Below are 109595 nucleotides of genomic sequence, written 5' to 3' on the forward strand. Positions count from 1 at the left end.
CTTACGGGATGAGAAAATCACCCCAGCACGTTGCCCATTTGGAGTGTGATTGACCATGCCAGGCCCAGTAGCAAGAGACAAGCCCAGACCTTTTGCCAGGTGCCTGGCCAGTTTGCTGAGCTGTTTCCCCTGCTTCCTTTTCATTGGAAAGCTGTTTCCAGGGGCTCAGGGAACTATTTAGGGCTGGAGTGGTGCTCTCTGGGCTCAGTTTGGAAGGGCTGTCAGATACCACGGTGATGGACACCATAGGAGAGCCCGTACTCAGGGGGTGGGCTCCAGCAACTAACACACTGTGTTTTGATGGGGCCCAGCTTGTGCCAATGAGGGTGGCCCTACAGACATTCTAGTGACTGCTGCTGCCAGGGCAATCCACGGGCGATGACCCAGCTGAGTTGCTCTGAAGGGCAGGGGGAGTTGCTCAGGGACAGGCTCTGTGCTTAGCCATGGCTGGGGGAGCAAGACAGCGGACAATGCCTGCTCGCCAAGGGGCTGCAGTGCATTGTTATGCTGCTAATCCTGAGGCCATTCACAGCCAACTCGGGGCTGCATTGAAAGCATGGGAGCTTCAGCCTTTGTACCCAGCAAGACTGACCCAGCTCTGTGACAGAGGCAGGCCCGTTTGCTACCTCGGCCCCTGTTGGGTGACTGGAGCCAGGAAATAGATAGTCACCCACATGTTACGTGTACCATCCACCGCCCCACGCAGCACACTAGGAAATGACAACCATACATAGGGGGAAATCCTGAACTGATGTCTATTGGAGTTTGGTCGTTGACTTGCTGGGGGCCTAGCTTACATTGTTTTCCACCCACAGATCTGCCAGCCTAGCACACAGAGGGGCCAGCACTGTTATCCCCAGTGGGAAACAGGACCCTCAGGGAGGTCAAGCGATACTAGGGGCAGCTGACCAAGGCCTCATATAGTACACACTGAGGCTGAATTTCAAGCCTTCCTAGCCAAAGGGGGAGCTGCGATACCTGGAGCTTTGTTTGCCTGGTCCCCGTCATCCTAGCTGGCAAGCCAAAGAGCTGGAGTGTGAGGGCTGCACCCAGACCTGGAGAGGAGGGACTGCGTAACTCTAATGGAGAAACCCAGTCAAAATGCTGTGTGCTGTGTCCAATGCACCCATCTTCTTTCCAGCACATTCACACCTGTTACCAGAGGCTGCATCCTTGAGACACGGGAACAACATGTGACCGCCTCTGGTCAAGCCTCTGCTGAATCTAATGGTTGTAAGGAGCAGCTGATGAGCAGGCTTCCGGAGGCACGATGAGAGGAGGACCAGCTCACTGCCCAAGAAATGGCTTGGCTCAAAGGATCAGCCCCTTGGAGTGAGAGACTAAGCTCTTTAATGAGACCAGTATGGTCAGCACCTGGCTGGATGCCAACAATGCCAATGAAGAAGGAGAAGGAGAAGGTGGCGACCTGGTAGTGGACTGAGCATAGTTTTGGGAACCAGGGATTCCTGGTTTACTTTCTCCAGCTCTACTCTGGACTCCCAGGGTGATCCTGAGCAGGCACTGCCCATCTCTGGGCCTCAGTTTCCCCATCCATAAAACAAAGCTAATGATCCTGATCTCCCCCCTGGACTGCTATGAAGACTCATTTGTGTTTGCACACACAGCCCCTTCTGGTTATAAAGGGCTAAGTGCCATTGTTATTACTCTAGACGAACAGCCTGGCCCTAACGACAGCTGCAGCCCATGCAGGAGGGATGGATTTGGAAAGCATGCCTGTGGGTTTAAGGCAGAAGCCTTTACAATACTGTAATAAATTCATGGCCCCTGGGATGCTTCACAGTTGTTGCTATGGGGCACACTCTGGTCACTCACAGCACTACACAGCAGCAGCAGGGCTAGGACTCAGCTCCTCCATCCCCAAAAGCGCAGGCACCTACCCCTTGAGCTAAAGGACAATAGCCAGCATAGGGGTCATGACACACAGTGGAGCTGTGCTGACCCCATCCGTAGAGGGCAGTGGTAACACATACTCACTAACCAGTTTACTACCGTGCAACAGAGTGCAAGGGCATTAGATCCAGCATTTAGCTATGACCCTGTCCATCGTTGGTACTAATACAGCTCTTCTGACTATAGTATCTGAGCACAATCTGTGGTGTGTTTATCCTCATCCCACTGCTGGGAGGTGGGGCAGGGCTCTTGTATCCATTGTGCAGCTGGGGAACTAAGGGACAGAGAGATGCCCAGGCCTCATCTACCTTGGGAAATTGAGCAGCAGCTATTATGGAATTCAAGTCACTTGTATTCTGGAATTGTAGCCAAGTGGTCATAATGGGGTTCACTGGGTTCCCAGAGTATTGTGGGCTGGAGCCGTGCTCCCCTCCCCACTCCCTTATTGCCTGTTTTGTAATGCAGCTGAATTAAGCAGTGAGTTCCCTGCCTGCAGTCCTGGGAGGAGAGAGTTTGTTTTTGTTGCATTGAGCCGTCCCTTTACAATCGTCATTATTCCAGAAGAGCTTATTCTGGTCAATTTCCCCTTGCAGATAAGGCCCAAGGCCACCTGGGAAGTCTAGGATTCAACTCCCTGGTCTACCAGTCTCCCAAATCTTAGGCTAGTGCACTAACCACTGCTCCGTCCTTCCTCTTGGGGAGGCCTCCCACCTGATTGCTGCTGAAGTTTCCAAATACCAGTCACCTCCTCTGCCCAGAAATACACAATCATTTCCCCGCAGCTCAGAAATGTCCTGCTCCGACAGAGATCAAGTGATAAGCAAACCAACAGTAACAACAGTGCTTTAAAGCCAACTTCTCCAGGTCACACAGGTTGTGTGTCACTGCCAGAATGAATGACTTGTTAGCTGACTCAGGCCCCTTCCTAGTAAACATCCTGTATGGGTCCCAGGATGAAACCAGCAGGAGGAAACCACTTCACCCATCCCTTTGGCTCCAGAAGAAGTGATTTCACAACTCCAGGTGCTGAGAATTAAGGATGAAATTAACAACATAGAGAATAAGGTCTTCGGAATTGACAGAGATTGGCTCCTTGCTAATAACTTGCAACAGAGCGTACACTGAAATCCAAGGAAGATGCCACTATTATCTAAGAGACTGCGCCGAAGTCTTGCTGCACATGTCCCGCTCCTGTAATTGGATCAGCACAGATGGGCCCCTGCGGAGTAGAAATGAAAGCAGTGGGTCTCTGCAAAGGTGCAGGGATCTGCCCATATGGATCCAACTGCAGGATCAGGGCCCTAGTGACTCCAGTTCTGCTTCAAATTCATCCCGTTAAGCAACTTGGTTTTTTGGAGGGTCCTGTAAACCAGGATTCACTGTTCCCATATAGGAATCCCTTCACCCAGCACTGAAATGCAGCCCCTTCTCAGGTGAGATGTGGCAGTTGTCAGACAAGGTGAGATACACTATTTTAAATGGGAACTTCAAATAATGTAGTAATAAAAATAACTATTTCTAGAGATCCGCCCAGACCCATGCAAATGGGACAATCATGGCATCATGCATTGCAATTACACCCTGTCAAACATTACAAATCACTTGGTGCTGTTGCAGCCAAGCTCTTTGGAAAGGATAGTTCAGCAGGGCACAGATTTGGGACCCCTTGAATAAAGAGGATTCCCTGAATCCGTCTGAGGGACTAATATGGACCCCGTTACGGTAATAACCTCACAATCTTTAGTGTATTTTGCTCACAAACTCCTTTTAAGATATCCTGCCCTATTATTCCCATTGTACAGATGTGGGAACAGAGGCACAGAGATTCAGGCCCGGCTACACAAGGAGATTGACCAGAAGAGCCACTGCAGAGTGAGCTATTCTGCCGTAGCTTTGCCATTCAATTTCCCCAGGTAGATAAGACTTGCCCAAGGTCACACAGGAAGCCTGTGACAGAGCAGGGAGTTAAAAGCAGGTCTCTCAAGGCCAGTGTGCTAAGCACAGGACTAGAGGCTAGGCCTCACAGCCGGCCTATGGGACAGATCAATGTCTTCTTAGAGATGGGGGAACTGTGGCATACAGAGGCAAAGGGGTTTGGTCAAGGTCATGCCCCCAACAGAGGCAGGGATATAGTCTGAGCTTGCTGACCCCCATCCTGTGCGTTACCCACCAGAACGCCCTCTCTCAAGTGAAACAAACTGTGACCAAGCTGCCTCGCCACATTCAGCTTCCATTCACTGGGAGAGGCGGGATCTGTGCCCATCGCTCCCGCAGTGATTGACCGGAAGCCACTCAGGGGAGCCCCCAAACTCCCCATCCTCCCCTGGGGAGAATCCAAATTAACCTGAGTTTAGATAGTAACTTCCATGCTGCCTGTGACAAAAGCACTTTCCGCCTTTGAGAGACTGTAAGTAAATAATTAACCAGAAATGATACATGGCACATAGGAATTGCCAGGCTGGATCAGACAGTGGCCAGGACCAGCTACTTCAGAGAAAGGTGCGAGAACCCTGCAGTACTAATCTCATCTAGCTCTTACATAGCACTTTGCATCCATAGAGCTCCAGGTGCTTTACAGATGAGATCAGTATCATCATCCCCATTTTACAGATGGGGAAACTGAGGCACAGGGCAGTGACGTGACTAACCCAAGGTCACCCAGCAGGCCCCCCTCAGAGTTGAGAAAAGACACACACATCCCCAACACACACACACACCTGGGTTTTATCTTAATCCCAGATAGTTAGAGATTGGTTTTATAGCCCTTCCCACATTGTTTTGGTGGCATTAACTATTCAGCCCCTGGATCTTCTGGTTATCCTTATGACTCTCCGATCCCTCTTTGAATCTTGCTAAGAGAGAGTGAAATTAACCATGCTTGTCTGGAATGTCACCTGTGTTCTTGTAGCACCTGGAGTCCCATCCAAGACTGGGCTCCAACCTGCTTGGCAAGCTACAAATAGAATAGAAATTGGGCCCTTCCCTGAGGAGTTTACATGGTCCCTATACTGCAGACAGTAGGAGCCTGGAACATTATGGCAGCAGCAGGGAGAACATTCAAATCCTTTTGCTGCACTGAAGCTAAAGGAGAATCTATGTTGGCTACCAGCAGTATAAGGTATATGACACATTGTTGAGCAGTTCTGATTCCATCCAGTAGAGGGCAGTGGTAGCACCAAGAGACTACCCGGCTCACTGCAATATTTACAGAATGGCTGAACACAGGGTACGTACGGTAAATGGGTTATGAGCAGGGGAAAGCAATTGAGAGTTCTAGACAGACATGTTAACGCAGGCCAAGAGCCAAATGTGCTCCGGCCTACTGACCCCAAGCTAGCAACCCACAGCGTGGGTGGAGAGAACAGATGTGCGCTCTGGGGCAGCCGCTGCCGGAGTGTGAGACACAAACATGGTGACCTTGACTCTGTTTTGATATTTGACGTGCATCTCACTCTCCCCAAACAGCCGGCTTTGCCAGAGAAATTGCTCACACGGCCTCAGGTAACCTGCCCTGGCCACATGCATCTGTATTATACTACGTGTAGCCATTACCAACACAACCTAGAAGTGGCAAAGGAGGGACTGGAGAGGAGCTCCCTGCAACTACAGAGCTGGGGTTGGCTCGCTAGCCCTGGAGGCTGGAGCTCTGCACCCACAGAACAGGTATGGAGGCAGTGCAGGCTCCTTCCACTCCACACTGCCAACGTGCCTCAACCTTGACTGGATCAGCCCCTTCTAGGGGGTCCTCGGAGCATCTCCATAACCTTGCCAGTCTTTGGCTTTTCTGCTGGCAATGCCAACATGACAAGGCTGCTGCATGGAATTGGAATGGCTCAGTTGTGTCATAGGCAGAGAGAGAGTCTCTTTTAACGGAAGTGGCAGGGATCCTATGGGGAACTGACAGCTCATTTTAGCTAGGCTACCAAGCAGCCATTGGCTGGAAACAAGGCTTGGCTAGGCTCAGCCTGGTCCAGTAAAGGAGCAAAACTCCATGTCCCCTTACCGATCCCTGCAGCTATCAAGCCCCACCTTCAATTTCCATGTTATTTCTGCCCATGAGCTTGCAATGCCCTAGAGCAGTGGTCTCCAAACTTTTTTGATCGCACACCCCATCAGTAAAAAGTTTTTGAGCACGCACCCCCTGCCGCGCCGGTCCTACCATTTTTGCCAAAGCAAAAAGAAAAAAAAAAAAAAAAAAGTGCCGCTCGGCTGAAGAAAAAAAAGCACTCCTCCTGCCATGCACCCCCAAGGATCCTCTTGCGCACCCCCACTTTGGAGACCACTGCCCTAGAGTCTGTGGGAGATGCCTAGTGGAGACAGGGCAGTGAGCCTCTGACATGTTAAATGGATCGAGGTAACACTTTTGTTAAGTGTCTTTGCTATGCTGGGCTTAACACACATTAGCTAGCACCTTGCAAATCCTAGTCTAGCCCAGGACAGGGCAGGGAAAGGTGGGTTCTACTGCCCCAAGGGAATTTACAGGTGTTTTCATGGTTAATGCACACTAAAGTGGTTGTGATGGTTTCAACAACACTTCCACAACAGCTGGAGCTAGGCCTGCGTGGCCCTTGTTCAGCAAGGAGGTAACTGGGAAACCTAGTGCTCTGGCAAGCGGTTGCCTTAACATAGTTCATGCAACTTGTTCTATGATAAGAAAGGAAGGTTTATGAGCTGTGACAGCACCCCACATGGAGGATCGGCTCTGTCCGGTGACTAGAAATCATCCCAAGCTTTCCACTCCAGCAGGAGTTCTGTTCTGACAGGTCACTATAGTCAGTTCTGCCAGGCACAGTACCTTGACACCTTTGGTTATGTTACTGCACCACACTTGCCATGGGCCTGCTGCACCTTGAAGGGGCTTGGAAACCCAAGCCAGTGCAGGATGCAGCTGCCTGCTTACTGGCAAAGCTCTTAAGACCAGAAGAGACCACGCTGATCATTCTGGTCTGAGCTCCTGCCTGGCACAGTCTATAGGATTTCAAAGCTTCCCAAGAGCACGGCCGTCAGATTCCCAGCCGTTTCTGCTGTATTTCTTGTTTCTCTCGCATTTCCTCTGCTGGCTGAGTTTGGCCGTGACACATGTCACTAACCGTTCTCTGCCAGCACTAGATTAAAGGGTGTGTTCACTTCCGGGGCACGTTACCCAGAGAGAACCAGTCCAATATGAGAGAATTGTGGACAGCGGCAAAGCACAGGCGCTTCCTGCGACACTGACAAATGCAGGCTAAGGGCTGAGCTGAGACTCACAGACTTGTTTCACTTGTGGCAGCTCAGATTCATGCTCAGGCTCACAGCCCCAGAAAGGCTAGTTCAGCGAGTTGTCTCCCCTCCGAACTGCCTGTCCTACCAGGACAGTGGTATGGGGGACACCGGGGCCTCTTTGGGTGCAGGGGTGACGGGGCTTCCTGTGTTTACACAAGAGCAGCAGTGATACTGGGAGGAAGAATATACTAAGGCGAGCTACTGCCACTAGTTGACACAGTTCTACAACTGTACTTGCATAGTGCCCTTATATGATTGACTCACTCTCTTACCTGGGGAGCGAGAGACACTCAAAACACAGGGATCCTGCATTAAGCAGCCCAGCTCCTAACGCTGCATGGTGCACACGGGTAGTATATCCATAGCTGGGAAATGCCTACCTTTGGATCAGTGCTAGGGCAGTTGGGCTGGGTCACAGACCCGCTACAGGTACAGGCCATAGCAGACTCACCGACCCCTTATGGGGCACTCCCTTCCCTGGACTGATTTCCCACTGTCCTTGCTCACCCGGTGGGTAAACGGGCTGGATTTTTGCCTGGCTGGGCAGCATCCCATCCTGTCCACTATGTCCTCCTTCCAGCATCACTACACCCCTGTCTGAGCTGAACTTCGGCCCCCGACTCTTATCCCTGCCCCCAGCCAGACACTGGGGAAAGCAGAGCGCTGCGCTGTCCTGGAGACTGAGAGCTGGGTGCCATCCCAACGGCCTCAGTTCTTCCCCTCCACCCCACCACAGCCTGGCACACAAGAGGAGGGGGTGACCAGGCCAAGCCTTGTGCACTCCATGAGAGTGCCAGGGCAGGTGAGCAGCCTGAGTCTGGGGCCTCTTAAATTAAATGTCTGCTCCTGCCGGGGCTGCCGGCAGGCGAACACCACTTCCTGGCAGACAGAACCATAGGCAGCCGGTGGGGCTCCCAGGATCGGCCCAGCTCCCTGCTGCGCTCAGTTCCTGGGAACAGCCAACCAAGCCAGCGCAGGCTCTAGCACGTGCACAGGCCGTGAAAGACAGCCAAGGCCTCCCAACTCATCTCCCCGTCCACAGTGACACCTTAATGACTGCTTCTTGGAGCAGCTAGTCCTGGACCTCACAAGAGAAAAGGCAATTTTTTATTTAGTCCTAATATTAAATAATAATATATGGAGATATACCTATCTCATAGAACTGGAAGGGACCCTGAAAGGTCATCGAGTCCAGCCCCCTGCCTTCACTAGCAGGACCAAGTACTGATTTTTGCCCGATCCCTAGGTGGCCTCCTCAAGGATTAAGTGGAGCACAGGATCAGGTTCAAGAGGTAAATAGAGCTGGACCCCTTGGTAATAGTGACCAGAATCCCACGCACTGCTACAGACTAGGGGCCAAATGGCTAGGCAGCAGTTCTGCAGAAAAGGACCTAGGGGTTACAGTGGACAAGAAGCTGGATATGAGTCAACAGTGTGCCCTTGTTGCCAAGAAGGTGAACAGCATTTTGGGCTGTATAAGTTGGGGCATTGCCAGCAAATTGAGGGACGTGATCGTTCCCCTCTATTCGACATTGGTGAGGCCTCATCTGGAGTAGTGTGTCCAGTTTTGGGCCCCACACTACAAGAAGGATGTGGAAAAATTGGAGAAAGTCCAGTGGAGGGCAACAAAAATGATTAGGGGTCTGGAGCACATGACTTATGAGGAGAGGCTGAGGGAACTGGGATTGTTTAGTCTGCAGAAGAGAAGAATGAGGGGGGATTTGATAGCTGCTTTCAACTACCTGAAAGGGTGTGCCAAAGAGGATGGATCTAGACTGTTCTCAGTGGTAGCAGATGACAGAACAAGGAGAAATAGGCTCAAGTTGCAGTGGGGGAAGTCTAGGTTGGATATTAGGAAAAACTTTTTCACTAGGAGAGTGGTGAAGCACTGGACCGGGTTACCTAGGGAGGTGGTGGAATCTCCTTCCTTGGAGGTTTTTAAGGTCAGGCTTGACAAAGCCCTGGCTGGGATGATTTAGTGGGAATTGGTCCTGTTTTGAGCAGGGGGTTGGACTAGATGACCACCTGAGGTCCCTTCCAACCCTGATATTCTATGATTCTATGATAATATAACTAAATTTAATATTCCTGTGGCAGGGAAAACACCACAGCGGCCCAACACTCTAGCATTTAATTTCAGAAAGGGGGAACTACACAAAAATGAGGAGGTTAGTTAAACAAACATTAAAAGGTACAGTACCAAAAGTAAAATCCCTGTAAACTGCATGGAAACTTTTTAAAGACACCATAATAGAAGCTCAACTTAAATGTATACCCCAAATTAAAAAACATAGTAAGAGAACCAAAAAAGAGCCACCGTGGATAAACAACAAAGTAAAAGAAGCAGTGAGAGGCAAAAAGGCATCCTTTAAAAACTGGAAGTTAAATCCTAGTGAGGAAAATAGAAAGGAGCATAAACTCTGGCAAATGAAGTGTAAAAATATAATTAGGAAGGAAGGCCAAAAAAGAATTTGAAAAACAGCTAGCCAAAGACTCAAAAAGTAATAGCAAAAATTTTAAGTACATCAGAAGCAGGAAGCCTGCTAAACAACCAGCACTCAAGGATGATAAGGCCATTGCAGAGAAACTAAATGAATTCTTTGCATTGGTCTTCACCGTTGAGGATGTGAAGGAGATTCCCAAACCTGAGCCATTCTTTTCAGGTGACAAATCTGAGGAACTGTCCCAGATTGAGGTGTCATTAAAGGAGGTTTTGGAACAAATTGATAAACTAAATAATAAGAAGTCACCAGGACCAGATGGTATTCACCCAAGAGTTCTAAAGGAACTCAAATTTGAAATTGCAGGTCTATAACTGTAGTCTGTAACCTATCATTTAAATCAGCTTCTGTACCAAATGACTGGAGGATAGCTAATGTGATGCCAATTTTTAAAAAGGGCTCCAGTGGTGACCCAGGCAATTACAGGCCGGTAAGCCTGACTTCAGTACCTGGCAAACTGGTTGAAACTATAGTAAAGAAAAAATTGTCAGACATATAGATATACATAATTTGTTGCGGGGAAGAGTCAGCATGGTTTTTGTAAATGGAAGTCATGCCTCACCAATCTACTAGAATTCTTTGAGGGGGGTCAACAAACATGTGAACAAGGAAGATCCAGTGGATATAGTGTATTTAGATTTTCAGAAACCCTTTGACAAGGTCCCTCACCAAAGGTTATTAAGCAAAGTAAGCAGTCATGGGATAAGAGGGAAGGTTCTCTCATGGATTGGTAACTGGTTAAAAGAAAAGAAACAAAGGGTAGGAATAAATGGTTAGTTTTCAGAATGGAGAGAGGTAAATAGTGGTGTCCCCCAGGGGTCAGTACTGGGCCCAGTCCTATTTAACATATGCTTAAATAATCTGGAAAAAGGGGTAAACAGTGAGGTGGCAAAATTTGCAGATGATACAAAACTACTCAAGATAGTTAAGTCCCAGGCAGACTGCGAAGAGCTACAACAGGATCTCTCAAAACTGAGTGACTGGGCAACAAAATGGCAGATTAAAGTCAATGTTGATAAATGCAAAGTAATGCACATTGGAAAACAATCCCAATTATACATATAAAATGATGGGGTCTAAATTAGCTGTTACCACTCAAGAAAGATCTTGGAGTCATTGTGGATAGTTCTCTGAAAACATCCACTCAATGTGCAGCGGCAGTCAAAAAAGCAAACAGAATGTTGGGAATCATTAGGGAAGAGATAAATAATAAGACAGAAAATATCCTATTGCCTCTACATAAATCCATGGTTCACCCACATCTTGAATACTGCATGCAGATGTGGTCGTCCCATCTCAAAAAAGATATATTGGAATTGGAAAAGGTTCAGAAAAGGACAACAAAAATTATTAGGGGTATGGAATGGCTGCTGTATGAGGAGAGATTAATAAGACTGGGACTTTTCAGCTTGGAAAAGAGACGACAAAGAGGGGATATGATAGAGGTCTATAAAATCATGACTGGTGTAGAGAAAGTATATACTCCTTCTCATAACACAAGAACTAGGGGCAACCAAATGAAATTAATAGGCAGCAGGTTTAAAACAAACAAAAGGAAGTATTTTTTCAAACAACGCAGTCAACCTGTGTAACTCCTTGCCAGAGGATGTTGTGAAGGCCAAGACTATAACAGGGTTTAAAAAAGAACTAGATACATTTATGGAGGATAGGTCCATAATATTAGCCAGGATGGGCAAGGATGGTGTCCCTAGCCTCTGTTTGCCAGAAGCTGGGAATGGGCAACAGGGGATGGATCACTTGATGATTACCTGTTCTGTTCATTCCCTCTGGGGCATCTGGCATTGGTCACTGTTGGAAGACAGGATACTGGGCTTGATGGACCTTTGATCTGACCCAATATGGCTGGTCTTATGCTATTATGTTCTTATGAGGGCCAATGGGCTGAGAGGAGCTGATGCTCTGCACTCCCACAGGCCGACATTCATGTCCCCTAGCAGCGGGCTATGTACTGCTCTGCCTCTCAGGCCCCATGCACAGACTGCAGGCTCAGCTTCTCCTGGCGTGCCTAGGAATGCAGCGAGAGAGACTCAACCCAAGACGACACTGGCTGCCATGGAAGCAGTGTCTGAGCCACAGACACTGCTTCCATGTCTGAGCCACAGACACTGCTACCCAGCCACAGACACTCCGCTGTCAATCTGAGCAGCCAGAGCCTATGTTCCCAGATTATCAGCCCTGCGGAGCTGCTCCATGGTCCAGAATTTATAGAGCTGCTAAAGCTGTATTTATCAGCCACCAGCACAGCAGTGATACAGGATTTCACCACCGTGGTCGGCCAGCTTCAAGGTGAGCTGCTCCTCATCAGAATGCCGCAGGACCCCGGGAGAAGGATGTTTAGGAACAAACAGCAACAGCTGAGGGCAAATGCACCATTTTAGTGATAGTCATCATAGGCCCATGAATGGAGATACAAGATGTCCCATTTCAATCAGCAGAGCACAGTGTAGGACTATAGAACTTGCTAGTCCAGTATCCAGACACCCATAGTGACCTGTACATTATTCCAGAGGAAAGTGCAGGAAAGCCTGCAGTGGGCCGGTTATCCCAGAATCTCTATATAGCCTTGCAAGTGGATTCCTCCTGACCCTCCAGTTAAGAAGTCAACTCGTGCCCTGAAGCATGAAGGTTTATATAGGACAGGCCAGAAGCCATGGTACCCAAAGCTGTGTTAACACAGGAAATAACAGTTTGGACAGAGCCAGACAGCTGCTGGTCTCCAATATCTGATTGAATGTGGCCTAACTCCACTGGCCAGCCAATCTGGGTTTAATCTGGAATAATTCTTAGCACCTACACTAGGATTCCAGAGCATTTGACAGAAGGCTGGTAAATCTCGTTGCTTCTGTTCCCAGATGGGGAAGCAGAGACAAGACACGATGTGCTCCAGGTCACAGCAAGTCAGCGGCAGAGCTGGGAACTAGAACCCAGGAGTCCTGACGCTCAGTCTCCTGCTCTGGCCACAGGACAATGCTGCTTCCTGGGTTTAAGCAGAGAGGCCTTAGTCCATTTAAACTTGGTTTGTGTAACACAGTTCCCATCCCAGAACAGACAGGACAAGGCCCGGATAACCCTTCCAGTCCGGTGGGCCAGAGACTTAGTTCGCCAGGTTGAGGGCAGCTCGGAAAAGGGGCTGCATGGTGTCATCGGTCCCCATCCAATCAGGTCTCTGTACTTTCCCCCTCCAGGAGTTGCTGCCTCTTCCTCCAGAGAGCAAGGGGGACAAGCTTACAGCAGTTTGATTCAGCCCACCTCCAGCAGCAGGGCCAATGGAACAAAAGCAGGATGGGGGATGTGGCCGACCGGTCTTTCCTATAGTTCTGGATGCAAAGGCCAGTGAGCTATTCATTTCCAGTTCCTCCTGCCACACCCAGTCTCCATCACCCACTCCTGAGCTTTCCTCTTGGCCCAGGCTCACTGAGCAGGAGAGCCAGGATCATCCGGTCCCCAACCCTGATGGCTCTGATGTGGTAAAGACATTGATCAGTCAAATATGCTGGGTCACCTAGTGCCCTCCGCAGGCAGCTAGGGGTGCCACACAACAGCAAGTTACATGTTGGAGGGACTCTTTTGCCCACCGCTGAAATGCAGACGCTTCTGGGGTAGAACATGGCAGCTGCTCAACAGTCATGCAGCAGTTAAGACCAGGCTAGTGGGAGGAGAGCATTAGCAGGGGAGGTTGATCCTGAATGCTTACAGAGAGGGAGCTCCATGGGGTGAACACGAGTATCACAGAGGGGAAAATGCTCAAGTTTGGGGGATAGGAAATACCTAGGGGACTTGGGGAAATACCCGTGTCTGTTTTGGGTGGCATGTGCATGGCAGTGACACCTCACGGGACCTCTATAGGGGAAGACTTACAAGGGGCAAGCCTTTCTCTAGGGGCAGTGACCCAATAAGCCAGAGGAGAGGGCAGACAGACTGGCTCCCAGCCTGTCACATCGAACATGTCCCAGAGCTGAGCCTGGCAACCTTCTCCCCGTATGCCCTGTGCCTTAGGATCTATCCCCTTCCCTTAGACCTGCAATAGCGACCCAAGGGGACTTGGGGCTGTGCCACACGCTGGGGTCTCCCTCATCTGTCTGATCAGGAAGCCGGGAGATGCAGGGAAATGCCAGCTGCACGGGGCTGAGCTGGTTTTGATTCAATAAATCAGCAGCAGCTTCTTGCTGTGAGCTACACCTGCCCCAGTCCTGCCAAGCTCCTGGCTTCCCCTCTCTCCTCTCCTGTCCCACAGCATCTCAGCTACACACTATCCTTGATGCACTGCTGTGCCCAGGGGTGCAACATGGACACTGCAGCAACTGACCTGTCCCCAACTGCCCAGGGTCTCCCTCTGCAGGCAGCCCATGACACCCCCAGATCACTGACAGAGCAGCTGCAGTCAGAGAGAGAGAGAGAGAGACCTCACTATGTGTTAATAGAGGCCTGAAGGGGAACCCCAGCAGGAACCAGCAGAAAAGCTGTTGCTGGGAAGTTAAGCACAGTACATGGGAATGCTGCCAGCAGCCATATAATCCAGCTCATTTAACCCTGGAAAGCGTCACAGGTCCTGCTAGGCAGGGCTGGGTAGCTGAGATCTCTGCCCGTAGTCCATAGACTTGCTCGCTTTACTGATACCTTAGCCCTGCCCCACACTTCGGGTCTGTTGCATCCACCCACTGCATCTTCTTTACCTAATTTCTATCTCAGCACCATCTGACCCTGGTTGTCGTCCCACTGTGCTGGGCCCTGCACCGAACACACAGCAGGAGACAGTTTTGTCCCCGAGGGCTCACAATCACAGGCTGCCTCCAGCCTAGGCTGGGAGTTCATCAGGGACTCTTCTCTGCATGTCTGCACCACTTATAGCCTGTGAACGCCATGGCCCGGTGCAGCTGCTGGACTAACAACAGTCCAGTGTGTGAGGGAGACGTGCCTTGGCACCTCCATCCACACGTCCATAGTAAGGGCAACCAACAAATCCCCCAGTCAGAGAACGGGTCCGACAGCCCAGGTCTGCAAGCCACTTGTCTCTGGGCCCCATCTTCCCCAGCTGGAGAAGGGGGACCTGCAATTAGCATCTGCAGAGCGCTTTGCAAACAGAAGCACTAAGTGCAAAGGGTTAATCCTCACTGAGGCCACTGCTCTTACAAAGAGCCACCAAGCACAGGGTGATCAGATGTCCCGATTTTATAGGGACAGTCCCGATTTTGGGGGTCTTTTTCTTGTATAGACTCCTATTACCTCCCACCCCCATCCCAATTTTTCACACTTGCTGTCTGGTCACCCTAACCAAGCACGAGAGGGAGCAGGTGGCGGGACAGTGGATCCCAGCTCAAGCTGCAGCACACAATCCCAGCTAGAGAGCAGCATAGCCACCTGGGGTATTTCTGAATGCGGGAAAAAGGCATCGCCACCTGAGTTCAGCTCCCCCATCATCTGCTTGCTAGTAACAGCAAGGAAAGGAAGCTGGGAGTTTGCTGCAGAGACTGTTTCAGGCAGGTCCAGGCACGGGAGCGCAGCACTGGTTCTCAACAGCCCAACTGGCTAAATAGTGTAGCCCCAGTGCCCTGGCCAGGAGAGTCTCCCAAGGCAGCCCTGTTTCACACGCACTCCTGAGATGTCTCACACGCAGGTCACAAAGATCAAAAGCAAACGGAGGATAAAGGGCTGACAAGAACCTTTGTTTCCACATGCATCAGGCAAGCCCAGGAGAGGCCCCCAGACCCAGGAGCTATTTCCTCTCGTTTGATCTGAGAGCTCCAGTGACTTCTGCCATGACCTTTTGGCCCAGGAGACAGGAGCAGAGATGCCTGACCTCAGAGACAGAGCAACAAACTAACCCCCAGCCACTGGGAAGAGTAGCAGAGACTAACACTCCAGGCCAGGGGAACACTTCCTCTGGGCTTGCAGCAGAAGCAGCACCTCCGACCAAGCCTGCAGCTCAGAGGCTGATGTCTGGATTCAGCAAAGCAGATGCTTATGACATCAATGGGACTTTAAGGCCTTGATTCAGCTGTACAGTCAAGCACATACTAAACAGCAGAATGTGTGGCTCTACAGAGCCTAGCACATTGATTTCTGTAGCATGCCGTGCCCGCCTCTGGCACTGCATCACTAGATCACTCACTCTTGCTGTTGGCAATGTTAAACCACTTACTTGCAGTGGCTGACAAACCACCCCCCATTGGGAAGCAGCCGGGCTTCAGTGCCAGTCGCTTCCAGCCAGAGGTCAACACCCAAATACTCCCTTGCAAATGCTTAATACAGCAAAATGGGTTTAAAAGCCACACTGGTGAGAGCAGGGCTCTTACCCCTTCACTATAGGTTACACCTGGTATTGGCCACAGGCATGAGAGCCACAAATCAAAGCACTTAACCAAGGCAAGGACCAACAGAGAAGAGGCTTGGAGTTAGGTCTGTAAGCTGTCCTTGAAAACCAAGGTCCTGCCTGTCCTTCATGGGCAATAAAATCCCCCAGCACTGCATGCAAGACCAGGAATTTGCTGATGTCCTTGGCCAAATCCCCTCCCAATTGTTATACAGGGTCTTGTGCACTTGCTACTTCCCCACTCCAGAGATGGCTGCATTTCTTTAGTGCTGCATATAGAGAGGTTACAGAGCCCTGTGGGACAACTGATGTATCCCACAGCTCTTGAATCAGCCACGCCAGTATCATTATCCCCATTTGAAAGATGGGCAGACTAAAGCAGGGGAAAGCGAGACAGAGAGGGGCTGTGTGACTTTGGCAAGTCCCTTCAGTCGGTGGCAGAACCGGAAAATGAGCCCAGGTCTCATTCCCAGCCTCTTTAAAGAAGGGTAATTGCTTAACTAACGTATCTCAGCTTTGTATTGGAGTCACTAGCAAGATAATTTGATTCCCATGTCAGGTTTATTGAAGCTTCCATGCTCCAGTGCTTTGGAATGCAGGTAGAAGCTAGCACCTAGCTACTTCAGTGCTGAGCATGATAGGAAACCCTCAGCTACAGGGACAGGATTCCTAAGGGACCCGCCAAGCAAAAAATTGTGGGTTCTTTTTGCATTTTTATAGTAGAGAGGAGGCCTGAAAAGTTTAACACTTAAACTCACGCTCCTACAATACATGGGAGAGAGAGAGAAACATTCACCATCCATTTTCCTCCACAGAGGGAGGAGGAAACACCCACTTCAGCTCTCTAGTTCTCCGAGGAGACCTCCAGAAACTCCCCTCCCCCCCAAAACACCAAACCAAAACCAAGTATCAAGTCTGGGCTTTTTTGACATTTCTTTAAAATAATCCTTAAAACAGGGCCACCCACCCAACCCAATAGAAGTTCAAAAATAATTTTCAGGCGTTTGTACATCATAAAGCGAAAACGCTGTTTTTGTTTTTTTAAAATGCACTTTTCCAAGTCACCAGTACAGAGCCTTCTCTTCACCACTGCACTATGAATTCTAAGACTCCCAGGAGTGTCAAAGCCTCTGGCTCTCTGTAACATGTCTGTGCACCTCTGGCATGTGTAACCAAAAACTGTTCTTGCTGTACCAGCTTAGAAATCACAGCTGACTTTGTGCTCTTATGACCTCATTTTCATAAAACGATTGGCTTAATCAGCAGGATTTTGTTTTTGTTTTTTGGTGGGGGTAGGAGGGCGCCACGGGTGCTCCACACCTTTAAAGCGCTGCTTATTAGTCATCTGACTTTCACAGGTCATGGGAAGCTATTCTGCAGTTCTACCCTAGAGCTGGCTGCATCTCAGTGGTGATGAAAGCAGTAGTGTCAACCCACAGCATTCAAAACCCATGAGGAGCCAGGCTCCCCCAGATGATGAGTTAAAAAAGAAAACAAAAACAACTTTTTTTTTTAGCCAAAGTAATATATTTTGGATTTTTTTTTTAAATCTTCTGGTTCTGAGCCTTTCAGCTGTACTCAAGTGTCATCGGCAAGCTTCTCTCCGCAACCAGAAGGGTAAGTTTGTTTAAATGAAAAACGTTTCTTACCTAGTGACATGACTCCAGGAGCTGGGGCTTTCAGAAAACCACCAGCTCTCACAAGAGTTGGGAAACTAGTAAAGTGATTCCAGTGCAACATGCTCCTCCTGCCTACTTTTCCGAGGGGGGTGAGGCTCAAGGAGCTGTTTGTGAGAGTCATTCGAGCTCGGGCAGAAAGAGGCTAGCGGGGCACAGTGTTAATCAATTCGTCCTGAGTGGTTTTCTTGCCTTGTTCTTTCCGAACAAGGACATCTGCATGAAAACAGAACCTGCTGCTGGAGAGTCACCGACTCCTGCTGATCCTTCCCCATCTGAAATCACACAAGTCCTTTGTTTAGGCTCCTGGAGTGAGACAGCACAGGGCACTTCGAGAACCCGCCTGAAAAACAAGAGGCATGTTTGCTCACTGTTCCCTGACCAGGCTTTTACCCCATTATGGGGTTTTTCCATGCTCCAGCCGCTATCTGATTTCCCTCCCCCAGCAAGCACTAAGCTGTTAAAACAAGCCTGGCCAGCCGGGTTCAGAGTGGAGGTATAATCCTACAGAAGTGGGGTGGGGGGGGGGGAGGGGGAAGGAGGAAGAAGAGGCAGGTCAAAAGGAGGGCCAGTATCCCCTGCTTCCTTAGGGGGTGAATAAGAAGAGAATTAGGCCAAGAGAAGCTGTCCCTCTTCCCAAAAGTGACTGCTTCTCTGGGATCTAGGAGCCTCATCCCCAGTGAGGACCATACAGGCCATTCTTCTAGCTGGGGGCCTCGGCATGCTCTGTGACCCCATCTCTGTGATTGCCCCTGTTCACTCTGGAGTGTAGTGACTGCAGTATTTGCAGTCACACAAAAACAGAAAGTGAGGCAAACTATGAAGTCACAAGACAGCACCTCCTCTTCGTCTATAGCTTGCTTTCGAAATTCACTTTGAATCCATCTTTATACCAATTTCATTAGCAGCTTACTCCAATTTGGATAGTATATGCCAAACTCTGCTCTCCATTATAGGTATCAGAGAGTTCCCCCAGATGTAACAAAGCAGAAGTAGGTCCCTACCTGGGATTGAAGCTCTGGTGGCCAGCAACTGACGTAGCTGCACAGGGTGAGTTTTACAACACTTGTAACCAACATAAGTCAGAGCTTATGTGGGCTTGACGTGGGGTTTACACACCTGCGTTGCGAACTGTTGTGATTTTCTCACAAGTCTCAGGAGAATCAATGTTTTTCTTTAAGCACCAGCCCCTGAAGTCATGTGATTATGGGAGAATCTCTGCTTCCATTAAAAACAACAAGTTTTGGAGACTAGACATGTTTGAAAAATGACCCCTAAAAGGGTCAAAACACCAAAAGACAAAGACTAGAACCAAATGTGAATTGAAATCTCATAATCTGTAAGCCAAATCTCATGATTTTTGAATGGCTGGGAAGGGCAATCCTGGGAACACTGGTATAAGGGCCCCCCTTCGGCAAGTTCCCAATCACCATGAACCCTGCCACATCCCACCCCCATCCTTGAGCAACCCCAGAAAAACCCGCTTAAAGACCTAAAACCGCAGCCCTACTTGAAACTGACATAATTGTCCAGATCCCGCCTGGTAGTTTAAAACAACAAAAGACTTTAATTTATATAAAACAAAACATGTATATCAGTTGAACAACATTGACTGTACAAAGGAATAAAAGAAAGAGTCCAAAATAACATTGGAATGGTCCGAGTGTCAGACAGCAGCTAAAGACTAGTGTTGATATCAGATGCGAGAACCACTTTCTTTTCAAATGAAGAAAACAAGATGAGTTCAGTTTTGATCAGCAGACATTCCAGATCAATGAATCTTTCCTCTGGACAGGATTTGCTGAGATTGTACAGGGGAAAATGTACAGTGGGAGACGAGATGGGAGAGGGTTTATTTGTAGGGGATAAACCATCCACCGGTAGTTGGAAGAGTTTCTAGACATGCAGAACGGAATCTTCCATCTCCTCCCCACGCCAGCTGCGTGTATCAGATATTAGATATGGAAGAGGCAACACAGGTGAGTTACAGGCTGCTGAGGGGCTGCCACAACTAACTGTCTAACGGAAACCAAATTCAAAGAGGGTTTTACACTGATGGATAGGGGTGTGTTCTGCCTCCCATCACCTGTTAGCCATATATCCCTAGGCTGCCTGGCTGCTTCTGCTCCCTGTTGAGTGACATGGAGCAGTGGGTGTAGTACTGCTGGCAGGTTCTAGAAATCCCCTGGCTTCCCCGTGACGGCACTGAACTTGACTACAGCTTTAGTTCTTAGTCTGAATCACGGCCACAAAAGACACCCCCAGCCCTTGGTTTATTTTCTCCTTCTCCCTCATTTGAGCTTCGTTGGTGGCCCGGTTTATTGCCCTGCAGCTGGGCTATCTGTGAAATCTGTCCTCTGGGGTTTGAGAGAGTGCAGAAACTCCTTCGTCTCCAGACCCTGTCAGGGAAGGAAGGGAAAAGCACAGCAGGGAGTGCTGCTGTGGGAAGGGGCTGTGCCATTTCTCTGCCACCCGTCTTTTAGTTGCTGCTTGAACAGAGTGGGTGGTCAGCCGTGCAGGAAACGCAACAGCTTCATCCTGCCCATGTAACAAGCTGCTTTAGGGTGACAGACTAAGCCTGGTCTTGGGGAACTGCTGCTAATGGGAGACAGGCGGTAACAGTAGAGCACCAGCATCTTAGAGCAGACGTGCCAGTTTTAGTTTCCCAATAAAGAGGGAGGTATAATGGAGGCAGAACAGAGCAACCAAAAGCAGTTCATACAGTTAGACCATCCTGAAAGCCACTGAAAAACTACACATCCTGATGGCCTACAAGAACCTGTCACCAGGTCTTGGTCTCGCTCACCTATGACTGAACTCGCATCGAACTGTAATCAGCCTCTCTAGCTTAACAAGGACTGGGCACTACTTCTGCTGAAAGCCCTAGTGGAAAGTTAAAAGTCCTGCTACTATGGGACTAAGTAAGGGAAGCTGTTGCTATTGTCCTAGATGGGATTTCTCTAACATCACATGCCGATCCCAAGCACATTGCCAACGAGAGAGATTGCTTGCTCTAGAAGCTGTGAAAACCTATGTGACAATAAAAACAAGCCAATGCATTTCCCTTCACGTTTTCCTGCCACTGAACAGCAATCATGGCTGTCTGAGGGCACAGCAAGATAGCTTTGCTTGGTCATCCAATGCAGGCAAACTCCAGACTAGCAAGGTGGCATTTTAATACCACTTAGAATGGCTAGTAGTGCTCCAGTCCTGATCAGTTCTAATATGCCACACTCCAGTGTGAAATGTGTTCTCCCTTCTCCTGCCCCCATCTAGAAGAGGAGCCATGGGCAGTGCTAGAAGATTAGATGTTCCCTGGAAAGGTGAAGTGGGTATTTACAGGTGCAGAAAGGACCCTGGATTCAGGGCCTGCTCAAAGTCTCCATGCCTATTAGGGGGTTGACCTTATGGCCCAGAAGAGTGGGAGGGATAAATAGCAGTACTGGGGAGGATGGGGGAAGGAACAGTGACCCCAGAAGGGTAGCTTGTGATCAAGCTGTGTGTTTCTCTTCACTGCAGGCCCAGCAGAAGTGTTTTACTTGTATGCCTGCAGCTCCTCAAGGCCAGCACTGATCAACAACCCTCACATGAGAAGATGCTGCCTGTCATGGGAAAATAAACCTGGTACCAGCTGACCTTTGGGTCTCTAATATTTGGTCTGACAGAACCTTTGTCTTCAGGCTCCTGCAGGCCATGGCAGCCTCACAGCTGCAACTCTATTTGGGTTTTGGTTTAAGTGAGTACAATCAGCCTCTGCACCCCCCCCCCCGCCATTACATTTAAATCCTAGCCCCCTCCTAGGCCCTCACCCTTGTTACCAGGAATGTTCAGAAAAGGAAGGATCCAGAACGTAGCATACAAATCGCTCTCTCCTTTCGCATAGATAGTATTTAAAACAAACCAACGCAGAGCAATCCTGTTTGTACAATCCCCCAAAGTGTTTGTAGATATTCACCTTAAAATCCCCCTCTCCCTTCCTCCCCCTTAGCTGGTGCACTGCAAACAGAGGTCCCATGCTTCTATTTACATGGCTGCATAAAATTTTCCCTGACTGCTTCTTTAAAAGTTAAAAAAAAAAAAAAAAGTTAAAAAAAAAAAGAAGTGTGATCTCGCTATATAATTTTTATATAAATAAGTGAAAGGCAAGCAGGACTGCTTCCTTCAGATTCCCAATTGGCCAACTCTTGCCTCTTTTTTGTCAATGGCAGGTTAAAGTCCAGGTAGAATTTGCCATCATCTTATGCCCCGTTTATTCTTAGAAGTCCACTGTTCACTATCGCACCAGCAATGCATCTGGGAGTTCAAGAGTTACAGTTGCAGCACAGATTCTCCCTTGACCACCCCCTAAGCCTCTTGATCTTCCGCTAAATCCCCTCCTCTGCCAAGACTGGACGAGCTTGTCCCTCCCCCATGCCAGCAGCTGCTGAGTTTTCCACCCAGACTAAGGAAAATCCCAAAGCATTCCTGAAGGTTCACTTGGCACAGTCCCCTTTACCAGCGATGTGGGATCCAGTCGATATGATGGTCTGAACGTTAAGCTGAACTCGTTTTCCAAAGCTATGCATGTCATCAAAAAAGTGACCCAGGAACGTTCAAAAGGATCCTATTGAAAAGGGCTACGTGTGTAAACATCTGTACATCAGTGGGTGGGTCTGTTTGGAGCTCACAGCGTTACAGTCTTGCTAAGAGATCTTGCAGTTGTTGCGTGAGCAGTTCTGTGGGGGACTCTGCGGCGGGCGGATTGATTTGGATCTCTTCAAGCTGTTACCTTTGCTGCTGCTCCCGCCCCCACTGCTAGCCAAGGAGTATGACCGGCCGTGCATCATCACCGCGTTCATTCCATTGGCCATGGAGAAGGATTTCAAGTGGCTCTTGATGGTGACAGGCAGTGGCAGCTTGTCAATGAGGTGGACCGGTGTGCAGGAGACTATTGCACGGCAGCAGAGGTCCTGTAAGCTGAACACTGTCGGGAGAGAAAGAATCAAGCACGGTCAGAGGGCAAGTGACACCCAGGTGGTGCCTCCAGGGAGAGAGCTTTCCCTGCTGCACATCTCGCCTGCACTGTACATCACCCATTTCTTAGGGAGCGAGAAACTAGTGGTGGCAATATGGTGCCTTAGAGACTGCAGATCTGATGGTGAAAACAAGGAACTAGGAGACAGGACTCCCAAGTTCTCTGAGCTCTGCTTCCAAACCTCAGTTTAACCATCAGCAGAATAATCAATCCTTCCCGCCCCCCCACCCATACAGTGCTGCGAGGCCTCATTTAGTCAGTATTTGCAAACTGTTTGGCAGTTGAGTTGCACAGCCCCCTTCTTCCCACTCCAAGATACAAAGAGCAGACGTGGTCTGGAGGAAGGCAACAGCCTTGCTGGGGCGAGGCAGAGCACATTCCTGTTTGGGACCTGTTCAATCTGTACAAGCCCAGGGGCAGGCTCTTCTGAACTCTGACCCCACCATCCAGCAGAACTGCCAGCCCCATACAGCTAGAGCAAGACTCAGCCTCTCCGAGAAAGCCCTTATTTCCATGAATTCAGTGTAAAAAGCATGTGACACTGCTTTGTGAATGCCCCAGCTCGTGCGGGATTTCCTTACAGCTGGCCACACGGGGGCACACTCCTATCTTCAGTCTGCCCAAGGACTGAGCCTGCAAAGCCATGAAGCAGTGCTATGCATGGGGAACAAGAAGCTTGTGAAGATTGTAGACCCTATCCATGGAAGGCGTTCAGGATAGATTTGCAGCGCACAGAAGACTTCAGCTTTAAATTCTCACCGTTGTTTTGCAGGGCAACAGAGTGACTAGACTGGCTCGATCTTTAAATCAAGCCAGCTGTGTATGCTGGCTCTCAATGCAGGGAAAGCTTTCACCGCAGAGCAAGGTATCTCCCTGCAGAAACTGCAGCAGCATTGCCTTCTGCCTCCAGTAAGATTTGTGTTTGAATCCCCGCTAGTATCTCACTGGCACTCCATATGCATCAAACAGCAGTGTGCCAGCAGGCCCAGCTACAGGGACCTTGACCATTGCCTTGGCAGAGAAGGACTCTCTCATCCCTTCTGGCTGACGCACCAGCACTTCAGTGATGGCTAGTCAGTGCCCAGGACAGAGGGGAGAGTGTCTAAGATAATGGGACCTGGCTCACACTTGGATACCTAGGTTCATTCACCACCCCCCACATCTGCAGGAGAAAATGTGCCACCGTAAAAGGGGAAGAGACTATTTCTTCCTCCCCAGGGCACTGCGTACCAACAATCCCTGCTACCTCCACTGCAGCTACCCCCCCCCCCCCCCATCTGGAAGAGGGTGGAACGAGCCTCACCTGGAGTAGAGCCAGCAGCCAAGTGCCACTTCTCCCCCAGCCTATCAAAGGACTGAGCTCACGCACACACAACCCTGCACCACAGGCCAACTAAGATGCCTCTTCTTTTAAGCTCACCACACTGACTATATATATGGAGCAAAGGGGCCTGTAGCACTGGAAATTCAGGAGTGGATTACTCAAACCTTCTCTGGCTTGAACTGATACTAGTGGGCTGCCACGTCAGACAAAGTGAGTTCAGCTAGTGAATCACCACAGGTCGGAGTGGTCACACAGGTGTGCTAGAATACAGCAGCAGCATGGCCCAGTGGTTAGAGCAGGGGACTGAGTCCAGTCTCCTAGGTTCTATTCCCAGCTCTGATAGCAACTGATTCTGTGACTGGAGGCACACTACTTACCTTCTGTGCCTCAGTTTCTCTGTGTGAAGCAGGGATACTTTTTACCGAGCTCGCAGAGGTGGGTGGGGACTGAGGCACTTTGTGTTTGTGAAGTCCCCAGATGGTTATTAAATACTGCCTCTTCTGAGCAGGAAGGCAAACTCCCACCCCTTCAATGTGGGCAGTTTCTTCTGCCCACAGAGCACCTCATCAGCACAGCAAGAGCAGGTCTCCACTCACCTCTGTTAGGTCTCCAGATCTTTTCCATGCCATGCCTCATTAGCACGATGCGAGACAGCTCCGTAAAGGACTCGGTCACATTGAAGTTGCACAGTGGGCTGACCTCGAAGAATGTCATGCAGTTCTTCTCAGCGTAGGAACGGGCCTGCTCCGTGGGCACCTGTCGCTTGAAGGCTAGGTGAAGCCTGTTTCCAACCAAAATCCGGGGGACACCTGGAGCATGCTTTAAAAGAACATGGTTCATCTTTAGAAAAGAGCATCAAACTCACTGACACACCAGTGAACACAGACTATACCTAGTGGGCTGCTTAGCTTACAGTATCAAAGGGCACATGAGGAAGCAAAACTGCCTCTGCTGGGACTGGCCACTGTGATATAAACGCTGGTGTCTAAGCAGGGACTCCTCATACAGATTATTCCATTTCAGACCTTTCCTCTCATGATTTTACAGGGCATTGCCCAGAATTCCTTGGTTAACAGGCCCACAACTCAGCTGTATGGATATCCTGCTCCCCATTGCCTGCACAGTTTTAGCCTGGTAGAAGCGGATAGCAAGATAGAGGCTTTTCTTTCTTCTCTGACTAGGGAATTGCAAGTAATTCCTTTCCACAGGGTAGTCCTCCTTTCCCCCCAAAAGGTCTCCTGGACACAGCAGGGATTTCAACTCCTCTGCATCAGACCTTGGTTTTGTGGCTCATTACAACCGTTTGTAACACAACCTACTGCCTGCTAACCCTCAATTGCTCATTTCATTTTAAGTGGCCTCCTACAGTGTATGTGAACCCCTTATGCTGAACAGTCTGCCCCAATCTGTAGTTAGCCCAGGCCTGGTCTATGCTAGGAAATTAGGTCACTATAACCTACAGTCCTCAGAGGTGCGAAAAATCCACAGCATTAGGTTGACGGGAGAATTCTCATGTTGACCTAGCTACCGCTTTTTGGAATTCAACTCTGGATTACCTATGCCAACACCAGAATCCCTCCCATTAGTGTAGGTACCATCTTTACTGAAGCACTTCAGCTGTGCGGCTGCAGCGTTTTCAGCGTAGACAAGCCCACAGATACTCTGGTTGCCTTTCCTGGACCTGAAGAAGAGCTTTGTGAAGCTCGAAAGCTTGTCCCTTCCACCAACAGAAGTTGGTCCAATAAAAGATCCTATTACCTCACCTACCTTGTCTCTTTTGATTATATTTGTAATCTCTGCTTTCCAGCAAGTGCCATCTGTGGGGCTTAGTAAAATCAGAGGTGTCAGCATCAACAGGCTATTCAGCATCCAAGGAGACCTGCCACTTTCACAGCACGGTGATATTTCTGTGCTGGCACCAGAAGCTGCAGCGTTTATATTACTGTAGTCACACCAGGCCCTGTTGTGATAGATGCTGTATGAACACATCCTAAACAAGCTGCAGTGTCACACTTACCTCGTCTATTTCCTTTATCCAGCGGTCTATCCCATCGAAGGACCAGCGGTTAGTGATGTCATACACCAAGAGAATTCCCTGCATGGAAACGAATGTGAGCCTGGTGAATTTCATGCTATGCAAACTGAAAGTGAGATGCAGCTGGAAAGACCCGCTCCCCTGAATTTTTCAACTGAAAGAAACTGACACTCAGCACGAGACGCTAAAGACTGTTTACCTTGGTCCTCTGAGTTTAAAGTATGGGGATACTGTAAACTGCCCTGGGGAAGACAGCCAATTCTATTTTGACTTCCGACAGCAGTCTTTATTATGACTGAGGACATATGAGCAAGGATGAACACAGTGGACTGACACACCAGCCCAGGAGGCATGTTTACAAGACTAGCAGTTTGGGGAATAGGGGGAAGGAGTTGCCCAGTAGCATGTTTAAATGGAATATCTGAAACAGAAACAGAGTCATTTTTACACAGAACAACTTCACTTGAAGATATGTTGGCAACAAAGCTGATAAAGTTAAACCAGTACAGCACATCTAGCACACTGCCTGCACTTATTTTGCCAAGAATGGGTTTCACTCTTTGTCCAGCCTTTCTTTCAGTGGAGAAAACTTTACATTTGAGTGAATTCACCAATCAGGAAAGTGAAGGACTAGACTAAATAAGACATGGTACTGTGGAAGCTCCCAAACAACTGCCACTTGTGCATTGTGTGCAGGACAGATCACTATTCTGGCTGCATCCACATGGGACAAATCAGGCATCGGGATATTCCCTAGGTTACTCTTTTGGCTTTTATGAATGGGCTCCCTGTCTTGATCTTTTGGTTGCTGATGGCACCTAACTACAATGACGATGAGGGCACTATAAATGCCTGTGACAGACAGGCATGGCTTTGCAAGACTTTGCTGTACTAGAGAACATTAAATAAGTCATATACAAGTTCAGAGAATGCTTTTTATACAGTGCTAGTGTCTTAGCTTTGAGCCTGGGGCTGGTGCGTATACTACCTTCTCTAGAGAAGTTTTACAGCTCAGTTTCATTTTTGATAGTTCACCATAAAGCTTCATCAGTCCTGCAGTCAGAGCAGAGCAACCTTCATTTAATGGACCTTTGGTTTTCCAAAAGGAAGACAATTTTTAAGCTCATGCCTTGTCCCTGAGGCTGCGACAAAAGAAAGCAAATAAGGTGGTAGATATAAATGTAACTGCGCGTGATGGGAGAGAAGGTGACTTTGTTGACAATCCCTTTGGATATTTACACTGAGTAACCTCTAGCTATTTTTGAAGATTCAAAGGACCAGGCCACACATCTGGGCCGAAGGAGTTCACTTTGCAAGACATCCTGTTTATGTTTAGGTTGCGATAAGGCCATCTTAGTGGTGGGAGACAGCAATTGTGAAAAGAAGCCAGCCGTGGAAGATATATCATCAAAAGGTAAAAGCATTAGAGTCAAAACAGAGAATATAAAGCTTACGAAGAAGACTAAAGATGGCCCAGAGGGAAGAATCTCAGGTTAACTGCAGGCAGTGTTGCATTTAAAAGCATCCCAGTCACCAACAGCTGATGAGAACACACATCCTAAAGAAATCTGTCCCTTCTTTCAAAAATAAAAGCGTGAACTATTTCATCCGAGGAAAGGGCAGAATTACTGTTCTCATGTTCTGCAACAGCCTGCTGCTTGCAATGGATTGGCTAGGTAGGTAGCTACACAATGCTGCTTTTAGCTCCAGGTAGTCCATTGAAGTTACAACGATCACCATCAAAAAGCTACCAGTTGCTAACAGTTACCGCCTAGTAGCTAAAATATCACATTTCCTGCCCTTTACTTTGATCTGGAAGCAATAATGGTTGCTGTGTGGTATCTGTTGGGCAAATCTTGCCTTTTTAATGGCAGCTACTATATAATGAGGCCATAGCGATACGGTGGAACATATTAGAGAAAACCCGGATTAGTGTTTCTTACTGAATCTGTCCAGTTCCAGGCTTTCCTGTACTCCCAGCACCAAGCGATGTGTCTGACCCTACAAGCACACATTTTACCACCTCTGGTTTCAAAGCATTTACCAGAAAGTGAGTAGACATGTAAATGATGCAGAAATTCTTCTTAAAGGGCAGCTAATGCCTGATGCTAGTGCTTTCAAACGCTTCTACTTTATTTGTTCTCTCTCTCTCTTCCCTTTCTCACCAAGGGTATTTGAATGAAAACAGGAAGTTCAAGGTAATCTGCTCCTACAGCTCCACTGCTACTGTTATTGTAACTGGGTTGCATAGGAAGAGTCACAATGGAAGATAGTGATTGGAACTAGAGTAGGAACAGATGAACCAACATTGTTATGACACAGAGGCTCAGCTGGAAATAACTACATCATAAGGAAAAAAAAACCCAGCACTGATACAAATGGTCAGAGGCCAATGTAAGTGCAAAACAAACAGGTCCAGGCTACAAAATTCAGGTCTTGCAGCAGGCATAGTGTAGCCAGGCTTCTAAGCAAATGCAGCTGATGTCCCCAAAGGACAGTCAGGTCTGGGGTTGGAGTTAAGGGTGTGCCCCAAATCAAAACTTGCCCTTTAGTGAGAAGAGTCTTGCCGCACCCTCCACCCTGGATCTGTAAGCAGTACAGTGAAGTTTTGAAGACTGCACTGACATATTCCAACAGACCAGGGGAGTTACTGGTGCTACTGCACAAAATTAGTGCTTCATTCAGTTAGAAGCACAGGATTTACTGTACTAGATCAGACCGCTACTCCACCTAGTCTTCCAGTATCCTTGTTCTATGTCCAATACTTTAAACAAAATCCCATAATGCACCAAGTCAATTGTACAAAGCTGTATAGGGAGGGGGTGGGATTTTCCTTCCTGTTCTCCCAGGGCAGGAGCAGAGCATGTGGTTTGGATTACACTGGAGCAGTGGTTCCCAAACTTTAAATAACCCGTGAACCCCTTTTCACTAAAATGTCAAGTCTCACGAACCCCCTCCTAAAAACTAATATTTCCAGGGATTTTATCCTTTACCTGAGTATAAATTATAAAAGCAGTGATCTTGGAAACATAAATTTTGTTTTTATGAGATGTTTATTACACACTAATATTAATTATTATCATTACAATATTTTTATTATATTATGAAAATGGCAACACTTTCAAGATCTCACTTTCGTAGCTTGTATCACTTTGAATAAGCCTGTTATAAGACAAGACTTATGTTTCATCAAGGAGTATCAGATGTGAAACAGCAGGAAGGTATTTAAGAAGCCAACTCAAAGAGTTCTTCCTACACAAGCATTCAGGTCTTGAGCAGTCCAGGCAAACAATGCACGTTACAACAAAGCTTAAACTTGTTCTTCATAATAATTTTAAAAACAATACTAGCTGCCTATTTAATTTTAAAAACAGCAAAAAATATTCACCTCCCTTTCCATTTCTTATAAGGAGTCTTGAAGTTTAAATCTTCTCAGTAAAAAGAACAGGAATACTTGTGGCACCATGAAAGCTTATGCTCAAATAAATTTGTTAGTCTCTAAGGTGCCACAAGTACTCCTGTTCTTTTTGCAGTTACAGACTAACATCTGCTACTCTGAAATCTCCTCGGTGTGATAGAGATGCTTGCTTTGATCTGCTTAGCTCTTGGAAGTCCAGGGGCTCCGGGCTGCTGGCCCCGTGCTGCCCGGGGTCCCTAGGGACAGCTCTGTCCACCATTAGGGAATTTTTCCCCCGAGAACCCCCTGTAACATTTCACGAACCCCCAGGGGTTCACGTACCCCTGTTTGGGAACCACTGCACTGGAGTAATGCCTGCTGGGGCATTCTAGCTATGTCAGTATTTGTACCATGTACCACTGTTATTGTCTAGTTTAGTCAAAATTTGACAGCCATTTTATAAAGCAGTTGCAATATTTACCTCCCTTCTGTAGTTGTGGATAGCACAAGGAAAACATATGCTGAGTGCAGCAGAACATGTGTTTTCACAAAGGGCTTCCCTTTAAAAAGGTTTCCTTGCTTATGAAGAGAGTTTCGGGGGTGGGGTGGAGGAAGGGCTAAGGCCTGGCCAGTTTTTACTATATTCTTCAATGCCTCTCAAAGCAACTCTAAATTCCCCTTTCTATACAGTTCAATAGCCCTGATCCATAGCATCTTCTGTTGTCTACAAAGCCTGCCCACTCCTCTTCATTAGTTTCCACTAATGGGGAATTTCTGTTGCCTGCAGAAATATCCAAGGCCCAGTGTGCCAAAGCATAAGGCCATGAGAAAGTTGTTAAAAATCACCACCATCTGCATTATTTACAATCACCTGAGTGGGCAGTGAGATCGAGAAAGTGTATGTATGGAGGAGGGGGCAGAAAAGAAAAATTTTCTTCAACAATTTTGCAAAGTTCCTATCAAGTAAGGATAAAAAAAAAAAAATCACTCCAGTTCTGTGGCCTTCTATGGAGTCAACCACTAAAACAGAGAAGATAAAAATTAAGGTGCTCCCAAAGTAAACATACAGGGTTTGGGGTTTTCCATGATTTCTTCATAAATAAAGGCAGCCAAAAGAGAAAACAACTTTTCCTTTATGAAGCAGAAAGTGGGATTTCTTTTTAAAAAAAGATTAAACTGCAAACCAATTAGATAGAAGACATTATGCAGCTGTCTTGTTTACTTGTGGACAAAATTCCCTTAGCCAGTAGAAACGTCATGAGGTCTAATTTGTCAAGAGAATCTTTCTGCCAGACATATGCTGTAGGATAGCATATTTAAGCACTCTAAGGAGATCTTGGACGGCAGCTCCAAAGAGGAATATTGTGCATCAATGCAATACATCACCAGGAAGATTGTGCCAAACTATCAGTAGCTGAGTGAAAGATCAAGGCTATATACTTGCTTTGACTTCAAGAAAGAAGTAAGTATTCCTCCACTGTCAACACAGGTACTTTATATTATAATTCCATGCACACGTGGACTGGAGTTTAGATTGCCAAGTGTGAAACACACCAAGAAATCAAGAAATACCAAAGTTAAGGCTGTCTGTGACCCTTCACTCTGCCACCATTCCCCAGTATGTGCATAAGGATAGAATAAGCACACTCTTTTTTTCTGCACAGGATGCATGTTACTGTCTGCACGAGGCACCTTTTTTTTTTTTTTTTTAAATCCTATCTTTTGTTCTGCCCGACGCCTGACACCCTACAGACCATGCAATGAGTTCGGCAGGTGTGCTTTTGAAACTAGCTTAGTTTATTACACAACCCTGTTTCACTCACTGTTCATTTGGAACAAAAAATAGTGAGAATCATATTATTATGCACACACATGCAAATGGGACCTGGGATAGAGCTGCACAGGCAATCCTAACTTAGACATTGCTTCACTGAATGCCTCCCTTTTCCAACTTATAACCGCACTAAATAATGTTCTGTATGGAATTTCTTAGGTTACTTTAAATAACAGAAGAATGCCATAGTGTGCAACTATTTGCTAATCAGAAGTAGTAGTCTAGTCTGTCACTCTAGGTACTTGTATGGTTCTCATCATCGTACACTTCACCAAAAAAAGGGTCTGTAACCTAATAGTGCTCCTCAGAGGTAAAAGATTGTTATTAACCCCATTTTGCAGATGAGCAAATTGAGGCACAGGGAGATTAAGTGACTTGTCCAAGGTCACATAGGAAGTGGTGGGAACTGAACCCTGATCTCCTCACTGCCAAGGCAGTACATTAGCCAATGGGTCATCCTTCTTACCTATCCTGCACAATCCATTCACTCACCTTCATTTCAGATGGAAGGAGGCTGATGCATTCCTAAGCCTGCCTCGTTCCACATTTTCTGATGCATTTTGAAAATGAAGTTCTGCTCGGCTTTTTGGCATGCGTACGTATCACCAATACAACACAAAGAATGAATGTGTGCTTGTCTCTCTCCCTCTCTATTAAGTGGAAGTGTCCATGTCATGTATATGTGCACACACATGCAATGAAAAAGGAATGGTCATTTGTTATTGTATAATAAAGCAGTGTGCTTACACATTTATTTTTAAAACATTTTAACTGTGCTGAAGTTAAAGCTGATTTTCACTCGACCACCAAAAGGTATTTCTGCATAACCAAGAGGAGGCAGCAGGAAAGTGCAGTAATGGCAGGGGAATCAGAGTCCCAGGGAGAGCTGCTGCTACTGCATTAGCTAGAGATGACTAGATTGGGCCTACTGAAGAGTGAGGATCTATGAAGTCTTGACAGGGTGTTTGTTCTGGCTACCAGTGCAATGCATGTTATTTCTGCTATGGTGTTTTGAGTATTTAATGAGTGAGCAAATTGTGGCTTGGAAAACAAGCTTTTGAGATTATTCGAGAGAGAAAAATACAAGAGAACAAAGAGAAAAACAAGGCACTAGGAAATTATGTGATTGCAAAAGGCCTCAGCTTAACCCAGGTGCATTCTATTTAATAGTAAATTGTCTAGAGTTTGATATTCATTAGCAACCCTCTCCCTAGAAGGCTGCTGGGAAGGAAGGCTGGGAACAGCACCTATCCTTCTCTCTGGTTCAGGGGAAGTCGCATTAAACTTGGGTAGAAAAAATCCTCCGAACTGGAGGACTGAAGGCATTTACTGCAACCAGAGCAGTTACATTTTGTCCTTTGCCCCCTCCTCTCACCTTGGCTTGAGTTGAGTGATTGACACAACCCATAGATCTGCTGGGATCTAACCAGCTGTAAGGCAGAGCACAGCCAGCATCTGAGAAACAGCAAAAGGTGCCAAAAATTCCAGTATCCCACCAAATACTGTTAAACCATCAACTGGGTAAACAGGCCACTGATCAGAAATGTTGTTACTAGGCAGAGCTCAGCAATATTTTTATTGTGTTATGGCTGCAGCTTGGAGACTCCGATCCAGGCTGCCCATGGAATAATCTTAGAATGCATATTAAAAATGAACTGCAGACAGCTGTCTGGAACAATTTCTGTAGCACATTCTTTGAACCTCTGTGTATTACAGCCAATGTGAAGGATGGTTGGTCGAGTCTCCACAGTGTCTGTGGAAACAAGTTTAGTTATTGGCATCCACAAGGGTGCTGAAAAGAATGGCTCCTCCCCAGACTAGAAACTATCCAATATTTGAAAGAGCCACATGATTGCTGCAATGTTATTTACTCCCTACGACTCTTATAACAAGCTTAGGAACACTAGTTGTGAGCGTCAGACTAGAAATGATTTACAATAGAAAAGGGCAAAAGACTAGAAGACAAAATGGCATATAGATTTCTGCACCATCTTAAACACAGTTAAATATGCTATGTGTACTGTATGCGACACTGCAACAGTTAATTAAACAACATTAACAACTACTTTGTATTAAGTCATCCCCCTGAATGTCGGACATTATTTTTAATACAAACGCATGCAAATAAAACAACTTCAAAACCAAGATTTGCATTTCTAAAGGACTGGTGATTTCCTAACAGGATGCAATTTCTGCTCATTAGTGTAAGCGGAATCTGATCTTCACAGGCATCAGAGGGTCCCAAGTGAGAGCGTCACACAAGATGTGCCATGAACAAGAAGCCAGTTTAGAGTGCCAACTCCCTGGTTACAGAAGGGAGGGGAAGACTGGCGCTCTACTGATTGTTATTAGATCTCAGCTGATCAGAATTCTGAAAATTCAGCTAATGAAGCTGGTTTGTTCATGCTTCGTGCCCAGTTATGTGCCTCAAAAGTTACTGCTATCAAAATGCTTCCCAGGTCACTCTGATCTGGCAGACTAGGTTGTATTTGCACTACTGTCAGAGATGTGAAAGTGTACAATGATAGCAGGCCCTTGCTCAAGTTGTTTGCTTTAAGCCCCGAGAAATGCTATGACACGCACTAGGTTGCAAACAAATTTAAAAATCAAACAGTAATCAGCTGGCCCCTATGCAATCTCCTACAATTACAACTGCAATGTGGACACTGCCCCATATCCTACAATTATTCAAATATGGTGAAACCATGGCGGTGCTTGCTAACTGCACCATGGCAGGCTTAACATGGATCAGTTCAGAGGCAGTCAGATGCCTTAAGGTATGCTACTGCTGGCTATTTCTCTTCTGGGCAAAGTCTATTTTCTTTAGTATGTGGTCTACTCTAGCAGATGGAGTAGAGGACAAGGTATCCTGATCCCTAGATTCTGTTCTTGACTTTGTGATATTTTGCTGGTCACCTTGATCCAGTCACAGTTCCCCTGCCTCAATTTACCCATCTATAAGATGGAAATAAATGTCCACCTTGTTGGCGGTAAAAACAAGGTTGTTGGAGGCTTGACTGATGTTTATGTAGAAAAATGCTTTGAGATCCTTGAATAAGAGGTGCTACTGAAGAACAAACCAGAAATTCCAGAACTGATACCTTGGTTACGAACAAAAAGTCAGATTAACCAGGCAGAGTGAGAGTGCCTAATTCACACACTTAACCCTTTAATATCAGGAGCATTTTAGCCTAGGTACAAATGCCAACTAGCAAGAGCCCTAATAGTGACAATTACAGGTCTACTGAGGGTTTTTGCTAGCTGCTCACACTTCTGGCTAGAATACAACCTTGGAGGATTTTGAACATCTATGTACAGTCCAAACTCACTAGCCCCAAGATGTTAAATCAGTATGGTGGGTTTAAGTAGCTGAGGGACTGTCTATACTTACAGCTAAATTGGCACTGCTGCGATCGATGCAGCGGTGTTGATTTAGCAGGTCTGGTGAAGACCCACTAAGTCGGTGGAAGAGCATCTCCTGTTGACACAGCATCGCTGTATGTTGATCTAAATAACAGCGACTTCAGTTATGTAACTTACATAGCATAACTTAGGTTGACTTACAACTTAGTGTAGATCAGCCTTTAGTTACATGAGTGGCAGATGAAGTTGTAAAAAGGCATGAGAAAAAAGGAGAAATAGAAACTGGAACAGCTAGCTGTCAAGCGTGAAGACCCTCATCACCCTCCCATTTCATTCAGAAAGAGCATGCAAGGACAGGGTGGGGAAAAAGCAAGCAAGCCCCAGAAGGCAGCGATCAGTTTGCTTTTCCAGACATCCTAGCCTGTCTGTTAGGAGCACTCTTCTGACATGAAAGCAACTGAGTTAGCCATCAACACCACTTCTTCCCTATTTATTTTCTCTGCCTGAATTCCTGAAGCCTGAGCTGCACTGACAGCATCTGCCGAGAAGCTGCTCACACAGGTTTCAGTGACGCTTCCCCATTCTTCCCTGCCTCAAGAATTTAAATTCATGTAGTGAGAGCAGAGGCTAGGAACATTGAGGTACTACAGAATAGCTTCCATGAAGACCTTTCTGCAGTAGATGCAGAAATTCAAGCTGGAGAGAGGTCAGAAAGATTAGAGCGCTGTACCCTCAGTGGACAATTATTCCAAGTGATGAGCTATTTGGCACAGTTACGACAGGAATGGCAGCCCCTACTACACAGATGCACAGCCCCAGGCTGTGATTTACAGGTGTTGGATCTTCCCCATCCCAAATATGGGGAGGGGCAATAGGGGGCTGTTCAAGTTAGGACACCAACTTAATCACACATTCCACACAACAGTTTGCAACTATTATTTGTACCATCCAAGGTCACTATTAACAGAAAAGATTAGAGACAAAAGTATTTCCAGTTAGGTTATTGTGTGTGTGTATTTGACAGGGTTTTGGGTAAAGTTTACAAGAGTACCTAAATCTCCCTGAGTTTCACAGTGCTCAAATCACTTTGAAAATGGGACTTAGATGCTCTTGAAAATGTTGCCATTTGTGACTACTCTGCTTTTCTGTTTCCTTGTAGTCAGTTTCCCCTGTCTGTATGCACCTTTCATCCAACAGCGGAGAGGAAAAATGACATTCTACCACCACAAAAAACTGGCAGGGGGCTCACGGGCAGGTATAGGGCTACTTAAAAAGAGGCTGTTAAAGTACTGGGGGGGAGCCCATAGTGAGGCTTTCACAGATGAGAAAATGGAGGCACAGATAGGCTGGAGTGCCTTGTAGATGTCTCATTCAGGAGAAGAATTAGGACTAGAATGCAAATGTCCCAAGAGTCACCTGTTCTAGCCACTAGGCAACACTGCCTGCAACAGCCTATTGTTAATTCTGATGACAACCCAGTTAGGGAGAAACGCACGATTCTTAACTAATGAACACTAAGAGACAAAGGCAGCATTTCAGACCACAGCCTAAAGCAGGGGTCGGCAACCTTTCAGAAGTGGTGTGCCGAGTCTTCACTTATTCACTCTAATTTAAAGTTTCACGTGCCGGTAATACATTTTAATGTTTTTTAGAAGGTCTCTCTCTCTAAGTCTATATTATATAACTAAACTATTGTTGTATGTAAAGTAAACAAGGTTTTCAAAATGTTTAAGAAGCTTAATTTAAAATTAAATTAAAATGCTGATCTTACGCTGCCGGCCCACTCAGCCCGCTGCCGGCCTGGGGTTCCGTTCACCTAGTTCGGCAGCGGGCTGAGCGGGGCCTGCGGGACCCCGGCTGGCAAGGGGCCGGCAGCCGGGACGCCAGACCGGGGGTGCAGGAGGGAATGTGTGCGTGTTTGCGGGGGTGTGTGTGTGTGCAGGAGCTCCCGTTTGGTGCTCAGGGTGGGGGTGGAGATGTGGGGTGGTGGTGCAAGAGTCAGGGTGTGGGGGGACTGGGTATGTGTGGGGGGGTGCAGGAGTCAGAACAGGGGCTGGAGGTGTGTGAGGGTGTGCAGGGGTCAGGGCAGAGGGCTGTGTGGGGGGAGTTCAGGGGTCAGGGTAGAGGGCTGGGAATGTGTGTGTGTGGGGGTGCAGCGGTCAGGGCAGGGATCCCAGACTGGGGGTGCAGGTGGGAACGGGTGTGTGTGTATGCAGGAGCTCCCGTTTGGTGCTCAGGGTGGGGGTGGGGATATGGGGTGGTGGTGCAAGAGTCAGGGCATGGGTGTAGCGGGGCTGGGTATCTGTGGGGGGTGCAGGAGTCAGAACGGGGGCTGGAGGTGTATGAGGGGGTGCAGGGGTCAGGGCAGAAGGCTGTGTGTGGGGGGGGTTCAGGGGTCAGGACAGGGAGTTGGGGTGCTTGGCTCGTGGGGATGCTCACGGCAGGGGGCTGGAGGGGATATGCCCCGTCCCCACCTCTTCTCTGCCTCCTCCCTGGAGCAGCAAGCATGCTGCGGCTTGGCTCTGCTCCCACTCCCCCTCGCAAGGGCGATCAGCTAATCGGCGGCAGGGAGAGGGAGGGGCAGGAAAGCACCACGTTGGGGGAAGAAGTGGGGGAGGGGGGAGCTTGGCTGCCAGCATGACCAAGCTTCTGCCTCTCGCCCCCGCAGGAGAAAGTGGTGGGCAGGGGGGCTGAGTGGGGCCAGGACCCCGGCAGGCAGAAGTGTGCCATCAAAAATCGGCTCGCGTGCTGTCTTTGGCACGCGTGCCGCAGGTTGCCAACCCCTGGCCTAAAGAATTTAGCCTAATGTTCCACTGGCCTACATCACTGTTACAGCATTTTAAAGCCCTTTTGGCTAGGCTCTTAAACCTGCAACTTGGTACTGCTTTCCTTCAAGCCTAGACAAACCTTTTAACCTTTTTAAAGCAGTAGGTAGCCAAGTGAGTTAAATCACCTATTCCTTGTCAAAGGAGATGGCATGGCTTTGTCACTTGCCCTACTGTACTCCAATCATTTGTCCATGGCGCCAAGCCCCACTTAGTCAGGTGGGCTTGTTTGCTTAGGCTGAAAAGGGACTATTCTTCATTGTCCAATATCTGAAATTGGCTAATCTTGGACAATGAGGTTTGAATCCTGATACTTCTAATTACTGACTTTTTCCAGAAGAACAATGCACGTGCCCAACTGAGGTGGCCCATAAAAGTGTGTAATGTTGTTTACCAAGTCTAGTGACTCAGAAACGCTGATAGTGCGCAATCTGGAGATACAGCAATGTGTTCAAAACACATGATGCCTTCTTGTTAATGCAGACTAATCTCCTCTCACAATCCAGAGCTCAGGCTGAATGAGAAGATGTATGGTATGGGAAAGGGAAACGTCAAGGCAGATTCTCTTCCCATTCTGAGATTGCTTCCCAGTCCATGGTAATTAGGACCAAATTTCTTAAGGAAACTTCCACAGAGGTTTTGCTCTCCCCACTCCATTCATTCTCCACACCACAGTCCAAACCTCCCTGAAGAGGAGATGCTTCTCAGATCAAATGCTTGGCATTTATAGCTAGGAGCCTGAGACTCGGCTCTTGGTGAATGGTAGCTTTCAATCAGAGGAAAGGGCAGAGGTGCCAGTCTAGTGCAAAGTCTGTAGGATCCTTTTCAAGAGCCAGAAGGTGGAGCTAAGAAATTAATACACCAAAGCCCATCCTTGCAGCAAATTCAGCCTTCTGATGCAACCAGTCCCATCCCTTTGCTTGGCTTCTTAAAGAGCAGTTTAAACTAGAACAGTCCTTTTCCTGAAACATGAGGCCAGCTCCATGAGAAACAGTGGGCATAATTTATTTAAAGGGACATCATTCTGCAATGTTTTAGTCTCGATACAAAGGCACCCTGAGATCTGCACAAATATTTCAGTGAAAGTTCAGGCTACATAGTGCATTCTACACTACCAAGGACAGTAGGCACTGTGAAAGTGAAATGAATTATATTAAAGAAATAGAATGAATTAAAGAATGCTGTATGTACCTTTAAGTAGAAATGAGAAAAGCTGCAAGCCAGGGGGGCAGGAAAGCAGACATTAACTGCTTAACTTGCCACTTAAGGGCAATTGGTGAAGCATTAGTCTTAGATCGATAAGAGTTAACAAGGAAGCAGGATATGCATATTATGCTCCATGCATATTTTACAATTTTGCTCTCTCTGTCCCTTTGTTTAGTTCGCACCCTTTTATCTGTATAAATAAGACTGTTTGAATCTTGCATGGAGGCTCACATTATCTGAATGTATTAGCAGAGCGCTGTGCTAATAAAACAGAGTGGTCTGACAAACTATGAGTCCTGAGTCTAACTTTGACAGCACCAAACTGAAGGCAGCTATTAAAATTGGCAGCTATTAAAATTTAGAATTAGTGATCGCCTTATTCCTCTATATAATATGATTTCAAGAACGTCACGCTATGTGTCACTCTGAATCCTAGAGCGGCTATTGAATCAGTGTGAAGTGATAGAAACAGCTACAAACATGGTTAAAAGCTATTTTTGTTTAGAATATGACCAGGTGCAATCATTACAGGGATTTGTGGTCTGTAACTGCCTAATTTCTAAGTTCTCAGCCTTTTTTTTTTTTTTTTTACACATGACTTTACAAATTACAGCATAGGCTTTCAGCTACTAGTATTGAGTGAAGGTTCTATTACAAGCCACATAGTGGAAGGATCCCTGGGCTTTCTGTCCTTAGCCTCCAAAAAGTGCCCAAATTTCACACACAAATGCTTGTCTCATGAGAACAATGCTACGAGGTTGCAGTGGAAATTGCATTAACATGCTGCAGAGAGGTTTTCATTTAGTATCCTTTTGCTTTTTAATAGGTCAGCTCACTCACTATTTACACTCAACCTTTAGGATCACTTAACAAGCAAAAGGGGTGCACCTGTGGAAAGGGAAGTTACAAGCTGTGCAGAATCCAGAGATTTTGAGGAAGACCAAAGTTGTACCTTGCTACATAAGCCCCCTGCTGGCTGGCAACTCTATCTACATCCCTGCACACAGTCCTTTGTTTACACTAAAATGACCCCCTCCACCCAGATCAGCTGTAAGGGCTGGGCTAAAAATCACATTCCTCACAGACTGCTCCCTGGTGGCAAGGTATGCAGGGAAGGTAAGTGAGGCATACTTTCCATATAGATAAACACTTTCAAGCTTTTATTGGTCACTGTGGAGTGCTGGTGCAGGCATTGTTGGATGTGTGCAAACACCAGCAGTTCTAGACTCTGCCATTCAAAGGAAACACCCAACACTCTTGTATAGGGGAGGGAGGGAAGCTACTGCCTAAGAAAATGCTCCATTTGGGACTGAAAGTTTTGATCAAATTTCATTTGATCATCAAAATACCACATGGCATCAGAAGTTGGATGGGACAAAGACCTGTCCTGACTACATATGTTTTACCAGGAGTGAAGTTCTTCTAGATCTCTCTGGAATGCAACTTTGGGGCAGAACTTGCTGAGAGGCAGGAAGGGGAGTTAATCTTAAAGTTCCTGTATTGTATTAGGTGTGCATGTACTTGAACTCTGTGCCCCGCCCCCCCCCCATTTCCCCCCCCCCACAAATCACAGCATTAAGTGCTGCTGCTCCTCATTGAGAGAACCATAGAGTTAGCAGCAGCCAAAGAGGCACCCACAGAACCATCCACAACACTAGAAGTTTGTATGTACAAGAACTAAATGTGACACTTGGAGGAGACCGCACATGGTATGCAGTCTAGTGCTCGCATGTCTAGATCTCAAGTATATTTGTAGGAAGTCCTACGGAAAGAAGGCACGATGGCCTTCCCAGCTAGAAAAGTAGCTTACAGCTGTGGGTAGTGAAATCCAAAAACAGTGAGAGATTAAGTTGAAGAGGCAGAAATTCAGAGGAGGAGGCCTTAGATAATTGCTAGATGTACTGGTCCAGTCAGTGAGCCTTTAGAGAGCAACTGGTTCTTGAAAAGAAGTCAGAGGGATATTTTCCAGAGCCCCTCTAGGCCAGAGAAATGAGCAGCCTAAGTTAAAACTCTACTCCTGAGGGAAATCTTTTTTGCTGTTGTCTGTATTGTTGACATACTTGTTGACAGGTATTTTGAAATAAATTACCAAAATAATTGAAACTGGAATGATAATATTGTGTTATTTTGACAAATAAAATATGCAGAATTTTAAAATATTGTGCGTAAAATTCCCCCAGCATTAACATTCTAAGCCTTCATCTCCCGTGTTTTAAGGACTGAGATGTCAGATCTGAACCAGCCCTTCTCGTTTAAGGCCTGGGTCAAGTACATAAACTGAAGAGGCTCATTTTCTGGAACTGGCACAGACTAGGGAAAGCTGATCTCATGAGTTTGCTGTCATTTGAGGCTTCCCAAGTCAGCTTTCAGCCAAAATCCTGAACTCCAATCTAAACCTAATCCAGATCCTGTGCAAAGACTGCCCCACATGATCCATACTAGTAACCATGCCGCTTCAGCACACCTACAGTGTGCTACCTAGTATAGTGGAGCACTGTTCGTATTCCACTCCAATAGCATAAGTCAGCCCCTTGGAGAAAGTCATCCTGCTCCTGCCCGGAGGGGTTAAAAGCAGCCCTGGGGCGGGCTGTGGCTGGGGAAAGGCTGATTGGGGAAGCAGCCTCAGATGTGGCCACACCCCAATAGGGCCCAGCTGGCCCTTACAAGAGGGCAGTGGGCCAGGAGCAGACAGTCTCTCTCTAGCTTGCTGAGAGAGGATGGCCTGGCTGCCTGGGAGCTGAGAAAGAGTACCTAAAGTGGAGCAGGGCTGGGGGATGGCTAGAGGAGCTGGGAGAGCTCCAGCCTGGAAACCCCCCAGGCTGCAGGCCTTGTTAAAGGCCGGAAAGGGTACTGGGGTTGCAGAGGGGTAGCCCAAGGGTAGGCAGAGGCAGCAGGTCCAAACTCCCCTGGCCGGTGATGAGTGGCATTTACACTGCAGTCTACCCCAGTGAACAGGGGCTAGATCGAGACTGGCAGTAGCTATAGTCTGAGGCGAGGTGGGTACAGAGGGTGGGGGTTCCCCGGGGAGGGGAGACCTAGATCTGTGGGGCTACTGCCAGGGGGCAGCACCCTGGCCTGAAAGGGGCACTGGGGTCCAGGAGGGACTCGGGCCCAGTGGCAAGCGGGACACCGGCCTGCAGAGGGCATTCCGGAGGCTGGAAATCTTAATTCCCTGGACGACCAGCAGGAGGCGCCGCACTGGTGAGTCCTGCCCTGTGACACCCCCATTTGTGCATATGCTGATCAGAAGGGCAGAGCCAGGACATTGGAAGGGAAACATGAGATGCTGGATGGTGCTGTTGGGCATTAACTTGCTTCCCATTAGTCTGGAGAACTTTGATGGTGAGCAGGCCCAGTCCAGCGTAGCACTGCTGGTAGTGCTTACCTGAGCACCTCTGGAGTAAGATCTGAAAATGGTGCAGAACCTCCCCTGGCCAGATGTGTCCCTGAAACAGAAAATCCAACAAATTGAGAAGAGTTAGACAGACAAGTCTGGAGAACCCCCTACTGACACTGCTGACAGGAGACTGAAGTACGAACCAATCCATCAGTGAGTCACACCTGATCTCTCTGTACGTGCATAGTACCTGGCTGCTCAGCAAGATACTTTTACATGATTTTGGAAAGTTTTTCCTCCCCAGTAGGTGACCACCTTTAGGATATACCAGGAAGTCCCCTGCTGCAGTCATCATCCTTCCTGTGGAGCAGTTCTCTATTTGCACCTTCTCAGCACTACTCCATGATTAGGGTTGGTGATTTGTCACAGCATTTTTTTTATCAAAAATTACAAAGCAGTCATGGTAAATTTAGTAAAAATCATGGATTTGGGGATTTTTAATAGACAATGCTGTGATTGATAAGGAGGGGTCGCAGCAAGGGGGCTGAAGAGCAAGCCCATCCTGCACTCACCCTGCAGGCGGCTCCCCATTCGGAGCATGGTGACGTGGCACACAGGGTCACAGCACCACTCAGGTTTGGCCTGGCTGCCCCCTCGTCATGATGATGGGCCAAACATGAGCGGTGCTGTGATCCTGCACACCAGGTCACCATACACAGAGTGAAGAGCCAGGCCCAGCCCTGTGGGACAGGAGCAATCGCTGCAGGGTGAGTCACAGAGACAAAGACAAGTCATGGACAAAACAGGAAAATCAGCGTATCCACAACAAACCTGCAGCCCTCTCCATGACGAACCAAGAGACAAAGCGAGTCACTATTCAAAAGAGCAAGGCATCTTCTCTTTAATTTGGCTCAGCTCCGAGTGAGACTGGGCTAGGAATCCCTTCTCTGGCAATGGTGCAGACTTAACCTACCTTTTTTTTTTTTTTAAGTTTAAATAAAAATAAGGGCCAATGAGAGAGTCCTTCTTGAGCTCATCAGTTCAGAAGCCCTTACTAAAGGGAAGGAGTATCAATGACCCTTTCTGGCTGTAGGAGAGATCTTTACACCCAATCCTCCTTGGCCACTATGTGTGCAGATACTTCACAGCACACCATCTTTGGGAACAGCACGTAGCAGTACAGCATGTTCTGCAGCACACAGGCACGACAGGGTGCATTACAGACACTAAACACCTCAACTCTATTTGTCATTCTTTTAAGTTAATGTCAAGTTTTAAATAAACACAGAATTTCAATGAGCATTTGTGGACATCTGGGAGATTATGCTGGAGCACAGCACAGTGATCTAAGCAGCGTCTACTGAAGTGCAATCCGAGGTCAGGCTAACCAGACAGCGCACTGTTGTCCATTCGATACTGATCTAGGAGGTGCACGTCAACAAGCAATGCGAATTCTGATCACCCTGGATCAAGTTTCCCAGAGACTCAATTTCAGACTCTCATCAGCTGCATGATAGAGTCAGATGTGCTTTAAGTTTCAACACCGCACTGCACTCAGATTAAGCTTTGAAATGTCACATTATGGAACCTGGGCATCACTGTGAGCTCAATGTAGACCTCTGCTTAATGGGCAGCTATGGTCAAAACAAAAACAAAATATTCGATTGCATAAGGAGTAGGATGGTGATTAATTCGGAGACTATTATAATGCCATTATATAAATCAAAAGGTGTGGCCTCATCTGGATAGTGCGTACAGTACTGCTCATTGCATCTACAAAAAGATATTTCAGGATTAGAGGGGTTCACAGATGGACAACCAAAAAGACAAAAGGTCTAGGAAAATTCTCCTCTGAAGAATTACTGAAGTGACTAGGACTGCTACCTTTTAAAGAAGAGGAGTAAGAGGGGACACGGTAGATAGGGATTGCTATCTATATAAGCAGCAAAGGAAGATTGGGAACTTCTGTTCTCCCTGTCGCATAACAACAACGGGACAGTCAATCAAACGAAAAGGGGAATTCAAAGCCAGTAGAAGGAAACATCTTTTCACACATGTAATTGAACTACAGAACTCAGTGCAACAGGACGTGGAGTCCAAGAACTTAACAGGATTCAAATATCCAGTGTTTTCATAATGGTACACGGTTTGTGGAAGGGGTATTAAAACCTCATACTTCAGGGCTTAAGTCAATCTCTATTAGATCAGGGTGAGACCTATATGGGGGGCAGATTCCCCTCACCTTCCTGCCTCAGGTCTTACACGTTCCTCTGAAGCACCTGGTGCAGACCCCGATGCAAGATACTAGACAAGATGGACCACAAGTCTGATCCAGTCTTGCAATTCCTACCTTCCCACCGAGGACACTTCATGCAAATATCACACTCCATTCTCATTGTTCTCTGCTACAGAGTCATGTTATTGCAGTAAGCCTTGATCCCAAGAAATTGAATGCAGTCTATGCCCTTTTAGTTTTGGGGTCTGTTCCCTGTTCATCATAGGGCTCCCCCTCTGTCCAACTCTTAAACTAAAGGATGGAAGCCAGGACCCAACAAAATCCAGGGCCAGCTCTCTGGAAACAGATGTGGAGCCCCACAACCAGGTTTCTTTCCTTCTTTCCCTCATGTAGTTCTTTCCCTGTGTGATTTGGGAAACCAGGCATTGCATCTGAAAGGATTTTTTTTTTTTTTTTAAGTGCAGGAAGGTTGTGTGGGAATTGAGTGACATGCTGGAGGAGGAGCAAATAGGACCACACTGGGAATAGAGGATGGTGGTCTTGTTGCTGGGACTGGGTGTGCAGATGGTGTAGGCTGACTATAGTTTTACAGTGTGGGAATCCAGCTAACAAAAAATTTTGGTTATGTATCCCAAATTTTCATGGGCCACACACTGAAAAGAGGATCTGTATTAATGCTGCAATGTGAGTTACTATGATGAAGAGGGGCATTAATTGCACCAAAGCAGCTTACGTAAACTGTGCCTGGAGATTAGGTATGTCATCTTTATATTGCACTGAAATCTCATGAACTAAGGGTGCAAAGCTTTCAACAGGACCACAGCAAAGCACTACATTATATCGGCAACATTTCAGCTCTCTCTTTGGGTGTGCTACTTACTAAACAGGAAACGGTCTGGTCATCACCAGGTTATTCTAATGAAATGAACGAACGAGGAGTCTGGCGGCCCTTGAAGAATTCCATGTGGATTTCAACAATTTCCACCCCACCATCAACCTCAGCTTGGACCAGTCCACACAAGAGATCCACTTCCTGGACACTACAGTGCAAATAAGTGATAGTTGCATAAACACCACCCTATACCGGAAACCTACTGACTGCTATACTTACCTACATGCCTCCAGCTTCCATCCAGGACACATCACATGATCCATTGTCTACAGCCAAGCCCTAAGATACAACTGAATTTGCTCCAATCCCTCAGACAGAGACAAACACCTACAAGATCTTTATCAAGCATTCTTACAACTACAATACTCACCCGGGGAAGTGAGGAAACAGATTGACAGCGCGAGACGGGTACCCAGAAGTCACCTACTGGCCATCACTCACAGCCCTCAGCTAAAACCTCTCCAGCACATCAAGGATCTACAATCTATCTTGGAAAACAGTCCCTCACTCTCACAGACCTTGGGAGGCAGGCCAGTCCTCGCTTACAGACAGCCCCCCAACCTGAAGCAAATACTCACCAGCAACTACACACACACACACACACACACACACACACCACAGAAACACTAACCCAGGAACCAATCCCTGTAACAAACCCTGTTGCCTACTCTGTCCCCATATCTACTCTAGCGACACCATCAGAAGACCCAACCACATGAGCCACACCATCATGTGCAGCTCATTCACCTGCACATTTACTAAATGTGATATATGCCATCATGTGCCAGCAATGCCCCTCTGCCATGTACATTGGCCAAACCAGACAGTCTCTACATAAAAGAATAAATGGACTCAAATCAGACATCAGGAATGGTAACGTACAAAAGCCAGTAGGAGAACACTTCAATCTCCCTGGACATTCAATAACAGATTTAAAAGTAGCCATCCTTCAACAAAAAAACCCTTCAAAAACAGACTTCAAAAAGAAACTGCAGAGCTACAATTCATTTGCAAATTTAACACCATTAATTTGGGCTTGACTAGGAATTGGGAGTGGCTGGCTCACTACAAAAGCCATTTTCCCTCTCTTGGTATTGACACCTCCTCCTCAGTTATTGGGAGTGGACCCTGACTGAATTGGCCTGGTCAACACTGGTTCTCCAGTTGTAAGGTAACTCCCTTCTCTTCATGTGTCAGTATATTTATGCCTGCATCTGTAATTTTCACTCCATGCATCTGAAGAAGTGGGGTTTTTTACCCACAAAAGCTTATGTCCAAATAAATCTGTTAGTCTTTAAGGTGCCACCAGACTCCTCGTTGTTTTTGTGGATATAGACTAACATGGCTACCCCTCTGATTCTAATGAAAAGCATTACAAGTGAATTGAAGCATGCTTTCAAAAGCTATCTATATTCTCTCTCCAGTCACACAGAGACTTCACCATGTTCGGAGACACTGGGCTTGCTGCCAAGATAGCTTAGAAACGTAAACTCACCAGAGTTCCAACTTGACCCTTCTGCCATCCAGCAAGATAGTGGTGGTCTTGTAGTCAATTCCTGCAAAGAAACCAACAAAAGCTGAACAAACACTGAGCGGGTCTTTAGAGACACAAACATGCAATCTACTTTCCCCAGCTGCTGACAGTTCTGCAAACCTTTGAACCATAGAAGATGCTGCTTCATCCCAATACACTATCAAGTACAGATGGAGTGCTTGGAAGTAGAAGAGTGATCACTCAAGTAGCTCCACTGGAAAGCACTTTCTTTGATGCAAGAATTACCCTTCCCCCAACCATGTTTAACCCTTTTCATCGTATCCAGGTGTGACGGGTTGAATCACAGAATCCCCCTTGGAAGCTGCCACCTGATGGGCCAAGACCTACTGCCCCTACTTTCCTGCAGTCAGCTTAGGACTTCAGTGCCCTGCCTGGTTTGAGCCAGACTCGCTAGTTTGCTGCAAACCCACACACAAGGTCTGAATTTCTTGCCCCAAAGCTGCAGACTTAACTGAAAGCAGCTTACAGAAGTGTTCTTGTCTTTAACACTCAGATGCCCAACTCTCAATGGGGTCTAAACCCAAATAAATCCATTTTACCCTGTATAAAGCTTATACAAGGTAAACTCATAAATTGTTCGCCCTCTATAACACTAAAAGAACAGGAGTACTTGTGGCACCTTAGAGACTAACAAATTTATTAGAGCATAAGCTTTCGTGGACTACAGCCCACTTCTTCGGATGCATATAGAGTGAAACATATATATACACACATATATCTCCTCAATATATGTTTCACTCTATATGCATCCGAAGAAGTGGGCTGTAGTCCACGAAAGCTTATGCTCTAATAAATTTGTTAGTCTCTAAGGTGCCACAAGTACTCCTGTTCTTTTTGTGGATACAGACTAACACGGCTGCTACTCTGAAACCTGTCTCTATAACACTGATAGAGATGCACAGCTGTTTGCCTCCCCAGGTATTAATACATACTCTGGGTTAATTAATAAGTAAAAAGTGATTTTATTAAATACAGAAAGTAGGATTTAAGTGGTTCCAAGTAGTAACAGACAGAACAAAGTGAATTACCAAGTAAAATAAAATAAAATAAAATAAAACACAACACGCAAATCTACATCTAATACAGTAATATAACTGAATACAGGTTAAAAACTCACCCTTAGAGATGTTTCATTAAGTTTCTTTTCTCAGACTGGACACCTTCCTAGTCTGGGCACAATCCGTTACCCTGGTACAGTTCTTGGTACAGCTCAGATGGTAGCTAGGGGATTTCTCATGATGGCTGCCCCTTTGTTCTGTTCCACCCACTTATATATATATATATATCTTTTGCATAAGGTGGGAATCCTTTGTCCCTCTGGGTTCCCACCCCTCCTCACTGGAAAAGCACCAGGTTAAAGATGGATTCCAGTTCAGGTGACATGATCACGTCACTGTAAGACCCCCAAGCCTTCATTCCTCCCAGCCTGACTCACAGGAAGGCTTGCCTGCAAACAGAGCCATCCAGTCAATTGTCCTGGTTGATGGGAGCCATCAAGATTCCAAACCACCATTAATTGCCCACACTTTGCATAATTACAATAGGACCTCAGTTATATTTCATATTTCTAGTTTCAGATACAAGAGAGATACATTTATACAAACAGGATGAACACACTCAGTAGATTATAAGCTTTGTAATGATACTTACAAGAGACCTTTTGCATGAAGCATATTCCAGTTACATTATATTCACTCATTAGCATATTTTTATAAAATCATATAGACTGCAACATCACACCAGGTCTTCCAGTCTTCAAGAAAAAACTGAAGATCCTGGTTACATGGAATTTATTGACTTGTAGCACTACCCTGAATGGCAGTGCTGAGTATTAAGTTCAAGCTTTTACACTGATTAACTGGAGAGTTGGCAACTTTACATCAAAGGCGCTTTTAATTTATTTAGCCTGAGAACCAAGAATCTTCCTTTCAGTGAAAGAACATCACCTCCTGCAACTTCCACTAAGTGGAACTATGATCTAAAATTGATGCTGAGAGGTTCACCATGGAGACTGATTCCATGTTCAAAAAGATGAGACTGGAGCATGCAACAGAACTGAATATTCTTAGAGAACCTACTATATATAGCAAATGTACTTATAAGAAAAATGAGTTCTTATCTCACTAAAAAATAAGTCAGACTTCGTGACAAAGGCACTATCTCAAATTTCACTGTATTAGAAGAACAGTTACCTCCTCCCTTATCACCTACATATATATATATACACACACAGCATTACATCAAAATCAGTTTGAGAACCGTGCTCCAAACCACAAGGGGCAAGTCCAAAAACTCCCCCTGCTAAATCTGCTGAGAAGTCAGAAATGTATTGCAGCACCTCACAGCTTCTTTGTTTCTGCAGAGAGGATAGTTGTAGGAGAGTCCTATCATGTCTTGTAAATGTCAGAGGTAAATGTCAGGGACTGGTGGTGGCTGATGCAACTAGGAATTGTGTTTCTTTTTCATTTGCTTAACTGATGAAGTCTTAAAATGATATCCATTTAAAAAGGAATCTCTTCTGTTCAAAGACACCTTACAATGGGGAGCTCAATTCAAAGTTATGCTTTCCCAGATTTCTGTGGAAGAGTGTTTTTCCAGGCTATTCATGCATTGCCCAGGTGGCAATACCATTTCACCTTGCCTGCTCCTTGTTTAAGTTTTAAGAACTCACCAGTAGGAGGTGTTCACAATACCTAGACTACAACACAAACATTGTTTAAACTCTTCAAAGTTTAGTCACTTGGAAGTGAAAGTTGTTAGTCTAAGATGAACCATGTGACTCGTATGCTATTTGGGTCAAGTAGGGCAATGAGCACTCTTCCTCTAGAGACGCTTGGAAAAGGATCAGTCTGAAGTAGGACAGTTTATAAATTTTGCTAAAAATCTGAACCAGAATTCTATTGAGCTGTAGGCTTAACAGCATAGAAATACCAAAAAAGTTCCTGACGTAGGCCATGTTAACAGTTAAGTCCCATTTATTTGAAGGTGTTTGAAAACTTCTGGATAAACAAGGATTTTTGTTAAAAATCAGGGAGCCAGTCTGCTTGCCGTCTGCCTCAGTTTCAGAGAAGCTGGATCTCCTTCCAAAGAGGTTGGATGGAAAAGGCTACAACATTCCTAGTGAGCACACCCCCTTTTAAAACTAGCTAACATGCTGTTCATCACACCACAGGTATGTGGGGAACAGAGTGCACCCCACAAAGCCAGGTAGCTTCAGGTGTGCTTTTCAGTGCTCTGGATTTAGGGAGCCAGGAGTGTAGTGAAGTTTACATTCCCAGTGGCAGTGCTGTAAAGAGAGCTTAGGCTACAGTCCAACACTGTTTAACCAAGCAGAGTGCCATCTTCACAGACACAACCTACCATGTTAAGGCTTAACCTTTTCTTCCCCTCCAGCTAGATTTCTCAAGTCTGGAATTAAAAAACAGCCAGCTGTCAAGTTACCAAGTACATTTCCTCTCTCCTGCAACAAAAGTCCTTGCCCAATAACCTATTAATAGCTACAAGATTGGTTAATAAAGCAAATATCCCACCCAGCCATCCGATTTCTACTGATGAAAAGTTAAAGTTGAGCTCTGATTGGGGGGCTATAAAAAGCCATAAAGATAGTTATCTTGAATTCCAGCTATTTCCAGTACTTAATCACACAGTACGTACAGTTTATATTTTAGCTTCACCTTAAGACAAGCCACCGATCTGGATTTACTTCCATAGATAAAGATCTCTAGAGTCCCAATCCACAAGCTACTTGAGGTCAGTCAGTCCAGTCCCTGCATTAATGCTGGTGATTGCTCCCTCCCATAAAGGAAAGACACTGTAAGAAAACATCCAACCAAATATCCCTTAATGGAACACTGACCACCCCAGACACAGCATTGCTCTGAGGGGGTTCTGTTGGGGGACAGAACTAATTAAGAATGCTGCCTTGTTTCAGCTGCAATGCCCCTGGAGGCTCTGCTTCATACAGAGGTGCCCTGCTGTTTTTCATGCGCCACAGCTCTCTGCATGAGGAAAGCACTCAGATGGAAAGCTCTCTGTGCCAGCGTTCAATTGAATTAATGGAACACTTGTAAAAGTGCTAAACCAAGCTGACTACGGGGAATAGCAGCATATTCTTATGGGCGCAAAGGCCATGTGCTTCCAAAATACCTTTGCCAGGGTGAAACTAATCACTTGGCTATTGTTTCTTTTAAAAGCTAGCAGTGCTTGATTGGCTCAGGGAGGGTGGAATAATGCAGGCTTGAATACAAACCGCAAAAATACAAGCCTATTAAAGGAAGAAAAAAGGTATATGTAGTCTCCACTTTCATTAGCCGCCTACTCTGTACATGAACAAAAATTCCTAGTACATTCTGAACAGGCAGCAATTACCCTGTTGTGAATTTATGCTGGTTAGTCATAGCAGCAGTGCTTTCTGCAGTACTATGTAAAAACAGTCTGTGTACTTTAAAGAATCAAAACAGACTAAGAAGGTCTTTGGGCATGGGCACATCTACAATAAAAGCATTAAGCAGTGGGCAAACATCTCTATCAGGAGGTTACCTAGCAGCCTCTTGCACTCCTACTTCAGACATGGGTGTGTTAGAAGCTTAGATAGAGGCAGAGGGTTAAAGCAGTAGCCCTTCACCTCAAAGCCTTTGTTCAAATGACTGAGTTTGGGGGTTTCACTTTAGCCCGCATTCCCTCCCCCGCAAGTCTCTTCAGACACTGCTCAGACACAGCTGGCAGTCCGGGCCTCACTCAAGCAGAGAATTGAAAGAATGGGCCATGATAGAGGTACATTGGCAAAGCCGTGTAGCAGAAGCTCAGAGCACCTGCTCCCACTAAGCCTGACTCTAGGCAAATGGCAGTCTCACTCATTAAAACAAGTAAAATAGAAAAAACAAATGTGTAACAGGGATCTAGCTGGTGAACAATGTGACAGCACTCTCCTAAGACTGTACTAAAATAGAATCAGACCAGACATTAGACTGTTTCCTCTCTTTTTTAGGCGATGGGAGTCCCATTCCTGCCAACAGAGGAAGGGTCCCTAGAGTATTTCTAGTGCTTTGCTCAGTCTAATTTTAAATGTCTTATGCAATGGTGCACAGCAAGGAAAGCATCAAGTCTGCCTCCAACTCTGCACTTAAAGTTTCAGGCAGCTGCCCAATAATTTCTGTTTACAACAGTTTAGTTAACTCCTAAAGGCAGCCCATATATTTTTCTATGGTGCTTATTCCTTGGTATTTAAGTGCTGGAAAGGGAAATGGCATTTAAGGTTGTATACCAGCCACACCCATTGACCACTATCACAGCACCCCGCAAGTTTGAGAAGTCAGGAATTTGTATTAGACCAAGTTAAAATCAAGACACTTCTATATCTGCTAGACTTTTCTATTAGTATTTAGACATCAAATATATTTTAACTGGTAACTTGAGACTTGGTAAACTGAACCACCACTACAGCTTGCATAGATTCAAGTTCTCTTGCTGACCTTACCACTAATCATGACTGGCAGTCACGAAATTTCCTCATCCTGTATCAACACCATGCTAAACGTACCTGATCATTGTTAATGGGGGTGGGGAAATATATGTTATATGCAATGGCAACATTTCAGAGGTGTCATTTGAAAAAACACGTACATATGCACAGAGCTGTACAGGTCTGGCCTATAGCACTCAATAAGGTTCTTTCAAGAGCGTTAGCCTGTGAGATTGTGCATTTTATGTCCTTGAAGGCTGAGGGGAGATATGATTGCTCTCTATAATATATCAGAGGGATAAATACCAGGGAGGGAGAGGAATTATTTAAGCTAAGTACCAATGTGGACACAAGAACAAATGGATATAAACTGGCCATCAGGAAGTTTAGATTTTAAATTAAACAAAGGTTTCTAACCATCAGTAGAGTGAAGTTCTGGAATAGCCTTCCAAGGGGAGCAGTGGAGGCAAAAGCTATATCTGGTTTCAAGACTAAGCTTGATAAGTATATGGAAGGGATGGTATGATGGGACAACCTAATTTTGTCAATTAATTGATCTTTGACTATTAGTGGCAAATATGTCCAATGGCCTGTGATGGGATGTTAAATGGTGTGGGATCTGAGTTACTACAGAGATTTTTTTCCTGGGTGTCTGGCTGGTGAGTCTTGCCCACATATTCAGGGTTTAGCTGATCGTCATATTTGGGGTCGGGAAGGAATTTTCCTCCAGGGCAGATTGGCAGAGCCCTGGGAGGTTTTCACCTTCCTCTGCAGCGTGGGGCACGGGTCACTTGCTGGAGGATTTTCTGTACCTTGAAGTCTTTAAACCATGATTTGAGGACTTCAATAGCTCAGACATAGGTTAGGGGTTTGTTACAGGAGTGGATCTGTGGCCTGCGTTGTACAGGAAGTCGGACTAGATGATCATAATGGTCCCTTCTGACCTTAAAGTCTATGATTCCATGAATACATTTACCGGTACATACTACCGCATTCCCTTCTGAAGCCGATACACACATCACACTCACCCATAATCAATAGTTACCATTTTAATTTTAAAAGATTATACATGTTTTAATTAGAGCAGAGACATTCCCTTAGGCAGTATGTGTCTAACTACAGCTATCAGGAGTTTGCTCCCCATTGAAAGCACCAGGCTAGAACAGACAAGTGAGCCAGGTGGAGTCATGCTTGATTCGCTGCACATTTGCTACAACAGATCCGCAGTTCAAGTGTGCAGGGTTATGCTTTTCTTTTTTGTCCCATTGATTTTGCAACTGAGAGATGAGTCAGGGCATAGTATTTTCATGTTCATCGGCCACTAGATGCCACTGTCGCACAGAAACTTTTGGCAATGCGACAACCTACTGCTCAGCCATGACAATACTTCTCTCGGGTCTTTTTGCAGTTTAATTTGTCAGCTTCTAAAGAAAGTTTGAAATTGATTTCTGAGAGAGTTAAAAAATTGTGGTTACAGAGTTTCCCCCCCCCCTTTGAATGTACAGTCTACCAGTAGCAAAGTACAGCTCATTTTGAAATAGAGGTCTCATAGGTTAGCCAGAATTAGTTTCAATTCCATGCCGAACAAGGGGTGGGAGGGATAGCTCAGTGGTTTGAGCATTGGCCTGCTATACCCAGGGTTGTGAGTTCAATCCTTGAGGGGGCCACTTGGGGATCTGGGGCAAAATCAGTACTTGGTCCTGCTAGTGAAGGCAGAGCTGGACTTGATGACCTTTCAAGGTCCCTTCCAGCTCTAGGAGATGGGATATCTTCATTAATTATTATTATTATATCTACTAAGGAGGCCCATACTTGCTACTATTGTGGCATATGCAATATCTATGAAAGAGTTAGTCCCATAGGCTAGGTAACCTTGTCCTACCCTCAGGATGCACAATACTAAGAAAAATATATTCTGATGTAGGGCTTATTTGTCTTTTTGTTGGTTGAGCACGAGATCACTTAATATCTTGATGAAAATATTTTGGACATGTTGCAATGGATGAAGTCTGGAAAACCCGTGTGAGCTGCTGTCTCTAGGCCAGAGTGCATTCTAGCTCTTCTGCAATCTTTCTAACTCAACTATAGCCTGTTAGATACTAGCCCAACTTGAGATTTTGTAAGTAACTAAAGCTATTTGGCATAAGATGCTGTAACTGAAGGTGAAATAGATCACCATATCAGGCTGCCTGCCTGCCTTGGCTCCGTGTAGGTCCCAGAAGCAGCTGGCATGTCCCTGGGGCCCCTAGGCGCAGGGGTGATCAGGGAAGCTTTGCGTGCTGCCCCCGCCCCGAGCGCCGGCTCCACAGCTCCCACTGGCCGGGAACTGCAGGCAATAGGAGCTGCAGGGGTGGCGCCTGTGGGCATGGGCAACTCATACCACACACTGCACAGAGCCGCCTGGCTGCGCCTAGGAGCTGGACATGTTGGCTGCTTCTGGGAGCTGCGTGGAGCCAGAGCAGGCGTGGACCCTGCCTTAGCCCTGCTGCACTGCTGACCGGGAGCCGCCTAAGGTAAGCGCTGCCCGACTGGAGCCTGCATCCTGAACCCCCACCCGCACCAATACCCTGCCCCAGCCCTGAGCCCCCTCCTGTACCCCAACCTCCGGCCCCAGCCCTGAGCTTGCTCCTGCAGTCTGAACCCCCTGGCTCCAGGCCAGAGCCCCTTCCTGCATCCTGAACCTCTCATTTCTGGCCCCACCCCAGAGCCTACTCCCCCAGCCAGAGCCCTCACCCCTGCCCCAGCCCAGTGAAAGTGAGTGAGGGTGGGGAGAGCAAGTGACAGAGGGAGTGGGGATGGAGCCTTGGGGAAGGGGCAGGGTGGGGCAAAGGTATTTAGTTTTGTGCAATTAGAAAGTTGGCAACCCTAATTCCTCCCCCTTGAGTAGTAAATTTTGAATCCCTGGTGCACTTTCAGGTGGACCAGGAATTACTAGCATTATGGAAGCTTCCAGATCCTGCTCCTAAAGGATTCCAAACCCATGTGATTTGTTTTGATTCTCTGCAATAAGAGCATCCATTAGCTATAAGGAAAGTTAAAGCCAGCATTTTTCATGGGAAAATGCAGCCACCTTCAGGAGAGCGGGATCAGTCATAAATTGCAGCAGGGCTGGCTTTAGGCCGACTCCCCTGATTCGGGATCTGCGCCTAAGAGGGCCCCGCGCCCAGTGGTGAGCTGGAGCCGGTTCCCAAGCTCCGGCAGCTGACCACCCCGCCCCCGGCCCAAACTCACCTCATCTCACCTCCCTCTCCTCCCCTGAATGCTCCGCCCCCTTCTCCTCCCCCCTCCCCTGCTTCCCGCGAATCAGATGTTCGCGCGGGAAGCCTGGAAACAAGCAGTGGCAGGTAAGCTGGGGTGGGGGCGCGAGGAGAGCTCCAGGGAGGCGCAGCGCAGCCCAATCCAGCTCCGGCCTGGCCCCAACCAAGTGGCTCCGGCCCCGTGGCGCGGCTCTGGCCTGGGCCCCAGTCCTGGCAAGTGGCATAGTAAGAGGCCGGGGGTGGGCTGGATAAGGCAGGGGCAGGGAGTCCAGGGACAGGGAGCGGCTTGGGGGGAGAGTTGGATCGGGCAGAGGTTCTGGGGGGGGCGGTCAGGGGATGGGGAGGAGGGGGTTGGGTAGGCGTGGGAGTTCTGGAGGTCTGTTGGGATGGTGGTGGTGGTGGTGGATGGGGTCAGGGCAGTAAGGGGACAGGGAGCAGGGCGAGTTGGGTAGGGTCCTGGGGGGCAGTTAGGATGCTTAAAACTTAGGATGCTTTAAAAGGTGTACTACAAACGATTTTGTTGTTGAATTGGCATTGCCAAGCCTTTACTGCTTCTTATTACAGGGACCTGGCAATGGTCCTCTTCCCTTTTTTTTTTTTTTTTTAAAGTCATATTAAACTTTTAGGACTGAAAAGGTTTTTGTCCAAGTCTACGGCCAGAGCAGTAGAAAAGAGTGCATGCCCTTTTTCTCCTTTGTACATCATCCTGGAAGCCCTATTCACAATAGAATCAGAACAACACTATATCACTGTTTAAACATGACTGTGACTAGCAGCATGATAGTGCTTTTTTTGGATCAATGTGAACAGATTGTTCTTCCCTCCCTCAAGGGCTGTGCTAAGCCAGTCCCTGAAGGCTAATAGCCCTAGGTAATACTTCCCACTTATATCTACACAGCATGTTTACAGAGGAGGGCAAATATAATTTTACAGACAGGGAAACATGCATAGAGGTGAAGTGACTTAGACAAGCTCATAGAGTAAGCAACCAGTCCCTCATTGACGACCCCACAATTTTCCTGCCTGATTTTGACCTGCCCCCTCGCCAATGGTTCCTGTTGAACAGGTTTTGGACCAGGCAAGATCTCTGTGCAGCTAACCAGTATCGCTGGGGCTTTCGTGACAGCCCTTTGTGCAGCTGCGGCGCAATACAGACGACGATGCACATTGTCGATGAATGCCTGCTGACTAGGTTCAGCCGTGGCCTAGAAGAACTGCATCATGTCACTGAAGATGCCATCGCTTGGCTAGACAACTATGCACATGCCAAATTAAGAGTAAATGAACGGTGGTCTCCATGCTTGATCTACAGGACCACACTGCCTATAATCAGTCTACAAAACATTGTAACAAACAATTACAGCACAGTGTTTGAATGCTGCCATAGCCTGAAGTTTCTTTGAGCAAAATGGAAAAGGCTTTATAGCTTATCTATCCATAAGCCTGGGCCTGGAGAGGCTCTTAGCTATCATGATGTTCTGGACCAAAGAAAATAATCCCCAAAACCCCACCCCAAAAACACAATGACAAATCCTCCTTGTACTGGCTTATTTATAGCTTTAACATATGCTTGCTTTCGTCCCAGAAATTCTTAGTCATTTGTTGCTAGAGATGTATGTATGTATGTATGTATGTATATTTGTTGCATGAATTGTACGTTGATCTGAAATGCTTCATTACATATGTTCATATATACGCTTTTTTACCGCTCAGGGGCTGGTGAATCTTGTCTTCATAGTAGTTTATTTAATAAAATTTTTGCTCTAGCAAAAAAAAAAAAAAAAAAAAGCCAAAACCAAAAGAAACATCTCTGCTAAAATTCATTAAAAAATAAAAAGCCTAAGTCCTACATATCACTTTTCACAAGTAGATTTCAAAGTGTTATACAAAGACACCATCTGCAAAATAAGAATAGTTGAGCTTCATAAATAAGCTATTATTCGTTTTAGCTCAGTTAGATATCAAGAAGGGGAAAATTCAATTTGCCCATTTGATTTTATCTTATATAGGGTCAACATTTTAAAGCTTCATTGTTCTACCCTCCATAGAAGAGCAAAGGACGACTCCTTTCAGAGCATCAGTAAGCAGATGGGAAATAAGGTAAGCTAAGTAGAATTCTGTAACCTAGTCTTGCTCGTATGGCTCTCTAAACAGCAATCTGCTAGTTCTAAACAGCAGACATAATTAGAGCAGAAGGTGCACGACTCCAGGACTCTAGAGACAGCTACTGGAATGGATTTGGACTCTCAGCTGGCAAAGACTAATGAACAACATGTGGCTAGCCCACTGAGCCTCTGGAGAAGGAATCAGATGCACTGGGATGTATTATCCTTGCCTCACAATCCATCTAGTAGTCTCAGTCACAAGAGGAAACAAGAGATGCTGTGGCAGTGCTCTGCTGCAAAGGAGGAAGAGACACTGGGTAAGAAGAATATAGATGATTGAACTTTGCTCATGCAGTGTTGCTGTAGCCATGTCCTTCCCAGGATATTAGAGACAAGGTGGGTGAGGTAATATCTTTTATTGGACCAACTTCTGTTGGTGAGAGAGAGACAAGCTTTTGAGACAAGCTCTCACCAACAGAAGTTGGTCCAATAAAAGATATTACCTCACCCACCTTGTGTCTCTGAACTTTGCTTAGACAGGATAGTTATGTTATTAATATTTACAATGCCAATGAGCTACCATTCTGCAGTTAAGAGTATGGGGAAATTCCCAGGAAGGTATGAAAATAAGAGTGACAGTGGGTCCTTGGTACAGACCATTAGCACTGGAAGAAGAAAGGATTTCTGGACCAAACTCTCCATTAAACATAGTTATGTTTTATTTCCTCTGTTTTGTTTTAAACCTACTCAGATACCCAACCATGTTAACATAAAATCAAACATGCAAAGAGCTAAAATCACAAAGAAAACGTTGGGATTCCATACTTTCTGGATCACAAAGGATAAGCGATCCTGGATCTATTTTTTTCTTACAAGGAAGAACTGATTCAGAGTCACATGGAAAATTGCTACCAGTGACCACAAGCTACCTGAATTCATCACTACAAGGAATATATTCACAGAATACATCTGTCTAAGGGTAAACTCTGAGGCATGCACCATACAATGAAACAAATGGGAAAGTCTCTGAACATCTAGTTAATGGAATTGTGATCAGTAAGGACAGGTTTATAATCAGTAAGCCTTGACAGTTCTCCCATTATTACCCCCTGACCTGAACAACAGAATTAGAGGTTAAAAGGAACATTATATAGATTTGATAGTGTTACAAAAATTTCTTTAGAGTCAAAACTTGCAGTACAACTGTAAAAAAAGTAGCGATATATCAAGTTGGGGGAAATGCCAAGTGGGGCACAAACAGGGATTCAAGTTAGATCTCTACTGAAGGTTTCATGAACATCTGAAATGTTACTAAAATTCACATCCTTAAGATGGGAGATACTGTCAGTCTCAGGGAGGACACATACAAGAGAGCAGCTAGGGAAATCAGAAATATGAACAGAAAGTAGATAGTCACATTTTTGGAAGAGAGACTTTCCATATAGCGTGGTTTGCAATTTCAAAGATTCTATGGGAGAGAAAAGCCTAATTTCTAGCCCTAGAGCCCAAAAAATAATAGCGAGCATGTTAGGTGTGTGACAGCAAGAAACCAATGCAATTTGGGGCTCCATTGGAACGTCACGAAGCAGGAAGTTAAGACAGAGTTTCCTAAACTGTGGCCTGTGGACAACTGGTGATCCATGGGAAACTGGCTGGTCACATGGTACAAAAACTCCTGGTTTCTAGAACAGATAGAGTATACATGGGAGATTATAAAAAGGACACTTAGTGCACTAAAGCAGCTACACATACTTTCCTGATGTAACTTTTCCCTGTAGGTAGTTTCTGTAGTTGTCACAAACGTTATATGATTTGACAGCGAACAGGGAAAGTGGCAGCCCATCTGATTGCAAATGGGAGCGGAAGCAGCCATAGATTCATAGATTATAGGACTGGAAGGGACCTCGAGAGGTCATCGAGTCCAGTCCCCTGCCCGCATGGCAGGACCAAATACTGTCTAGACCATCGCTGATAGACATTTATCTAACCTACTCTTAAATATCTCCAGAGACGGAGATTCCACAACCTCCCTAGGCAATTTGTTCCAGTGTTTAACCACCCTGACAGTTAGGAACTTTTTCCTAATGTCCAACCTAGACCTCCCTTGCTGCAATTTAAACCCATTGTTTCTGGTTCTATCCTTAGAGGCTAAGGTGAACAAGTTCTCTCCCTCCTCCTTATGACACCCTTTTAGATACCTGAAAACTGCTATCATGTCCCCTCTCAGTCTTCTCTTTTCCAAACTAAACAAACCCAGTTCTTTCAGCCTTCCTTCATAGGTCATGTTCTCAAGACCTTTAATCATTCTTGTTGCTCTTCTTTGGACCCTTTCCAATTTCTCCACATCTTTTTTAAAATGCGGCGCCCAGAACTGGACACAATACTCCAGCTGGGGCCTAACCAGAGCAGAGTAGAGCGGAAGAATGACTTCTCGTGTCTTGCTCACAACACACCTTTTAATACATCCCAGAATCATGTTTGCTTTTTTTGCAACAGCATCACACTGTTGACTCATATTTAGCTTGTGGTCCACTATAAACCCTAGATCCCTTTCTGCCGTATTCCTTCCTAGACAGTCATTTCCCATTCTGTATGTGTGAAATTGATTTTTCCTTCCTAAGTGGAGCACTTTGCATTTGTCTTTGTTAAACTTCATCCTGTTTAACTCAGACCATTTCTCCAATTTGTCCAGATCATTTTGAATTATGACCCTGTCCTCCAAAGTAGTTGCAATCCCTCCCAGTTTGGTATCATCCGCAAACTTAATAAGCGTACTTTCTATGCCAATATCTAAGTCGTTGATGAAGATATTGAACAGAGCCGGTCCCAAAACAGACCCCTGCGGTACCCCACTCGTTACGCCTTTCCAGCAGGATTGGGAACCATTAATAACAACTCTCTGAGTACGGTTATCCAGCCAGTTATGCACCCACCTTATAGTAGCCCCATCTAAATTGTATTTGCCTAGTTTATCGATAAGAATATCATGCGAGACCGTATCAAATGCCTTACTAAAGTCTAGGTATACCACATCCACTGCTTCACCCTTATCCACAAGGCTCGTTATCCTATCAAAGAAAGCTATCAGATTGGTTTGACATGATTTGTTCTTCACAAATCCATGCTGGCTGTTCCCTATCACCTTACCACCTTCCAAGTGTTTGCAGATTATTTCCTTAATTACTTGCTCCATTATCTTCCCTGGCACAGAAGTTAAACTCACTGGTCTGTAGTTTCCTGGGTTGTTTTTATTTCCCTTTTTATAGATGGGCACTATATTTGCCCTTTTCCAGTCTTCTGGAATCTCTCCTGTCTCCCATGACTTTCCAAAGATAATAGCTAGAGGCTCAGATACCTCCTCTATTAGCTCCTTGAGTATTCTAGGATGCATTTCATCAGGCCCGGGTGACTTGCAGGCATCTAACTTTTCTAAGTGATTTTTAACTTGTTCTTTTTTTATTTTATCCGCTAAACCTACCCCCTTCCCATTAGCATTCACTATGTTAGGCATTCCTTCAGACTTCTCGGTGAAGACCGAAACAAAGAAGTCATTAAGCATCTCTGCCATTTCCAAGTTTCCTGTTACTGTTTCTCCCTCTTCACTAAGCAGTGGGCCTACCCTGTCTTTGGTCTTCCTCTTGCTTCTAATGTATTGATAAAAAGTCTTCTTGTTTCCTTTTATTCCTGTAGCTAGTTTGAGCTCATTTTGTGCCTTTGCCTTTCTAATCTTGCCCCTGCATTCCTGTGTTGTTTGCCTATATTCATCCTTTGTAATCTGTCCTAGTTTCCACTTTTTATATGACTCCTTTTTATTTTTTAGATCGTGCAAGATCTCGTGGTTAAGCCAAGGTGGTCTTTTGCCACATTTTCTATCTTTCCTAACCAGCGGAATAGCTTGCTTTTGGGCCCTTAATAGTGTCCCTTTGAAAAACTGCCAACTCTCCTCAGTTGTTTTTCCCCTCAGTCTTGATTCCCATGGGACCTTACCTATCAGCTCTCGGAGCTTCCCAAAATCTGCCTTCCTGAAATCCATTGTCTCTATTTTGCTGTTCTCCCTTCTACCCTTCCTTAGAATTGCAAACTCTATGATTTCATGATCACTTTCACCCAGGCTGCCTTCTACTTTCACATTCTCAACGAGTTCCTCCCTATTTGTTAAAATCAAGTCTAGAACAGCTTCCCCCCAGTAGCTTTTTCAACCTTCTGAAATAAAAAGTTGTCTCCAATGCAGTCCAAGAATTTGTTGGATAGTCTGTGCCCCGCTGTGTTATTTTCCCAACATATATCCGGATAGTTGAAGTCCCCCATCACCACCAAATCTTGGGCTTTGGATGATTTTGTTAGTTGCTTGAAAAAAGCCTCATCCACCTCTTCCACCTGGTTAGGTGGCCTGTAGTAGACTCCTAGCATGACATCTCCCTTGTTTTTTGCCCCTTTTAGCCTAACCCAGAGACTCTCAACACTTCCGTCTCCTATGTCCATCTCTACCTCAGTCCAAGTGTGTACGTTTTTAATATATAAGGCAACACCTCCTCCCTTTTTCCCCTGTCTATCCTTCCTGAGCAAGCTGTACCCATCCACACCAACATTCCAATCATGTGTATTATCCCACCAAGTTTCAGTGATGCCAACAATGTCATAGTTGTATTTATTTATTAGCACTTCCAGTTCTTCCTGCTTATTCCCCATACTTCTCGCATTTGTATATAGGCATCTAAGATACTGGTTTGATCTTTCCTCCCAGTTTTGTCCTGACTCTTTCTCTCTGCCAATATAGCCCACACTCCCTCTCGTTTCCGACCCATCTCCCCGGTCTCCATGTTCCCCACTTACCTGTGGGCTTTGCTCACCTGTCCCCGTCGAACCTAGTTTAAAGCCCTCCTCACTAGATTAGCCAGTCTGTGTCCGAATAGGGTCTTTCCCCTCCTCGAAAGGTGAACGCCATCTCTGCCTAGCAGTCCTTCCTCGAATAGCATCCCGTGGTCTAGGAAGCCAAAGCCCTCCTGGCGACACCATCTTCGCAGCCAGGCATTCACCTCCATGATGCATCTGTCTCTGCCCGGGCCCCTACCTTTGACAGGAAGAATTGAAGAGAATACCACCTGCGCTCCAAACTCCTTCACCCGTACTCCCAGAGCCCTGTAGTCACTCTTGATCCGCTCAGTGTCACACCGCGCAGTATCATTTGTGCCCACATGGATGAGTAGCATGGGGTAGTAGTCAGAGGGCTGGATAATCCTCGACAATGCCTCCGTAACGTCTCGGATATGGGCCCCCGGCAGGCACCATACCTCCCGAGATGAAATGTCAGGGCGACAGATGGGTGCCTCCGTCCCCCTCAGCAGAGAGTCTCCGACCACCACTACCCTACGTTTCCTATTCGCAGTGGTGGCAGCAGACTTTCCAGCCTTAGGGGTACGAGGCTTCTCCTCCTTTACTGTAGGGAGTGATTCATTCTTTCCTGTATCAAGAAGAGCATAACGGTTACCTATAACCACGGCAGGAGGGTTCGGAGCAAGGGTGGAGCACTGCCTGCTGCCAGAAGTAACCAGCTGCCAGTGTCCACCCTGAGCCATCTCCTCCTCCACCAGTGGTGTATCAGCAGTCCTGTGTACTGGGACAGCTACCTCAGCTGTCTCCACATGGACACTGTCGAGGAATTGCTCGTGGATTCGGATGCTCCTCAACCTAGCCACCTCCTCCTGTAGCTCTCCCACCTGCTGCCTGAGAGATTCCACCAGCAGGCACCTCTCACATTGGATGGTCCCCGCAGCCTGGATATCAGTAAGTGGAAATTGCAAGTTACAGTCTTTGCAAAACCACACCAGGATCTGGGTAGAGGCATCCATGCTCAGGCGCTCTGTCTGGCTACAGGCACAGGTGGAGGAGACAGTAGCAGTGCTGGCACATAAGACCAGACGACAATATATGGTCCATGAAAGGGTTTGACAAATCCTGCTTCTACCACATATGGCTCTGGAGCAGGAGCATCTGGAATACTGCATTCAGTTCTACATACCACGTTAGCAGAAAGGTTGACAAATTTAAGGGAATTCAGAAAAGAACAAAAGTCAGGAGACTGGGTTGATGAATGAGACTAGATTAAAAGAGCTAATGATACACACTTCGGGTCCTGGTCAATTTGGGAGTTGAAGGAGTGAGGAAGAAGAGATTGACATAGGACTACAACTATTTGAATCAAGTAAACATTGAGAAGAGAGGAAATTGAGATGATCCAGTGGGAATTAACTAGGAATAATTGGATGAAATTAAGAAACAGGAATTTAGGTTAGGAAGTTTTTACAGCTATCCAACAGTGAAATTGATTAGACTGTACATAAGGTCAGGAGTGAAAGACCAGTCTATTGAGACATTTAAACAATGGACTGAACAGTATATTAGTAAGTGTACAGGAGGGAACAATTTTATATTTTCAGAGAGTTACAGACTAGATCTTTTCCTTCAGATTTCTGATAATATTGTCACTAATTGGGAATAAATCACTTGAGCAAGGAAACAGTGTGTACAGCTCAAGCAATTGATGGAACAAAAGGCATATATGCTCACATTTGAGAGGTGTACTATGCCTTGGCAGAATCCTTCGGGAAATGTACGTTTACTGTATGCACTACATTCAAGCAGCTGAAAATTCTCTCCCCTCCTTTCCCACAAGAGTACTTATTAAAAACAAACTTCATCTGAACTAGCTCCTCCTGCATATCTAAAAGGCTACAGCACTGTAGCAGTCACTTGTTCTCAGTTTTAAATTTCTGCTTTAATGTAGGCTATATTTAACTATTTTCTGTCCAATGCAAATTATAGAGCAACCAGGGATAACTCTCCACAAATTCAACACTGCCTTTTATTCAGATTACAAGAACTAGAGGTTACAGAGTATTAGCCTTAGAATTACTGTGCGGTGTGTGGAGGCTACCTGGCTTTGTACTGAGGTGCTGGTGTCAAGCAGAGCATAATCAAGATGAGGACCAGAAAAGGAGGCGGTGTGATTCTCTCTCGATGAGCTGTGCAAGAGGCTACCTCTGAGAAAGCAACTGCTTTTTCAATATAGAGCATGTTGAGTGTTTCTTGCAGGTGCAGCACCATTGTGAAGGTCTGTTAACAGAATGTGTCAAATGCAGGAGATGCCTTCTGTTCAGAGATTGCAATGTTAGGAATGTTCAGTCAAGGGAGCTGGCAGTCTGATAGGTAAATATTCCCAAGTGCTTTACAATCTACTGCTGTTCAGATGTTAAACACAGAGTTTCACTAGTGTGGGTAAGAGCAGCAAGATTATTTGAAGGTCAGGCTTGTAGCAAAGGTGATGTTCTGGATGGGCTTCATAAAGCCAATAACTTTGCCTTATTAACAAACTGATGGTATCTTCCCTCCAAGCCAGTCTTCTTCATAGGTCTTGCAACATAGGTCGTGACAAGTTCCAGAAGCAAAATTTAAATGCTTGATCCTCAATAGGAGCACTTAATATGAATTAGTCCTGAGCAGCCAGTAAAGTAATCTGGTCGTAGACCTCTCCAATTCAGTAGCTGATGGCAGAAGGACAGAGTGGATATAATAGGTGACATTTACACACCTGGGTTCAGAACGCTTTTTCTAAGATGGAAGGGTAATTTAAAAAGGCATTTTTGCAGCCTACAGAATTTGAGTGAGTTTTACATGTAATGCTGTAAAATGGCTCTGCTTAGGGACATAGAAAATGCTATAGTAGATCAGACCAATGGGCTGTCTAGTCCAATACCCTACAAGTGGCCAATATCAGACACGTCAGAGAGAAGAGCAAGAAACCTGATAAGGAATATTCGCACACAGTGAAAGGGGTTATCTGTCCACTTAATGACTAGCTTATGCTCTGAAGCATGAGTGTTTATATCCCTTATTTTTTATTCTCATGCAACTGCAGAGGTTCTTATTATCCACAAAGTGTCTATGTGGAACTGTGCTAAAATCTTGGACTATCTTGTGGTTATAAATTCCACAGGCTAATTATGCTTTGCACACAGCGACAGACTCCTTATGCCACACGTTGACCCATGTTCTGGATGGCAGAGCAAAATGCAGAGACTGTCCATCCAAAACTTTAATTTGGGTGAGTGACCCACAGCAATAGCCTTTTGATTCCAGATTAGGCCAATGATCCCTCCTGCAGCTGGCTGGATAACAGGAGTTTCCTGACAGTCAAGAGTTGCAATTGTCTTCTTCCTCTGCCCCAGACAAACTCAGTCACTTTTCCTAGACTGCACATTGGCTTAGACTGCCCCACCCCCTCTGACCATTCGTGGAAGAGGATCATGACCCCTAGAACACCAACAACTTAACTGGTTATACTCTGAGTGGAGAATGATGGGTCACTGCATGTTAAAAGTCAGAAACTAAGAGACAGGAATAGTAATTTCAAATCTGTGTTGTTACAAAGCACCGTCCCACAGACCTTGTAACAAAAGCAACATTTCCACTTCTAGATTTCAGTATTCAACAAAACTTCTCTGAAGAGATTATTAAAGTAGCTGGTAGCAGTAATTCCAATACCCAGGAACTGAGACGCTCATTGCGGAGCTGGCCTGCAAAAAGCCATGGACACTGGCTGATCCACAAGCAGCAGTCCTGGCCCCAGCTTCTCTATCATATCCAGCGTTAAAGATGCTCCAATAAGAATGTATGAAGTAGGTTGGGGAAGAAGGGGTGCAAAATTATACATGCAACACAAATGAGAGCAATGAATCAGTATTTCCCATGTCATCTATATGGAATGATCATGTTCCCCACAAATCCTTTAATTTGAAACACTACAGCAGGCAGAAGCCACCTGGGACCCATTTTCCTGCATAATGACTGTATTCCACAAGGAAGTGGAAGCTATAACAGAGGGCTGCTTTGAAAAGATGGTTGTTCCCCATGGAGTCAGACAGGCATGCAGTGAACAACAGGAAGCAATGTCTGCTTTATGGGGACCTTCTGCATTGGCAGCAGGAAAGATTCACTACCTTCTCCGCCAAAAGGTCCATGGAGGCTTCAAAGTTCCTTGTAATTATTATTTCCCTGGCACTGTTTTAGCAGTCATCTTCCTTTGCACCACTACAGACAGACACACCGTGGTACCACAGCCCTCAGGGACTATAAAATAAAGCATGAAGTCAGATTCTAAAAAATGGCCACTCATCTGCCCTTCCTCTGCATTTACATTCTCATTCCGAGGAACAGTTTCAATGTGTATTACCTGGCACACAATATGGCCTATTTTATATAGGTTTATACATTTTCATCTGAGCTTTGTTTGCTTGTTTACAGATCTGTAGCCAGAAAGGTCCATGGTAAGATTCACTCACGTAAAACAGATGCATTAGAGCTTACAAAACAGAAGGTGAACCCCAAAAGATCAGGAGGATAGAGTTAACGCTCAAAATTCTGACTGACCTTCCACTCCTAACGGCTCCCTTCCGGTCTTCACAAGAAGGTGAGTGAAGGACGGAGTTATCAGTCTTGGTTGTGAGACTGAGCTTTGAATGGTTTCTTGCTTGTTTGCATAAGTTAACACAAACATTAACAGTTTTTCATTCCATTTCTCTAACAAAACCATCAAATGAGTCCATATGGCCCTCTTCACTCTTGCACACTGACAATGTAGCTTACCTGCTATCAGTTTAAAGGGTATTTTATACTATGGTATGCAATGAGTGCTAGTTATACATTCAGAACTTTCTATCAGCTATGAAAACAGCTGATGGGAATGGTATAGAAATACCCCACATGCACACAGGATGCAGGTATTTAGGATCCCTGATAATGTAGTAACAATGGTATTTAGAAAATATTGCCATGGCATAAATGCACAGCAAAAGAAAATGCAGTTAACCTTGAGGAGCTACTTTCCATCTATAGATCACAAACTGTAAGTGGCCCTAAGTCTTCCAGAAAAATCCATTACAAATAAATAAACATTGTCTTGAGCTAAAAAAAGTGAAGCTTTATGTTAAAACAATGGATAAACACAGAAGACACCTGAACCTAGATTTACCAGTGGTAAGGAATTTCTCAGCTCAGAATTATAAGCCATGGAAAGATGGGGTTTCCAACGGATGTAGAGCGTGACAGAAGCTTTTCATATTCATCCAATTTGTGTATTCTTTAAATATCTTATTTAGTAGATATAAAAATGCTCATCTTCACTGCCAAATAATAGGGATATAACTTGTTTAAAAGATGCAAGGTGAGAGAGGTAAACAACCACAACCAGTCAACTCAGGCCTGTGCTTTCTATGGTCAATAGATTTCATTTTTAAAAGATATAGTAAAGTTCCCAGGTAGGATAATATCAGAATAATGCCCGATAGTACATGAAGTGCTAGGACTGAAGTACCAGTCAGATCAGAAGGAGTGGAAACTATTTACTGATAATGTCACTACACTGGAAACAGTTAATAAAGCCTCTTTAATTTGATAGCAGCAAGGGAAGGTCTCAGTCTACACCAAGCACTCTGAAAGAACCATAGTGACTATGACAATTATGCTCTCTTACAGTGCAGCATGCTGGTTTCTGTCTCTTGCCTGGTCTATCCAGTAGCCATTTGGTCTAAAGCCTGTGGCACTTCCTGCTCACCAGAACATCAAATGCAAGATCTATTCTTGCTGCAGGTCATGATGGGCTGCAGCTGCAAGGAGCTTTGAGTCTTAATTCTTCACTCTTAAATTCTTTGTTACTACATGTGGCCATTAGGAGTTATGACTCTTCCTCTTTTAAGTCCAGGAATTTATCCCTAGAAGTGGTCAAGCAGCAGCATACCCATGTTTGGGAAGGATCTGCAGAAGCTTCATATTAGTTGCCTCCAACTAAAGTGTAAATGGTTTGGACTACATTGCAGAAAGTGGGCTTGGGTCTGGGAAACTGGGGTACCCAGAACGAACTGACAAGAGGCTTAGCATCGGGGCATCAGAAGATCCTGAAAATGAGGGAAAACAACTTACCTGCTGACTTGCAGTTACTACAGTTATGAAAGACTTTAAACAAAACTTGCTCTGAACTCTCTCCCTGTGTATATCCAACAATTTTTTTCATCTTTCACTTAAAATGTAAACCAGGGGTCAGCAACCTTTCAGAAGTGGTGTGCCGAGTCTTCATTTATTCACTCTAATTTAAGGTTTCGCGTGCCAGTAATACATTTTAACGTTTTTAGGTGGTCTCTTTCTATAAGTCTATAATATATAACTAAACTATTGTTGTATGTAAAGTAAGCAAGGTTTTTAAAATGTTTAAGAAGCTTCATTTAAAATTAAAATGCAGAGCCCCCCGGACCAGTGGCCAGGACCCAAGCAGTGTGACGGCCACTGAAAATCAGCTTGCGTGCTGCCTTTGGCATGCATGCCATAGGTTGCCTACCCCGATGTAAACTTTGGCACATGGACGGTCTGTGTTTGGTGAGTGTACAGCACCTAGCACAATGGGGTTGTGCTTAATGACAGGGGTTCCGAGGTACTGTACAATACAAATAAGTATTGCAAATTGGATTTTGTACATGGACAGCAGCAGAATTCATGTTCTGACACACCTGCAAAGAGTCCAGATTTGTAGAATACTTCATTCTTCAGCTTCTCTCTCTGCAATCCAGCAGAGAGAACTTAAGCAGCTAGTTTCCATTCACAGTAGAACTTTGTTCAAGGCCTCATTTAAGGATAGCAACTGCATCTGAAAATTGTGTTCTGAGCCAGAAGCAAATCTGTTCCTAAAGTTCCAAACAATTCCAATGAACACTCAGGAAGCCAGAGAAACAGTCAAGGCTCAGTCTAGAATTGGGAATGTTAAGTGGATTTGGTCTTCAAAAGAAAATCAAGACTGATTTTATGCATAGAAGCAACACAGACAAAAGTTTTCATGATTTACAGTTCAGTTAGCCATAAAATTATACAGCTGCACTTGGTAACAAAGACTGAGGGAAATCAGAGGGCATCATAACAATCTGCATTGTTAGATTACAATACAGATGCTGTGACGGGTTGGATCACAGAAACCTCCTTGGGAGCTGCCACCCGATGTGCAAAGACTACCCCTGTTTCTGCTTTCCCTGCCAGCTCAGGACTCCACCACCCTGTCTTGCTGAGCCAGACACTCCTGTCTGGCTCCAGACACAGATCCAGGGTCTGAATCACTTGTCCCAAAGCTGCAAGTTTACCCGAAAACAGCTCATAGTAGTGTGCTTGTCTTTAGCACTCAGATGCTCAACTCCCAATGGGGTCTAAACCCAGATAAATCCGTTTTGCCCTGCATAAAGCTTATGCAGGGCAAACTCATAAATTGTTCGCCCTCTATAACACTGATAGAGAGATATGCACAGTTGTTTGCTCCCCCAGGTATTAATACATACTCTGAGTGAATTACTAAATAGAAAGTGATTTTATTAAATACAGACAGTAGGATTTAAGTGGTTCAAAATAGTAACAGACAGAACAAAGTAAGTCACCAAGCAAAATAAAATAAAATGCGCAAATCTATGTCTAATCAAACTAAATACAGATAATCTCACCCTCAGAGATGCTTCAGTAAGTTTTTTCTCAGACTGGACACCTTCTAGGTCTGGGCACAATTCTTTCCCCTGGTACAGCTCTTGTTGCAGCTCAGGTGGTAGCTAGGGGATTCTCCATGATGGCTCCTCCCTCTCTCTGTTCTCTTCCCCCCTTTATATATCTTTTGCATAAGGCGGGAACTCTTTGTCCCTCTGGGTTTCCACCCCCTCCACCCCCCCTCACTGGAAAAGCACCAGGTTAAAGATGGATTCCAGTTCAGGTGACATGATCACATGTCACTGCAAGACTTCATTACTCACTTGCCAGCACACACATATACAGGAAGACTCACAGGTAAATACAGCCATCTGCAGACAATGGGAGTCATCAAGATTCCAAACCATCATTAATGGTCCACACTTTACACAATTACAATAGGCCCTCAGAGTTACATTTTATATTTCTAGTTTTAGATACAAGAGTGGTACATTTATACAAATCAGATGATCATACTCAGTAGATTATAAGCTTTGTAATGATACCTTACAAGAGACCTTTTGCATGAAGCATATCCCAGTTACGTTACATTCACTTATTACCGTATTTTCTCTAAAACTATCTCAGTTACATTATATTGACTTATTATCAAGTTTTTATAAAACCATATAGACTGCACAACGTCACAGATGCAATTATAGATCTGCTCTGAGACAAATATTCAGTACGGTAGAGATCATTTCAGGGGAACACAAATATTGTGTTTTGGGGAAAAGCTATGTTCCAAAGCCTGGAATTTTAGAGATAAAATTTCTGTTTCTTAAAAAACAAAAAACAAAAACAAATAAACACCCTTAACCCTGGATAGCATGTAGTACTTTGGAAGTATGGAGCACAGGCACCATGCAGAATTCATAGATGTACGCTTCAAAACCTGTGTATGGCATCAATGCCTAGTTTGGGCAACACAGCTGATGAAAGTTTCCTAGAGTGCAAACATAGCAGCTTGCAGATTTTAGAATGCTGGGGTGTTCTAGATGCACATGGACATAGCTTCTAATAACTTAAAACACGTATGAAGAATTTTCACAGGCACTACTCTTCACCAAAGCCAGCTGTTTAAAACAAATTCAGTATTTCTAAGCCATACCATTTGAATCATCACATTCCAGCAACACACCAGGAAAGCATTCAAGTAGTGAAAACAGCCCAATTTTTGGACCATATTATCTCCAAATTCCTTGACCCAATTTGCCCCAAACTATCCAAGGGAAAAATAAATAAAAAGAACTGCGGCACTGAATCACACCTGGGGAATTCCAGGTAAATTGGTTAGGTCTGGAAAAGTTAAAAAAGTGTCAAAAACATCAGGTTTACAATGGTCCAATCATAATTATGGAGAGATCAGTGTTCATAATGAATAGAGGAGGAGGTTGGGACCCCTACTCTTGGCTGCAGTTCTCCTTATAGCACCCTCAAGCGCTGAAGTTTCGCACATCAGTTTGCATTTCCAATTGCTGACAGCTACAACACTGCATACAACACTTCCCAAGGTATCTGACCCTCCCAACTTGCTCTAAAATTAAAGGTACGCTCCTTTATAAATTCTGCAGTGTTCCAGCAATATTGCTTCAGATCTGAATAGGAGAGACTTCGTTTCCAAGCAAGCTACTCTCAAGCAGAGACTACACAGTTAATTAAAACCCCAATGAGCCCTCCTTTTGATCTATAGTCAGTGCACAGCTCTGGCCTGTGAAGAGTTCAGTCCAGTTTTCTTTGGTTAAAAAAAAAAAAAAAAAAAAAAAAAAAAAAAAAAAAAAAAAAAAAGGATGGAAAGTATAAGGTCTCTTTAGGGATGCAGTAGTGTCAAGGAAGAGAAAGAACAGAGAGAATTAAGATGCATGGGGGCAGGCAGAGAGAAAAAGAGCCACTCATACTTGCAAACACGGAACTACTTCCCTAATTACTTTCCTCATTTGAGAGGCTAAACATTCATTTGGCTGCAAGTCTAGATGATGCCAGAGTTTTAAGTTTTAAAGGGACATTGTATATTTTAAAATTGTACTATGAGTTTTTAACCTAATGTTAAAAGCAACACCTATGAGGATAGAGGCTAAGGCTTCACTGCCAAAAAAGGTGTGTTTTTACAGTAAGATAATTAATATGTAAGCTATCTCACTGTAAAATCCTTGTGGAAACAAAGCTCTAATTTTTAACATGATGAAGCTATGCAAGGTCATCTGCATATGGGAGTGGGGAAGTGTTGACCTCGCCCAGCTACATCATTGTAAAAACTACCTGTGCATTGTTTCCACTGGACTTTCCAGCAAGGTAACTAATGCATATTAGTTCTCTCTGTAAAAAAAAAAAAAAAACAAAAACAAAAAAACCCACCTTTTTTTGGCAGTGGAAACAGTCTAAGATGAAACAAACCGGAAAGAGAGGAAACAAAGTGCATTGCTGTTAAATAAGACTTTGTATTTAGTCAGTTTCCCCAAGCTCCTCGGGGTGCAGACTGCATATCTCTGTTCTAGACACTTGACAAAAGGGGTCCTGATCCCAATTGGAGTCTCTGGACTCTTCTGTAAATCAAAAACTTTGTAGCTTCTCTTGTGTGTCAATCTCAAACAGCAGAAGGGAGAAAAAAAAATCAACATTTTAAGATAGTAAAGTGGGATTGTAAAACCACAAGTGCTGGCAGATGATTCAAGGGCTAGTGTAGAACCTGGAACTATTTAACTCTTAACTAGATTCAGTTGAAGTCCCTTTAGGAATACACAGAAGTCTGAAGGGTTTGACAGAGTAACTAAGCATGAACCCAGAATTGCATTGTTGCCTACCATTTAAATATTGTCACTTGTTTAATGTATCTTTTTCTTTTAGTGTGCCTCCCTCCCTAGAATGGCCTAACAGTAAATATATTGTGTCAATCTTAACAAAATCCTATCGCAATAAATACTATGTCTTATGTTGAGATGATCACCACATCACATAGTAGGGATGACAAACAAATCTCTTCATGATACATCTTAATGCGAACATCAGCTCCCAACATTGTAAAAAGGGTACAAGTTTAATGTGTCAAAATATTAGACATGGCAATAGACGCCTGGTCAGAAGTGTAAACAAAGAAATAAGAGGTCTTTAAGAATCATGTATGTTTTAACATTATATTTTAATACCTTAATTAATGGGGGGAAATGAGATCTGCAAAAAAGAAAAGCCTCCCACAAAACAGAACTTCGCCCCAAATGCAATCACCAGACTTCAGACTCCCACCTCCATTCTCTAAGGAAATCCCTTTTAGTGTATGGGGTTTCAGGTGCCCCCTGGCATGCACCAGAATATTTATAGGAAGGGAAGGGACACCAGTTCCAATGCTTTCCAAGTTAGACAGCTTCTTCCTACTTACCCAAAGTCTGGAATAGGCTAGGAGCCCAAGTGACGTGCTGCCGCTGCTGCTAAGGAAACAGATAACATACGGAAAGTTTCTGGAGAAATAAGTTTGGAGGGCAATGGAAGGTAGGAGAGAAAGAGAGACAGACAGACTTATCAGGGGAAGGAAATGCAGAAGTGAGCTGAAGGGAAGTCGGGGAGCCAGACTTATTACTACCCACAAATGTATTTCAAGCTTTCTGCATGGCTATTGCAAGTACCATTACAGATTCAACAGGAAGATGCCTTCCCCCTCCCTCTGCAAAGAGTAGAACTTGAGGAAAGTGTGTCAGGAAGTGCTTGGTAACAGAAGCTCACTGGGAAGGAAGACAAAGATTTTCCATAGCAGAGTGCATGTAACTTTTGTATTGAGCTTGCAGCCTTTCCACAAAGAATTGGGCAATGCTATGTCAGGACAATGATGAAAAAGCTAAACCTAACAAGCACTGCTTGGTTAATAAACCTGTTGTAAGAGCAAGATAGCAAAAACAAAACACAAAAGAACACCACTTTTCCTTTTAGTTATTAAATATACACCTCTAACTTCAGATTTATAAGCTATAAATCCATAGTGATAAGATGCAGGAGTCTTAAACACACAGATAAACAGACATAAAAGGAGGTGTGTTATAATCTGTGATTCAATTGTATTAGCATTTCCAAGCATCCATGGAGCATTTTGAAGAGCACTTCCCCCATCCCCTGTATTATAAATCTGTTCCGTAACTCTAAAGCCTACTTCCAACCAATCCCTTCCAAAGAGGTAACCTCAGCCCAGTCCTATAAGGTGCTGAGCACCCTCAAAAACCCTAAATGAGAGTTGAAGATGTTCAGGATCTTAGAAGATGTTCAGCACCTTGCATGATCACACTCCTAATAACTTAAGTGGGAACAGGATTGCCTATAACCCCAGTTTAGAATTAGCCCCACCTGACTCACATCAAGCAGAGAAGAGATCTTACTAACACAAGGAGTGCAGAATCCGAGGAACATTTGCTCACAAAAAGAACTAAAAAAAGGAGACAAGGAAAAACTAGAGGTGCTGGAAGTGGTTGGATTCAATGCTCGCTCTGATTAGATTAGAGCTCTGTCCCCTACTGTAGTGGAGATAAATGTTTCCGGTAGGGGACTGGAGTGAGTGCTAGCAGATGGAAGGGATTACTGTAACAATCGCTCTCCACTTGTACTGTATTTCAAGCGATTGCAAGAGAAGGAGATTCCTAGCAGCATGGCCAATGCAGCCGCACTGAAGAGTTCCCTGCCTATTAATTCTGCAGCCACTGAGGGAACTTGATGGCATGGTTTCATTTACAAGATTTTGCCCCTATCCATCTCTCACCAGAATGCTGAAACCTCAGTATGAAACATTGTTGCCATGAACACAAATCATGCCAGAGAACGAACAGTCATTTCTATTAGCGTGTGGCGTCTGTTAGTGGGCCAGCCCAAACTGACAGCTGATGTCTATATTGATATGGAAAATACTGTTCTGTCAAGATACCATGAAACACACCCAACTGCATGCAGCCAGGAGTGGGGGTGGGGGGGAAGCAACAGAGAACAGGAGTCAAGATAACTCTTCTCTCCCACCTCTCGGACGTGCTGCTGATGGGTCCTTGATGCATCACTGCAACATTGTAAAGCAAAATTCACTTGGGTCCAGATCTGCAAAGGTACTTAGTTGCCCAAATCCCACTGAAATTAATCAGAATTAGGCACCTAAATACCTTAAAAAAATCTGGGCCTTGTACATACAAGTCTGCCCAAGCAATGCAACAGCATCTATGCCTTGAGAACTGGTGCTGGTCAGAGGAGAGGGCGATATATCTTGATTACCCCATTCCAAGATTTTAGTAAACACTGGATGTAAGTCAGACAGATACTTCCTGAGCACCCCAAAAGGGGAAGGTTAGACTAACTGCATGCTGACACGAAAAAAAGGAGACAAAGGCCTTCTTCTGAAAGAGTTAGCAGTCCAGGAAGCAATCTTAAACAATTTCACTTGTCTGCTAACATTTCTCAAGTCAAACAGTGGAAGAGCAGCACTCCCTGTCACTGCAGGACTCTGCCCCAGGAAGACCTGATTTGGGGGGAAGGAGGGTCAATGCGTGCAATGGGAGGAGGAGGCTGCTGCCTCTGTCCTGTGGTTCTCAGAAGCTCGACAGGAATAGGAGCATGGAGGGGAGGATGAAGTTCTTCTGTCCTTTCTGAGGAGGAAATAAGGAGACAATCTTTCCCTCCACTCCACTCCACGATGCACTGATTGCAAGAAGAATACGTCTTTTGGCTAGGGACCTATAGGATTGCTACATAGACAATCGAAATATGCAGCTAATGCACTAAGTGACGACAAGGTGGAAGGATACTGGGGTGCTGCAGGTTGTACTAGTAGTACAACAGTTTACAGGACATTTCAAAGGAGGATTTGAAGCAGAGGGTGAAAGCCCATAAGACTTAGTCGAGAGGGTAGTTCCAAGAGCAGGGAACGACATGGAGACGGGTCAGAGAATGTGACAAAGGGAGTACTTTGGTATGTGACTTGGACAGAAGACAAGGTCTGCTCTGGAGAACAACCTAAACGGATTATTGCTGATTTAAAGGAGAGGAAACTTTAATGGAAGAGTGTATGGGGTTAAAGATAGAGTGGTGGGATGTGTAGGTATTGGGGGAAATCCCATATACACCTCTACCCCGATATAACGCAACCCGATAGAACATGAATTCGGATATAATGCGGTAAAGCAGTGCTCGGGGAGGGGGGGGGGCAGGGCTGCGCACTCCGGCAGATCAAAGCAAGTTCGATATAACACGGTTTCACCTATAATGAGGTAAGATTTTTTGGCTCCCGAGGACAGCGTTATATCGGGGTACAGGTATATCACAGTGAAGTGCCCTACCCCCTCCTGAGGATTCACCAGCACATCCATCTATTCTCTATAGCACAGGGGTTCTCAAACTGGGGATCAGGACCACTCAGGGGGTTATGTGATTATTACATGGGGGGTCAGGCGCTGTAAGCCTCCACCCCCAACCCCGCTTTGCCTCCAGCATTTATAATGGTGTTAAATATATTAAAAAGTGTTTTTCACTTATAAGGGGGAGTCGCACTCAGATGCTTAGTATGTGAAAGGGGTCATCAGTACAAAAGTCTGAGAACCACTGCTATAGCAGGAGTTCTCAACCAGGGGTCCAGGGCCCCCTGGGGGGCCACGAGCAGGTTTCAGGGGATCCGCCAAGCAGGGCGAGCGTTCTACTCGTTGGGGCCCAGGGCAGAAAGCCGATGCCTCACTGCATGGGACTGAAGCCCAGGGCCCCAAGCCCCACCACCCAGGGTGGAAGCCTGAGCAATTGCCTTGCTTGCTACCCTGTAAGGCCAGCCCTGGCTTTCATATGCAGAAAAACAGTTGTGGAACAGCTGGGCTGTGGAGTTTTTATAGCATGTTGGGGTGGCCTCAGAAAGAAAAAGGTTGAGAACCCCTGATCTATTGCATTGCTGCTTGTGCTTTCTCTGGGTAAGAGGGCAGGCATTAGAGTAACACTGGCCTAGATTCTTGCACCTAGTGAAGTCAAAGTTTCAGCCAGTGTCATCTGTGTCCACCCTGTGATGAGTTTTATTATTTCTGTAAATGGCAAGTCCACCACTATATCCTGCTTCTCTTCCTACCCCAGTCCTGGCCAGCAGTGTACACAGTTGTCTAGAACTATGACCAGACCCTACATTGGATACCTCAATACGAGTGGAGAAAGTAGCATGGGATGGAAACAGGGAAATCTCATTTTAAATCCCCTTATCTCGTTTAGCTGAGTTTTACCAGAAAATTACTGAAACTGGAAAGCCCGCAGAGAGAAGGAAAGAGAAGAAGAGGGGTATCAAAAATAGCAACCTCCCCCCCCCCCCCCCGAGCTCAATTATATCTCTTTTAAATGATTAGACCTCATAAAAGACTGAACAGTTTCTCAGAGCAATGGAACCCATGAACAACTGTATTGTGGAAGGTCAGAATCTGACTCTAGGTTTATTTTAGTTTTTTCCCCCACACCTCCACCGTTGCCCATTTTATAACAAAGACCCTGCTGGAAAGCTCACTACATCCCTCCTCTGAATAAATGCGAGATACCGTATGGGGTTCTAGAGCACTTAGAAATGGTGTTTCTCTCTGTAGTGTCGTCCCAACTAAGGGTTACTATGTCTAGCAGACACCTCTTTCCTGAAACCTGTTCAAACTGATAGTCCCCACTCTGATCCAGTAGGAAAAGAAAGCTTCTTATCCCATTCCAGTCCAAGCCCATCTGTGTATGAAAGAATAAGTCAGGGACAGAGAAGAACGGGTTCCCTGTGGGGGCTAGCAGCAGGGAGGAGAAGCACCCTTTTTCACGGGAGCGTGCAAAATGTTTTGAAGCATGTGCGACCAGCAAAGCATATTGCAGGCAGGTCCTCACCAGTGTTAAGACAAACCCTGTTTCCTGTGAATGCTGATCACCTGCTCACATGGCAGCACTGTCACTTGTGCACACTGTCAAGTATTCCTGAGAGAGAAATTCACAAGTCTCATCTGGTTGTGACACAGCACATAACAGAGCAGACTTCTCAGCCAAAGGAAGAGGCTGGACAAGATTATTTAAGTGCAAGCATATGAGCAGCTTGAATTTCAGGAAGAGATTTGATTTGTGACACAGCATTGTCTAAATGACATGCATTCCTGCAAGGAACAAGCATCTTCCCAGCTGAATAGATCTGCCTTTCACACCCTGGCTCAGGGCTATACACACACTGCATCCACTTGCCCAGACGCCTGAGAGCTCTGAACAGTCAAGAAATACAATCGGGGCATTTCTGCTGTGCTTTGGTACTCCTGGCTACTGCAACATTTAGGGGGAGGACAAGGACAAGACAACTGTGTGATTCGAGTAATGCAAACAACTTAGTTTTAAGAGGGGGCTGGACAAATTTATAAATGCACTGTATTACAAAGTTGCTTGTGATGATAGGGGCAGGACTCAACCGTCATGGGACTCATTTCCAGTTCGTTTTATGTTCCTAAACCAGTGGTCCTCAAACTGTGGGGCATGCCACCTTAGGAAGGTACATACAGAGGAACGTTCAGGGGGGCATACAGCAGGGCCCAGGCCAGCCCCCATGGGGAGCAGGAAGGGAACGCCATACAGCCCAGCTCCAGCCTTTGCCCAGCTTTGCCCAATTCCCTTTCCACCTCCAGACCATCTCTGCCTTTAGCCCCAGCTCCTCCTCCATCTCCAGTTCAGCCCAAGCTCCTCTGCTGAGCCAACTGTGCAGTAATGGAGGGGGACGTGGACAGATTCCATTACTGATAAGAAGCATACAACAGGAAAAGTTTGGGCGCCACTGTCCTAAATACGCTGCCTCAGGGTTTCAGCCAGTCACCTGCAGGGGTCAGGAAGGGATCTTCCCCCACCAATGTCTTCTAGGTTTTTGTTTAATCTCCTTCCTCAGAAGCATCAGGGATGGTCATGGCAGGAGATGGGACATTGGACAAGGAGGGTCAGGACTCTGAGGTGGTGCAGAGCATATTCTCTCTCGGTCTAACTGATCACCATACGTGGTGTCAGGAAGGAATTTGCCCCTAGGTCAGATTGGCAGGAGTACTTGGCCTTCTTCTGCAGTGGGTGTGGGTCACTTGCCAGGATCATCTGGATATATCTCACTTAATCGTTTCCCTGCCACTGCAGGGGCCTCAGACATTGGTGCACCTTGGTCCCTCCTGTTCTCTTCCTGTGGCACAGAACAGTCTAGTCTCCTGTGGGCTGTAATACTTTGGTCTCATTGTGGCTGTTGGGTTTTGTGTGCGGAAACTGGGGTCCTGTACTATACAGGAGGTCAGACTAGATGATCTCATGGCCCCTTCTGATCTCAAACTCTATGAAGTGACAGATGTTCAGGACACACATCAGTCACACAGGACAAGGCATGCAGCTTTGCATTTAGTCTCAGCTAGTCTAGCTGCAGCACAGGTTGCTAAGCAGGGCTCAGAGTACAAGTGCCAAGCTAGCCTTTCTCTGCCCAAGGTAGCAGGAGCAGAAGGCATAGAGGAAGGAGCATGCTCAGCCTTGAGGGAAAGGGTAGGCTTTGTACCCCTCTCAGTAGGTCCCTCTACCTGAAAGGAAACAGGACAGGTAGGCTCGCAGGGAGTCCTGCTTCTGCAGTAGGAGGAAGGCAGCCTGTAATCGTTTTGGGGGGTAAATCGGGGAGAATAGGAGGAAAGACCACACACTCCCTCCATACATCCCAGCATTTCAAGTGACTAAAGTGGGACTGCCCACAGGGGGTGGGAGACCCAGAGCAGGGTGGAACAGTTGCAGAGTAAGCCCACCCTGCGCTGGCAGCTCCTGTCCTGTGAGGCTGGCTGGGCTCAGTTTCCCGACTCTGGGCATCATAACTTCACCCTGGGGGGCCAGGAGAAACCTGAGTGGCACTGTGACCCCATGTGCCAGGGACCAGGTCACAAAGCCAGAGCAGGGAGTTGAGCCCAGCCAGCACCACGGGACAGGAGCTGCTTCAACTGGGATAATGGGTTTGGGGGTGGGGGGAGTCAAAGCGGTTCAGTCCCTTGAAACCCGGGACTGTTGAGATGTACACCCTCCCCAAAATAGTCTGCATTGGGCTTTCTTTGCCCAAACATTCCAGGGAGGAGATTGCTTCAGAGCCTTTGTATCCGAACAGCACATCCTGGAAGGAAAGCCTTTCGGTTTGGACCAGACCAGCAGCCTGTCAGAATGCAGTCCACGCCCGCAGAAGATGAGCTCTATGAACTCATCCTCACTTAAAGGATTTCCTTTATGAAATCAGCCCTGGTGAGGGATGCCAGTACATACACACAGTGAGCAGGCCAGGGCCCTAGGAATACAACTGCCCCAGAGGAAGCAGGGGGTGCTGCAAACACCATCAGCCTTACATTCCTCCTGGCTGACGTCTTAATTATTAACTGAGGATGAACAGCATAGGGAACCCCAGGGGAAGCTTCTGCATCAGCGTGCCTCAGCCCCGATATCAAGCTGCCACCTTCTAGGCACTGAAAGGATGTTCAGTAGCCCTGGATCCTTCAGTCGTAGGCTGCTCAAGGGTGTCAGTGCCAATTCACAGCAGTAACCTGTGATGGGGCCACCTGTCCAGAGCTAGAGTCAAACCCACCAATTCATTTCATGGAGAGTTTAACAGAGTTTAACAACTATGTCACTGCATGAACACATTGTCAGTTTGAGTGTGAAATATTGAAACAGAGGCGTTACTGAGCTATTGCTGAATCTGCTAGGCATTGGAAAAAAATAAAAAGTAATTCAGAATAAAACTCACATTTGATAAGAGGTTCCCAACTACAGACCTATATTCAGGAGCAACCTTTGGACTCTGCTTCCTGGGATTAAAAAAAGTCTTTACACTGATGATGCTTTCAGGAAGGATGCAGTCCATTCTACATATCAAAGTCCCTTTAGCAGCTGCACATAAGCAGGAATTGCAGCTTCAGAGGCTCTTTGCCTCTCTTATGGACTGCATAGTCAACTGCAAAGAAAGCAGACCCCCCCTGCTCAGTTGGACCCCATTTCAAGTCACTCCTATAGACTGCCAAGAACTCTCCTGGTGCAGGCCTTTGCTGAAGTCAGATAGGGTAAGGGCAAGCCAAAGCTCAGCTGCATAGAAGACTCTGGTCCTAGGCCACAAAAAGAAATGATCAGCTCCAGATTTTTTTTTTAATTATTTTTTTTAAGTTCTATAAGTTTCTCTCTCAATATCTGAGTGTCTTCCCCACCTTCCTCCCCCACAGGTTTTCCCATCTCAGAGTCCTGCATCACGGTAGCCATCCTTGGCAAAGGATGTGGAACTCCCTGTTGCTCCTTGCTCAGGAACAGTAGTTACCAGGAAGGCCACTCCCCAACAGAGGTTAAGCACATGGGCACTGCAGAACTCACCCCAGGACCCAGCCAGGGCTTGGAGAAATCAAGCTTGAGAAATGAGCTGTTGAGCTAGCCTTGTGGTTAGCGCATCAAAACTTACTCCTTTTTCTCAGATAATGGTAAGATCCGTTTTCTGGGCAATTAAAATGAGAAACGGATGGCACAATATGAACATCTGTTTATAGAAAAAAAGAGGATGTGTATAGAAATTGCTAGGTTTTACACAAGAGCCTCTGCATAACGTTTCAATTTGGTGGGTTTTGGACAGTATTAGAAATGTGTCCCAAGTTTATGATAGACAAAATCCGATGGTTTGAGGGGCTGGTAATGGAATATGCAGTGTTTCACCTACAGATCACTGGTTTGAATCTGGATCAGTATTGGCTAAACTGGATTGCTCTTCAGGGAGCATGTATAGAGTATTTAGTGATCTCAGCCCAGTTCCCAGTGGACAAGCACTATCAACACAAACATATAAAATTAACCTTAGCTGCCAGTTTCAGGCGAGAAGCCCTGAACACACATGGAAGCTTAACTTCCTTTACAGCTAGGGATGGTCCCTGCCTGGTGACTGTTGAGGCATGTTGGCAGGATTTTGTGAGTGCACCCTAGCTGCTCAGGAGCCAGAGGAATTTGATTGCCAGGACTGTCAAGACTTTCCATGAGTGTTAAATTCACTCAAATTGCAAGGCTATCCAATCCCTTTATCCACAGGGTATTCAATTTAGCAAGATGAGCCACTAAGTAGTGGAAATATCAAAAATGCAATAGCACTGAGTAAAACTCAAAATATGACTGTAAAATTAGCTACATAAAAATGGGTTCAAGAGCACACAGAAAGCAGCCATGGGAAATTTTAAAGCTATTAGAGGTATTTGGGGTTTTCTTTGAAATAAAAAGAGTTGTGGTATTTTCTGGGGTACACAGTTCAGAGTGCAGGAGGCACAGCCCATATTGATCGATTCCTAATCTATTGGTTTCTTTCGTACATTTACTGTTATGGTTATAATGTAAAAATCAGTCCAAGTTATTGAGTCACTAGTTCTTTTCCTACATTACTGGCTTCCAACTGATTTGAATTGCCTTATCGAATAAAAGGTTTTTAATTACATTTTTCAGACCATAGAAGCACCTGTTGAAATGGTATCAACAATAAGAAAAAAAATGAAGGATACAGCAGGAATTGTCAGTCAACACTAGGTGCAAAGTACACCAGTTCTCGATGACACACCACTCTCACTTAATGCTGGGTGTGGAGCCCTTTTTGCAGATACCCAGTACCTCACAGAAGCAATCCTTAATATACGAATGCTAGCGCTCATGTCAAGTCTTGTCTACAGCCCTGTAATTTTCTACTAGGAGTCTAGATCTCACAGCTATCTTGCCCTCTCCAAGCCATCTTCTCAACAGTTTTTGCATGTACTCGTACAGCAACTCTTATAAAGACTATGCACAAAGAGAACTCAGCACTGTCAGGAGTCAAGCTGTACTGCTCCTCCAAACTCTGAATTCAATCTGTCTCACCCCAAATGTTAACAAGCGCCTGATTCTCTCAGACTCCTGTCTGCAAGTGCCAGCTACTACAGCCCCCAGGCTGGTCTTGGCGAAGATGCAGAGTTCCAGGGTCTGAATTAGATTGCTTCTGTCAAGCCCTTAGATTCACATTTTGCACTGAAAATGGCGAGAAGTATGACAGATTGCAAGTCACCACAGGACCTGCACCCTGCCAGGCAGCATTACATTTTAACTACTGAGAGGGGATGCAGGAGAGAGAGCAGCGCCACTCCTTGGTTCTTAATTATAGTCTTGTGACACTATAGTTAATGGTCTGTCAGGGCTTCCATTATAAACCTTGATTTTGCAGGAGGTAGAGATTAAGTTTAGGCTCCTGAGTACCCAAGTAGCAACTCACCAAAAGCTTTAGATATGAGCTAATCTCATAGTTCTTTTGGTACAAGTGCCTGAGTACTAACTGTGAGTATAGTTCAGTGCCTGTACTAACCCTTCAACAATGCTCCAAAATATACATACATACATACACACACACACACACACTTATTTTAAACCGATGTATAAGTGCCGCCATGCTTCTTGCACATCTAACGAACGTGTCAGATAACAGAGTACATGTTTCCGATCATTTCTCTACTATGACACTGGGAGGCAGATTCGTATGATTTTAAGGAATAAAGTGACAACACCTTTGCATTAGCACAGGGGTGGACAAACTACAGCCCGGGGGCCGCATCCAGCCCGTCAGATGTTTTAATCTGGCCCTTGAGCTCCCGACGGGGAGTGGAGTCTGGGGCTTGCCCTGCTCCGCATATGCTGTGGCTCCGTGTGGCTCCTGGAACCAGCGGCATGTCCGCCCTCTGGCTCCTACGCATAGGGGCAGCCAGGGGGCTCCGCACGCTGCCCCTGCCCCAAGCGCCTCCCCTACAGCTTCCATTGGCTGGGAACCGTGAGCATTCATGGCCCGCCATGCAATTTCCATACCCAGATGTGGCCCTCAGGCCAAAAAGTCTGCCCACCCCTGCATTAGCACTAATGAAAGTCCCATTAAGCCGAACTGATAAGTCACCAAGCCAAACTGTAGCAAAGTACAATGCAAAACATGGGATACATCCATTGAGCATCATGTACTGTACAATTCCCTTCCTCAATAAAAGTCAATCTATTTGTAAGAAAAACTAGAGCTGCAGCTCAATAACAATTAGAAAAAAGCTTTATCAATAGCTTCTTTATAATTATGGCTGCACTTTTACCGAGTGGAGCATTCTCCCCCTACCCCTTCCAAAATCCTTACCATTGCTATAGGCATAAGGGGATTCGGACGCTCCATCTTGAAGGCTCTCCAGGATTTCTCCTTTCCCAACATCACTGTCTCCTACCAACAGGAACTTGAGCAGATAATCATAGCTCTTCACAGGGCTTCCCTGGGTTCCCATTCTCCCTCTCATTAGTGAAGAGGCACAATCCGCATACTAAACATGCAGCCAGACTGAAAGGAGCACGAATGCCAGCTTCCTCGCTTTTAGGGAGGCTCTTATGAGCACAGGTTTTTGTCTCCCCCTTCAAAGGGGGGCAGGAAGGCTAAGGAACAATGAGTCAACCTCAGAATGAACCTTTCATCCTTTCCACCTTATGTCCAGTCTTCTGCACCAAGATATGCTGGGAGCCTAAAAGAAAAGAAAAGGAGGGTCCTCATTTCTTTGCTTGCTTTTAGCACCTTTTCAATATCCAGACAAAAAATATGGTTACATTCTCAAAGCTGCCAACAAAGAACCCACACTTGGTTGTTGTTTTTTTGAAAGGAAGCTAATTTAGAATACAAGGTTCTGGCATAAAGGTTGTTTTCCCTTCAGACTGCTACACCCCTTTGGGGGAAGGGGCAATTATTGGTACAATGCTCACACAAGAAGCTAACACTGCTCAAAGCCTCTGAGTCAGAGGTTTACCTATTCTGAAAAGGCACAAATCCTCTGATACAAACAAAACAGTAAGGCCTGTGGGGAGCAAGTGTGGCCGCTCCCTACCATTCCTGGACCACTGGGGCTGAGCTTCGCCAGCAAAATAAAACAGCAATTTGCATAGGTAGAAATAGACAGGCAGATGGCTAACTTCTTAAGCTTTTCCCATCTTTCCCCCACCCCTCCATACTACCCTTCTCCAGCCCACACCCACCTTTAGAAAACATGGGGTGGTTGTTTTTAAATGCTGAGGGAAATCAGATCTGTTAAGATTCAACTGCCCAGATCAATAAAGTGGCTAATTTAAATTCACACCCATCTCCCAGCAGCTGTGCTATCCCCACCTCATTTGTTCTCTTCCCTCCCCCAATTAAAGGTGCCTAATCCCCCCCCTCCAAAACAGAGGGTCCCCTCTACAGACATCAATCTGAGTCAGGAGACCAGAGCCCAGGCACTCAGAAAGCTGAAATGAAGTGGCAGAGTTTTCACACCTCCCCATCAGGTAGAAGGGGGGGGGAGCACAGCCATACATGGGACAGGAATGAGGACACCAAAAGACAAGCCCCAAGGGGAGTCAGCCACCGTAGACACCAGCTGAGAGTGCAAGGCCCAGCCAGCGCAGCAGGGCTGAGGGTGCTAGGGACAGCTCAGCTGGGGCAATGTCAGGCACCACAGAGATAGGTGGAGACAAGGAGCACCCAGCCCCTGGGGTAGCAAGACACAGGGGTAAAGGGTATTTGGCATGCCAGCCCTCAAGGATAGAGGGATGGGGAGTACCAGCCCCAGGGGATGGGGAAATAGAGGGAAGTATAACAAGAGGGGTGCTCCCAAGGCTTGGGAGGGGGTCTCTACCCTGGGGCAGGGAGCCAGGCCTGGTGGTGACAGGCCCTAGGGAAGAGAGGGTCTGGGCAGGCTGGGGATTGGGGTGCCAGGCCTGAGACTGATCTAGACAGGATGGGAGGGTTCCAGGGGCCAGGCCTCAGGGCAGTGGGAGGCTAAGAGGGGAGGTTGATGGGGGCATGGCCAGATGCTGTTGTGGGGCCGCTGGGTGCCAGGTTCCTGGGCTAGCTGGAAAGGGGGTGGTCAGTGAGGCAATGCCAGGCCCAATATCAGGCTGGATTGGCCAGGCTGGGGGAGCGGCTGCCAGCGGGCAGGACCCAGATGGAGAAGAGGTCCGAGAAGGTGGCAGAGGGCCAGGACCAAGGGCGAGGGGCAGGAGGCCCCGAGGGACGGAGGGGGGTGGTACAGGGAGGTGGGGGGCAGGCCCCGAGGGACGGGGGTGGTGGTACAGGAAGGTGGGGGGCAGGCCCCGAGGGACGGGGGTGGTGGTACAGGGAGGTGGGGGGCAGGCCCCGAGGGACGGGGGTGGTGGTACAGGGAGGTGGGGGGCAGGCCCCGAGGGACGGGGGTGGTGGTACAGGGAGGTGGGGGGCAGGCCCCGAGGGACGGGGGGGTGGTACAGGGAGGTGGGGGGCAGGCCCCGAGGGACGGGGGTGGTGGTACAGGAAGGTGGGGGGCAGGCCCCGAGGGACGGGGGTGGTGGTACAGGGAGGTGGGGGGCAGGCCCCGAGGGACGGGGGTGGTGGTACAGGGAGGTGGGGGGCAGGCCCCGAGGGACGGGGGTGGTGGTACAGGGAGGTGGGGGGCAGGCCCCGAGGGACGGGGGTGGTGGTACAGGGAGGTGGGGGGCAGGCCCCGAGGGACGGGGGTGGTGGTACAGGAAGGTGGGGGGCAGGCCCCGAGGGACGGGGGGGGTACAGGGAGGCGCGGGGCAGACCCCGGGGAGTCCGGGCGGGAAGGCGCCGAGGGGGAGGAGGGGTACAGGGAGCGGCGGGGGGGCAAGCCCGTGGGGGCGGAGTCTGGAACCCAGCCGTACTGGGGGGGGGGGGGTCCCACCCCGAACCGACGTGGCCTAGGGTTTTCCCGCCGAGACTCACCGTCCGGCCGGACTCACCGCGCTGACACGGGCCGGAGGAGGCGGCGGCGGCTGACTCCGACACAAGCCCTGGCGATCCTCCTCACCACCGCCTCGCAGCGTCCGCCCACTGCCCCAAGCCCATAGGCCAACGCCCCCGCCAATCAACATCACACCCGCCCTATCCGCGCCCCTTTCCGAACTTCCCCCGCCCTCTTCCGGCATCATCCTATCAGGAGCCAGAGGGCTCCACCTCATTTGCGGAAAATTGAGCCCATCCAGGGCGTAGGGCAGGACTACAGACCCCGGCATGCAACGCGCCGCCCTGCCCCAGGTCAGGCCTGTGCGCAGCATGCTGGGATTTGTAGTCTCAGCTGGAGACATCAGGCAGGGTTAGTAGGTGTGTAGCAGCGTGGCTCCTGCGGGCAGGGTGGTAGCTGTGCTGGGCTGCAAGGCTGCCTACACGCAGGGCGAGCCGCCGCCACGCAGCGGGGCTGGGGCGCCTTCAAGCCGGGCAAGGGAAGTTTTATGATCCTCATTTTACAGATGGAGAAGGGAGGCTCTGAGACTGCAAAGCTGCCCACAGGCAGGTCTGGGAGCAGTGCGGCTTGCACGTGACTGGGAACCAGTGCTGTGCAGCAGTGAGACTCAGATGTGTTTGTCCCCAGTGGAAAATTTCAGGAGATGGCAAATTTCCATCGCTAAAGTCTGAATTCTAAGCCCAGTGCGCCTGGCTTGAAAAGCATCATAAAGCTCCTTGTACACTCACAAAAAGAGGGGAATAGTGAGTTTCTCTCTGGAAGCTGGGAAGTTAAAATCTGGGGATCATTTAGGAGCCCACCAGAAACCAAGTCTCAGTGAGTACTGTACAGTTAAAGGAGAACTGTCTGGTCCTTTAGACCCAAATCGTGCATACATGTTAGTTAGAATTTTTTTAAATGTCAAGTAAAAGAGTTTCATTGTTATTTTTATTTAAACATATGGACATATTTGCAATTCAAAATTGCATCAGTGTCCTACTGCATGGGAATCAGAAAAGGGATGGCCCAGACCTTCAAAGGTATTTCGGCTCCTAACTCCCATTGATTTCAATAGGAGTTGAGTTAGGCACCTAGATACCTTTGAGGATCTGGGACGTATGTTATTCTATTGGTCCCCACAGTCATTCTGTCACAGCACCTAGGGTGACCATACAGCAAGTGTGAAAAATCAGGACCGGGTGGGGGGTAATAGGAGCCTATATAAGAAAAAGACCCCAACATTGAGACTGTCCCTATAAAATTGGGACATCTGGTCACCCTAACAGCACCACAATCCTGCTGATGTGGTGGTGGGCAGAGGAAAGACACAGACAGGAAATGGAAATTGTTCCAGATTAAATTCTGTAACTTATTCCTGTTTATGAATGCAATTACACATTGTATAAGGTATTATTAAATGATGATTAATTATTATTATTGAAGCAAAGGAGTGCAGCTAGTGCATTATATCTATGGGGTGTAAACATGGGTAATGTGGCTGAACCTGACAGTGTTGCCAACATATTTGGTGTTTGTCTTAAAGCCCCAGCTTCTGGAGTCTAGTGATTATATGAGAATTTAAGCTTTTGTTAAAAATATAAGTTTCTAGCCCTGATGGGTGCAGAGAAAAGCTTGAAAATGTGACCTGAATGCATCCTAAATTCAAGGGATAAATAAAAATGACCAAGCATTTTTTTTAAAGTCTCATGATTTTTAAGGTAATTTCATGATTGTTTGGGGCCTGACTCATGATTTTTGGGTTGGCAATATTGGGTAAAAAAAAAAAAAAAAAGGCATGTATCCAGGACAAAGAAGAACTGAGAAATTACAGAATGACATTAAGGAATCACAATCAAGCAAATAAGGAAAGCATGGAAGAATACAGATGTAGTTATATAAATACCAAGTATTGTAATGGATCAAATGCCACAGCTCCCATTAATGTAACTGCAGTATTTTGTGTCACAATACCTTCAATGAGAAAGGTACTAGCTGCCTATCAATCATATTCCAGTCTGTTCAGTGCACAAGGATTAAGAAATCAAGGAAGTTGACAATCAGGCTTTTGACACCTGAGGTGGAAATTATTGACAGTAGAGACAGATAGGATTAAAAAAAACAAATGAATTCTGTGTGCTGGGCCAGATTCAGGACTTTAGGAGATGTTTAAAGTGAAGTGCAGGCGAACGTGCTTTGCTGATTCAGGGCCCTAGTTTGCACAAAAGAGGGAGGAGGGAGAGGAGGGCAGGAAAGATGTGAAACAGACACATATTTTGTATAGCAAAACAAGGGATATTGCTGGACAATGGGATTATACCAGAGAAGGTGATCTAGGGTCTGATCCAAAGCCATAAAAGTCTGTCCACTGATTACAACAGTCTTTGATTCAGGCACTTAAAACTCAGCTCTGTTGTGAAAAGTGATTCTGTAAAAATGGCATTGATCGCGGAGTTTCTTGTTCATTGTGTCAATGTCTCCAGGTTAAATTTACATAATTTACAAGTAAACAGCTGTTTCTTCTAACTGTTGGCTCTGCACATTCCCGTCTGGGCTCTGACTGAGACTCAAGCTATGTGCTTTCCATTTAATGCACCATCACTAATGATGTAAGATCTGCAAGGCCTTACTCTGCTCTCAGTGACACCTGTGCAACCCTATGTCTTCAGTCGCATTGCACAAGCATTGGCCATGCACCTGGAATGTAGTAAACAATCCTGTTGGTGAGGCACAAGCTGGAATAGACTCCAGGCCAGCTCTGTGGGGACAGAAGTGAAACACAGTGAAAAACATATTTATGCCACTAATGTACCTGGATCTGTCTCTCACTATACACTGAGGGAGCAGATCTCTTACATTTTTACACAGTCCTTTTAAAGAATGGAACAGCACTTAGTTATTAAGGCTGGTAAACTGGTAAAACCTCAGGGCTGGATGATGCCACGCCTGAGCAAATTGGGTGGCAAAAGATATAGATCCCTATACTCTCTGGCAACAAGAGAGGGACTGGTGTTGTGAAGAGAGGCCACACATGAATATAAGATGGGATTCTAAGGGAGATCAAAGCAACTAGATGCCAGTCAGCAGTGGGGAAGACCCAGAGAATGGCGGATTAGGCGGAGGACATGGGAACACCTAGGAATCTCTGAACTAATACAGGATAGTCAGTACAGACTCATACAAAGGTAGATCAGGTCCCTAGGTAACCCATTCCAGTGCTTCACCACCCTCCTAGTGAAAAAGTTTTTCCTAATATCCAACCTAAACCTCCCCCACTGCAACCTGAGACCATTACTCCTTGTTCTGTTATCTGCTACCACTGAGAACAGTCTAGATCCATCCTCTTTGAAACCCCCTTTCAGGTAGTTGGAAGCAGCTATCAAATCCCCCCTCATTCTTCTCTTCTGCAGACTAAATAATCCCAGTTCCCTCAGCCTCTCCTCATAAGTTATGTGTTCCAGCCCCCTAATCATTTTTGTTGCCCTCCGCTGGACTCTTTCCAATTTTTCCACATTGTAATGTAGGGCCCAAAACTGGACACAGTACTCCAGATTAGGCCTCACCAATGCTGAATAGAGGGGAATGATCACATCCCTCGATCTGCTGGCAATGCTCCTACTTATACAGCCCAAAATGCCGTTAGCCTTCTTGGCAACAAGGGCACACTGATGACTCATACCCAGTGTAATATAATTGCTAATATGACCCTCACTGACCTTTGCTGGATGGAAATCAGACACATTCAAGAGTGTGTCATTGGTCCTCTACTGAGAGTGTTAGTGTTGATTCTCCTCTAGCTCCAGTGGCTGGGGCCCTTGGAGCAGGAGTCCTGGGAGGGACATGGGAGCCCAGAAGAAGAGGACAGGTGGATCACTGGCCTGCAGAGGGCGCTCCAGAGGCTGGAGAGCTAATTCCCTGGATGACCAGCAGGAGGTGCTGCAGGGGTGAGTCTGCTCCGTTACAGGACCATTATGATCATCTAGGCCAGTGAAACTCAGACCTCAGTGGTTCAGGAGCCAAATTAGCGATCAGCATTACCCAAAAGGCCTACAGGAGTTAGAATTCATTGGTTCATTTACTATTCTTATCTATCTCTATATTTTTTCTCTACAGTCGGTTAATAACATAGAAAAAGCATCCTGCTTGGTTAATAACTCAGACTGGTTAATAATTAAATCACGCAGTGTTTCAGTATCCTATGCTGCAAAAAGCCACAGGAGACACATTCAAGAGCCATTGGCGGCTCCCGAGCCTCAGTCCGAGTCTCACTGCTCTAGTCTGATCTGCTGCATGACACAGGCCAGAGAACCTCACCTAGTAATTTCTACATCAAGCCCATAACTTCTGTTTGAGCTACAGAAAGACACCCAGCAGTGATGTAAAGGCTGCAAGCGATGGAGAATCCATCAAAGTATGAGAATGAAACCAACTGTATACAGCAGGCTAATGCACTGGACATTAGTGCAATACTGTTATTACCGTAAGACAATATCAGATAAAGGCTAATTGGAGGGGAATTGTTGGAATTCATTTTACCAGGCAATAATCCAAGGCCAAGTGGCTTATTATGGCAAGGAGGGAATTGGATTATTACTGAGGGAAATGGAGGGAGGAAACTAGCTGTGATCATCATTCCACTGATGTCCCCAGCTACTCCGTAGCAAGCACCACCTCAGTTCTGCAGCAGGGCCCCCTCTCCTGCATCACTCCATGCTGGAGACTCGGATGCAGCTCCAGAGAAATTGAACACTGATTTTTAAAAATCAAATTCAATATGGAAATGAATCATTTGATTAGCATAGCTTGATGTTAATTCATTTCCTATTGCAATGAATCTATTTGGTGCAGTCCTGTATTTTCCATGTGCAGTGTGCTGCAGAGATTTGAACTGAGAGTGCAGAGTTGCCTTATTAAAGTTGTTAGGGGGAAGGTGGACATTGGGGCAGCTGGATAGGAGGTGCTTGGGGCTTCATGACATCTGAGGAGTCATGTGTGTGGTATGTACATTAACTGCATGGTTCTGCTAATATGATCTGCAGTGAAATAGCTAACAATGCAGACATTCCAAATGTCATCCTTATGTTTCAGAGTTAACAACCAAGTGATATAAATAGGGCAGTTCATAACACTATTGTTCCAGGCTGTCTGCAGACTCCAGCAGATGTTGCTGCATTGCCGCACTCAGTTCACATTTCAGAGGTTTTCTTTGCACTGATGAGGGCTGGAGCTTTAGTTTTACAAAACAAAGAAAGGCTTTCATTCTGGAGCTAGATTCTGCAGCAAGGCTGGAGTTTGTGATGGATTCGCTGGCCTCAGAATTGCAGGTTACCTGGGGCCTGGGTTACACTGCAGGTTTAAGCACAGGCATTATATTGAGCAAAAAGAACCCCCTCCACCCTTCCAGCTGAGATGGAATGTTTCCTCCCCTGTTTAAAAATCCAGTTATATCCCATAGTCTCCGCCTTTCCCTTTCCCTTGGTGAGCTAATTTGCATGTCAATGCCCAGAATGCTCTTCTGACTCCCAGCTATTTCACAGCAAGGCTGTTGTCTGGACTCTGGGAACACACAGAAAGGGCCTGTCCATTGCTTCTGAGCTGTATTCTGTGTGCTTTGCAAGCAGAGTCCTGGGAGGCTGAGAGCTGGCTTGTTTTCTCTCTTGTGGGGGAGTGATATCCAGCCCTAGGGCTGCCATAATTCCCATGGACTGGGTGGCCCATGGGGAAGGGGCAGACAGGAATAGGGCTAGTCTAGGGAGTAGTGTTGTCCCCATCTGATTTTTGCTGGGATTATTCTGATTACAGCTGGGTGCCCAGGGTGTCCAGCCAGCACCTCACAGAAGAGACAACTCATGTCCCTGAGAGGTGTCAGTGGAGATACCACAGGTGACAGCTACACGTGCGACAGAGAGCATTCCCTGCAATGGCATTGTGCCCCTTTGTAAGGCTTGCGCCCTCTTCTGGTGATGCAGCGTCTCCACTCAAAGCCAATGGGAGCTGTGGGTGCTCGTCTCTTTCTGAAAATCGGGCCCAAGATGTCTCAAGTTGGGCAGCCAAAAATCAAGATACCTGGAATCAGTAGGCATGTTTGGCCCGGATCACATGGCAGGGCCAGGAGGCTGGTCCCCAGCATTATCTCCTGAATGACCTTCCCTACAGGCCAATCCCTCCAGCTCCTGCTACTGCTCAGAACAGAACTTCAGTAGGAGCTTTGCCCCTGGTCGCCAGGGGAGCAGGATCGGGCCCTCGGGTAGCAGTAACCCCTTCCCGAAAGAGAAGTCCTGCAGCGGGGGACCTGTGTACTCAAGGCCTCATCCCCCGGGAGTGTCAGTGACAAATCTCACAACAAACAATGGATTTGGGCTAATCCTTTTATAGCTCATGCAACCGGCTAATTCCACCACCAGGCTGCCCCGCCATGCTTAATGATTACTGCCGTCTAGAAAACTCCCCCTGGCTGGGAGACAACTGGGCTGCGAACCCTGATGGTGATAGTTGCCTCATCTGCATTCCCATCAGGGTCACTTTATTTGTCATTTCAGGCCCTGGCTTAGAGCTTTAGCAGGCTGTTTCGTTGCATTTGCAGAGGCTGAAAGTGGCGATTTCCCGTAAAGCTGCTGCATTAACTTAAAATAACATTAGGGGTCAGCCCTATAGATTTACTGTGGCGGGAGGGGGAGTTTAGGAAACTCGCTGCGGTAACATTGGGATTGCAGTTGGCTTGTAATATTGGCTGGCTACGTGCACTGCAGGCTCCGGGCAGCGGCACAATGTTGCAGCATCTGAAGGGCTCAGTCCCCCACCGGGAAAGAGGTTCCTCCTCCTTATTCTGTTGAAAGCAGCGTTAGCACTTGTGGTGAGCACTGGCCAGTTGGAGCTCAGTTGCGGAGGGAGGTGTCTTGGGAGGCCCTGCCCAGTGAAGGGAAATTGACCACGCTCCCTCAAAAGGGAGGGACTAATAGGAAACTGGGGTCAAGAGATTGTGGGGGTGCCAACCCCAAATCATGAGTTGGGCCCCCCAAAATCATGAGGTTGTTAAAACTAACACACTTGTTTTTTTTTTTCTGCTTCCTGGGTTTTAGAGCTGTTACAGGTCAAGCTTTTCTCTGCCACCTGGAAGGCCAGGAACATTCTGGTTTTGTTCACAAAAAGGGAGATGATCACAAAATAACATGACTCCAGCATGGGGGCTTTAAGTCAAATCTCAAATGTCAAGAGACTTATGATAAAGCAACAAGGATCGGCAACACCGGGAGTGCAGGGAGAGGGTTGAGTCAGAGGCCGGCAGGGGAGAGCACCTCAGACAACGTCTGCTGCTAAGAGGAGAGCTGTAGGGATCCTGGATGTGTGAGGGCAGGGCATATCGCCCCCAGTCACAAAGGTCAAGCAGGGCAAGCTGCCCCTACCCTATCTAGCTCTGTATTGCTCCGGCTCCTGCCCTCGGAGCCCTTCCCTACCATCAGTGCGGTTATCCCCACGCATACCCTGCGAGGTCCCTGTTTTACAGCTGAGAACTGCAGGGCTGAGCTATGCAATGTTCCGCATCTTTAGTATGCACTTACACTGGTAGGACCTGCCGAGTTCACAGGGACTGCTCGTGTGAGTCACGGCTGCACAATGGGGTCCAGCGAGATGAAGGGACTTGCCCAATGTCACACCTGGAGCCTGTGGCAAAGTCAGGAAGCTAATGCAGGCCTTGGGAGTTCCCCAAGCAGCTCCTTACTATGATGAGGCCATCCTTCCTTTGCTGTGCCAACGTGCCGCATCCCTGACCGGGAGGGGCCCCAGCTATGATGGGAGCCTGGGAGGTGGACACTGCTTCCCTTGGCAGTGGAGCACGCTCACTAGTTAATTTCACAGACCATCGAACAGCTGCTGGTAGATCCTGTTTTTCTGGGGGAGGAAACATTGCCATGAAGCGTTGGATGGTCCCTAGTGAGTGATCTAGCCAGTTATGCCTGGCTGGGTGAGGGGCACTGGGGCTCCTTTGGGCAGGCTGGGCAGGGAAGGAGTCATGTTTATTACATGCTGCTTGGAACCGGCTTGAACCAGCACCTTTCCGTGTGAGTTTCATCTCCTCGCTTTCTCACATTGCTGGGTTTAGCTGGCCTGGTGGGGGATATGTCCCATTCTTCCCCTCAGCTCAGGACAGTGCAGCCTGGTCTGGAAATGTTACTTCAGGGATGGGAGAAAAAACAGGAAGGTCTAAGGAGGGAGCGGGACCTGCTGCCAAACCAAGCACTTTCCTCTCGTTTACCACTTGTGATCGGTGTAATTGTTTCCATCGATCAATATCCATATGTTCCAGGGCTCAGGGCTCTGGGCTCCCAGTCACATGATATTTCACTGGCTCACCAGGGAGTATGGATTTGCTCTTTAAAGTTTAAATTAAAACTGTGAATGTGGAGCAGCAGGGATTTTCAAAGCACATCTCAGACCAGAAGCCCTGCAGGCTGAGATCCTGTATTCATTCCCAGGACCGGCCCAGCTGGGGCAGCAGCATGGTGGGCATTCCCACTTCTACCACCTGTCTCAGCCGTGATCTGCACAGCCCACCTGGAGGGAGCAGAGGGGAGTTCTGAACCAATGGCCTGTTTGGACCTTGACCTTTCTGCGAACAAAGTTGCTAATAGGTGACAACTGTGGTGCTTTTGGGGATGAGGAGATCTGTGTGCAAAAACTGGACTGAGCCCCTCCCCAAACTCATTCTACACAGGACACCACACAGGTGTTGGATAATAATTATCAGTGATCACCAGTCACTACCAAACCAGGCTGGATTAGAACCAGTGACTTAGGCACCTAGATAAAACTATGATCAATATGGCATAAATGGACAGCTACCACAGAACAGACAGCTGGCTATCTATCTAGCTTAGTCTACCTGGATGGCTAGGTATGCATGTATGGAGAAGGGTAGCTAGCTAGCTAGATAGGTGAAGCTGTGCAAAGATTTATATCTCATTCCTATTTATATATTGTTTCAAAATCTTCCTTAGTACATTAAAATACAGTTACTTGCTTCACCCTTGTCTCAATTCACTCACTGTCTCGGAGCGCGGTGGTTGGGCAGGGGGAACTGAACACGACAGACAAATATAACTAATGCTGCTGTAGGAGAAGGGAAATGAAAGATGCTCATCCTCAGCTGAAAGGAGCGATGTGCTGCAAGTGCAAAATGATGTTATAGGGGACCATAAAGAAGGGCACTTAAAGACTTCCATGTGATTACTCATATGCTTAAAGTTAAGTTCATGCTTCAGTACCTTCCTGAATGAGGCCAGAATGCCTTTCATCCCCAAGGGCTGGAGGGCAGCCCAGTCTTGGGTGGAATGTGACAGCTGATTGCTAGCTCATGGCAGCACTTTAGAACAGGAAGTGAAGCAGATCCTGGGCCAGAATCCCAGCTGGTGCAAAGCGGCAGAATGCCATTGAAGTTGGTGGAGCTGAACCGGTTTGCACCAGCTGAAGAGCTGGCTTGCTGCCTCAAACTAAAACTGCCAGGGGAATTTAGGGGGGAGCAATGTAACAAACCCAACTGGAATTCAACCAGGAGGCACATCAGGTTTCATGCCCTGGGCCTGACTCTCCTCTCCAACTAGGTTTACACTGGTGCAGCCCCTCTGATGTCAGTATCATTACTCCTGATTTAACGGGCGTAAGATTAGAATCAATCTCCCGTTCCCCGATGCTGGTGCAAAGTACCCTAGGATCTTTAGTGACCATGAGTGATCAGCATCTTGGAGTCACAGTTCAGCATCCCCACCGAAGGAATGCAGCCCTAGCTCTTGCCTCTTCCCCCGAACCCAAGTTCCAATCTTGTGAGAGGATCCCGCCACCTTGGCATCGTGTCTGGTAGGTAACGCCCTCCTTTTGAGAACGATTTCATGGTGGCTCACTTAGATTGGGCGCTGTGTGGGAATTTTCCATTTCTGCCTCTGCAACATTCGTCTAAATGACCTTCCTCTGTGCGTGTGCATGTGTGAGCGTGCGTGTGTGTGCATGTGTCTGCATGTGTGTAGGCAGCAACTCCTCACAATCTGACTTTTATCCTGCATCTTTAGCTGCTGCAGAGCAGCAAACTGTTGACTTCTAATGCAGTATCTTTTTTTCCCTTTCTCAATAAATAATTTAATCCTCCAGGGGCAGAGGCTATCAAGGAAAGCCGCTGGCTGCGGGCTAAGGGGCCTTTACTAGGCATAGGAGCCTTCTCGTTGCATCTGGAATTACTAGGGTAAATGCTGCCAAACAGGCTGCCAAAGCCAAGTTCCTTTATAATGGGACTGCAGGAATGAATCGGGGGGTGTGAGCAGGAAATTAAGGCTGCATTCATCTGCTTGCTGGCACTTCTGGCTGCCTCTGTGCTCGAGGGATGGAGCAGGGCCACATGCAGGTGTTGGGATAGGCCATGGGCCTGTACCTGTACCTGCCCTACACCTCAGCAATGGTGTGATCCTGGAATGTGTGGGGCTTCAGACAACAGCCCTTTTGGCCATGGCTAGGAGCCAGTCAACGGCAGCCCATTGATAGAAATAAGTGATGGCTCATGGCTAGCAGCTTCCAGTCCCCTGCCCCAACTGCGGGACTGACTGCCCATGGTTAGAAAGCAGCCAGGGCCCCTCCTCGCCGACATCTCACTGCCCCTTGTGCATGGACTGGACACCCTCCATATCAATTGCCACAGCCATGTTGTCCTCTTCCAAATCCCTTCTTACGATCTCCCTCTGCCACGACATCCATAACAACTTGCCTCTGCCTGGCAGCCAGTGGCCTGGTGTTGGTTCGTTATTGTTCTTTCTCCATGTAGGGAATGTTTTCGGCAGTGTTAATGCTGCTGCAGCCCCAGGCCCCAGTGAGTCAGAGGGATGGGGCCCTTACTCAAATCTCCAAACCCAATCACTTCAGCGATCCCAGAGTGTGTCTTCACTGCAGTCATCCCGGGTGATCAGCTCCCAGGGAAGCCTACCCCAGGTACGAGCAGCCATACAGCAGTCTGTCTTATGCCATTGTATGTTCAAGAACGCCTATGGGATTTGAATGTGCATAGCAGAAAAGTGTGTTGAAATGAGGTGAGATGGAGGGCTAGGGTAGCATGTGCATGGCTGACCACATTGGGGCAGGGGAGTTGCCGGTTGATTGGTCTTTTGGCCCAGATCTTCTAAGCTATTTAGGCTGATTTCAGTGGAAGTTAGAAGCCTACATTCCTTTGAAGAGCTGGGCCTTAATACATGTTTTCTGTATCTCCTCCTGCGCTGAGTGTTTGATCCAGGGACCAGCATCTAGCCTTCACAACACACTGGGCTCTAATCACCCCCCTGCTTGCATTGTCTATGGGGATCAGAAAAATAGGGAGTAGGATAGGGAGGTACCTCTGTGTTGTCACTTCCCCTTCTGTGACCATGCGAAAGCCCCTCCATTGCTCTCCAGACCCCAGGTGGGTCAGGCACTCTAGCTGTGGGCATGGGGCCAATGCACTGTGACCATTCGGGATTGTGCATGAGTTTATGGAATTGTGTCAGGAAGTTACTGGGGCATGGAAAGCATATATGGATGTGGATTCTCTGCGAGTTGGCAGGTTGTGTCATGTCTCTGCCAGGCCAGAGCCAATGGTGGGGAGGGTGTGGCTACACTGCAAAGAAAAACCCATGGCACCAAGTCTCAGAGCCTGGGGCAACTGACTCAGTTGCAGGGCTAAAAATAGCAGTATGGATGTTCGGGCTGGAGCCTGGGCTCTGAGCCCCACCCCCTCCCTAGGTTTCACAAGCAGGGATCCAGCTACCCTGCTATTTTTAGCCCCGCAGCCCATGCCTGAGTCAACTGAGCTGAGCTGTGGTCCTTGGCACCATGGGCTTTTGACTGCAGTGTAGACATACCCAGAACGATCAGCATGCCAGGATGGCCTAGGCAGAATCAAACACTTTGGGCCAATGGTGCTCCAGCCAGGAGAAGATACTTCCTCCTGTGGCCTGAAGGCAGGGGGGTTGGGAGTACTGGAAAGTTACCAGAAGGTAGAACAAAGCAGCAGGTGACCCCAACTAGGTCTATAAAAGCACTTGGGAGGGAGGTGGGGACTGGGAAGGGAGTCATTTTGCACCAGTTTGAGTGGGAGGCTGCTGCAGGGCTAAGGCAGGTAAATGGTGAGAGGCCCCTGCCTGCCTGATGGAACACAGCTGATCCCCCAAGGGATCGGGGAGCAGTGAGGGATGTTGCGCTTAGGCTAGTGGGGTGACACTGCACCCCATATTCTTCAGTGATGTTATTATGATATGATTATGACATAATTATGATGCATTTTATACAAGGTAAGTCATGTGAGGTGTCATTGGAAAAGTTATGATTTACTGAATATGATTATCCTATTTGTGTGCATGTATCATTTTTGTATCTGAAGTTATGAATATTCACTATGTATCTGTATTTAAAATGTAGTTACGCCTGGGTGACGCCCTCTAGACAAGATGCTTTTAGTCTAGATAGTGGGTGGGGAAGGGCCTACTCAGGGCAATGGGCCATTAGGGAGAAAAATAGGCCTTTGGAGAAGCTTATCTCCCACCTGGTGAACCTTCCTGTGAACACTCCAAACAGCGTGTAAATAGTGGCTGCTATGACTCTACAAGGACATGTGACCAGGCCATATGATGCTGGACTCCATCTTGGGATGTCAGTATTTTTCCACAAACCAGCCTGGAAACCAAGCTTTGGAACAAAGGGTTCCTGCCATATGCAAAAGGTATTAAAGGCAGGAAGTGACATCATCCATTGTTCTTCACTTCCCACCCAAGAAGACTCCTGGAAACACCCGAGGAGCAAAGACTGAACTGGGGGAAGTGCTGGACCCAGGCTAAATGGATTTCTAGCCTGTGAATGAAACACCTGTGGATTCCAAGCTGTAAAGCAAGTGCAGCTTGCCCCTTAAGAACCTGCAGCCTGCTTGTATCATCTCTTAGGGTGAGAATCTGCTAATTCATATCCAATCTATCTAGTATATTAAGCTTAGTTTGCATTTTTATTTATTTGCTAGATAAACTGCTTTGATCTGTTTGCTATCACTTATAATCACTTAAAATCTATCTTGTAATTAATAAACTTGTTTTTCCCTTATCTAAACCAGTGAGTCGGAGTGAAGTGTCTGGGAATCATAGCTCAAGGGTCAAAGGCTGTTGCATATTCCTCTCCACACTGAAGGAGGAGGTGAACTTCATGATCTTACGCTGTACAGTTCCCTGTGCAGCACAAGACAGTATAATTTTGGGTTTATACTCTAGAGGGGGGGTGTGCCTATGGAGCTGGAAGTAGCAGCTGGGTGTGTCCCTACCAGGGCCAGCGCATCCCATTAGGTGACCTAGGCAGTCTCCTAGGGCACTAACATTTGGGGGGTGGCGACCCTGGCGGCCGGATCTTCGGCCACCCTGGTCATCGGCAGTATTTTGGGGGCAGAACCTTCTGCCGCCTCTGTCGGGGGCAGTATTTCGGGGGCGGGACCTTCCGCCGTCTCTGTCGGGGGCGGCATTTCGGGGGCGGGATCTTCCGCCGCCTAGGGCGGCAAAAAAGCTGGCGGCACTCCTGGTCCCTACCTGTATGGATGCTGGTGAAAAGGCAGGCTGGAGGGCTTTGCAGCTTGTCACAGTCATACAGTATGAGAAGGAGCCCAGGCTAGTGGGTCAGGGGGCTCAGTGTACCCCGGTTCCAGGTGGCACCCCGGGGAGAACCCATCACAGATAGTTCTGTGTGATCTGTCCTGTCCTGTGCTTTCCACAATGAACTGTAAAGAGCAACATACAGTGGTGAGCAGGTCCAAAGCACGTCTGCATTGGCTGCTTCACAACTGCTGTGGGTGCCCTTGCATTAAACTCTAGTCTGCAGCTGCACCCCTTGGGATGTGATTCATGCACCGAGGAGTCTGAAGGATAAGTGCTGTGCCCGAGGGGCCAGGTGGTGTCTAGTGGGTCTTGACCCACATGAGGGGTGCCGGTTGGAAGGTCTGTGCCCTCAGTGTGCCTAGGGACCCTGAGACAGGTGCAGTGGCTGGGCTTTGTTCAGGCTCCAGGAGCTTGAAACAGGCGGGGGATTCAGAGCACAGAGAATTGGGGGCCCCTCACAGCAGCCCTAGTGGGTGGCCAGGAAGGGGCACCCGCTAGGATCTGTGACAAGCAGGCTCCAATGATCTTCTACTTCAGCCCATGGGATTTGTGTGAGGAAGTTGCTGGGAGCCTGGTCAGCACTAACTCACCCTCCTCTGCCTCCCACAGAGCCGCCTGCTGGGGCTCAGGGGCGCCCAGGGGCAGTGGTTGGCTGAGGAGTCATGTTTCTTGGGACCTGCAGAGAGCTGAGGAGTGCAGATGGACCTGTGCCTTTGTGCACTCCCTTAATAGCCACATGCCAGTATCAGCCCCCCCCCAATTGGTCCACAGCCAGGTGGGTTTCAAACCAGCATCCCCCGAGGAGTAATCTGGTGGAAACTTCCTGAGGGGCCCCTCCCTGAGTTCCCCAAGCCCCCAGGGGAGCAGTCCACAATATGGATCAGCCAAAATTCATTATGCAAATAATTTGCATTAGAGTGGCACCGAGGGGGCCCAATCCAGATCAGGGCTGTATGGTGCAAGGCATGGTACCGACACACAGCAAGGGCCAGTCTGCCCAGAAGAGCTTTACAATCCAAAAAGGCAAAGGGTGGGAAGGGAAACTGAGGCAGCCAGCAGTGAGGCACTGAGCAGCAAGGCACCTTGCCAACATCAGTGGCAGAGTCAGCGTTAGAATCAAGGTCTTGAAGTCCAGCCCAGCCCCCTACCTACTGGCTAGGGCCCTACCAAATTCACAGCCATGAAAAATGTGGCACGGACTGTGAATTCTGGTCTCCCCCTGTGAAATGTGGTCTTTTGTGTGCTTTTACCCTATACTATACAGATTTCATGGGGGAGACCAGTGTTTCTCAAATTGGAGTCCTTGACCCAAAAGGGGGTTGCATGGGGGTCACAAGGTTATTTTAGGGGGGTTGCGGTGTTGCCACCCTTACTTCTGCACTGCCTTCAGAACTGGGTGGCTGGAGAGCAGCGGCTGTTGGCCAGGCGCCCAGCTCTGAAGGCGGCACCCTGCCAGCAGCAACGCAGAAGTAAGGATGGCAATACCATACCATCTCATCCTTACTTCTTCTGCACTGCTGCTGGCGGTGGCTCTGTCTTGAGAGCTGGGATCCCAGCCAGCAGCCGCTGCTCTCCAGCTGTGCAGCTCTGAAGGCAGCGCCACCGCCAACAGCAATACAGAAGTAAAGGAAGCAGTATCGCAACATCCCCTACAATACCCTTGTGGCCCCCCACAACTCCTTTTTGGGTCAGGACCCCTACTATTACAACACTGTGAAATTTCAGATTTAAATAGCTGAAAAAATGAAATTTACGATTCTTAAAATCCCATGGCTGTGAAATTGACCAAAATGGACGGTGATTTTGGTAAGGCCCTACCAATGGCTCATGCTGCCCCTCTGGCTCTGTGGGCTCGTCACCCTGGTGTGTGAGGGATGTCTAAGTGCATGTGGCTGTTCAGGGTTCGGCAGGAAGGCCTGTATTTCCTCCCAGCCTCTATGTGGCAAACACAGGAATATGCCACTTACAAGAGTTCCTCTCGCTGCAGAAAACCTTCTGAGAGACTCCAGGCAGGCCCCTGGCCCAGCACAGAGGTTTGGGAGGGCAGAGAAGATGGTGCCTGAAGAGTTGCACTCTCTGCACAGCCGGGATCCTTGGCCATGGAGCGATTTATCCCCCCCTCCCCGTTCCACATTTTAAAACCAAATCAGCAGCGAAACAGGCAGGAATGGGGGGGGGGGGGCAGAGGGAGGGAGTAGGTAGAGGGAGTGCTAGATATGGGCGTGGGAAGCTCTGCATTTTATCATTTCGACACTGATTAGGAGTCAAAGGCAAGGGGCGTCTGACAGAGTGTTGTGACAGTGAATAATTCATAACCTACTTGGGAAGTGACCTGGCAATTCATTAAATACTTATAACCCACTGCACTGAAAAACCAGAGAGCTTTCTGCAGCTGTGTATGAGGGGGAGTATGTGTTGTGTGGGACGGGGGCACCTCAGCTACCCCAGCCTTCTGCATCCCACCCTTATTGCTTCTCGCTCATTCAGCAAGCTCACAGTGCATGAGCCCCCCAGCGTTGCTGTGACCCCGCCCCAGTAGTGCAGTCTCCGTCCTGCCCTTCGCAGCTGTCAGAATCCCACACGCCACCCATGAGGAGGGGGCTGTTTCCAGTCCTCCCTCTAAGTGCCACACACCGAAGATGCTGTCTCCAAACTTCGAATGCCCAGAGGCCCCTCTACCCCTCATGACAATGGGCCTGGCTGCCGATCTCAAAGCCCCATCTTCCCTGTGGTCTGAAGTAGCAGCAGGCAGTCTCTTCCCAGTTCCCTCTGCCTCCTCCTGCAAGTTCTCTTGCTGTACCAGTAAGGGCCTGATCCTCAGCTCTCCTTCCATGGGGGCTCAGCACCTCTGTGGGGCATGGTCAGCCCTCAAAAGCCTGACCAATGGCGGACTATAATCGCTGGCAGGTGGGATGATGGCCTGGAAAACTTCCTGCCTGTAATCCTTGCCTCGGCCAGTAGCTTGGAAACGCTAAACTATCAGGCTGCAGAGCTCAATCCAACCCCCACTTCCCTTGGGGTGGTGAGTCAGCCACTCAGCTCCGCTTCCCACCCAGCTTCTCTCATTGTACTCGTTTCTCTCTGCCTGCACGCCTGAAGTTGCTGCAGTAGCAGCAGGATTTTTTACCTATATGAAATATTAATTGCTGCCCAAAGCAGCCTTTACTGCATGGATGATTCACCTTCCTCCTCCAGGGAGCTCTCTGTGCCGGGCAGGAAAACACCAAAGACTCCAAACCATAGGACTTGGGAGGCCGAATGGAGAGGCCCTTCACCAGCCCCAGGACTAGCTCTGCATTTGGGGTAGCGCATGTTTCAGCAAAGCCAATTCAAGCCAGCTTCCAAAAGCCACTAGGTCAGCACTCTGAGCACAGGGAGGGGAGAGTTTACTGCAGCACACGGCATCCCAGGAGATCGATTCCACCACCACACGGGGAACGTGGCCCCAGTCCTGTGTTTCCGTGGATGATGCAGGGATGGGCAGACTGCCTGGCTCTGCACTGGAGGGAGTTACCAAACAGCATCCTGCAGAGAAGCCAGACGGACAGTGACACTGATACTGCGATGTAAGAGCCCAAACAGAATCAGACAAACTGCCCCATCCAATTACATAAGAGCCTGCAGCTCCCATTGCAAGACCCATGCGACAACCCTCAATACTGAACCCAGCAAGCTAGTCCATGGCTAAAGCATCTCCTGGCAGCTGCTTGCCTTGCCTAAGTGAGTGTGGGAATTCAGTCCTGATGAAAGGTGCCAGAGCAACCAGCCCTAGCACCTCAAGTCCTCTGCTTAGCCACAGAGCAGGTACAGCATGGGCAGCTCCTGCTCCCTGCACATTGTCTGCCAGGTTCCTGCAGCTAGTCTCGGAGTGGCTGTGGAAAGCAACCAGAGGCACCCTTGTGCCATGGGGATGTGTGTGGGTGCATACAGGCCTGTTGCGCAGAGACTGCTGACAGACAATGACAGGGGCACCGAAGGTTTACTGCCAGAACACATAAGACATGTATTCTTATTTATTAATACCAAGGGCTCCAGCCAGGCACCTGGCAGAGTCCAGGGTGCCACCATGCCAGTTAACGCCAGCTAGAATGGTGTTTTTTGAGGCATTGGCACCTGCAACTGGACTGGAACCGCAAAGTAATTTTAATAGTCACCTCTGTGGTGTCTGGCTTCTCGGGTGCCCAAATTTAGTAACACAGCACCCCTAACAATCATGCCCTAGGTGACTAGATTTGGGCAACCAGATATAGAAGGACTCAAACTCAGAGCCACTTTTGAATATTTCAGCCGCAGTGACTTGCCCAAGATCACCCTTCAAGTCGATGGCAGAGGCAGGCCTGGAGGTCCCGACTGTCTGTTGCCCCATCTCTCAGGTCCAAGATGACTCAGGCCACTAGAGTCATTGTTGTTTCCCAGTAGGCTCTGTCTGAAAGGAAGTGGCTGAGATTCAAACCACGTCAGGAGTTGGTGCTGGGAATATCAGCATAAGGACTGAGCAAAGCATCTGTCTGCTTCAATGTGAGCCTGTTGTCTCCCTGAGGTGGTGCGGCCAGCTAGCTCATCTTGGGAGAGCGCAGTGCCACGGTGTTGTATTTCCAGTGCCAGATGGCTAACCTGGAGTTTTCCTTTCTGTCCCTGCTGTTACTGAGGGGCCCTTCATGCTGTCATTGCTCCCACCGTGATGAGCAGCTGAAGCTCCTAAACAGGAAGAGCAAAATGTGCCATGTGGAAGAGAGGCAGAACCATTCATAACAGCTTGAATAAACACTAGCCATTGCGAAAAAGCTGGACAAGAGCACCTGAGCTGCATGATTAACGAAAGGAAGTATATCCCAGATACTGCCCTGCTCCCCAAAAGAGATCAATGGATGTTTAAGGAGGAGCGGACATTTCAGCATAATACGCAGCTCCTGGCTAGGGCCAAGGCTATTTGTATCCTATATCAAGAGCCTGCTGGGACTGGAACTCTGAACATCAAAATACCAGGGATCAATGCACTAATGCACACAGCATTTGCAAAGCCATCGCCTGTGCACAGCACCTTCCTGATACTTAAAAGGCACATCAAAGATGTCAGGCTAATGACGAAGCACAGATTGGTCAAGCGAGTGCACGCACCCCTGGCTTTTTTGCAAAGCAGGAGCTAGAGGGACAGAGGAGAAGAGAGCTGCGAAACAACTGTCAATGATTCAGCCAGTTTCATTCAGCTCTCTGTCCCGGGAGAGACAGTGGGTTAAAGGAGGGTTTTGCACAACAGAGAACTGTCTGCTTCCACTTTATTGTTGGTACCTCCAGGGGAGATGCAGACTAATGCATTTAGTTAAAATAAATCCCAGGAAGAGAAAGCAGTGGGATGATATGGTCTGTCCACTGAAGGTCTAGAGACACAGGAATGCGTGCTGCAGAGCTGTTAATCTAGAACAAGTAGGTACTCGAATAACACTTTGTAAAGTGCCGAGTGCTTTTCCTCTACAGATTTCAAAGCAGCCGACAAGCCAAGGGGAGTATCATTCTCCCCATTTTACAAGCGGGGAAACTGAGGCATAGGGAAGCAAAATGACTTGTCCTAAATCACATAGTGTAACAGTGGCAAAGCCAGGAACAGAGTCCAGGGCTCCAGCCTCCTAGTCCAGTATCCAGCTCATTAGGTCACACTCCCTTTCTAGTATGTAATCCCTCAACTGAGACCCACTGCCTCACATCATTCAGTTGAGGAATATTTAAAGTCTCTCCCTCTAATGAAGAGGGACTGTATTTCAACCAGACATTTAAACCCCACACATTCCAATTGCCATATGGTAGCTTGACAGCAGTTACCCCTCTCCCATTGCTACCACTTGCGGGAGGTGGGTGCAGCAAAGGATTAAACAGGAGTTAGCCTGCAGATATGTGGTGCACTCCCTGTCTTTGTTCAGGGTGCAGTAAGGCTGAGGTTGAGCAGGGTCTCAGTTGCAAGGGAAATAGGGAGGCAGGAAGATCAGGCGGACTGGAAATGGCCTCTGGTGAGATCAGAAGTGGATTCCTCAATGCTAGAATTGACCTCTCTTCAAGGCACGTACACTTACCACATGCTATAAGATGGCAGAATACTGGAGGGGGAAGGGAGAGCAGGCAGCAGACTCCTGCCCACTTATCAGTGCAAACCAGCCAGCCCCACATCCCAAACACTGATGTCATCATCAAACACACACAGTTTGCTGAGTACCCTTGCACCAGCCAAAATGACCATGGTTGAGGGCGTCAAGTCCAGGCATCACGTAGTGACATTCACAAATCTGGCTCTATCCTGTGAATCCACGAATCTCAGGTGGCGCCAGGTAGGATCAAGGGATGCCCCCTTTCTCACGTTGATGGAAAGTTTAGGGGTAAGGTGCGTTGGGGTGGTTTTTGTCCATCTTGGTAACATCGCTGAGGAGCTTGCACCGCTGCTTTTGAATATAATGAGTGATTGAAGGAAGGCCAAATCTCTGCGAGACTGTGACATTTCGTACAGTCAAAGCACTTTACGCTGAGGATTTGTCACTGACAGTGCATATGGAATGCCTCCAGCTGCTCCAAGTCTGCCTGCAAGAGGGTCCAGATTTCTGACCCATATAGCAATACAGGTAGCACATAGGTTTGATAGACCCTAAACTTTGTCTCACTGCAAAGATGTTTTTGCGTCCATAAACAAGACATAGGCTTCATGCAGGAGGCAGCAAGACCTATTTGTTGAAGAATGTCCAGTTTGTGGCAACTGCTTGAACTCTGCTTGCAGCCTAGGTAGATGAACTTATCAGTTCTCTCCTCGCTACTCAACCCCACCTGCACTAGGGTTCTTGTGGCCCAGCTCCAAGATTCTGGACCTCGGTCTTCTGCCATGAGACGTTCAACCATATAGTGCAGGTGGTGTCTTGGAGACCTTGGAAGGCAGGCTGAAATTCCCTGATTTCTCCACAAGCAGGAAAGCATCATTGGCATAGTCTTGGTTGGTAAACTCTTCTTGACCCACCTTGATTCTGACATGTGGAGCAGCAAGTCCTAATATCCAATTGATAGCTCAACGGAATAGCGCTGGGGCAAGAACAGATTCCTGATGCACACCTGAGGGTATGCACAAATGCACCAAAAGCCAAGAACCAATGCACACTCTTGAACTGGTGCTGGTGTGGAGACAGTGCACTAGATTTAGCAGAACATTTGGAAAACCAACTCCATTCACTGCAAGCCAAAGTACTGACCTGTCAAATGAATCAAAAGCTGCTTTGATTTTGGTTTATGCCTCATGAAGTGGGCACTTAAATTCTCGGTGCAGTTCAACTGCTGATGTGCTCCATGGAAATTCTAATTCTTATGGCTAGGCCTAGTCTGGGAAGGGTTTTTACTCAGATCCTCAAAGTTTGATTTCAATGAGGGTTAGGTGCCTAAATACTTTTGAGGACCTGGGCCAATTTTGTTTAAATAAAATAATCTTTTCCCAGGAGGCAGATTTAATGTCAATGAAAATGAAACTCAGCTCTATGAAGAGATTCAAATAGAAGAGACCAGCTTTGGCAGATGGCCTCATCCAGCGTTTCATGTACAAGGAGATGGTCAAAAATCTAGCCAGTTACCCATCTTTCTCCAATCGTTCTGCAAAAGGCAGTGTTTTGGTGGTGGTTCCATGGCTCATAGTTAATACTGTTTCTTTTCTTTTGCTATCTGAATAGCAGCAGCCAAAAATGTCCACCATCCACCCATACTTCTTGAACGTCAACAGCTCATCACAACATGTACAAAAGAAAAATTAAACAGCAGATGTCCTGCTGAGTTCACCCGGCATTGCTGCTGCTATTTTTTTCCCTCCCACTGTTGCCAATAACCTTCTCCAGGGACCTGTGGGATTGTAGATTAAAGACTGCATATAAAACTCTCGTTGAAACATGAGGGGTGGGGAAGGCGGGAGAGGGATTGAAGTGAAATCAGAGCGCATGCAGGCGCATGTGTCGGAATTTCAGAGGAGAAAAGAAAGGTCATTTACCAAATTAAGCTGCCGTTGTCTGATCCAAAGCCAAAATAGTGCTGGGATCTGAATGGAGGAGCTGGAGAATCGGAAGGGATTGTTTAAACCAGTGTAGAGTTCTCCTAGAGGTCTTCTTTCCACACGCTACAATGCAGCAATCCTACCTTTATCTACAGTGGGGACTATGTTCACCCTTTTTACAAAACTATAATGGATCTGTATACAAAGTATGCCTTGTGAGGTATCATTTTAAAACTCATAATGTGTTGAATATTATTGTCCTGGTAAAATGCGTGTGGCAATATTAAGATTCTATCATATAAAGTTACTGAGACATGCTCCAAGTTTAGAAAAGCAGACGCAAACCAGTTCCTCAGAGAAAAAAGGCAAATTGATGCCTCAGCCAGGTGTCAAAAAATCAAATAGACTATCAGCTGGTTAAGTGGCCATTCTTTGCCAGGAAAAAGGGTCTGAGTGATAAATTTACATCTTGCAAAGACACAGCTGGAAGTTCCCAGCCCCAGACTTTGTGTCCTGAACCCCTGCTGGAGATGATTCTCAAACAAAAGGAAAAAGATAAAAATGAGGAACAGAGGCCCCAAATCACCTCTCTCCCCTCATCTCTACTCATGGCATCAGCAACCCTTGAAAGAAAAGGAAGCATCATTGAACTAGGGGAGGGTTCTGGCTGAGAGGAATCCAGCCAGATTGCTGTGAGCATGTAGTGAGAGAAACCTTTTTGCTTTAAGTTCACTTAGCTTCTTAAGTTAGGTATTAGTTTGTGTTTTACCTTTTATTTCTTTGTAACAAATTCTGACTTTTATGCCTCATTATTTGTAATCACTTAAGTATATTAATGACAGAAAGATAGATTTTGTTTTATTGCTTTATCTAAACCAGTGTGTGTTTGTGTTTGGGAAACTTCATTTGGTATAACAAGATTTGTGCATATCATCTTCTGTTAATAAAATGATGGATTTTCTATGAGCTTGTATTGTCCAGAAGGAAAGAGCTGAACAGTACAAGACGCACATTTCTGGGGACAAGTCTGGAACTGGGAATTTGCTGGTGTCACTCTGCAATATAATTCAGGTGTGGCTAGCTAAAAGCACTCCTATAACTCAGCTGGGAGTAATTTACATGCTGGAGGCTGTGTGAGAGCAGGTCAGGAGTGGTTGCTCTCATGGT

At 46.8% G+C, this 109595-nt stretch overlaps 1 protein-coding gene across 2 annotated transcripts; it reads right to left on the bottom strand.

Annotated features, from left to right (window-relative positions):
• Window positions 1-19224: 19224 nt before the first annotated feature.
• Window positions 19225-86941, bottom strand: RAB40C (RAB40C, member RAS oncogene family). Of its 2 annotated transcripts, none has more exons than XM_005295573.5 (7): window positions 86812-86941; window positions 84194-84566; window positions 46640-46700; window positions 42065-42125; window positions 26037-26114; window positions 24616-24838; window positions 19225-22644 (listed from the first exon to the last, which is right to left on the bottom strand). In XM_005295573.5, exons 2-7 carry the CDS (start codon window positions 84345-84347, stop codon window positions 22364-22366), a joined length of 858 nt encoding a protein of 285 aa, XP_005295630.1. In that variant the 5' UTR covers window positions 84348-84566; window positions 86812-86941; the 3' UTR covers window positions 19225-22363. The 2 variants fall into 2 exon arrangements, with proteins under 2 accessions (XP_005295630.1, XP_005295629.1); XM_005295572.5 differs by having other exon boundaries at window positions 86795-86931.
• Window positions 86942-109595: the final 22654 nt, after the last annotated feature.

Source organism: Chrysemys picta, chromosome 10, assembly GCF_011386835.1.
Source record: "Chrysemys picta bellii isolate R12L10 chromosome 10, ASM1138683v2, whole genome shotgun sequence".
Classification (NCBI taxonomy): Eukaryota; Metazoa; Chordata; order Testudines; family Emydidae; genus Chrysemys; species Chrysemys picta.

Bases quoted from the DNA above. Each gene is read 5' to 3' on its own strand.
- RAB40C (XM_005295573.5), bottom strand. From the start codon at position 84,347: ATGAGAGGGAGAATGGGAACCCAGGGAAGCCCTGTGAAGAGCTATGAT. The intron at 46,701-84,193 runs GTAAGGATTTTG...GTTTCTTTGCAG, and splicing joins CCCTTATGCCTATAGCAATG to GAATTGACTACAAGACCACC. The intron at 42,126-46,639 runs GTGAGTTTACGT...TTTCTGTTTCAG, and splicing joins AGGGTCAAGTTGGAACTCTG to GGACACATCTGGCCAGGGGA.